The sequence below is a fragment of the Epinephelus lanceolatus genome, chromosome 13 (assembly GCF_041903045.1).
Source record: "Epinephelus lanceolatus isolate andai-2023 chromosome 13, ASM4190304v1, whole genome shotgun sequence".
NCBI lineage: Eukaryota > Metazoa > Chordata > Actinopteri > Perciformes > Serranidae > Epinephelus > Epinephelus lanceolatus.
Genome location: NC_135746.1, coordinates 37,155,705 through 37,299,883, shown reverse-complemented (window position 1 = coordinate 37,299,883; position 144,179 = coordinate 37,155,705).

Here is a 144,179-nt window from a genome sequence, read left to right as displayed (position 1 = left end):
GTATGCCGGGCCTCTTGTCTTTTTCTTTTCAGCCTATGTTCATTCCCAGGTTGCCAAATTCAGAGGCTTTGTGACCCCCCCTTGGCATGTGATATTGACACCAAAGGCATCCTTTAGCATCTTCATGAAACACACCAGGCTTTCGAGTAACTTCAAAGGAAATTCATCAGTGACAATACTTGAGACTGAGAGCAACTGACGTAGTATAAAGAGTGAGAAAGAGTGCATCAGGTGGAAGGTGATCATAGTTCATGTCCTGTGTGAAATCAAAAGTCAAGACTGCTTAATTTACTGACATAATGACCAGAGTTGGGTATAACGCGTTACAAAGTAATTTAACAATATTAACAATATAAATAGTAACAATATTGTTACAAAGTAACGCTTTAGAGTACTTTGATTACTTTTTGCAGTAACGAGTAACCTAACGCGTTAGTTTGCTGTTTGAGTAATCAAATACTTAAGTACATTTTCAAACAAGACATCAGTTACTTCTGTTACTTTTAGAACGCTGGTCCTTCAGCTCTGAAACAGCAACGGCTGTCGTTTGGTTCTAATAACGGAGATAACGTTAAACCTATCAGTCTGACCGTTGTCTACGGTGGAGTCTAAATAGGTGGAGTAGGACTCACTGACAGACATATTTCAGACTCAGGACTTGCATTATACCTGGTACACGCTACACGCTGGTACTCACCAATTATCCCCGGTCGTCTTTCACGGTGTGTGTGATGTCATTGGGTTATTCTTGTCCTATTTTTATTACTTTAACTATTATTTGAGTCACTGCCAGAACTGTGTCTGTTCATGTGCCAGCCGACATGTTGTTGTAGTCACCTAAAAGCGTCAGCAGATGGCAGGAGCTACATTTGAAGTGACATATGTAAACTGTCAAGTTACTGTATCTTCCACAGGAAGTTCTGACAAATGTTTCAGAATAAAAGCCTATTTAGAAAATGGAGGGATTCTCTAGCCGAGGTTATAAGGGGCTTTTAATTTGAAACAAGTATTGAGTTTGAAATGACGGTGCAATATGTTAACTTTACAAATTAATAAATAACGGACCGTCTATAATGTAGTCTGTTTCAAATGAAGCTGGGAGCCTCTGCAGTTGTGGTGAGTAAAAGCCCTGCCGCTATTTGTTAATGTTATTACTTTATGTCCGACCGTGAGGATGTACCATTGTTTGCTTGCTTGATGCTAATGACAGTAACGTTAACTCAGCGGGTTGACAAAGTGCCTCTGCTGTTTCACACCATCATTTCCCCCTTTTACTCTGTGTGGTAACATCCCTTGAGGAAATTTTAAAAATGCTGGGGTGTTGTTGTCATACAGTTGTCTACGGCAGCAGATCTGTGTTTCTACTGGTCAAAGTGACGGCTGTGATGGGAGAATTGGATCTCAGTGAAGGGCAAGTGGTCCATAACTTTAATTTTGGAGACAAAAAAATGTAGGCTTAGCACCCTGTGGTCCATTGCCCAATATGAAATGTAGAATACTCCAAAGTACTTTAAAAGTGCTTGAGTTACTTTTCTCAGGGAGTAATATTGAAAGTACTTTTAAAGTAATTGAGTTACTTTACTCAGGGAGTAACGCAGTAAAGTAACTGGTTACTTTTTTAGAAAGTAACGCAGTAACGCACTTTGATTACTTTTAAAGTAACCCTTACCCAACACTGATAATGACTGACATCATGTCATTGCTAGGTTACAACTTTTAACCCAAAACATGCTCTATTTTTAAACCAAACCAAGTAGTTCTGTTGCTTGAAGTTAACTGCAACCATATTACAGAATGAACCATATGTTTCAATGTCTTTTAGCTGTATGTCACATAGAGACACTAAAGGTGCCTGGTGTGTCACTATGAGACGCACAGGGCATGGGTTGGTTTTATCAATGGTCGGAGTTCTCCAGCTGTTGCAATACATGGTGAAGACCAGGGCTGATTGCATCCTCAGCAGATAGTTCCTTAGTTAGAACACTAGGCATACTAGCATCAATGCCTGGTGATGGAAGAAATATTTAAAAAAAAAAAAAAAAAAAAAACAGCTTTGATTATTGGTAGCCAGTCAGTGGAAGTCAGTGAACAGCAACTTCCATTGTCAGAGCCACACAAGTTGTTGACCCATCAACCACCCTGACATCTTCATATTGCTGTTATGAGGTCTTAACAATGTCACACAACTTCTAATTCTGCTTCTAAAAGATAAAAGTTATATTACGCACAACCACTCAAGTTTGCTTATCAAACAAACACAGGTTGTATTTAGGCATTTGAAAACAGAATGTTACATTTTTTTGGAAGGACAGTCTCACCATTTTGTTTATACTTAATTATTCAGTTGATATTATGTATGTGTTAGCCATTTTCTGCTTGGGATGGGGGTTTCCATGCTGTTATCTTTTTCAGTGAAGTGGTTAGCAACTAGCAGTTGCTAGGGGCAGTTTCCCTAAAGTCATACTATGCAGGATTTTAGACGTATACTAAAGTAATCCCTCTCAACCATCACTTGACCCACTAGAAGTGTGTGGCAGTGTATGCAGAGACCCTGACTTCTGCCTGTATTTTCTTATTTTCTCCTTATTTTGCAAAGTTTGGCATGATTATGGGTTGCAACCTACGGGCAGTGCCTGGTGTGTAGCCCCCAGCCAATAACATGTAGGTGAGGGCAGAATTTTATGAAAAGGTAGCAATCAGTTAGTAGCAGCCTGCATCCAAGAGGAGCTATGAGGATTGCAGACACCGTGCTAAAAACTGCAAATTCAGTGAGGCAAGCAAACAGTGCTTGTTTATAAAGGAGAGTGTTACTGGGGTTTGCTCTCACACTCACTTTTACTGGCAAGTGCTGAAGGAGAGGAAGGGGATGAAGAGCAATGTGGAGTTGGTCTGTTGGTGGTTAGCTTGCTAAAATATTAGCGTCTTTATTACAACAAGTGAAACATACTTGATGCAGTGTAGGGAGGAGGGGCAAAAATCGAATGTTGTGTTTACAAACAGTAAGCAGCAATTCCTGCTTAGTATAGCTACCTTTCAAGCGAAGACGTGCATATTCAACTGTTCCTATGTCGGTAAATCAACGTATAGCCACTGTAGCCAGGTAGCTTTGTTTAAGATGGCGCCCCTTTATTAATCCCACCTACAGAGCTATGGCCGGCTCAGTTATTTTCACAGCAGCCATCAATGGGCAAAACACAACACAGCCTATGTAGTTGCCAAAGAAATCTGAGATGTGAAGAGCATTTAAAAGTCTAGAATCTCAGGCTAAAATGTCAACAATGCACACAACAACAACAACAACAACAACAACAACAACAACAACAAGGGCTAGCCGGCAATTTTCTTCATCTCAGTACTGACAACAGAATTTGTTATATCCAGCTGGCATTGTCCCCAAGGTGATGTGAAGCCTTGGCTCTCTATCCTCCTCTGTTAAGCCTACCCTGTCTAATCTAGGCATTTCTTTAGACAAGGCTTTAAGTCTTGACCAGCATGGTTATTGCCTGGTTTACTCCTGTTTCAACCCTGCTAAACTCAGGTTTGTTGTGTCCCCAGTTGAGTTTGTGATGATTATTCATGCATTAATTGATTAATCGTTTCATATCACATGAAATGATCAAAGATACATCTCCAAAAAATGCAATCCCATCATCTCCTTCAACTTGTGCATTGCAATTTAGTCATTTTTTGCCTCTTCTTACATTGTAAGTATCTGCTTTATAATTGTCCATGTTTCCAGATTGGCTGCAGTGCGTATATTTATGGCATCCTGGATGGTTCTGGTTATCCGGACATCAACTGTGGTGACCTAGAACATGCTCTATCTCTCGCTCTCCTAACCCCTAACCCTTCCCTTCAAATTTAGAATCTAGTTCGATATTCTTGTGATCACATTTAGAGCCTTGCATGGTCAGGCACCAGCCGCCATTTAAGAGCCACTAAAGCCCTTTATCACCGCTAGGAATCTGAGGTCCTCTGATCAGATTTTGTTGGTTGTTCGTTGCTCCAGGCTCAAGACAAAAGGAGACTGCCCTTTTGAAGTTGTAGCTCCATAACTCTGAAACTCTCCCACTAGACTAAAGATCTGTAGACACTGTGGACACTTTTAAAAAGAAGCTCAAGACCCATCTGTTTAGACTTGCTTTTATGTTTTTCAGCTTGATGTCTACAGTCGATGTCTGCTGCTATGTCTTTTGTTTGAAAGGTTTGTGAAACAATTTATGACATCTGCTCTTAAAAGGTGCTTTATAAATTCACGTATTATCATTAATATGTTATATGCAGGTTGTGACAAAAATTGCAGATCACCTTCATGCTCTCAAGGAACTTATTTCAATGGAGTGACCAAACACAGTCTTTTTCCTCACCTTTGAGTGTAACCATTCTGACCAGCTGTAAACACTTTGTCTTTAGACATGTTCAGATGGCCTTCCATACAACCTAGTATGTGTTTTTTGACATAAATTACATGTCAACCATGCTTTAATGTGGCAAACAATATTTTTTTTCACAATACTGTATGTAGTTTAGCAGTACAATTTTTCTAGATATGACCAATTTTCCTTTCCAGTGGGCCTGTGAAGGTTTGGAAAACGTAACCTTGTGGCTTGAACAGCTCCGGCCCTCTGAGGAGCAGAGGGGCTGATCAGGTGTGTCACACTGACAGCACAGTGTGAGTTGCTACCACTGCTGCCCTTTATTAGTGATAACTTGAAATAGAGCAGCACTGAAATCATGTCGGTGCTGACCTTCACCTTGACCAGAAATGCACTCAGGATGTTATTAACTCCTTGAGGAAGAGGGATGGTGCTTTGCGGATATGTTGTGGCACAGAGCTCATCACAGGTGAAATATTTCCCTCAGCAAAATTGGCATACTTAACTGAGAATATGAGGATGTTCTGCTTTCTATATGGAAGTCGTAGCTGCCGCCTTTTCGCGATGATGATGGCGATAACAATGTGGGTGAGGTGGGAGGGGAAGTGGGGCCATGAGCTGTAAATAAAGGAAGGACATGAGGCTGCAGAATATAGAAGAGGTGGTAAACAGTTGTTGGGTCTGCCTGTAATGACAGTTTGTCATCATTTCAATAGGTACAGCTGAAACCACATGCAGCTAAAATGACAAATTCTACTTTGAGTCTTGAAATTGGTCTGACTGAATGGCGGGGAAAGCGGTCGTCCTGAGCCGAGGGCTGAGGATGTGGATCTTAAACTGTATCAAAGAGCGAGGGGGCTCCTGGAAAATCTCTCACCGAGCCAGAGAAAATTAACCTGCAAGAGTCCAGTCCCCATTACTGCATCACTGGCAGAGGGTCACCATCTGGCAGAGATCTATTGCACAATTACCTGAGGCGCTACAGTGACTGTCTGCAAAATAAAAGCCCTCAGATGGAATCATAGAGGAGCAGCTGAATCCTATAACCAGGAGCTGGCCTGAAGATACAGATGTACTCTCGCTTTTTTGAAAGCACCAATTTTAGTGCAAACTTGCAGCATCAAAGCAATTGCTTGCCTCACTGTTGCTTCATTGTTGTTTGGAATTGAATTACTTGTGATACATTTTGTGTTTACACATTTAACTTTTACTTATTGGCAATTTCAGGTCTGCAACACAGGGTTTCATTTTTACCTGGAAACACTTAAAATAAATAAAATAAAACAAAATAATAAAAAAGAACTTCCTGAAGAAAATAGGTGTGATTACTGTGTGAATTGATGCTAACTGGCTTGATTTTTTAATGACTTCATAATCACATTTAAACAGAGGTTGTGTTAGAAATTCTCATTGTCTTTTGTCACAGACTGGTTGTAAAAATTCATTTTAATTTTAGCTGTCACTGCCTGATAACCGTTATCAGTATAACCTGCCAGTCCTTCATCCTCTGCCACATCAATCTGTCCTTTTTCTATTTTCTGGGCTCCTAATCTTCTGTAACCTTGGTAATCAACAGCAAATGTTCGACCCTTTGGCCTTGCAGGTATTGCTACACACAACTTCTGTAATTCTTACTATTCAAAAAAGGTAAAATCTTACTTTATTGTAAAGCTGCGTGCAGCGTATTGATTCACTGGGCCCATCTTAGCCCTGTTCATGCTCTGTTTATCATGGGACTGCTGCAGGAGTGTGAGTTCTGTGCCAGGAATTTTGTGAGTGTCCGTCCGCACACAAGGTGACAGGGCTAACTGTTAGCAACCACACAAAGTTATTACTACTTTTACTGAAAGATCTGCACCTGTTCCACCACTGCATTAGCTTAAATCATGTGTGGACACCCTTAATAAAAGTTGATTTCTCATCTGAGGTGCCAATTTCCAGAGCTATGACTCACCAGATAATATCTTATCTGCCATGGTCTTTTTAATGTCGGGGCTGTGGATCATTTAGTTTGGGATATTTGTCAACCTCAACAAGTCCCTCCTCATCCATTCTTTGCCACACACACAGCAACAGAGTTCTCTTCGCATCAGTGGTGAGGAGGGGAGTCGAGCTGCTACGGGAGCTGGTATGTACAAGCAGAGAGCGAGTGGGGGTAAAGTGCATTTAATTTGGGGGGATGCGAGGCTGGAAATAGAACAGTGGTGTGAAATGCCACACAGCAGCACATCCAAGAGCGCCGACACGCATCTAGCCGCCGCTGGTGGGGGATTGTACATTGAAAATAATTGCCATGTATTTTTTTTCATGCGCGCAATTCACTGCTTGTATGTTTTAGCCTTTAGCTTGTGCTAACCGGGTAGACTTTGAACTCACCAGCCCTGCTGTCTTCACCTCTTTTATCGGTGCTATCACAATTATTGGGCTTTTTAAAGACACTGGACACTCAGCTGCTGTGACATTTTGCAGTGTATGTAGCTTAGCTTACCAACACAATGAAAATTGCTAATTAATACGCACAAGCTACCAACTGGAGAGGGGTGTGCATTATTTAATGTTATGGAAATCCCTCAAGTGTTCTAATCTGTCAAAATGACGGACAGCCTTCAGATTTTTCTGTCATTGTTAAAAACTAAGTCAGTGAAACAAAATATTTGTTTGACCTGACCTCTGCATGTAAACTTATTGACCTTGATGTACTGACTAAGTTACAGATGTAATGTGAGTGAATGGGCCTCCACATTGGCTTTGACGAATCAAATAACTTATAGGCTAATAATAACTTTTACACAATGGTACAAAGTGTTATTATGTTTTTCTGTACAGGTTATCAGTGTGCAATGCCTAACATATGGAAATTAAAATGTAGTTTGTACCATAAAGATGCTGAGTTATAAATACAAGGCTTGGATTTTAATGTGTGATGTAGGTCTAATTAATAATAACTCAAAAACTGTATCATCATAATGAACTCATGTTAAGGTTACAGGTGTGCAATTCTGAACATTAAGACATATAAGTGGAGTTTGTACTGTATACAGTGGATGAGATGTAAATACAATTGATGTCTTTGGGATGTTTTGAATCATCAGCTTGTCACTATTAGCAGTGTGGTCCCACATAAACACACAATATTCAGTTGGAACAGTTAAGGTTATTTCTGTCTGTGCTGTTTTATCTGTGCTCTTTATTATCTCATTATCATGACATGCAGTTTAAGAGTTATGGACAGTGTTTTAAAACACTCTCTCCCACTCTATAACTCAGCCATTTTATTAAGGTCAATGAGTTTTTGTATTATTATAAAGTCATCCAAAAATAATGCTAATCAGCAGCAATGTGCACAGTAGTCACTCGTATTGTCTTCAGGAGATGCTTCTCTGGTTAAATATGTAAATTTATGGAAATATTAGAAATGCAGGAAACAGCATAAAATTAGGCACACAATAATACATGAAGAGTATGTGTAGCACTAAAATAGTTACAGGTGAGAAAAGCCATGGAAGAATGATAATTGCTGTAAGCACATAATTGCCTCTGCAGTAGTGCTAGATGAAAATGAAAGTAAATGAAAATATAAATGAAAGTAAAAATTGACAACTATTTAAGAAGTTTAAAAGACTACATAGTAAAAGACAAGGTTTCAACAATAGCACACATTCAGGGTCATAAATTAGGGGAAAGTGGAGCTAGAGATGCTGTCAAAAGGTCTGAAAGACAAAGTTTTCTCCAAAGTAAACCTCTCTGAGGGAACACGACAGTTCTTTATGCCTCACTGGTAAGCCAGATTTGCCAAGTACGTCAGGCTGGAAATTTGTGGTCTGAAACCTTATCCTCTGCAATCTGTGTCAGTCAAATCCATTTGACAAGTGGCATTTGAGACAGAGGGCTTATTTCTTCGTTTTGCAATCACAATCACAAAACAGTTTTGTCTGGAAGGAAATGGTTTCTGGGGAGCAAGGTGGGAAAACAATATGGCTGTGCCAACTGACAAGTCTTTATCTGATGTCTGTCAAAATGTTTTGCAGCTGAAACACAACCAAATGCAACGTGTCATCGCATAATGTTCTCACTGACAAGTTGTTGATTGGAAATATCAAGCAGATGAATGCTGGAAGAGGGCAAAGTAGATTAGATCTGAACAAATTATAACTTACTTTCCAACTGTTTTGAATTTAAACACGGAGTTTCAACATATAAGAAGGCAAATATGCAATAAACTGTACAAATTATAAATAGATGAGATAAAAGATAAGACTTTACTGATCCCTGACAGGATATCACAAGTTCCAGCAGCACAGAGACGTGCTGAGAGGTTAGAAAACAGATGTAGCACTATTTGAATGAAGTAAATAAATTAAAAAAAAAAGATCAAATAAGAGATTAAAGAACAAAATTAGATATTATATATACTGCATTTATATATTTGTTACATGTATGTGTAATGTGTGTCATTAATGTCTTAGCCCTTACTGCAGCAGCTCTGAGGACTCCCACTTTCAGGCAAGGCTGATGTTGAGCCAACGAATCTTAACCTTAATGTACCTCTGTTTGATTCATTGGGTCAATTGAAAAATGTCTTCTGAAACACCTCAGTGTTTTTGTGTGGAATAGGCTCTGCATCACAAGGAGTCTAGTAATGAACTTAAACATATCAGATGAAAAAACAGTAACCCAGTGGCCCTTAGCTTTAAACAATAACGCTCCAGATAACCCTCCAGCATCAGTTTTGGATTTGTCAATTACTCGCTTCTTACATGCTACACTGTCTTTCAAAATAAACTACCATGATGACAGGAAGTGTAGATTTCACCACCAAAACTGCTTTAGGTTTAGGCAATAAAATGGCTTTGCCACAAAAACTACTAAAGGTTTAGGCAACAAGAAGGTTTCCCTACCAAAACTACTCAAGGTTTAGGCAACATAATGGTTTTGCCACAAAAACTACTCAACAAGATGGTTCTGCACAAAACTACTTTAGGGTCAGGCAACAAGACATTTTTGCCATCAAAACAGTTTTAGGTTGAGGTCACACCAGTCTCCTAGTTGAAAGTACTGTGTGTCTTTGACCCATCCACCTCCCCTCCCCTCTGCACTACTTGGGGTTTCTTGTTCTTTATATTAGATTATTGCTGTGGATGGGATTACATTGGAGTTAGTTGAAAGTCAGTGGCATCTCATACAAGTGCCTTGTGCATCAGTTACAGATGCCAGGGCCAGGCTGCCATATTTGACGCCCTGGAAATAAGAACAGGTTGGTACTACGAATATAGTCTGTATCCCAGTAAGAAAGAGTAAACACTCTTGCTATAACGCTGTACTAACTTTGAACCTTTTGTAATCAATTGATGGTTTTATATACTAACTGGTGTAATGTTTCATAATGTTGTCATTGCGCAGAGTCAACAGATGGCACACAGAGAACAGAGCCAATTACAGAGAGACAGGGACAGGCAAACAGACAGAGTTTCAGGTAAGTTTGTCGAGCTTTTGTTCATCAGTATTATAAAAGAGTCCTCTCTTATTTAGACTTTTTAAAAGTAAAGGCAGTTGTCTGTTTAGTTCCAACCCTTGAGTTAATTACCTGCCAATTATCCAGTATACAGTGTATAGCAGTAATTAGGTTTTCCTCTATGTAGATTTAATATGTTTTACAAGTTCCTCTCCTGGCATTGATTAAAGCCCTAAATCTCATCTCTGTTCATTAAGAGTACACATTTAGAAGTGTTTTTTTTTTTTCATTAAAACAATCCTGTCATGCCTTAAAATTACTTAAATATAATGCAAATTAGTCCCTGCCTCTGTTGCTTTAGCTTAACTGTACTTTGTGTTTAGTGCTAATATTAGCATGCCAACACACTGAACTAAGATGGTGAAAATGGAACACTGGTAGTGGGAGGAGAGGGTCCACAGAGGCCAAAAAACACAACTTTCTTTATGTTTCAGCAATGCTGTTGTTAACGTGGTTAGAGTTAGGCACACAAACTACTTGGTTATGGTGAGGAAAATATCATGTTTTGGCTTAAAATACCCAGTTTTGGGGCATAACTTCCCATTGGAAAAGCAGCGATGTCTCAGTAAAAAACAACACTGCTTTTTGTGGCACTATACTTGCTGGAAAAATAGCATTGGGTATCCAAAAGAACCCCATGTTAAGGGGCTGAGAAGTTGCTGGGAAAAGAGTCATGGATCTTCAAAAAACACCCATACCTGGGGGCTAAAGAGGTGCAGGAAAAACAGCAACAGGTAAACTAAAAACACCCAGGTCTGGTGCCTGAAAAACCACAGGAAATATAAACCACAAGTCCCTTGAGTGATGGGTCCCTAAAAAGTACCAATGTTTTGGGGCTTAAAAAGCCGCTGGAAAAGGAGCCATGGGTCCCAAAAAAACACCCAGGTTTGGGGGATGAAAAGCTACAAGGAAAAGATCCATGGGTCCTTAAAGGGGAACTAATGTTTTTTTCAACCTGGGCCTTATTTTCTGATCTACTTTTGTCTAAATGAGTGATAGGATGTTCAATATTTGACATTTCTCCATTATGAAGCTAGGGCTGTCCTGCCTGCAGCCCGTGAGCGCGCGCTATATTAAATAATAGGGAACTGGGACAGCGTCAAACAACGTCAAAATACGTCCACTAAAAGTGCATTTTTTCACACAGATAGGCTTGAACTGTTAGTATAATTATCCGACAACATAATGGAAAGGAGAAATGAACGTCTGTGTTTACCTTTAGCTGGATTCGGACATGTTGTGTTTCTCTGCCTGTTGCAATTTTAATATATGTGCTACCGAAGTAACACTGCTTCCTCTCTCTCCTCATCCGCTCTTCAGTTTCAATGAACTCTGTGTTCGTGTACATCCATGTACTCCGTCCATCCAGATCCAGTTGGTCAAAATCGGGTAAAAATTCGGACATGTTTGTTGTGGCAAGTCAAAACACTGAGAGTGAAAGTCTGGCTCTGAAATCTCACGTCTCGCAAGATTTGAGTTGTTGGAGGAAGTTACCACTGGAGTGACCTTACAAACGCGAGGAGTTACTCTGTTTGGAGTAGTCATGGCTGAATTTTTACCCAGTTTTGACCAACTGGATCTTGATGAGCCATATGAATTTGATGACTATTTACTTGAACAAGGAGTACACGGACGTACACGGATGCAGAGCTCATTGAAACTGAAGAGTGGACGAGGAGAGAGAGGGAACAGCAACAGGCAGAGGAACATGTCTGAATCCAGCTAAAGGCAAACACAGATGTTCATTTCTCCTTTCCGTTATGTTGTCAGATAATTATACTAACAATCCGACCTAGGGCTGCACGGTATATGCGGTAGACGGTAGAAATGATATAAATTTGGCCCACGGTAGAGATTTGCGCTCTACCGTTCTACCGTCGATGACGTCATCGCACCTGCCTCAGTGTAAAAATGGCTGCGAGCACAGAGACAGCGGAGCAAGAGGAGCTGGTTCACGTCCACGATTTAGCGTAGCACATGCAATATGTGTTGCTGGAGAACTTGTGAGTGAGTGAGTTATGAACAGCCCCGGACTTCTCAGACTCTTTTAGCGACTTACCGCTCAGAGGGAACTCATTCAGTGTCTCCTCTGGCAGCAGCACAGCGTCTCTCCCTCTCCTCTCTCGCCGTGCGCACACAGGAGTTGGTTTTCGGCAAGAGACTTTGTCATAAACCTTTGGTAATGTAGACCTATGTGACGCTAGGGGCTCCACAAAAAACTCCATATGTGAATGTGCGATAGTTGTGGTATCATAGCAGCCTGTCACAGGTTACAGCGTGATGATTAGAGGAGAAATGGCAGAGCATAAAGGTCCAGGTGGAAAAAACACAACTCAGTCATTTAGGATTTTGCTAAAAGAAGGAAATTACCTTTTGATATAGATCCCAGGGGACATTTTGCACCATAGAGTACTGGGTTTTAATTTTGAGTTTTGAGATCTGCATTCTGCACAATAAATGCTCTAAAAAATACATTATATCTTTGCTTTTGTTGTTGTTGGTTTTTTTTTAATCAATTTAGCTTTGCTAAGGGACTACAAAACCCATTCAGAAACACTTCTATTATAACTTTTACACTTAAATTTATACCGTGATATATACCGTTACCGTGAAGGGATTCGATTTATACCATGATATAAATTTTAGGTCATACCGCCCAGCCCTAATCCGACTCTATCTGTGTGAAAAAAATGCACTTTTAGTGGACGTATTTTGATGTTGTTTGATGCTGTCTGAGTGTCCTATTATTTAATATTGCGTGCGCTCATGGGCTGCAGGCAGGTCAGCCCTAGCTTTGTACTGGAGAAATGTCAAATATTGAACATACTGTCACTCATTTAGACACAAGTAGATCGGAAAATAGGGCCCAGGTTGAAAAAAACATTAGTACCCCTTTAAAAAAATCAATTTTGGGGATGAAAAGCCACCAGAAAAACAGTCATTGGTCCCTCAAAAACACCCATGTTTGGGGGTGAAAAAGTCACTGGAAAAAGAGCCATGGGTTCCTAAAGAACATTCAAGTTTGGGGGATAAAAAGCAATTGGAAAAAGAGCCACAAGTCCCTAAAAAACACTCAGGTTTGGGGGATAAAAAATGCTTGAAACATGGCAATGACTCACTAAATCACAACTGTGTTTGTTGTTTGTTGCCGAACAGTGCTTTGCTGAAACGCCTATATTTTCTTGCAATTGGGTTGTTCTTGGGCCTGGGCTGCCAAAAACATTAAGATTTTTGCCAGGGCCCCCCAACAGCTTAATTCCCCTGTGCCTTCACACTTCCTCAAATAATTAATAAAACTACGAAAGATGAAAAAAATGACCAAACTGAAAAAAATTAATCAGTGTTTGGTGACACAGGTCACCAGTGTTGAATCACTGGAGGAACAGTGAAAATGCATTGAGAGGTAGCAGTAAGCCATGAGTTAACATATCCCTTCCCTCTTAAAGGCTTGAAGCTCAAACTGTAGAACCCCCACTGTAGCATATAGAAAATAAACCTTATTGAAACTAAGCTTTTAATGTCCTCTTCAACCACTTCAAAGCTGATTAATGCAAATTGATGGGTTTAATACCATACTTAAAACCACAGCTAAATCCCTATGCATGGCATTTATGAATCACAATGCTCATAGTCTCTGAATTTAAAGCCTTTCATTCTATATCCATGCTAGGTACAATCAAAGGTTATTATTTCATCTAAAGTGGAACTGCTTTACACGTCGTGAAATAACCATTCATGAAATGATATTCCATTAAGAGTATAAATTTAATGCCCACAATCATTTCATCAGAGCAGATGACGCATTTATCAAGCAGTGGATATCTCATTTTGAAATGAAGCTCTTCATTTCATGCCTATTCTTCTAAATCTTTCTTCTTCTGTATGACAGAGCCCAAGCTGCTACAAAAATGTAACTGATATTCAAGGTTAATTTTCATTTCTTAGCCTGTCATTTATTTTAACTTGTTTCTGTGATTGTTTGAGGAATTAGCTCCTAAAGTCATCGTGCCCACTGATGACCCACAGCTCAGAGCTTTGATCAGAGAACAAAAAGTCCTTCTAGACTCATATTTACTAGTGTATGAAGCCACAGTGTCTGCTGACTTTAAACATTAAAGCTGTAGTTGGTAATTTTTATAAAAATAACCTTTTGTCATATTTAATGAAACTGTCACTATAGCTACACTGAAGTATGTGACACAGCACATAATCTGTGAAAAAAATAATCACCTTCTGCCTCCTCGTTGTGCTCTTCAAGGCATTTACAAGAATCTACCACAGGTGAACGAAAACAGCCAATCAGAGTCTAGGAGTCTCTAACGCAGCTGTCAATCATTCAGTCACTGCTCGTGAACTGCAGTCAAACTGTCAATCTAGGCAACGCTGATCAAATATGAATCAAGATTCTGTTACTGCGTTGCCTATTTCTTCCCTTAGCTGTTTTTAGAAACATATTCTAGTGTACTGTATAGCTGCCATGTGACTGCCATAACAGTCGAGCTTCGATGAAGCAAACGTTCTCATTTTACAGTTAAACAGTATGCATTGCCATGATATTTTGTACAGATATTCATGGTCCCTAGAAGAAGAATCCTACTGATTTTGGTGATCCTCTGACTTTTCCTCAAGCACCACCAAAAGGTTAACCTTTAATTAATTGGTTACAAATAACAGTGTCTCTTGCTTTTCCTATAATTTGTGTGACAATTTCAGTGTCAGTTCTTACCAAAAAAAGTTCTTGACTCTCGCCGGCTCTCCAGTTAGACATTTTTGATGCTATCATCATATAAATGACCCTTCTTCTTCTTCTTCACCTGCAGATGTTTGTTTTCTTCCAATCTGGAAATCCATCAGTTCCTTTTTATTCTGGAAGTGCAGGGGCCTCTGCGATAGCTCACGCCCTTCACTTCCGGCGGTGCCCCCAGGGAATCGCCGTGTTGTTTACAAATACTTCAGGTAGAAAACCAGCACAGTTTAGCTATATATCACATTCTTCACGTCACTATATCACCGTGTAGACTAATCTGATGTTTAATCTATAAACACAATGACTGAACAAACGTTACTATTTCTGTGTGCACAGTTTGTAAATAATAACAATAATAACATCGTAGATTAGCTGGGCTAACCGTTAACGTTAGCTGTTAACGTTAGCCGTTAGCGATGTCTGTAATAACCATAGACTGTATAAAAATAACGTAATAACTCAATAAACGGTCCGTGAATAAAATATTTTTTTTCCAGCGGATATCTTAGTTAAAACATGATTGAGCTAGCAAAGCAGTTTTGTGTTGCTATGTGTGGTATTTATTCAGTTTTGGGAAATCACGATGTCTAGAAAGCAGCAGTGGCTGCAGCTGACAGGGACAGTTAGCAAAGCTAACATCAGGACATCATCTGTTAAAAGCCTCCCGTTGTTGGATACGACATGAAACTACTTCAGTTAGCTCAATCATGTTGTAACTCAGACATCCACTGGAAAAAAATTTTTTTTTCCACGTTGATGAGACGGCGTTTTGGGTGGAGCGGTCGCTATGGACGCGGAGCTCGCTGTTTCTGTAGGTACACATTTCCTGGGGACACCTGCACGTCTCGGCCACGCCCCCTCCATTGTGATTGGCTAAAGCACAGTATCGTTCAAACTCAAAGCCCCGCCCCCCACCCCCTCTCTCTAGTCGTCTTTCACACAGGGCTGCCGACAGATTCTACAATGTAAATTGCAGAATCTGTCTTGAGAGATTAGTTTTCTTCTGATTTTCCAGGAGCCTAATGGAGCCTAATGATCAGTTCCAGATTACAGTTCCAGACTCCTCAACAGTTTTTATCATCGAAGTGCTATTAAGATAATTAATTCATATTAATGCAATATACAGTAGTCCTACTGTGTATGCTCCTTGGCTGGACCAGATGTACAGTTCAGTCCATACTGCTGCTGCTCTTATTACACTGCACTGATTTATATTATTTTTTTATTACTGCATTTTATATTCTCCTTTTTTTTTACCCATAGTGTATTTTATGTGTCTCACTGTTGCTGGTTATTGTTATTGTTTATTATACAACAGTTAGTTCCAGCCCTGCAATCTGATTGGTCGAGAGACAGTAAAACCGTGACGATATTGGAGTACAACATCACGGTTATTTCACTGTGTATGTATCACTCCGCCTCACAGCTGATTACAATCAACAATCAAATCAAAACTGATGGTTAGTGTCAGTTAGGTCAGCAGTTGCGTTGTAGGCTAATTAATTCATCCACTGTCAAACAGCCAAAAATATGGATTTATTTCCTAAAATAAGTTTTGAATTGAACTATGAATGGTCATCAGAGGAAGATGAGGGAGAGGAGAAGCTGAATCCATCTGAGCACACATCCAGGTTTGTCAGTGTTTCATCAGCGGAGCTCAATGACTTGGAGAAAAGCAACATACTGTCAGATCAGAAGGCAGAGTTGGCTGTGCCTGTGAAGCGACAGTCCACCATGCAGTCACCAGAGACTCATTTGACTGGCTGCACAATTAATGGAAACGTGCAGATAAATGTGTATAAAGAGTAAGTGCCTGGCGCACCATGTCCATACCCTTATAAAAACTGACCTCCTGCGGACAGCTGCAGGAGATCATGGCATGATTCTTCTTAAATCGATCTAAAATGAGAACCATAATAGTTGGAGCATTCATTCTTTTTGCAGCAGAAAGCTTAGGCTTCTGTCTTCCCCCTCATTATGTCGTTAAGCTGTTACCTTACCTTAGGTGCCGTCCAAATGTGGTATTTTGCCGTAATTACGCTGGTATTTCCCCATAATGGCCACAGGAGATCACTGTTTTCATAATCCTGTATATACTGATCTAAAATAAAACCATAATAGCTGGAACATTCATTCTTTTTGCAGCAGAAAGGTATGGATGGCGCTCGTAATGATGTCACTACACTATGTAACGTGTGGTGCGAAATGGTACCAAAGGGATCACTTTGTTTTGTGTTTTTATTTTGTAAAATCTGATGAAAAAACGTCCAATTTTTGTATGTTTTTTTGTTAATGATACAATTTCAATACTTTAATCAGTTATTATCATGTATTGACTTACATAACCTTTTAGCATAAGTTGTACGGATTTTAGGGATATGAAGCATTTGAAGATACTCCAAGAGTGACATCACAGTACCAGTACCAAATACCAATGCACTGGTAGACCTTTGATCTTTCTATTGCAAAGATTAAAGGGTTAAAAGTCAGAAACATTCCAATAATGTATGTGCATGTAAAGCAGTGAATGACTAAAAATCAGCAAAAAGATATGCATAGTTTATTTTCACTTTGAAAGCCATTCTGAGTGTTGTTATTTTTTATGTTAGAACAACAGTGCTGTGCATTTCGGTTTGCCATCAGGGGCCACCAGTAATAAAATGTTTTAATCTTACATGCGGGCTTTAATATTTGTTTTTAAAAGAGATTAAACTTGTCAATCATGTGCAGTTAAACTAGAGAGTAAAAGTATATCACTACCACTACTACTTGTGGCTGACGCTTAGAAAATAATAGATTGTTGTAAAAATAATGACATTTCCTTCCAATATAACTTATCCACTGCCAGATCATAATTTGTTCCCCATATGTTCTTTTCTATTCTTGGAGTCTGAGATAATTTTCACATGGCCAGTTCTCTAATGGACTAATGGCTCTATGATGGAGCTGGCTGTGGTTGCTAGGAGATTTGTGATGCACCTCAAATCCTCAGTGAAAGGAGTGCTGATTGAGAAGCTTTTTTATTGGAAGTCAGAGGGAAATGGTTATTTGCTAAAGTAATATTTTCCATTAATAACACCTCTCTTGAATATGGATCCTGCTTGTTTTGCTTCATTTTTCCTGATGAAATTCATACAGGTTAAAATGGAGTGTGCTCTGCGACTCACAGTACAGTAACACAAAACAGGTCCCAGTTTCCCAGCAGTTGGGAGTTGAAGTGGCACTGCTTTCTGAGGAAACAGTGGAGCATGAAAAGCTCTCTCCCCAGGCTACAGGCACACAAGAAAGTCAGAGAGGACAAGTGTGTTCTGTCTGGCCACATGGTGCCACAGGAGAGGTGTCTTCTTTGAGGGAGTTGGGTCAGCATGTGGAACAAACTCACAGCGAAGAGCTCCTGAGCATTACTGCAACAGGCCAGCCACAACAAGACTGGCATGGTGTTCGCTCTGCACACTGATCAACAGGAGATTTGATTGCACAGAGTCATTTCTCGCCACGTTTTGCTAAAGCCAAGTTTACTGTGAGGAGGATGTTTCCCTCTAAACAGAAGGGACAGTGGAGGAGCAGGTTGCACCTGCAGATTTCTGAGACCGCTGTTACACAAAGTGGACTTGTATAAACTCTTACTAGCTTGTCTTTTTCTGTTGGGACTGATAATGCAATTAAAAAGATCATGTTTCGAATAAGATTGAGTATTTTATTCATTGTAGTACAGGTCTGCATGTCATCACAGCCATGTTCTGATCAGGTTACCTACCATAAACAAAAAGTCAATGCTTCTGCTGTTTTCTCAAATGCCCACACTCACTTGGAGCTGCAGTAAATCCTTCCCCTTGTGTGCAGTTTGTCAAGATGGTTTGTTAGTCGTCAAAGGTGCCAATCAGCATGTCAAAATTCACTTAACTTGAACTTGACGAGGAAGATTTGTGTGAAATAACGTCATCCCCCTAAGTAAATCTGCTGACTGTGTCAATATCAGTAAAATGAATAAATTTATTTGCACTCTTTTAAATGCTGCTGTGACCAGTCCTTTGGCAGACACATAGACAAAATGAAATAAAAGCACAAACACCAGTCAACAGTGGACAACAATGTGACACCAAAGTTATTTATTTTCGTGTAATATATAGATTATTTGTATGTTAAGACTTAAGTGTCATAATCTCATTCGATAAACAGAATGTTGATACTGGAGAATTCTGCCATACCCTAAATGATGTTGATTGTCAGTAGTGTTTAAGCCAGTACATGTAACACCAACTGGCAGTGGCATAAGGTAGTTACATATAGTAGTATATTTGGCACAAAAGTTGATGTAAATTATGTCATGTTATGTTAAAACAATGCAACTGTTGGTTTTACATGGATCATGATTGCAATCTTGTAGGACAACATGGATTTTGTTTGAGCCATCCACCTCCCCTCCTTTTCACCCTACATAGACTTTCTTGCTCTTTAGACTATGTCACTTGCTCTTAGCGTCAGGATTTGCTGCAAATGGGTTGCTAAAGGATGCCTTTGGCGTCAATATTGCACACTGGGGGATCTGAAAAAGCATGACTGCTCAACGACCTGGGAATAGGAACGGGATGAGCACAACACTTGCTGCTGTATAAGGTATCGTCTCATCACAATAAATAGAGACTTGACTTCAGACATCAACATGCACATTACCCAACAATCATAATCACATACCTGTTAGTCTCTATATACAGACTCTACATTCAGTGAATGTAGAGTCTGTAGGCAAACCCTGGAGATCTTGCCTCCGGAAGAAGAGCAGAAGAGCCCTGGTTTCCGGTTGTAGGCTGTTTGTAGTCCGCGTGATGTTGACCAATCACGTTTGAACTGGCTGCAGTTGTTGCCAGGTTAAACTGTCTGTGCAGTGAACTAACGAGGCGGAACATAATTGGCGTCACTGCAAACTCTGAATCCATCACAATGGTTCAGCATATTTACTTATATATAAACGGAAGTCCTCCGCCCAAATCAAACCGGAATGCCAAAAAATAGGAGGTCTGCCCCCAGAGGCTGTATCGCCATCTGCCGGAAGTCAGACGCCAAATACAGCCGATGGGTTCCGAGAATGCATACCTGTATATGACAAAAATACCAATTTCCTCCAAAGCAATTTTTTTTAAAGTGTATTTAAAGGTTTTGTAGTTTATGTGGTTTAAGCATGTAATGTTATAGATTGCTGCTGAGTATATTAAAATGAAACCATGATGGAGATGGGTTTGCCTTTTTGAGGGCATATAGCAAATATAGCACTGTTTTTAAGTCAGAAGGTTTTTCTTTGGACACAGGCATTTTTCCAGTGTGGCAAACTGAATTAATTTCAAGGACTCAATTCTCTGCCCATCATACTGTCAGACTCTTTCAATGTCCCCCCCACCCACCCCATGGGCTGTACTGCCTGCACTGTCTATATTTACGCCCCTGCTGACAGTGTCTAATGTGCATGAAAACACTTGTGCACAGTACTTTTGGACACCAGCTCCTTTCCTTTTCCTTTCTCCAAAGGCATTATGTACATACTGTGTAATACTATACATGATGCAGTGCCAGCATTATATGACAGACTTCTCGTCTGTCACCAACCAATGAAAATACCTTTTTCATAGCAGACATTTTGACTTGTCAAACACAGGTGTAAGCAATAACATCATTAAGTGCTCCTGTGCATTGCTGCATTGTATCATTTATGTTGCTACTAACAGGCTATAAAGACACAGGTTAGGTTAGTAAGCTTGAATCAGAAAGCAAGAATGCATATTGTTGCACAAGATGGACAAGAAAACTGGTGATTCCAAATAAACAGGCTTTTTAGGAGTCCTCTGTTTACCAGCTGTGATTTGGTTGAAAATACAAAAATGCACCAAAGTAAACTTTTCCATTATGGCTTGGATTGTGTGATCACACCCTGCTGCCAGAGCTCTCAAAGTAAGAAACACGAGGGAATCAGCTGAAGAGACAAAGTTTTCTCCTGATTGGCAGGGTACAAGCTTCTGAGTCATACCCATGATACATTTCAATTGGATTAGCCCACAGTACCTCCACCACTCTCCTCATGAGTTGTATTGTTGGGCAGGATTCAACACTATTGCACCTGAGTGTTTGCAGGTGATACAATATTCCATAAATGATGCAAATATAGACGCATTAGAGAAATTCCATTAATCCGTGTTTCCTTTTTGTTCGGTTCTTCCACTTTCCTGTGTGTGTGTAGAGGGGACAGAGCTCAGTGGAGTTTGTCTGGGAAATAGATATCATGTCTGTTCGTTCCTCGAAGGCAAGGTTTTTCACTAAACCTGACGACTCGCTATCTGGGTCATGTTGGTGATTAATGAGGAAAGCCACAGTACGTTCTCACATATCCACACAAAATTACTGTTGTTCATATCTGCACACATCAAAATGTCTACAGGCATTACAACACTTCTCCAGTCAGTATAAACAGGCGTGTAGGATTGCCTTTAGATTGATTTTATTGTAGATCTTTATTCCTGCCTAGATGTTCGACACCACTTATTACAGGCATCAAGTGTGAACAATCGCTACATTTTTTACTTTCTTCTTTTTTTGTGAGGAGTCTTAGGGCACATTTTACTCTTGGTTCACATACACAATCTCCTCAGTTATGGGACAGTGGACACCGCAGGCTTTTGGGCTCAAACATCCCTTCATCCATGACCTGAGAACAATCCTCCCCTCACCACCTCGACCCAGCAGAGAGTGAGCAGGGCAGTCCAGCCATGCAGTGCTTACTGTGCTCCAAGGCTTCTAATGTGCTCAATGATTTCCCCTGAACTGGCTTACCAACATGAGACCAGGTTACTCTCCAGATCAACCTCTCCTCATTGAAATGGAAACATCACATTTTTAAATTCAGTTTGGAATAGTTGTGGAGTCACTTGCTATTAAAACCCACATCACAGTCTTTTTGTAATGCTGTAGAATACACTTTGTTTTTGCCCATAATTTGCTTTGTCTCTTTGTTCCCAGCATGGATATAAAACAAAGGACTGTATAATAATTCAAATAGTTTTTGAAGTCCATCCATCCAGCCAAACAATGATTGAGTCCTGCTAACATACTGTGTGTGTATCAAAGCCTGGAATATCTTCTTCCTCTGTGCCATGGAGCTCCATTGTTGTCCAAAAACACATCAATGAACCACACTATTGCACTGAGTGACATGTTCTCTTATTACCATGAACACACACTGTGGTTTATTTTGACTTAATCCCACATACACAGTCCTGCTGCCATATATACTCTCCAGAGCTAAATGTGGAATAATCCACTGCTCAAAATAGCCCCCAACAAATGCACTATTTCTAGTTTTGAGCAACATTTCACATAAACTACAGTGACCTGATGTTTAAGGAAATTACTAAGCCTTTAGAAAAATAAAACTTTCAGTCATCTTCTATGTGCTCCGGACATGCCTTATAACAGTGTAAAGTGCTACGTCTGCTACACGTCTCAAAAAGCTAACCTTGCAAGAACATTCCTGAACCTATGTCTTGTATGTGACAGGTGTAAATAGACCCTAGTGATAATCCAACATGGGTTGTAATATTGCTATAAACTCGCCCCACTGTGGTCATCTTTGGACACCATTTCCTAGACATATGGCTCAAATATGCCGTCTCCTACAATTGTTATCATGGTATATTCTCAGTTACAAATGATTCCACTATCCCTGAGCTCTTACAGAAGGTCATGGCTTTTCTTCCCTATTAGGTAGACACTTGATTTTTTTTTAAATGGGAGGATGTAACCCCCCTATCACACAGCCAAATGATTACAGATGTGATCGGGAACATAAAGCTGGAAAAAATCAGACGCACTTTCAACAGCTCCTTTAAGATAATTTATAAAGCCTGGGACCTATTAATAAACTATGTGAAAATCTCTATAGGTGGTCTGTCCTGTATATGTTAAAACACACTATGATGTATTTTTATCATGTTTTTGTTTGTTTGTTTGTTTATTGTCTGTTTTGTTTTGTGATCTCTACATTCCCGTTTCTTTTCCTTCTATTTTTCTTAATGTCTGAACATATTTGTACCTTGCAAAGGTACCTCATGTTAATATCTTGCCTGATAAATGTAAAAATCTGTGGTAAAACTAGATTCAGACGAGATCTAAATAAAGTTTCACATACGACAAAAACTGTCTGCTTGGCTAAGTATCATTAAGTGAGAAAACTTTTTTTTTTTTTTTTTGATTTTTTTGTTTTCATGATTTAGTTTAACAGACCCTTCAAAGTCCCCCCTCCAGACTTGTTTAAAAGTATGTAAAATACGCTGCTATGATAAAAAAAAATCAAAAAACAAAAACATATTTTTTTGGGGCATTTTGCCTTTAATCGATAGGACACTGAAAGAGAGAGAGAGAGAGAGAGAGTGACATGCAGCAAAGGGCCGCAGGCTGGAGTCAAACCCAGGCCGTTGCAGCAACAGCCTTGTATATGGGGCACCTGCTCTACCACTAAGTCACCGACGCCTTTATGATAAATATTTTGTTTAACGTGGTTTTCCCCACATAAGAAGTAAGCAATTTAAGATTTGGCTTCCGCCCTGCCCACCTCCACTGCTTGCACAAAACTGACCGGTAAAAGAGCATTGTACATAAAGATGGCTACTGTTAGCATTAGAGGAAACATCCCAAGAATTCAGCCATACATGGTAAATGGACTGCACTTGTATAGCGCCTTTCTAGTCTTCCAACCACTCAAAGCACTTTTTACACTGCAAGTCACATTCACACACATTCATATACTGGTTGCCGAGGCTACCATACAAGGTGCCACCTGCTACTCTGTTTTAACACACTCACACACCGATGGAAGAGCAATTTGGGGTTCAGTGTCTTGCCCAAGGACACTTGCTGGGGATAGAACCTCAGATTTTCCGATTAATGAACGACACTCTACCTCCTGAGCCACAGCCACATGTTTGAGCTTCAGTCAGATCCAGACTGAGATGACAGGTCTATTGTGCACCAAAACCAGCAACTAGCAGACGTATTAGAGTAGTATGTTTAGTTAGCATGTTTGATTTCTTTATGCTGATTGTCAGCTTGTAGGCTAACAATACATCTGCTAATATCTACTATGATGGGGTTTTTGGTAGATAGTTGAAGGAAACTGAAGGGTCAGATTTATATATAAAAACTGCACACTCAACTGTGTTTGCTATCAAGAATTTAACTACGCTAATGCCAACTCTGCTCCGTACTGAAAAGTCCACTCTGGGCTGGATGTTTCAGGTTTCTTTGCAAGTGTTGTGTTGAAGTCTGTATTTGTTTCCCTTATTAGACAGCATTTGGCTTTTGTATTAGTGACGTACCTAATCTGGCTTGACTGGCATGTGTTTAAATCTCAGATTTTAGGAAAGTGCACAGACATTGCTCCCTTCCCTCCCTTTCTGGTCATTTACAGTATACCCACCTATTAACCAAAAAAGCCATTGTAATATATAGCAGAGTATACCCATGTCCTCCCCAGTAACCTACCCATCTACCTAGTAGTACACCCACCTCATTAACTACCACTACACCACTGTATAAAACATGTAGCCCTCTATATATTATAGCATAAGCCAAGTAAAGTCACTACACATGGCGTTGGCTTCGGGTGGATTTTATACATACTTGTGCAATGCACCTCACAGTCAGTGATGAGTTTTAATGACCTCTCTCTCAATGATGACATCATACACCACATTGTCACAGAGCGATGTGACAAAGAATGCCAATGACTTCTGAATGAGTCATGTCAGCAGTGCTCTTTCACCACCATGTCACCCTTAATAAGCCTCTCTGCCCAGCCTCGCCAGTGATGTGAGCAACTGTCACAGTGTTGACAACATGCAAAACTGCAGAAAAGTGTCAGGAAACAAATTCAATTTATGCGTTCTTGGAGTTATCATTATGCATGAAGAGAGATGGCGCCTTGGCTCTATAAGAGCTTATGCAGCAGTGAGAGCGATCCAAGCAGAGAGAAGAGGAGCAAAGTTCCTGTGCTGCTGCTGCATGACAACTATATCCCTCCAGGCCATATTCCTATATGTTAACATGTCATTGCGAGGCACTGCTGGATGACACAGTCAGGGAGGTATACATATTTGATGACCTCTGAGTAGGAGTTTAGTGGATGATCAAAGTAAAGTGAAAGGATTTGCAGCCCATTAGGAGAAGAAATATTAGAAATACAGATGGGATAATAGCTCCATGCTTAGTTTTCATGATTCAGGCTTTCTGAAGTGCAACAAAGAGCAGTCAGTTAAAAGAAAAGTCATTCTTTTTGATAGTGCACTTTCCTGAGCCTCGGGGCCATCACGGTGTTATGACTGTTGCAAATACATTTGACATTTCCACCAGTGTAATAAAAGTGTGCAAAGGATGAAGGGGACTACTGACATTTATGGTAATAAAAAGAGTAGTGGGCAGTGCTCTGTATGTGTTTGACCTCATCTCGGGAAGGGAGTTGACTATGCATTGCTTTTTGAAGTGGCCAGGTAAATGAAAGGCAACTGGTAAAACAATAAGGTAGAAAGGTGCTATGAGACTGGGACGCGCTGTGTTTGAGGTTGAGGGAAGGGAACAAAAGAATGACATTCTGCTAGTCGCAAACACACAAAAAAAAGACATTTGTAATCCCTGCTATCACCAACAGGATGAAAAAGTATATCAGGGAGCACGCATGACCTGCCTCACAAGGTAGAGGGCTTTCAGCATGTCCTTCAAGACTTCAAGGCACAACACAGCAAAGAGCTCATGTCAGATCCACTCTTACACAGAAGAAACTCTGCATCCTGACATAGCTACCAAATTACAAGGAAATTTTGGTTTCTTAGAATTTTATTCAATCATTACTATAGTTTCTAAAAACACCGTGTGCACTTAATACCTTTAAATGCTGACATTGCGGAACGCAGCGTCCTTTTGCCAGAAGGAACGTCTAGACTGGACAATTGCGTTCAACTACAATGTTTTTTTAATATACAATGCCTACATTTTTATCAGTTCAGTTGCCAGAAGAAAATGTTGGCATTGTACATTTCTACAAACCACAGAGGCAGCAGGCTGAGCAAAGTATTGCAGATATCCCTCTCCTCAGCAATGCTTTCCAGCTCCTCCTGCTGAAACCAAGGGGTTCCTGGGCCAGACAAGATATATTATCCCTCAAGCATGTTCTGGGTCTGCTCTGGGGATGTCAAAATGGTGGGAAGTTTGATGAGAGGCGCTCAGGAGGCATCCTGATCAGATGCCCGAGCCACCTCAACTGCCCCCTTCTGACGCAAAAGAGCAGCGGCTGTACTCCGAGTTCTCTGAGGATGTCTGATTCCTTACCTAAAGCTGAGCCCAGCCACCCTCATTTCAGCCACTTGTAGCTGCAATTTTTTACCCAGAGCTCATGACCATAGGTGAGGGTTGGGACGTAGATGTGCTAGTAAATCGAAAGCTTTGCCTTCTGACGCAGCGCCTGCATCACTGCAGATGCTGCGCCAAACTGCCGATCCATCTCATGCTCCACTCTACCCTCACTTGAACTCCTTTGCTTGGGGCTGTAACTCACTCCCAATTTGACCAAATAATTACCGGTAATGCGGATATAATGGCTAAATGGGTAAAGGCAAATAATAGAACATGAAGAACAGTCTGGTAAGTTATAAAATGACATCACTTCACTGTAATGCAGCCTTTAAAACCAAGAAAGGACAACACTTAACATATTTTGATATCTAAAATTGATAGACAATATTCAGTCTCATATGACAACGTAAATTTCATCATCTGCCCATGTCTGCAAGGATCCATGCAGACTCCAGTGTGGATGTCTGTGTATAGCCCAAAATTTGGGACCGTGTGGACTAGCAAGCACACCAACTGCACATGCGCCACTTCACTGATGCTTCTCATCTCTTGCACCAATGTACTGTATTCCCTCTCTCTGATCCTAGTCTCACTAAGCTGTTGCACATTCTATTTCCTCTTTATGTGTTTTTCTTGTCCAAACTACAAAAATAAGACTCAAATTCTTGTGAGCCTGAATTTTACATTAAGTTTCTAAAAAACGTACAACAAAAAAATCTTGGAAAATGTTTCAAAGTCTGCTTGTAAATATTTGAAGGTATGCCTCTGTATATTGTTTTGTTTTGCTAACATTTGCTGAGACTGAATTGATGCTTCTTTCTCTATTGTCCCAGTAATGTCTGAGACGACTGGAGGAAAATGATTGATCTGCAGAGCTGCACACTTCTGAAGATGAAACGGCATAAAAAAGGAGTGTAGGACCTGCTTGTTGTTAACAAACGAGCTGGTATTGGCAGGCCTTCGAAAAATGGCTCATTTTTTGTCATTGTAAATGTTCACTTTCTTCTCCATCAGTGGATGATTCAAAAGCCTATTCAAGAGAGGCATGTTGCAGGAGATGCTGGTGAACTATGGACAATAATAGACAGAATCGAGGCTAATTCAGATCCAGCAGACAGCCTGTGTGAGTGGTGGAGCTCTGATGCAATTTTCTCTTTCTTACAGGCTCTTAACTGCATCTTATACTAAAAAGATGTACTCAGAGATGTGTTAGTGCAGCACACACTACTCAAGGTCCTCAAGGAGAAATTGTTATTGCTATACGCACTATGGAATCATCTGATAGACTAGATAAAGAGTGATTTATCCCGCGGGCCCTCCCCTTTCCTTTGACTCCAGCAGAACAATCACAGTAATTCTTCTGGATGTCCAGACTGTCACTTCTGTAATCAGGGCCTGCCACACTCCAGAGTGAGGAGCCCACTCTTTTGGAACATTCCACATTCAAGGTCCATTAGCTCCGAGCGGCTGCAGTGCTTCACTCTACTATAACATGTCCTTGAAAGAAAACGGCTGGAGAACCATGAAATGTTGGTCACTTATTGGTGGGTATCTAGATTGGGCCCTCCTTGAGACAGAGGTAGGTATTACCACATTATGACTGATGCCATTAATCTCACCCAAGCCCTGGAATGTGATGCGAGGCCCTCATGAACACTGAAGTGAAACATTCATTTGCTGTTTGAGCGGTAACTAGGTTAAATGGGCCTGGTGGCGTTAATGGAGCCATCACTGCGGCAGTGAGGCATAACTCGGAGCTCTTGCAGAAATTATCTGCAAACCCTTGAAAATGAAATGTGGTCTCTGTAGAATGTGGTTTATCTCCACTTGTTAAAAAAAAAAAAAAGTTAGATCCAGGTTAATGCCATGCATTACTGACTCTGAGGTGAAAGGAAAAATCCACCTGCGGATACTCTCACACTGTTAGATATCATCAATTTGTGATGTTCAGTATGTCCCAGGAGTGATGAAGTGTTGTAATTTACTTTTTTTGGTGGTACCGTGTTCCCTCAAGCTGCCTCATCTACTTCTACTTCAAGTAGCGATTTCCTGCATTTCCCAGAATGGCTTTTGACGATCCCCAGAGAAGAGGCTTGTCTGTGCTGCGTCTGTGTAGGTGGAGAGAAACAGTGCAGCTGAGGAAAAGTTAGACTGGTGACAGAAGAAGTTACTGTGTCTGCTATCAGAAGTCAAACACCAAAACCTCACGTTCCATTGATGGTTGAGTGGTAACAAAGTCCACTGTGGCTGCACTCAAGGTCACGTTTGATCATCTGATTGTCTTGCAGGAGGAAGAAAAAGGCACCAATAAACAAAACAATGGGTAGTGGAATACAAATTTTATGGAAGCAAATAGGTGACATTTTTTTTTAAATTTTAACAGCCACTGAATACTTGATATTGAAATTAAAACACCACTGAATTCAAAGTACTGAGATATCTAACTAATTTACCAACTCATTTACTTATTCTGAATTCACCTCTGAAATTCTAATATGAAATTCTTGATGTGCAGTTTCAAAGAATACATTCTTTTCAATATTCACAAATTCAGATCCAAATATTCAAGTTTAATCATTTCAAAAATTGACTCAGGTTGTTCAAATTTAAATGGTCACATTCAGATCTAAAAATTTGATTTGAAAAAATAAAATAGAACATCATCAAATCCAGTTAGTCAAAACATTAAAGCTTGATTGCTTATCCTTTCCTGATGTTGCTATTTGAACTTTTTCAACTTGCATTTTTAGATCTGAATTTGCCCAATGGAATTTGAGCAAACTAAATTTATTTATTTTTAAATCATGAAACCTGAACTTTTGGATCTGAAGAAGAAGAAGATTGAAAAACAATATTAAATGTAGCTTTTGAAATTGCAAACCAAGAATTTCACAACATAATTTCAAAGATGTAAATTTAGAATAAATAAATACAAGTACATGGTTTTGAAAGTTAAATATTTCTATGCTATGAATTCAATGGTCAATGGTCTTAAAATTTCAATATTATTAGTATTCAGTGGCTGTTAAAACTCATATATTTATGTCTCTTATTTGCTTCCATAATATCTGAATTTCACAGCCCATTGTCTTGTTTGTTGATGTATTTTTCTTTCTCCTGATTAGAATTTTGGATCTGAATTTGTGTATGTTAAAAAAAACATATATGAAATTTCAGCTTTTGAAATTACAAAAACAGACATTTTATATTTTATTTCAAAGAGGTGAATTCATAACAAATATATTTCCGTGTTTTTTAAAACAAAATCTTTCAAGCATATGAATTCAGTGGTGTTTTAATTTCAATAGTGTGTCTGTTAAAATTCAAATACTATTGTCTCTTATTTGCTTTCATAAAACACATGTTCAGCTGTTCAGTTACAAAGATAAAGTGCCTTAAAGTGAATGCTAACTTCAGATTAATGATGACACTGGATTTTGGAAGAGACAGAAAAGCTCTTTTTGTTGGTTGGCCAAAGGAACTTTACCATAATATAATAGGGATTAATATTACGTGTAACAAAATAAGGCCAAATAAGGGCAATGTATCAAATAAAAAGTTAAATTTATCTTTTGAAGGATAAGGCTGGCATTATTTCATATTTTGCTTGTTGTCAAGAAATTCAACAAGCTAACAATGTGTGATTTCTTGAAAGGCCTTCATGTGCTGCACATGGTAACTGCTGCCCAAAATGCTGCTCCTTTTCTAATAAATGCAGATTCTTACTTGCTATATTACAAAAAAGCTGAAGGTATTAGAAGTACCTGTTCATTCTTAGTTTTGATATGTAAATGATGAATTTAAGGTAAAAAATAGCCCAACCACAAAATGTCACAGACATTTCTTTCCTAATCTCATTTTACATAATCATTTTCTTTCTTTTAAAGATGGAGATAAGGAGATTGAAATTAGTATCCTGCCTGTGTGCTAAGTACAGAGAAATGTCATCCGCCAATGATTTGTTCAAAAGAAGTAATCTTTTGGCCGAATGAACTGAAGTGGATCACTTCCTGAAACGATCCGTTCATTTCTCAGATCAGTTGAGCTCTCGGTCAGCTGTGAGTGAATCTCACCACCTTTCTTATTTATTACATGTGCTGAAACCTGCCATATTAAAATATGGGTGGCTGAGCCTGAGACAGTCTCACATCCTTTCACTGCAAAGGAACAGTGCATGCTCAGTGATTTGTTCACTGAATATACTACGGTTAGTAAGCCACTGAGTTGCTGAAGCCTGCTCCTCTTCCTACCCCTCCCTCTCATGTCTTAAAGTCTTAAAGAAGGAAACAGACCAAGTACCAAATTGAATAATTGGGTGTCCTATATAATAAGGTATGACCTTAGTATTCAGTTTGCATGCGGCATCTTTATCCAACTATATTCTCTATACTAAGACTAGAAGCAGAGGGAAACACCTAGCCTGGCTCAAATTCTAAAATACACCAACCAACACCTCTGATGGTCATATGTTGTATCTTGTGGGTGCTACCTGTACATAAATAGAAATGTAAAAACAACCAGTAACATGCTGGGAGTCCTTTTTCTGGTTCCAGTCTTAAAGCTAAGCTAGGCTAACAATGTCCTGACTACAGCTCCATACTGGACTGAAAGACAGACACAAGATTGCTGAACTGATGTACTTTTCTTTTTGAGCACTGGTTAAACTAACTAAGATATAGCATTGGTACATGTTGGTTTAGAGTATTAACATTTTTAAAAAGTCAAACTTGCTGATTTTCCCTTTGTTTAGTCTTATGCTAAGCTAGGCTAATTGTCACCTGGCTCCAACTGTCCAGTGATCCTGGAGGGAACAGCACTTGGGCAGTGTCATTGACAAACAGGGTGGCACAGATGCAGATATCAGAGCCAGAATCAACAAGACAAGGGTTTCATTCATCCAGCTGAAGAATAGTGGCAGCTCCAAAAAAAAAATCCAGCAGACAAAGCTCAGACTCTTCAGCTCTAACGTTAAGCCTATACTACAGATCAGTGATGGAGGACAACCAAGATTGCAACAAAAGTACAAACATCCACTGGCCAGAGCCTCATCAGCCTCAATAATCTCTGTTACCCGTGGAAAAAGAGATCAAGAAATAAAGATGGGGATAGATCGGCCACAACCTACTCAAACCCAATGGTAGCATCACCAGGCTGCCCCTTAGATGAAACCCAAAAGGCACAAGAAAAAGAGGCTGGCCCAAGAACACCTGGTGCAGGGACCTCAAGACTGATCAAGCAAAATGGGCTGACATGGAGACAACCGGAAAGAAAAGCCCAGGACAGAAGACTCTGGCAAACTGGTCAGCGGCCTATACTCCATATAAGAAAAGCAACAGGCGTAAGTCCAGCTCTTCACAAATTGGTATCACCCTTTTTATCCAGTGTTTGGAAAATAATTGAACAGTATACTTTTCAAAATGTTGAATTAATTCTTTAAGATTTAGTTTCAGAACTAAGCTAAGCTGTGTCTGAATCTATAAGCCACATATACCAGTCTGCCACAAAATTTAAACCACCTGCCTTCTATTGTGTAGGTCGCCCTTGTGCCACCAAAACAGCTCTGATCCATTGAGGCATGTACTCAACAAGATCTCTGAAGGTGTTCTGTGGTACCAGATCCTTTAAGTCCTTTAAGTCCTTTAAAATGTAACTCAGGGCCTCCATTGATCTGACTCATTTTTCCAGCACATACCACAGATGCACGATCGCATTGAGATCTGGGGAATTTGGAGGCCAAGGTAACACCTTAAACTCTTTGTCATGTTTCTCAAACCACTCGTGAACAATTCTGCACACACTGCCTCCACTGATTTGCCTTCTTCCCATAGTGCACTCTGGTGCCATCTCTCCCCCAACTGTCCACATGATGTAAAAGAAAGATCAATCAGACCAGCCCACGTTCTTCCATTGCTCCATTGTCCAGTTCTGATGCTCACATGCCCATTATAGGTGCTTTCAGTGGTGGACAGGGGTCTGCAATAACAATCTGATCGGTGTTCTGATACCTTTCTATCCTAGCCAGCATGAACGTTTTCAGCAATTTTTGCAACAGTAGCTCTTCTGTGGGATCAGACCGGACGAGCTGGCCTGAGCTCCCCATGCGCATCAGTGAGCCTTGGATGCCCATGACCCTGTCTCCAGTTCACCGGTTGTCCTTCCTTGGACCACTCTTGATAGTAATCACTGCGTACCTGCAAAACCCCAAAAGAAATGTTGTTTTGGAGATACTGTGACCCAGTCATCTAGCCATCATAATTTGACCCTTGTCAAGGTCACTCAGATCCTTATGCTTGCCCATTTTTCTTGTTTCCAACAAATCAACTCCACAGCTGTCTGCTCACAGCCACCTTATATATCCCACCCCTTGACAGGTGCCATTGTAACAACATAATCAATGTTATTCACTTCACCTGTCAGTGGTTTTAATGTTTTTTTCATAGCTGCACTCACAGCCGAAGTGATATTTACTGAATATTTGTCCATCTTAGTTATCGATGACAGAAAAATTAGCATTCATCATAGGTGGCAGAGCAATGTCAGCATGATTAACTGATTTTTCACATTTTGCCAAGCTTCTTACACTTTGTAATCTGCTTTAGGAGTTATTTTTTAATAAATACATAAAGCTCAACTTTCAATAGTGATGTGTGTAGAAATAAATAAGCTATTCCATTGCAAACCCAGCGAAACTTACTCGGAGGGATAGGAGTTTGTCTGGGCGTGATGACTCAGTACAGAGTTGATAAATAATGCCAGCAGCAGTGGGGGAAAAAGCTGCATCTTGCATGGGCTCATACATTATACATTAGGAGTCAGATTCTGCAGTTTTAACTTCACTCTTGAAAACACAAAGTGATTGACATGAAAACTGAACATAGACATAGGTGCTTGGGCCATAAAAGAAATATTTTCAAGTTAAACAAAAAAAAAAAAACAACAACAACAAAAGAAAAACACCCTGACCAGCCTTTACCTCACTCGACATGCAGCCTGCCAGGCAGCATTAGCAGATTATATTAAGGCATAACTGTGAGGTCAGAGCCTGAAAAGCACACCTACTATTATCTGATTATTCAATTATATTATCATCTTTTCAGCTGAACTCGCGTTAAAAAAAAGTAGACAGAAAAAATCAGACTGGTCCTTTAATAATCACCAGCAGCTGGCCAAGCTGACAGAGACAACTGCAATGAGTGGCACTTAAGAACTGACAGAAGCAATTTGCTGTGTAAATGATAGACTTGCTCATGTTTTAATCAGCATAAAATATTTATTGGTCACATGAATACTTAGATCTCCTTTCCCCTGGATACACTTTGCATGCTCTTTCACAGTTAAGACCTGAAGCCTTAAATGGCTTTCATGACATATTTATTTCACTTTTCTCTATCACAAAATGGCTCTTGCAATGCTCCTGTCATGGCATACTAATTGATAAACATGTTTTATGTCAGTAAAAGTGGTTAAGGTTATAAGCACAATACCATGGGCAAAATATCACTTTTATCTATTTTAATAGTTGTAGTAATTTTGTATTTTTTTCTGCATAACAAAATGAATTTTTAAAAAAATACAGCAATTTAAAGGGACAGTTCACCCCAACATCAAAAATACAGTTTCATGTTTCATGTAGGAACTATTTGCCCCACGCCACCATTATACAACAAGATGGCGCCTCTAGTGCGGACGCCTGTTACAGCAGCTCCTGCTCACCGCCGAGCTTTTCTCAATCTTTTTCTTTTTAACTTTCTCCCTTTGAGTTTTTTTTAAGTTTGGCTAGCTAGCACTTATGTTTTGCTTTGGTATGGAGACGAAGACCACTCTCTTTATAGCGGTCTTTCTCCCTTTTTGCTATGGATACAATCATATGCAGGGATCCGGCGCCCAGCCGTGGCTCCATTGTTTACACCCGGGACCAGCTGTCAGTGCTGCGTCACACCGTGGTGCGGCCTGAGGAGAGGCACGACATTCCCGGTGAGCTGCAGAGAAGGAAACGGGGATGTCGTGCCAGAGTGCAGCGCCGATACCGGAGGAGACAGTACAAACCCGTCCTCCCGTCCGTCATCATGGGGAACGTAAGATCGCTCCCCAACAAGATGGACGAGCTGTCGGCGCTGACTCGCCATCAGAAGGAGTACCGGCAGAGCAGCGTGCTGGTGTTTACCGAGACATGGCTGAACACAGAAGTACCGGATATGATCGCCGCACTGGATGGATTCCAGCTCATCAGATATGACAGGACAGCGGACAGCGGTAAGAGGAAAGGAGGAGGGCTGGCTGTGTTTGTGAATGATAGATGGTGTAACTCTGGGCACATCACTATCAAGGAACAGCATTGCTGCAGGGACATAAAGCTGCTGGCTGTTGGCATGAGACCATATTATCTACCCATGGAGTTTTCTCATGTCATTATGGTAGCAGTGTATGCCCCCACCCCCCCCCCATTATGGTAGCAGTGTATGCCCCCACCCCCCCCCCCCCCCCCCCCCCCGTCTGCAAAGGCTGTCTGCTTGTGACATTCTCCACTGTGTTACACAAACCCTGCAAACACAGCACCCTCAGGCCCTCCTTCTGATCTCTGGGGACTTCAGCCACGCCTGTCCATCCACCACCCTGCCCACCTTCACCCAGTATGTTTCCTGCCACACCAGAGACAAAAAACACTGGATTTATTTTATGCCAACACCAAGGAGGCATACCACTCATCCCCCCTGCCCCCCCTGGGAAGAGCTGATCACAACCTGGTTCATCTTCTGCCTGTCTACAGACCTCTGGTGCAGAGGGAACCAGCAACCACCCGCACTGTGAAGAGGTGGTCTGATGAAGCTGAGGAGGCCCTGAAAGAGTGTGGAAAGCACCGTACACACCAGGACTGTACGCTGCTTCTCCAACACCAAACCCTGGGTTACTCTAGATATAAAAGCTCTCCTGAAGGAGAAGCGAAGAGCTTTTAACTCTGGAAATAAGGAATAGCTGAAGGCCGTGCAGCAGGAGCTATGGAGAAACATCAGGCAGGGAAAGGAAGGATATAGAAAGAAGATGGAGGAACAGCTGCAGCAGAGCGACGTCAGCGGAGTCTGGAAAGGTCTGAAAACCACCTCAGGACACAAACAACCAGACTCCCAGGCCAGAGGCAACCAGAAGTGAGTGAATGATCTGAATCTGTTCTTCAATAGATTTGATCAGTCTGCCCCTCCCCTGGCCCAGACATCATGGCTGCAACCCCCCCCACCTCACGGACCGGCCGCAGTATGTCAGGACCCAGGATTGTGTATTGGACTTGGTTGTCTGCAGTACGGGGGCCCCGCAGGGGACATTGCTGGCACTGTTCCTCTTCACCCTCTACACTGCAGACTTTTCATACAACACCCCACCTGTCATCTGTAGAAGTTCTCTGACGACTCTGCCATCGTCGGCCTCATCGCAGATGGGGACGACAGGGAGTACAGAGAACTGAACCAGGACTTTGTTGACTGGTGCCTGAGGAACCACCTTCAGATCAACGCGGGGAAAACCAAAGAGCTGGTGGTGGATTTCCGCAGGCGCAGACTCCTCCCCCCAACACCGGTTAACACCCAGGGAAGGACATTGAGATGGTGACATCTTATAAGTACCTGGGTGTTCATCTTAACAATAAACTGGACTGGACTGATCACATAACAGCACTGTACAGGAAAGGCCAAAGCAGACTCTACCTGCTGAGGCGGCTCAGGTCTTTTGGAGTGCAGGGGGCACTCCTGAAGACCTTCTTTGACATTGTGGTGGCATCAGCCATCTTTTACGGAGTGGTCTGCTGGGGCAGCAGCGTCTCGGCTGCAGATAGGAAGAGACTGGACAAGCTGATCAAGAAGGCCAGCTCTGTCGTGGGATGCTCTCTGGACTCTGTGCAGGTGGTGGGAGAAAGGAGGATGACAGCCAAGCTGTCATCTCTGTGGACTAATGGAGAGCTCCTTCAGCGATAGACTGATTCACCCAAAGTGTGTGAAGGAACGCTATCGCAGGTCCTTCCTGCCTACTGCTGTCAGGCTACATAACCAGCACTGCTCACAGTAAACTGCACCATGGACACTTTGGGGACACTATGGACACTTTATGGACACCACTATAAGCATTGTTGTCCCCCATGTTGTTGTTTATTTGCACATTCAATAAAGGTGTATCTTATCTTATCTTATCTTATCTTAGCTGAGGCAAGAGGCATTATGGGTTGACTTGAACAGACTAGATTTGGTGGTCAAGGGTTGAAGGTCAAGGTCGCTGTGACCTAGCATTCATCTCATTCCCGTGAGAGCGATATCTCAAGAACAGCTTGAGGTTATTTCTTGAAATTTGGCACGAACGTTCACTTGGACTCAACAATGAACTGATTTGTTTTTTGTGGTCATAGGTCAAAGGCATGTGTGGCCTTGTATCTGTCTTATTTGCTTGAACACGATATCTCAAGAACACCTCAAGGGAATTTCTTTAAATTCCCGTAAGGTGTTCTCTCCTCAACATCCACTTGGATTGAACAATAAACTGATTTGATTTTTGTGGTCGAAAGTCAAAGGTCAAGGTCAATGTGACCTCACAAAATATGTTTTTGGCCATAACTCAAGAATTCATAGGCTTATTATGACATAATTTCCCACAAATGTCTAATAGGATAAAAAGGTCAAAGGTCAACTTCACTGTGACATCATAATGTTCTGCATAAAACACTTTTCTGGCTATTATTCAAAATTATATCTCAGGAACAGAAGGCGAGACATTTGGTCAGATACTTAACTGGTGACACTAATCGTGGGTGTCTGCGTTAAAACTAGGGATGTCGGCCGCCGATATTAGTAAAAAAACGTGCATGAGCATCGGATCAGACTGCATGGAAAAATGCCGATCCAAGAACTCCGATCCAGTTTTTCACGGATTCTGATCCAGGTTTTCTGGTCAGCCCAGCGCTCCACGATTCAAGCAGTCCATTCCAGTGATCCGTTCCAGGCCAGCATGCAGACGGCAAACACACATGGAGGGTAGGAAGAGTAGCGGTCAACTTAGTTAACTGACTATTTGTTTTCTGCTCTGGTTTTTTGAGAGTGATATTTTTATTTGGTTTACACTCTTACTGTTTAAGTAAAGAGCACTGATGGCATTGTTTTGGGCACAATTAGTGAAATTGGAGCCATGGATAGACTATTGCTTGTTTAAACAGTTGTACAATATTGTGTGCCTGTGCACCAGGCTGGCACTGACACTTGTTAAATGTCAACAGTGTCTTGTGGTGTTAATCTATTTTTTTATTTATTAGGGGGCCAAAGCACAAGTGTGTGGAGTCTTGCTGCTATTTTAATTTCATTGTTAGACATTTTAAAGATTTCTTGTGTTGATTTATTTTCTATGTATTAAGGGGCCAAAGCAGCCAAAGCAAACCAGCTATATTTTTTATTTAATGTTAATGTTCAAGTTTAAAGTTTGTTTATTTAACCCTGTTAACAATAAACGGGTCAGTTTCTCATACCAACCGTTGTGGATCATTCTAACTAACCTGATTAAGTAGTTGTTCTTGTTAGAGTAATATCGCTTGATCAAACCTTTTCTAACATGACTGACAACAAAATAAGTGAATATGTATAATACGCGCTTGGATCGGATCGGTATCAGTATCGGCCAAAACTCAAGGCTGTAATATCGGTATCGGATCGGAAGTGAAAAAGCTGGATCGGGACATCCCTAGAACTTAAAACTGTGCTGACTGTATAGCTCTTATGTGCTGTCAGGGAGTTAATGTGTATGAATCATCCATGTTTTCACAGACGGATGTAGGGGTCTGCCCATTGGTCCGACATCCCATTGTTCTGACCATATTACACCCATTGTTCCGAAGTCCCGTTGTTCCGAAATCATCATGATGTCCTGTGGTTAAGGTCTGGTTAGGTTTAGTCACAAAAACCACTTGGTTAGGGTTAGGACAAGATCATGGTGTGGGTTAAAATGAAAAAGAAAGTGACAAACACATAAACCGTGAGCCTGCTTCGCCTCAAGCCTTTCCCAGCTGACCCAGAGCCGGTCGCGGCGCACCATCAAGGCAGAAATACGCCCGCCGGGAGCCGTTCAGCACCGCGGAGAGCTCCCCACACAACCCCGACCCCAGAGTTAATAACAGGAGGTTATGGTGTTTCACTCTCTCCTCTCTATGACACTTGTATCTCGACTAGTAGCCTACTTTTGTTGCGTTTGCTGATCCTCTATGGTACACAAATACAGTATAGCCTAGTATAATCACATATCAGAACAACGGGACGTCGGACTAATGAGAGGTCGGAACAATGCTATGGCACCTAGATGTAAACCATAAGAGAAACTTGACTGGTGCATGGAGGCATACAATCGTGGGCGGTAATTCTAGTTATTTTTTTCTTTTCACTTTGAGCACCACATGCTGAGTGCCTTCTAGTTTCATTATATTAAAGAGAAGGCAGACATCTCTATGGCCTGTCTCTCCACCACACAACAACTATGCATTTTTGATTTTGGAATTTAAATACACATTATATAAACAGATACATTTATATACTATACACAAACACGCTTACATCATACATGTACACAAATATACATAAAAACAATGGCCTCCTCTTAAAATTCAAAGATTAACAACAAGACCAAGAGTTTACAGCCACGCGAGCAGCTCTGTGAGGCTGTACTTAGGCATACCATGCTTTGAAGTAAACGCTAACATCAGCATGCTAACATACTCACAGTGGCAACACTAAAATGCTGATGCTTAGCAATGTTTACCATTTTTTATCATCTTAGTTTTGACCTGAGGAAAGGTCAAAGGGTCAAATTTCATCCTATATACACTGTTAATACAACATTTCATGACAATCCAAATGTTAGCAACTACTTCTACAATATATCTTCAGCTGTCAAGGAAGCCATCCATATATGCAATCTATATAATTACACATCTGGTAACCATGGCAACACATATTTTCATCAGGTTGTGAGTAGTGGACTTTTCCTTGATCCATGAGAAGGTGAAATGTAGAGACCGCACAGTAACAGCCGCCCCTTATGAATTCTTCATAAGCTTTTTGTTACACCAGAGAATACAAATAACCACAAACACATCCGTGTCAGTAAAGTGCAGCATGAAAATATCAACACAGGTCCTTTTTAAGTGTTTGAAGAACAAAACAGCTGTTTCTTTTCTGGTAAAGTCAGTCTTCAGCACATACTACAATTGACCCCAGCAGTCTGTCAGTAAATACACACACAGCATCATGATGTAAGGTAGGGAAAGTATTGCCACTGTTGCTCTGACACTTAGCGTCTGACTTGCTTATCTACAGTTTAGAATGGGTCCAGCTAAAGTAGAACTTGAAGCTACTCACTGAACTGGACCTGACTGCTCTGTCAAATAGCAGAGGTTAGCTGAATCACAGCTGAACTGCAGCTAAACTGGGCATGCAAACCACCTACCACTCGTGTGTCAGAGTACCTCAACATCATGTGGTGCACTGGTGTCTGTGGCCTACCAACATAGTGCAATAGAATTGTCACTTTTATTGCTTTATCTGTGTTGCTGCACTGTTACTGGTGTTACTGTGTATGCATTGGAACATAACAATGTTTCACTGTAATTCACTTTGCCCCATGGATGTATAATTAATCAATACAAGTGACGTGTGCAGGATTATCATCATTCTCAGAGAATTTAGTTCCTTTTGCAAGTGGGTTCAGACTCAACCTCTGGTGCAGTTTAAACCACAGTGTCTAAGGCAACACGCTTTTACGTCCAACTCGTCAAATATAACACCGTTGTCAGTGACCCAAGGCCTCAAACTATGATACTCTGGGCATCGGTTCGCTTTAGCATCAGTGTCTTGTCAAAATAAACATGTTCACTAGAAATGTAGGTTTCTGCGACAAAACTACTTTAGGTTAGTGTAACAAAAGTACTTCGTTAGGTTGATGGAAACCGTTTTAATTAAAATTACATCGACTTTTGGTTTCACACCAAACATTGGATGAACAGCGGTCTCCTGGGTGAAAGCCCTATGTTTGTTTGACCTATCCTTTTACCCTAACTGCCTCCCTCCACAGACTTTCTTATTTTTTATATTACGTAACTTGTTCTGATTATCTAATGTTGTTATGGGTGGGTTTGTATCGGAGTTAGTTGAAAGCCTGGTGCAACTCATAGCGATGTGAAAGGGATCCTTGTGCATTGGTAGGCTATCAGACCCTGAGGGCCACTGACCAAGCTGCCATATTTGATGACCTTGGAATAAGAATGGGTTGTCTGAGGACTTAGCAATGGGGTTCAAGTGATAAGGTGACCTTGACCCAGACCCTGTAGTTTTATTTTTTTCTTGAAACGAAGTCAGTGAATTATATAATGTTTTTCTCAGTTGGTGTGCTTGTTTAAAAAAGCAATGGATTTTTTTTTTTTTTCAACAGACCCTGTAGTTTTCTTTTTAAACTATAGGCCTCTACAAACAGTTGAGCTGTCACTTCATAATGCTAGTAATATGTTAGTATACCAACAGTATACCAACATATATTGATTTGTTAGTAGTGGTACTAGAACTAGTATGATTGCCATGTATTTATTCAAGATATTTACCATTACTGTACTTTGAAAACATCTCAGAAAATGGTGAAAAGTCATACTGATATGATTTTTTTCATCAAATATATAATGGGGTGAAATTGATAACATGGTATCTTATCATCACAACCTTTATCATAAAAGGGCAATCATCCATTTGGTTGAGCATGGCTTTAGAGAGTAAAAAAGTCGGTAACACTTCATAAGTCAGCCCGCGTTTTAGAGTGTACCTCTTGCCCACTTTCCCGGGAGTTAGCGCATAACTCCCAGGAACTTACATGTACTTTCCCGGGAGTTAGAGCATAATTCCTCCCAGTCACTTACCACATACTTTCCCAGGAGTTAGAGTATCCCTTGCAGTCACTTACCACATACTTTCCAGGGAGTTAGTGTATAACGACGCGGTCACTTGGCACATACTTTCCCGGGAGTTAGAGTATAACTTGTCACTTATGTAATTTCCCAAAACTTATGGTTTAATTTTCTCATATGAATCTGTATATGTATGAAATGCAGTAAAAACAAATGCTTTTGCCCTTTGCTCATGGCAGTTGATTCAGTCACTTTTATGTAGCCTATGTGTCATCAGGCAATTTCACTCCAGGGTTTTAATATTTATGTTTTGTTTACATTTCATTGAATGAGTTTGCATATGAATATGTCAAGAAATGGGTCTATATTCTGCAAATTGCCTAATTAACGGGCAGGCTGGAGTACAAAGCAAACTTACCCCTCTCCAGTGCACATCTCTCGAAGTCTTGTAGTGCCATCCGAGGACGAAACACAAACAGTAATGTAATAATATAGCCTACATATATCTTAAAATACACAATAATGAGTCATGAAAAGTTATAAAATGTTTTTATTATTTAATTACACAGAAACCACATGGTAGGTGCTGTTCTCACATCTACAGCGTACTTTCACCAAAACTTACAGGGAAACTAGGCAATACTTTCCACCTAAGTATATACTAGCAAAAGAGACTGGGCTGGATTATGAAGTTTACACTGTTTGCCCATCCTTAGTCTGAAAGTACTGGGTAATTTCCCCAAAACTTACAGGGAAACTAGGCAGTACTTTCCATCTAAGTATATACTAACAAAAGAGACCGGGCTGGATTATGAAGTTTGCACTATTTGCCTGTCCTTAGTCTGAAAGTACTGGGTAATTTCCCCAAAACTTACAGGGAAACTAAGCAGTACTTTCCACCTAAGTATATACCAACAAAAGAGACTGGGCTGGATTATGAAGTTTGCACTGTTTGCCTGTCCTTAGTCTGTAACATGGCACTCAGATGTTAACCCTTTAAAAACAGTTAGTTCAATGCTTCACAAGGTAACAATATTACCAAAAAATAATACAAAGACGAATCAAAGTGTCCCTGACAAAAAGTAACAGCGTTCCACTGGTTGTCTTATTCAAGTTCAGTTTTGTTCCTTCTGTTATAAACTGTTCAGTTTAGTTTTAATCCTTTATTGTGACAAATGCACTTTTTAAGTCACAAGTCAATTGGAAAAGGTTGTTGTGATACTACAACCACACTGGAGTGTGATGCTCAAGTGATGGAAATAGAAGAATGGATGGGCTCCTGCGGATAATAGGTGATCTTGATCCAACTCCTTGGGTCAAGGCAGAGATCAGGTTCATGGGTGGCTCGCCATCTCTCTCGTCAGGTAGAATCTCAAATCCACATGTAATTTTCCATAGGATCTCAAAAACCTCACCTGTGTAGAAACAGAGCTATTACTATTTTGCATCATCAGCTTCAATTGTTTTATGGCCATAATCAATATCACATAAATACATCACAGTAACACAAAGTGAGCAGATGAATAACTTTTAACTGTACAGTTTTTCTCAGCATGGAATACTTTATCCTGTCTTTACATTTCACATCATGAATTATTAGCCTATTAATCCATAACTTGTGATTATTAAGCATATTAATCAATTACAAATAATATGTATTTCCTTTGAACTACAAAGTTAATGTTTTTAACCATTTGTTTAACATTTTTCAACTTAACTATGAATAACAAAATCATGTATGCTATTAACACGCATATTTCGAAACTGTAGGCTACACCAGTACACACACTGTGTTACGCTTGACTATTCATCGTTAATAACACCCATAACCAACTGTAATAGTGCAAATGTATACAGTACACTACTAACACAAATACAAACGGCAACGACCTCGAGGCAAAACAACTGTAGCACTTTACTGTTAGGAGGAGGTCGCAAACGCCAAGTTAGTGTGGTATAACAGTTGGAGGGAAGCACATACTTTACACGGCAGCGGGCGCCAATATCATCTGCAGCACAAGCTAACATCGCTACCTGCATTAACATTAACTCACCAAGACATTGATGAACGCAGTAAAACTCCCATCGCACAGGTCCTCAGTTCCTCCCTCACGTCTCCTGCGAGTATCTCGGAGTGTTAGCTTTGTGTTTACATCAACATTTCACACCGTAGACATTGTGTAATTTCACTCGTTTCTCTTTGTCGTCTGCTCGTGTCATTCCTGCGCCTATGAGTACAAGGTCCTCGCTGAGAGGTGGGACTTTCTACCTTTAACCAATGGGAAGTGTGCACCTCCCTGTTTGACCAATGACAGCTGGTCTAAGCACAGTGACTGTGATTGACACCTTTGTTTCTACTTACAGAGAAGTAGAGTTTATTTCTTACAATATTCCCGTATCTTCCCTCAGTTGTCTTCAAGTTGCTTGAATGTTTGTTTGTTTGTTTGTTTTTAGCTGTCAATCTAACTTCATCGCTCTGGCATAGTCTTATTGATCAAACAAGGTGTAAGTATAAGGATAAGATATATACTTATAGACTTATATATAGATAAGCATAAATGTAAAATAACAGCATTCTAGGCTGTAGGTGAATATCTTTAAGGTTGTTATTTTTATGTATAATGTTATTTTAGTAAGCAGCAACCAGTGTTGGGTAAGGGTTACTTTAAAAGTAATGAAGGTACGTTACTGCGTTACTTTTTTAAAAAGTAACCAGTTACTTTACTGCGTTACTCCCTTAGTAAAGTAACTCAATTACTTTAAAAGTACTTCCAATGTTACTCCCTGACAAAAGTAATTCAAACACTTTTCAAGTACTTTTGAGTATTCTACATTTCCTATTGGGCAATGGACCACAGGGCGCTAAGCCTACATTTTTTTGTCTCCAAAATTAAAGTTATGGACCACTTGCCCTTCACTGAGATCCAATTCTCCCATCACAGCCGTCACTTTGACCAGTAGAAACACAGAACGATCTGCTGCCGTAGACAACTGTATGACAACAACACCCCAGCATTTTTAATATTTCCTCTAGGGATGTTACCACACAGAGTAAAAGGGGGAAATGATGGTGTGAAACAGCAGAGGCACTTTGTCAACCTGCTGAGTTAACGTTACTGTCATTAGCATCAAGCTAGCAAACAATGGTACATCCTCACGGTCGGACATAAAGTAATAACATTAACAAATAGTGGCGGGGTTTTTACTCACCACAACTGCAGAGGCTTCCAGCTTCATTTGAAACAAACTACATTATAGACGGTCCGTTATTTATTAACCCCTCTGTGTGTTTATATATTTACTTTTTATCCACTCCGTTGTCTTTGTAAAGTTAACATATAGCACTGTCATTTCAAACTCAACACTTGTTTCAAATTAAAAGCCCCTTATAACCTCAGCTGAGAGAATCCCTCCATTTTCTAAAAAGGCTTTTATTCTGAAACATTTGTCAGAACTTCCTGTGGAAGATACAGTAGCTTGATAGTTTACATATGGCGCTTCAAATGTAGCTCCTGCCATCTGCTGACGCTTTTAGGTGACTACAATAACATGGCCAGCATACTCACTGGACATGTCACCCATTGAGCATGTTTGGGATGCTCTGGATCGGCGTATACGACAGCGTATTCCAGTTCCTGCCAATATCCAGCAACTTCACACAGCCATTGAAGAAGAGTGGACCAACATTCCACAGGCCACAATCAACAACCTGATCAACTCTATGCGAAGGAGATGTGTTGCACTGCGTGAGGCAAATGGTGGTCACACCAGATACTGACTGGTTTTCTGACCCCCCCCAGACCCCCCAGTAAAGCAAAACTGCACATTTCAGAGTGGCCTTTTATTGTGGCCAGCCTAAGGCACACCTGTGCAATATTCATGCTGTCTAATCAGCATCTTGATATGCCACACCTGTGAGGTGGGATGGATTATCTTGGCAAAGGAGAAGTGCTCACTAACACAGATTTAGACAGATTTCTGAACAATATTTGTGAGGAAATGTTCTTTTGTGTACATAGAAAATGTTTTAGACCTTTGAGTTCAGCTCATGAAAAATGGGAGCAAAAACAAAAGTGTTGCGTTTATATTTTTGTTCAGTGTATTTAACTAATAATAACTAATTGAGTTGGAATCATTTGCTGACAGCTTGGTCCCCCCCAGTTCAAAAATCCCATCTGTGCCCCTGAATCAGAGCACTTGGGGCTGTGACCCTCAAACTGGGAGAGTGACTCCAGCAGACCCTGAAAATTCCAGGCCTCTGGTAGAGTACCTGAGCTTGAGGAAGACGCACCATTTCTTTTTTTATTTATTTTTTTAAAAAAGGCTCAACATTAGCTTAGCTTCACTACCTTTACCATAAAAGGACAAATGAACTGTTTGGTAAAACATGTTTGCAAAAAAACATACATATATATATACACACACACACACACACACACACACACACATATATATATATATATTGTATCTATTAAACCTTTATTATTAACCTTTATGTTTAAAAAATATCCCTACCTTTGAAATTCATATAATTCATTCCCTCATATCTTGAATGACATGTTTTGGGATTAACTACCTGTAGGAGGCAAACTGCAAAGACATCCTATTTAAGGACACAGCAGCATCAAATGGAATTTTACAGCATAACACACCTAAACTGAATGGTGAAGATAGCTCACTCCGGTTGAATTAAGTTCAACACATTTTTCATTAAGATATATTGACTCAAAATGTGCTCTACCAAATGGTTGAGTAGAACATTATGCTGTAAGTATTTTTTTATCTACCATAGAGGATAATCTCACTATACAGTTTTCATATTAGCTCATGCCCACATGGCAATAGTGTTAATTAGGTTGGCATGATCTCTGGTTTCATTAGAAAGTCACAGTGGACGTCTCCATCAGAGCTGTCAGTTGATGCTGGTCCATCCCTCCCCCCTCCCCCCTCCCCCCCTTTATCCCCTGTGTAACCTGTCCTCCTGCCAGGTCTCTGTCAGTCCCCAGATATAGCAAGTGTTTCATCAGAGTGGTCAGCTCAGTGTCTCTAATCCCCGCAGTGAGTGGGAGAAGCTAACGGAGCTAACTCTGTGATCCAGGATTACTGTAGGCTATAGGCATTGCAGCCTCCCTCTAAGCCCTGATCCCCTCCTCTCCTCAGCACAGTGCCTGGCCCTGTCACTCCGAGTCTGCTGCTGGTCAGCCTGCACAGGTAATCACCCGTGGACAGCAAAGTGATGTTGCTAAGCTCGCTGATCGTGCAACCAGGTGAAAGTGTAGAGAGAGGATTCACACTGTGGCTGCATTCACATCTTTATATACTGGATTTATCAAACAGATCTGATTTTAACTAAGTAACTCACCTCGATGACAATCAACTGTTGCTGTCAAACTGATTTTAGAGCCTTTTCCCAGTAGGGACGTAACAGCCCCACTTCTCCTTACAGTCATAATTCAGTCACATCTAACAGACATACTCACTGTATCGGAGCATACAAATGATAGCAATATTTCCAGTGTCACCATAAACATCCATAAATCCACCAAAAAAATCCAGTAAAAAGTATTTCTTATCTGTTCACATCTTGTCTCATAATCATCAGATTCAGCTGTCTTCTTCAGCATCAGCAGTGATCCAGGGATAGCTGTCAGTACCCTCATGGTAACATGCAATTTATAATTTACTGGTAACAAAAATGACACATTCAAATGTCTCGTTTCATCCAACCAACAATTTAAAAAGATTTTCAGTTGACTATCATGTAAGACACTGAAAAACATCTTTACAATGTAGCTGGAGCCAGCAAATAAAAATAACTTTATGATTAGCAATGATGACTAATTGATTATCAAAAATAGTTGGCGATTAATTTTCTGTGTCTTCTGCCATGTCCTATTTTGATTCTACCCAGGGACCTCTGTTGCATATCATACTCATACAATATCTCACACAACTTGTACTTTTTGATGGGGAACTGAACAGAAAGTGGAACTTAATCTACGCTCCATTCAAAGCCAGATACTTTAACAAAAACAGTAATTTACCTCTCTAAACACTGGAGCTGCTGGTACCACTGCCTTGTTTGTGTTATTGTGTGACTTTGGTGAATCTGAAGTAACATTTAAAAACACTGAGTCACACGATAACAAAAACTTACTAACTAATTGAGGCAGCGGTAGACCAGCTGCTTTCGGTTTGCAGTTTTGGTTGCATTGCAGGTAATAAAGTAACCCGGGGTGCATTCCCAATTGCAAACTTTTTCTTTTTACTTTTAGTAGGTACTGCAGCTACCCTTAAAAAGTTTGTACTGTTGCATGCAGTATACACAGAATCAGGACATACTGCTGTCTCATCACATCACGCCCCAAACTTTGACCCTCTTGCTTTCACATCTGTTACTTTGAAGATGAAACAAACGCCACTTACCGAGTTTGCCAGAGATGGAGATCGACCCAGAGAACTCTGCTGCTGTTACTTTGCAATGTATGTAGTTTAACTTAAAAGTATTTGGCTGCATAGATTGTAGATTCTAATATATTTTATTTGTGGTTTATATGCAGTTTTCCTTTATTGTGATTTTTATAGTTATGTCCTTTTGTTGTTTGTAATATTTCTTATTATTTTGTTCGCTCAATTAATATTCCTATTATTACTGGTCGACTGGTCATTAGTTACTTGAATGTGCTGTCATCTGTCACTGCAGTTTCTGATAGCTGTCAATCAACTGGCATCTGTTTGCGGCTCAGTCAATGTGATGTATCGTCAACTGCGCAGAGGATGGTGGTTCAGGATACCCACAAAGTCATGCTGGCTCACATACTGCAAAATTAGATTGATGTACAACAGTAGGACATCCTGGTATTTTGGCATACTGCATTTGACATACTATGTATTGGGACATACTAAATCTTTTTCTTGCATACTATGTAATATGATAGAATGGGTATTGGAATGCACAACAAGTTTTGACAAGGAAGAAGAATGCGTGGAAAAACCAACACTATCTCTGGTTCTAGTGCATTGATCCTAATACCATTTCTTTAAATCGTCTTTTTCGTGTCAATGTTACAGGAGTGCAATGCTCAGTGGAGTTCTCTTTTAAGTTAAGGATCTGAATACTTATGGGCCGTACACACGTCTTTAGCTGCCTGGAAAATGCAAGGTCAGGTGCGGAGTGCTACTCTTGTGCCTTTTCTGTGCTAGCTTTAAAAAGCGCGGCCACAGGTTGCATGTGAGGTTGCTAAGCAACCATGGCAAGCACCGTATCATAGCCTATTTACCTAAAATCCTGACAGATGTAAAGCACTAAAATGATCACTTTCTTCTCCATTTTTACCACAGACTGATATTTACAGAAGAAAGGAAAGGTATCTGTCTGCTGTGATTGGTTGGTCCTTGTCACATGGCATATGGTGCATATTGCTGCTTTCTAAAAGTTGAACTCAGTTTATGTCAGGGGGCATACATATGCTGCGTGCCTATTTTTCAGGGTGAGCAGCAGCGCGCACCGCATGTCATGTGATGGGGAGCAACCAACCACAGCTCACAGATAGCTTTCCCTTCTTCTGTTAATATCAGTCTATGGTAAATATTGACATCATTTTAATGTAGGGTGACCCAGAGCTTCACATCTGTCCCATGGACAACATTTTAGGCCCAATACACACTTTAAAAATAGCGCCTGGAGGAATCTCTGCCCTGCACTCAAGATTTCTGGTAAGTAAGCTATGATACTGTGCTTGTTATGGCTGCTTAGCAACTTCAGACACAACCTGTCTCCGTGCTCTGGAAAGCTGGCATAGAGTAGGCATAAGTGTCACACATAGGGCCTGGCCCCGACCACGCATCTTCCAGGCGGTTAAAGACGCGACACATGTATGGCCCCTTATGGGAGAGGAATGCTACATCAGTGGAGTTCTCTTTTAAGTTAAGGATCTGAATACTTATTCCAACACACTGGATGGTGACCTTCAGCTCTCCACACAGAAAAATTAAACCCACACCTTCAACAATTTTCCAGGGTCATGTGAGACTTTCAGGATGCCAATTCCATTGTTCAGCTGTGATCATTCAGAGCTTGTGGCAAGCTGTTGTGATAAGGCCAGACCTTCATCAACTGTCACCTCTATCTTTTCCTCTGCATTTTGACTGGCTGCTCTGGCCGTCTATCATGGTGTAAAACAGCTAAATCTTGTAGTGGGTAGATAACATCAACCTACTTGAATTATTGGGGAAGAGTGCCACACCACACATCTTCCCATTTACTCTGTTTGTCCTATAGTTTGCTTAAACTTGCCTTCTAGTTTCAGTCAATGGCAGACAGCAGATACAGTATATGTTTTGTGATTTGACATTTTTCATCTAAGAAATATATATCTCAAAACCTGGACAATTAAAACTAAAATCATAACGACAATGAATACCTTTAATACCTGCAATTAAATATTATGGCACCCCTGTTATATGAAAACAATAAAATCCCAGTGTTGATTATCATGTTTTAAGTTTATTAAAATTTCTAACATGCATGTTAATGAGCTGAGGAAATTGTACAATTCCTGCATGGATAAAACTGCTCCAGAACACATTAGAACAAAGAAATAAATGTGTTTCTTCCCTAAAAGATTCAAAGCACTTCTTCCACTACTGTAAGATACATCATCTGTAATGTGAGCACAATAATGTACTGCAATCTGGTGCACAAACCTGGAGTGAATTTTGGCTCAGGTGTGGAGGACTACTATTAGTGTACATTAGGGGAACAAAATGTTCACAGTGGAACGATTATATTTTTGCTTACAAGCACTGCGCAAACATCAAACATCACCAAACGGAGTGCAAAGTGAAGCTCGTGGCTAATTAGCTCACCAGTCTTACTTTTCTGTAGTATTTAACTTATTTTCATTACACTTCTATATCACCTGTGTGCATTATTTTATCTAGATGACATAATAATATATTGCAGGAGTAACATTTATATTGAATGCATTACACATGCAATAAGAACACTCGACCCTGTGGCCATGAATACATTGATTTTAATAATGAGATTGAGCCTTTAATAGTCCATTTGTAAATGAGGAACATGTTAGTTTGTTTGATTTGCTGTCTCTTGGGTTTCCAGGCAGTATAGGATGAAATGGCCTTGCTGTGATGTGCCCTGCCTAGGAGTGCGTTATATATGTTTTTAAAAGCTCAAAATTAAGAATGAGACGGGTGAGAAATGAGGAACTTGCAGGATGAAGAGACCTGTGCTGTGAAATGACTGCTATTCTCAGAATAGCCATCCCGGTCTCAAGGAGAATTTGTTTGCATTTACATTTCTACAAATTATAAAAACATTGCATTTTTACGTTTCCTATGTATTATATCAACTAAAGCATTCTCGGAACCCATCGGCTGTATCGCCGTCTGACTTCCGGCAGACGGCGATACAGCCTCTTGGGGCAGACCCCTGATTTTTTGGCATTCCGGTTTGATTTGGGCGGAGGAGGCAAATTTCCGTTTCCGACTTCCATTTATATATAAGTAAATATGCTGAACCATTGCGATGGATTCAGAGTTTGCAGTGACGCCAATTATGTTCCGCCTCATTAGTTCACCGCACGGACCGTTTAACCTGGCAACAACTGCAGCTGGTTCAAACGTGACTGGTCAATATCACGCAGACTACAAACAGCCTAGCACCGGAAACCAGGGCTCTTCTGCTCTTCTTCCGGAGGCAAGATCTCCGGGGTTTGCCTACAGACTCTACATTTACTGAATGTAGAGTCTGTATATAGAGACTATAACTAAAGTAATATAGTATATGAGATGACTTTGTCATTGGTAGATGGAGGGGATAGTAGATGGTGTGACACCTTGATGAGACTGCTAAGCTGCAGACCACTGTTCAAAACCAACAAACAACATTACCATTTTTTCTTTGGTGAGTCATCCCTGTTTTTTTCTGTGGCTTTTTATTACCATACATTGGTGATTTTTGGTAAACCATTGCTGTTTATCCAACTGGGACAGTGCCACAAAAAGCGGTTGTTTTTTACAGAGACATCACTGCATTTCCAGCAGGGATAGTGCCACAAAAAGTGGTGGTTTTAATTTTAGTCAAAGCTGCTTTTTCTGCAGGGATAGCGACACAAAAAATGGTTGATTTTTTACAAAGACATTGCTGAGTCTCCAGGCAGGATGGTGCCACAAAGACACAGAGACATCACTGCATTTCAAGCCATGATAGTGGTTCTTTTTAATTAAGACATTGCTGTGTTTTGAGCTCAGATAATGCTATGAAAAACAATCTTTTCTGACCAAGACATCATTGCATTTCCTGCCGGGATTGTGCCACAAAAATGATTGGGTTTTTTTATGGAGACATTGCTGCATTTCAAGCTGAGAAAATGCCATTGAAACCAGTGGGTTTTAACCAAGACACCACTACATTTCCTGTTATGTTTGTGCCACAAAAAGTGATTTTTACTGGGACATTGCTACATTTCTTGCTGGAACAGTGCCAAAAAAGGTGGTTGTTTTTAACTAAGACATCGCTGGGTCTCCAGCCAGGATAGTGCCACAAAAAGCAGTTATTGTTGAGCAAGACATTGCTGTACTTCTTCCCAGAATGGTGCCATGAAAGATGGTTGTTTTTTACCAAGACATCAGACTTCTCCAGCTGTGACTGTGCCACAAAAACTGTTTACTTTATGCCAAAACATGATCTTTTCCTACCATAACCAAGCCGTTTTTTTTGCCTAAACCTAACCACACATTAACCACAACACTGTTAAAACATGCAGTTTCAATGTATCCTCTACATAATAATTATAACAAATGCAACCTATTCACAGTTTGCAGAAATGTACAATGCCAACATTTTTGGTGGCAACTGGGTTGGAATCTCAGGTTCTGTTAAAGTGCACAGGACACTGAAACAAATCAAAATTTATGTTGCAAAGATAAATGAAGGAGAAAGAGAACAAAGTGGGTGTAATGCTGCACACTGTATTTTCTCTTCCCTGTATTGGCTGGGGGCACAGCGCACTTTACAGCTTCATCATGTAATAGTAAAATAATTGTCTGCAGCTGGTGAGACCTCTCATTCATGTGTTTTTTAAACATGCACTCACTTTGTATAATGTTAACGCATTTGCCCTGTTTCATGCAAAATGCGAACAGAGAGCTGTTGGAATAACAGCACCAGTTTGAGGTGAGGTAATCGAATGGAAACTGCAGCACGGGCACCTCAGATACTTTATTCCCATGGGGCCGCACAGAGCATTTTCCCCCAGTCTAGAAATGGAAACATCCCCTCAGACTCCTGGGAAGCACATCTGAAATTCATCCATCAGTTCTCTCTGGTGTATATAAATACCCATGTGGAGCAGTCACACACAGGTTCGTCCTATAATATGGGGCTCACACAGATGGGAATGGATGGGTATGATTCAAGTAGGTGGTAAAGTGCTGCAAGCAAAAAGCGCATTGCTCTGTTTTCAGGCCTATTTCCCCAAATAAAAGCAATCAGCGAAAATATTAAGCTTGCTGATCCACATTTAGGGAGCGGGAAGCTGTCTCCCAACATGGCCTTCTTGTAAAGAGGTCTACAGTAGAGGGATGAATCACACAGGCAGACATGCTGGCCTGCTTTAGATGCTTCAGGAAGCAGGTTTTCTCTAAAGGTTCTCTCTGCGAAAGTGATACTTTGACATTTTAGATTTATTTTCCTTCACCAGGCTTTTGTAACAGGATGGGAAAAACATTAGTCTGCCTCCCTGAATGTGGAAGACAAACAATGTTAACAATTCGCTTTTAGCATAGCTCAGAGGCATATACACCAAACTTTTTCAAAAAAATGACAAGTGCTAAGAAAAGAAACATATCAGAGTAAATATCAAAATGTCAGGGTCTCCAGTTATTTGTTGCATTTTAAGTTGTTTAACCTTTTACTGCTGTGAATGTATAAAAAAAGCCCCAGACAGACATTTGAAACAAATCAACGAGTCTGATTGGTAATTTTGCGACAAATGTATAAAAGGATGAATAGCTTTAGGAAATGCCAGATGTATTTTTTTTTTGCTGTTAAAACATTTACATTCCAAGCATCCGCAGAGTTTGGAAACACACGGATGTAATGTCTGAGATCACCAGAGGTTTCTGAAGGAATGCTTTGTAGCCTGCCATGTGTATTTACTACTCTCTGCCATATTTGTCACTTATTAAAATCAGAAAGCTGTGATGGGAGCAAGCTGCAACCATTTTACTGGCTGTGATAGGCTGAGGCACATGTCAATGAAGCAAATACACCCAATACATACTTCTCTTTAACTCTCAATATCTTGTTATGTCTGTGTAGCTGTGTCCAAAACTCTCAAATTTCTTACTAGGATGCTGTTTCCCCCTGCTTCCAGTCTTCATGCTAAGCTAGGCTAACCAACTAACCTATGGCTAAGCCCCACCCTCAAACACAATGAGCCAATCACAGTGCGTATAGCCATTCCCATACAGTCGGACATTCTCTGCCTGGACGTCCATTGAAATGCATTACAGAAAGTCAGTTTTGTTCGGTTTTATGAGTTTTTTCAGAGATTTGAAGTTTAAAAATGGTCAAACAGTGTGCATGGGGTACATGCAACTCCGACACAAGGTATCCTGAGAGGCTGGGCGACGGGGTGTATTTTTTACCCTTTCCTAAACCACATCTCAACCGAGAAAAGTGTCTCCTTTGGATAAAGTTGTGTGGTAGACCACAACATCAACTCAACAAGAATGCCTACATCTGTTCTAAGGTAAGTCAACATCGTGTTTGAGGCAACATATTGTCACATTGGTGGAAAGAAATATAAAGTTATCTTTAACATCTCTAGCTAACATTAGCTAAAGTTAGCCTAACGTTAGCTCCTAGCTGTGTTGTTCATCATGTCACCTTGTTTGCTGGGAGTTCATTAGCATATTTTGTTCTAGTTTTTGTACTTTGGTGATCGTACATCATTGTTAGCTGTTGTCCAAAGGGCTCTAGTTAAACTAACGTTAACTTCTGGAGCTTAGCTTCATTAACTTATCTGTAATCGCAGAGATAACAAAGGTTGGCAAACGTTATGCTGAATGATTCAGTGTAAATACTGTAGCACCAAACTAACGGAGAGACACTCTTGGTAAAGATGGTAAAAAGGCCGTTATCCTTTTCTCATATTCTGAGCCAAAAACCTTAACTTCAGTGGCACTTTAACTTGTTGTCTTTGATGGCGACGGCAACGAGATGCAGTTCACAAGCGTACACTGTGACCTGTAAATTTTGGCTTGTAATTTAAGCTTTTCATCGACCTTCTCAACAATAAAATGATGAATATATCCCTCCAATGCGTAGGCCATTTTGGTTACTTCTCAATGACATCTGATCGTTATGTCCCCAAAAATCATCAATTGCCTCCTGCGAAATGCCGTGTACTGTGACACCTGCCATAGCGCCGGGTCACTAATAGTTTGTCCGAGTGAGTGGAGGGGGCGTGGCTTAGCCAAAGGTCAATTCTGCCCCCAGGTCGGTCCTAAGAGTGGCACTGATTACACATCTCACTGTTGGAGATAAAGTGAAAACACAATCCATTTAGAAGATTAAATTACTATTTCAACAGCGCTGTGCAACGTTTGTTTATTTTCAGGCACAAGAAACACTTTTGTTTAATATACCCTGTTTTCTCACCACAACGATTGCTGGAAATGCCCCAGTGTCTCGATAAAAACACCTGGACGTGGTGCAACAATCGCGGGTGGAAATGTTGCAATATCTCACTAAACAACACCCAGTTTTGGTACAAAAAATCATGGCTGGAAAAGCTGGGATGTCTCGCTAAACATGTGGGTTTGTTCAGGCACAAAAACTACTTTGGTTAAAAAATACAATGCTTTGTCACCACAATCACTGCTGGAAATGCATCAATGTCTCACTAACAAATACCTGGTTTTGGAGCCACAATCATGGGTGGAAATGCTCTGTTGCATGCTAACAGTGGTCTACTGTTGTCTGCTGCTTGGTAGCTGTCTAGCCAGCTAATATACACATAATCTGAACTGTCAGTTACTGTAGAAATTTTGATATGCTATGTGTGAAACCTGTTGTTTTCTAAAACATTTTCCTTTGGTGACATGGCTGGAATCCATGCATTTACCAAACTATTTCTTTAAAGAAGAAATTATTCAACATGTGCAGTGATTATGTACCGGAAGGAGTTTTAAGCCCTGACTTAATGTTTTGGAGAGGAGGTCAGCTGGTCATCCTGAGGTCTGTCTTTCAGCAGGAGTGAGAAGGCAGAGAGTTGAAGCTTAGGTTATACTTTCAAAACACCAATGATGATGTCCAGAGATCTTGTACTGTCCTAAACAAACAGCCGCGGTGAGGTGCTTTATTTAAAACCATAATGATAGCATGTAATGCTGTGTATATGGTTCATGTCAAAATCTCTCATATCAGCAGACAGTTTCATTGTCTTCTTATCTACTGTTATTAAGAAGCAGAATTAGTGTGGAGGCATGAATGTTGAGAGATGGTTAATGGTTCCATGCAAGATTTAGTGTTCTTAAGGTTCTTCAAGTAGTTTACGCTGTTGGCAATTATGTCAGCATAAATCAACCCTTTCATTGCCTAGGAAAAAAAAGGCACTTAGCAGATTTATGGCATCATAATCTGGGGTCTTCGTTCTCCCACTCCCCCTCCCCCAGGGGCCATGTAAATCTGCAAAAGTTGAACGCTGCAGGCAGCATCAGATGGTTTAGTGGAAGGGAAACCTCAAAATTGCACGCACACACATTCACACACTACTCATAGGCATGCAAATCCAGCTGTTGTGAAGTTTTGCATGTGGAAACGGGGCAAACACATAACAGTGACAGTGTAGTGTGCCCAGAAATAAAACCTGACTTTGATCCATGCCACACCATCATGCACGCTAGCTGGGACAATGATTCACTGTGCATTGCATGAACATGGATAACATGAAATAATTATATAACTCAGTCATGCTACATCATCGTCATCATTCTCAGCTGCAGAGAACTTTGCTGACATACGGTCATCTTTATCAACTGCAAACAAATTTTGCCAAAAGAATGGATTATAGTCAGATTATTTTACTTTACTTGCTTCACTCTTTTGCAATGATTATCTGTTTATGTATTGAGTTTTACTATTACTCCTACACCAGTGAATGCGGTGCCAACATACAACCCAATCACCAGAATAAATGCTGGCATTGTATGTCTCTACAAACCATTGAATTTGTATGTTTTATATGTTTAATTTCATAGAGTTAGGAAAAGATCATGTTTCAGCCTAAACTATCTAATTTGTTTGCTACAAACACAGCTGGAAATGTCCCAACATCTCATTTATAGCTACCTGGATTGGCCATCACAAACACCGCTGGAAATGCCCTGATGTCTCTTTAAAAAAATACCCTGTTTGGTTGCCATAAACATGTCCGGCAATTTCTTGATGTCTTGTTAAAAAATACCTTGTTTTGTTGCCACAAACATGACTGGAAAAGTCCCAGTATCTTGTTGAAAAACTGCCAAGTTTGGTCGCCACAAACACAGCTGGAAATGTCCTGACTCTCATTAAAAAATACCCGGTTTTGTTGCCACAAACATAGTTGAAAATGTCCTGACACATCTGGCAATTTCCTAGTGTCTTGGTAAAAACATCCAGTTTTGTTGTCACAAACATGGCTCAAAATGTCTCGATTATCTTGTTGAAAATGACCTAGTTTGGTCATCACAAACGTGGCTGGAAATGTTGCAACATTTGGTAAAAAAAAAATACCCAGTTTGGTCACCACAAACATGTCCGGCAATGTATCTTCTCAAAAATACCCAAGTTTGTTGCCACAAACATGGCTGAAAATTTCCTAATGTCTTGTTAAAAAAATATTGGTTTGTTTGTCACAAACCCGGCTGGAAGTATCCCGATGCCTTCTTTAAAAATACCCAGTTTTGTCACCACAAACACATCTGGCAATGTCCCAGTCCAATCCTTTAAGGTCAGGGTTACATTTTACTCCTAATTTCATTTGAAATAGTATCTTCTTGCTACATCTCAGGATGTCATTGTGAACCATCTACTGTACCAGTCTGACCTCGCAGACCTCAGTCTCCAATGGATATGTTCACTATTAAACTAGACAATGTCCTCTCATAGTGGGAAAACGTATTTCCATCAGCAAATAATTCAATCTGCATCCATCATTGTACCGATGTATTACATTATACAGCCAACCATGAGCCATGGTAATTGTTGTCTGGACTCAGCTGTACTGTAGCTCTCAGCATCCCTCACACACTCACACACACATACACAGCCCTCTCTTTTACTGCAAGGTCACAGCACAGGACAAACCAAGGTCCATTAACAAAGTTCAATTTTCACTTGCCAGACAGCAAAGTGTTGAACATCATGCAGGCAGTGTCTTTCCTCCCAAAATGTATTAGCAAAATCAAGAGCTGTAAAATAGCTTACAGCAGGCATCCAGGCATGTTTATTGTTGATCGGCACTGCCAAGCACTACAGAGAGATATATTATGAGCCTGTCAAAACACTCTCACTTCATAGTCCCAGACTATGTCTACAAGCATGAGTGACTTTAACATCAAATGTCTGGCAATCGTCAAATAAAGAGGTGAGGGACACTGTGGGTGTGTTTACACAAGACATGACCTCTGGGGATGAACTACTGAAGTAGATGATTTTCTCAGGGTTTTATTTTCTAACTTAAGCACATTTCTTACACGCTACCCACATTCACATCAAACTGTATGGTGGAATGTCTGCGTTTAACCTTTTCTTTAGAAACGCTTTACACCTCAAACTGTTGCTTTGAGTTCACTCATAAAAACTGAGGCAACATGTTTTATTCGCTGGGTATTCAGAGTGAGGCTAAATCAGTAAAACAGACTGTAAGACAAGAAATTGAGCAAAGCCTATGGGGAAAAGCTAAGAAAATAAACAAACAAGGTAGCAGCTATATGAATTACTTCACACTTGATTAAACTGACTAACCTTAAAGGGTAAGTTTGGGTTGTTTTTTTTTGGTCTGGTATTGAGATAGACAGTGGCAAAACAGGTTGCAGTGTAACCACTCTGGGCATGTCCCATCATCAATATATGTCTACTAAAAAGTCCTTGTTTTTGCTACTGACAGGCTCAGAGTATTGATAATTTATGGAAATGACCCCGACAGGGATAGACCTTTAAGTTTTTGTTTAACCAGAAACGGCCTCAAAATCGCCATTGCCAAACCAACCAGACCCTATTTAAATAAACAATAATTTTAGTATGTATAGAGCCAGCATATTTTCACTTCTAACTGGGTTAACTAAAGGTTCATTTCAACCAAACCAGAGTTGGTGAATGTTGAAACAGCGGAAAGATGAACCAAGATGGTTTTTGTGAGTTTTATTTGGTTTCTGTCGACTCTGAATGAGGTGTGTTTTACAAATTTTACAATTTTGATAAAATTACTGTTTATCTTAATGGAGTCTTGTGGTTTGGAGATAGAAATTTTGGGGCTGTTTCTGGTAAAAAAAAAAATCTGAAAAGAAAAGAATCCTTTCCTTTAGTTGTCAGATACTTAAAATAACATTCTGAGCAGTACAGTAGCAAAAACAAGCTCTTTAAGTGGATGTAACCTGACAATGCAAACATGCCCCAAGAGGTTACATTGCAGCCTGTTTCACAGTGGCTATCTTGTTGTTGTTCCCATAAGTCCTTTAGAGGCACAAATAAATCATGATATTCTAAATTTCACCAGCTCTTCTTTTCTGGGTTTTGAGTCAAATCTACTTTGAATAATTAGTTAGCATTAATCCAATTCCTATTTTAACAAATAAAATAAAATTCAAACAATAATGTAATATTCAATCACTTACTTAATCTTTAATAACCCAATACATTGCCCCAGCTTGTTAGTTTAACTCACTGTCACTATATCAGTAACAAGCAATTTCTTTTGAGACTGGAGAAACACTCATAGAGAACAAAATAGTCAGAGCACTTAGAGAGATGACATCATCCATGATAAAATGGCCAGTGCCTTAAGAACAAAGATCTGGGGTAAATACCAAATGTATGCAGCCTCATAGGGCCTCCTTCCCTTTATTAATGTCCTATTGTGATGCTTGTACAAGTGACGGAAAGAACACACTATTAGGGTAAGCAGTCATTAATGTAATAAAGTGTTTACAACGTTTATAAAGTCTGAATATCCTCAGCATATTTGAGGCCCTGTTCTCATCATATTGTAAATACTGTGTGATCTTTCATTGGGACATTTTACAATATTACAGAACATTATTTCAGACGTTTTATGACTTCATTATAAAGTGGGTATAAGACAATAGTGGAAAGCTATCTTACTCTGAGAATGGATGACTATATTACTGTATTTCATAATAAAATATGGCTGAACAGGACCTTTTTAGAAGAATTTTGTCAACAGCTGCTTTCCCTCTAACTGTCCTCTTTCCCACTCCTGTCTGTCCTATCTCTTTTGGTATCCTAATTCTACTTTTTTTCTAATGACACAGTTGCTTGGAAGATATCCTGCAGTTGCCAGCATCAGCATAATTACCACATTTAGAGACAAACTAGTTTTGTCCACCCTAATTCCATAGAGTTCTTTTCAGAGGGGGTGGAGAGGCTCAAAGACTAGAATTTAGGTAAAAGAAATAGTCTGTCAAGCTATTTATTCAGTCAACGGTAATATGTTTTAAAAATGCAATTGACATAAAATTGCACATAAAAACAGACTTAATTCCAGGCTTTTCAAGGGTCCCTCCCAAGTTGGAGAGAAACAAAAAGAAAAGGGCCGTGTTGCAGTCAGATTGCAGCCACTCTAGACAATACACACAGCACAACTGTGCCTGGCGGAATTGTTCCTCCCGCCTCTCTTACAGTCAAGATCAACAGTGTAGGCAGGGCGGTTGCACTGGGGCCCATGAGGTGAGGGGGCCCATAGAGAGAGTAGGCCCTCTTACAATAAGTAGGGGAGAAAATGAGGCCTTGTGGGTAACTCAGATTGCCATCTTAGATGCCTGTGTTCAAAAAAAAAAAAAAGTCACATTAAATAAAAAAAATGGGCTAGGCTATATGCCTTCAAAAAGGCAACCCATCCTCATCATGATTTTCTTTTGTTTTGTTGTAAAACAGTCAGTAGCAATATATAATAAAATGTTATAAAATATATGTTTATTCTACATAAACTATAAGTAAACTATAAAAAAAAACTATTCAATTAAATGAATAATTCCTTATGCTCTTTGATATTTTTGTCATATGCAATGATTATTTCTGAGTAATATGTATGTCGGTGTTGCATAATATCAAGTATTCATTTGATCATGTGATGAAATGACAACATTACATGGTAACTAATTTAGACACATGAACAGAAACTGGTGTACACTAGGGCCTGTCATAAAAGTGTGCACTGGGGCCTGCTGTAACTACCTTTTGCCACTGTTCAAGATTGAGGGGAGGATTACAAAATTGAAATTTATCCATTTCAAATCGTGTCTAAGTTCCATGGATCATAACATTTCTGGTATGGAATTAATCAGCCAATGCTCCGGTTCAAAACAAGACCAAACTTTTTTATAGATGTCAGTTTTTGAGCCAAGGTGGACATGCCGGAAATGCATTGCTAAGTGATTTTGTTGAAGACTTGCCATCTGGTTAAGAAGAGTGAGGAGTTAGCAGTCAGTGACATTATCAATCAGTCAAAATAGGTTTTTCAGCATTTGTGAATCACCAAAACCAAGACAGGTCCTTGAGGTCCTACATCGTATATCAGGTCCTACAGTCATAAATGTGCACACTAAATATAAGGCTGATAGGTCCAGTAGTAAGTGAGATTAGCTGTGGACACACAGATGTGAGCACACGCACGACAGAGATAAAAATTTGATTAAATAAAGATATATTATATTATATTATATTATATTATATTATATTATATTATATTATATTATATTATATTATATTATCAGCCTGTCAGACAGGCTCTGATTTTCTTTTGTAAAAAAACCCTGATTAAACACTCTTTATTTTAAACTCTTCAACCAGCAGCACATGTCGGATGTTGGTTGGTAAAGGTTTATTAGTAAAACACACATACAGTCCACAGATTGGTAGGGACCATGTGCCGGAGACAATGCTGCCCCCAGGTGCACACACACACACGAGCTCATCTGCATTTCACCAACAACACAATGATAACCTGGTCGACTCACAGCGATACAGTTCCCTGGCACATCAGCCACAGAGCCGGTTTTCCATAGGCATGTGTCTGAGTGAAAGATTAATCAAAGCAGTTACACACTGATTTATATTTAATACGCGTATCCGTAATGCTGCACTTTAAACAGACTGTTTTACTCGTGTGGATACACTTGCATGTCTACTTGTGTATCCTAGATCTGTGCATGGCGTGCAGAGAAATATACCAAACACTTTGATACACGCTCCTGAGCTGCTCGCAGCTGTTGTGTTCACAGCAGGAGGAGTTCAGTGAGCAGTAAACAGTGCATTTTAGAGTTGATTTATCACTAAATATTGAGCTTTCTTTAGCTTTTTCAGGATCTGGTGATGTGTCTGTCAGTTATAAATATTAGGAGGGCAATTTTTTATATTTCACTGAGGAGGTTACAAGCCTGGGCCCTGGGTACTTACTTGGTATTCAGTCCAGAACTCATATTGGTGGCATCATTGTTTGACCAAACTCTCTTTTCTTTATCCTGTTTTCATATCTTACCACATTGAATCAAACAGTGTGTGGGTGATTTTCCATCTTTACGTCACATGTTAGGAAAACTTTACCAGCAAGGTCTTTGAAGACACGGTGTAGAGATCCAGTTTGCTGTCTATGCATATGCAAGCAAAGGAGCCAACACTGCAAGCCCCTCATTTGAACACATGCATAATTGAAGTGAGGCTTTTCTTTTCATATGCTGCTGTTTGTTCCGCGGTGCAGAAGGAAGCCCGCCAGCACCGGCACAGCTGTCTGTCTCAGGTGGGGTTTTTTTTTTCGTGGGGTGACCTCACTGACTCATCAGAAGCTCAGAATAGCTGCTCCTATACACAGTAGCGATGTGATGGTAATGTGCCTTTGACAAATTCAGTGTTAAGATGTTTGAAAAGTCTGCTGTAAAATTACGGCTGTGTTGCCTGCACCTCAATACCTCAACAGCAATAAAGTGTATTATGATGCATTGCCATACCATATTTAATTAAAAGGTTTATATCACCAGTGGGGAGCGAATATGCTTTTTTATGACATGTGGCTATACAATAATCATAAAGCTGTCTAGATTTAATTCCCAGTAATAACACTGCATGACATGCCTGAGGAAACTGATGTTGAGAAACTGACATTTGCAAGGAAAGCACACTGAAATACGTTACTGATGCTTTTATTTTGCTGATGTTGGCTTTGGGAAAAATGCTCGGTCATAAAATCTACTTCAACAGCAATACATCAAATGGTGCGTCACAATGCAAGCACTCAGTGATGATCCAAACTGACAAATGGTAATGATCCTGTCATTTTTATAACGACACATGTCACCACGACTCCTACACCCTGACCTACAGAGGAGATGTAGTCTAGATACAGTTAAGTCTCACAAGCTACTTTGGTGAAGTGCTGCTATATGACGATAATGGCTGTCATTATCATCTCACTTATATCATTATTATCCCATAACCCTCACATCATTGACTCCACAAGTCTCTGTCTAGCCGCCAGCTTCGGAAATCACATGGACTCTCTGTCTCTTTTTAATCTTTATCTATCTTGTGTTTTATCTACCTATACTGCACAGCAGGGATGTTCAACTGTTCTGTTCAGGGGGCCACATTTCAGAAATCTAAGGACCCAGGGGCCGGATATTACCCTGAGCTTCTACAAGCTTCTCATCATGTCACAACACGCCACCACCTTGCCAAAACTTTAATTTTGCTACGTTGCAACTGACATTTATTATTTACTTTTTTTACAACCTCTATTTACAACCTCTCTCATCCTGTCCTCTCTGCTCCGTGTAAACAGCCTGCATTTCAGTCAAAGTTTTACAAAGTCTTTGCAACATGACTGAAAATGTATGGTTACCAAAATGTGTGGTTACATTTGCTTGGCTTACCATAGTGGGAAAAGAAAACACAACTGGACATTGAATCTCACCTGCAAGTGTTCATCTCCTTACCTTCTCCACTGAGACTCAGATTTTCTACGCATACTTGCATCAAAGTTCCAATTATAGTAAAGCATTTGCTCAACACCCCCTAAAAAAGCTTCTGTTGTTTTGCTTTTAAGGGTTACTGTAACAGATTATAAAGATCACAACAATTGTTGTGTACTACCTTATACCATGAAACTGTGATATTTTCCGAGACGGTTATCCTACCATCAAAAATCTAATACTGTTGCAACCCTTCACGACTGTAATTCATAACTTTCCAGTTGGGTCCAGCAGTACAAAGTTCCATGTTTTTCACAGGATCTGGTCAGTGCAAATGGTTTATTTTTGGCAACAATGTAAAGATTTGGAGAATCAGGTTATTTTGATTAAATATCACTATTTTATTCTTAGATTTGGTTTTGTTTCCTGACAGACATGTTCGTCCTCATACAATGATTTGTACGATTTTCTATAAAAATGTACACACAATGGTGTGCTTGATATCCTTAGAATTAGTGTCCCACAAATGACTTCATTGTGTATTTTACAAACTTAACATGAAGTTACATACTTAACATTAGGTAACACGCAGCAGTCAGACAGGAGTCACGTTAATTTACAGGGCTGGTACGTGAATTATTCCACAGGCGAGTTAATAACATGTTAGGCAGGAAATCCAAAGTTTGGGATCATTCTGAGAAGGCGAAAGACATACCAAAGATGCAAACATATGCCTATCATGTGTTGACTACAAACATGATGTACCATCTGAAACATGTAAGCAGCTACATGCCCATTAGCCACTTAATACAATCATTACAGTGTAATTAACAGGCGGTGTGACATGCACTTGTAGATAAAATATTGGCCTATATTAATGAAGGTTCATTAGTACGGTTTTGTATTTCTCTGTAATGTAGCACAGTGTTAAAAATGTTACTGATACTATTCTCTCTCAGACCTTGAACTCAAACCATTGTGTTCCCCTGCCCCAAATATATAATTTAATAATTAAATTATTATCATAAATATGCAGGCGTCTAAGTTGACTCATGGCCCTAAATGACAACTGTTGGTCAACTCGGAAAATACCTAGGTGAGGGCAGCCCTGGTGACAACGTACCATAAAACTACTCAAAGTTCGCGCGGTTATTAACATCGGTCTACTGGGGAAGTCCTAGGGGAACTTTACTCCCATCAGCTCATTGGTCATGTGATAGCACAACGCATTCTCACTCCCACCTCGTCACATATCGACGTTTGGTCATGGACTGTCCACGTCCAGATATAACATGCAAGGTAGCCTGGGTGCATGGCTTGTTGACATTCTGGGATGCTATGTCAACTTCAGCCTGTTACATGCATTGTTTGTTTTCGAAATACATTTCTATTTTCACAGGAAATGTACAGTCAGGAAGTTTACAGTTCTCTTTTGGTAGAACACTGCAAATTGATGTTTTTTTTTTCCTTCAGCAACAAATGCATGTGGTTACGTTTAGCCATCACACAAATGTGGTTGGGTTTAGGAAAGAAAAACAGGGTTTGGCTTCACAACCTTACCAGAAGCAAACACTGACCTCCCGGTTGAAAGTCGATGGTTGTTGGACCCATCCTCCAACCCTCCAGCCCACCCTACTGGGACTTCTACCCTTCGTTGTTGTCTCACCGCGTTTCCCTCTGATGTTGCCAGGCGCCAATAAACAATAACAGCGACCAGCTGTGTATCATGCCGATGTTAAAAGGACAGCTTTTTTCATCTCTGTCTGACGGCAAAAGTCACTGACCAAGTGCCGGATTTAGATGACCTCGGAGTGAGATTGGGTTGGATCACAGCCTTGTCAAATATGTTGGTTATACACATATTACTGGCTCAGGAATTTTGTTGCATTGCATGAGAACAGTCTGCACACATAATGAGTTCAGGAGCTGTAAAAAAACATGTGAACATTTGACAATAATTTCTGTTTTTACAGTTTCTGGCTATGATAAATGGTGTCATTTTGGTAATTTTTTAAAATGAAAACATGACCTTCAAACAACTGGCAGGTTGTGGGGCTCAGAGGCAGTTAAATCTAGTAGGCCTACACAGGAACACTTTTCTGGTGAGAAGGATTTTTTGTGGCAAAATGTCCGTTAGTTAAACCATTTTCATCTACAGGTTTTAAATTCTATTCATTTGTGAACTGAACTGATTGGCATGCCAGTCTGGCTTGTCTGATGGGCCAGAGTCGGCCCTTGGGCCACCAGTTGAATATTATTCACTCACATTCTCTCTAGATATCTATAGATAGACAGATAGATCACAAGAGAGACAAAAAGTAGAAAGAAAGGTGGGGTCCATATATAAGCCTGAGGCTGTGGCAGTCTGCTGGAAAACTGTGGATTGCTCACTTCATGTTTGGCAGTGAGTTGGTGCCCCCAGTGAAGGAGTTCAAATACCTTGGGGTCTTGTTCATGAGTCAGGGTGAGATGACGACTGAGATCAACAGGCAGATGGGTGCAACATCAGCAGGAATGTGGATGCTGTAGCAGACCTAAAGGCAAGTGATTTTAGTGGTCGATTTACTTCCCAACTCTGATCTATGGTCCTGAGCTTTGCATTGTAACTGAAAGCAAGAGGTTGTGGCTGATATTAGTTTCCTTGGCAGGGTGTCTTGGCTCACCCTAAGAGGTAGGGTGAAGAGCCATCCGAAAAGAGCTTGTAGTAGAACGGCTTCTCCTTTGTATCTAAAAAGGTTTTTTGATGTTTTTATTCAGGTTGAGTCTTACTGGGCTACATGAGTCCATCCCCAGCCTGGCTCCAGAAGGGTGCCCCAGTTTCCAACAAGTCCTTGTTCTTAAATGACAAAATAGGCTGCTTGTCAGTTTTTTTTTTCCAAAAGCAGCTCATTTGTGCTTTTTCTTCTCTGTTACCTTTATAATTATGACATCATAATAGATCACATGTAACACTAACCCCGATCCCTAACTTTAAAGGGACACCCTAAAATCAAAATTACATATTTGTCCTCTTACTTGTAGTGCTATTTATCAGTCTAGATTGTTTTAGTGCAAGTTGCAGAGTGTTCAAGATATTAGCCGTAGAGATGTCTGCCTTCTCTCCAATATAATGGAACTAGATGGCACTCAGCTTGTGGTGCTTAAAGCGCCAAAAAAATACATTTGAGAAATAAAACAGCAATGTTTCTTTCCAGAAATTATGATCCAGTTACTCAAGATAATTATTGTGAGCAGTTTCATGTAGGAACTACTTTCTTTCCAATGAATTACACCCACCAACTGTATCACAGTGCAGAAGGAAGGGTGCATCTACTCATGAACAAGAGGCTTGTGAACACACAAGTTGTAAACATTATTGGCGTCCTCCGAGGCTAAGCTGATACATCATAGCTAGCGGTAGATGCACACTTCCCTGTGCTAGTTAAGTAGAAAGAAAATAATTCCAACATGAAACTGCTTACAACAAGGTCTGTGGATTATCTTGAGACATTGCTGAGTTTTTAAAATATATTTTTCTAGTTCCATTATACTGGAGAGAAGGCAGACATCTCTCTTATGCTAAACTGCCTCATGATTTCTGGTGGTGCTGCTCTGTTTTTTCCAAATCAGTAATCTTTCAGAAAATGAGCACAAATATAGACTAAATGAATGCAGAGTACAGACTGAAGGCTTCATCCATGTTTGTGTACTTATCTAATGTTATGCAAAAATGAGTCCTTAGAAGAAAAATATGTATTTTGGATTTTGCGGAGAACTGTCCCTTTAAGGTTAAGGAAAGACAGTGATCAGGGTTAGGGTTACAGTAGAGGTTAAAAATGCCTCACTATCACAGATAAAAAAACAAAACAAAATAGACCAATCTTCACTGATGTTACAATACAAGGTGTAGACATTGTTTGTTTTAAGCATTTCAACAATAATCAAGCCTGTTGTGTTTAAGGTAATTATAGTCTTAAAGATGTCCTATTCTCAAAAGAGTTTACTCTTTTTGACCCCTAAGTGTTGTTAGATTGCTCTTCACCTAGCCTCTTGCCTTGGACCTTTTTGTCCTGAGGAACTATGGCCCCCAACAGCGCTGCCAGTGTCACATGCACATTATACATAAAGTATCTGGTATTTTTCAGAGATTATAAAGCATTTCACACATTGAAGCTCATCCCGCTGAAGTACTCTGAAAGACCAATAAGTGAGAATCCTGGATATTTACCCTAAAGCAGTAGCATAACTAAAACTGGATGGTGCTAAAAGTATAATTATGTGCTTTAAGTGGCTGATTCTTTGACCACTTGTAGCTGAGAGGTACTCTATTGCATGTTGTCTTTGAGCCTGAGGGCACATCCATAATTAAAATCCTTGAAACCACCAGGGAAATAACTCCAATGAGAGTGATGGAGCTCTAACAGGTATGCACAAGTTTACATTTTAAAAGGGAGTATGTGTTTATATGTCATTTTATTTGAACTAACCATTTTTGTAAACAAACGCATGAGGGGTAAGACTCTCCACAACTCAAGCACCATGTCTTCCCTCTTTATATCTATCTCGAGATGTGAAAAACAATGTTGTTTAGTATTTATAGCATGTCTCAAAATGCCTTTTAATATATTCATCCTGCAGCATATTCTTGCTACTCAAAGAGCCTATCTAATTAATGCAAATTTCCCCTATCTGAAGCCGAGTTGCCAGAAAGTTGAAAAAGTCAGCTTAGTTGTGATACAATCAGCTTTGCTTTAGGATATATGCGTAGGATGTACAACAAGCTGAAACTCTCTAAACACAGACATGAGTTGCTCTGCGCGAGTGGATCTCTTTGAAAACATTTCATGTGTAATGAGTGCCATGCTGTATGCTAATATCAAAGATAATTTGCTCTGGAAATAGGCATCTGTTTCACAAACAAGTGAGGAGAGACACCAGTTTGCACATATGTTGGTGTTTTTCCAGAGCTACAGAGTATGTAGATTGTACAGAATATGTATTTATGTCAGAAAACATCAGAACTGCACCATCAATATTATTCATGTCAACAATGAGTCAGATGACTATGTGTAATGTGAAAGGCAGTGGTAGTGATGCGCCCACAGAGAAGATATCTCTTAGCCTTTCCTGTGAGTTGCAGCCTCCTTTAGCTTTTAGTTCATCCAGCAGCAGGAAGCTGATTTATTTTATTTCTTTAAAAGAAGGCTCTGATAAAGCCACCATACACCTGCTTAGCACCAACAGCAGACAAAGTTAGAGATTAGCTGGCAAACATAATGAAGCATTTAGCTGGACATCGACCAGGTGGCCACAAACATATCGCCAAATGAATGCTAATGCTTTGTGCTAAGAGTATATATTGTACTGTAATTATGTATAATTTTGGGGTTCTTGAGTACTTTCATTTTATTCTACTTTACACTTGTACACCACTTTATTTTACATGCAAATATACAGTACGTTTTTAATTCTCTTACATTTATGTTACCTGAGTATAGATTTTCAGAACACTTACCACTGTAAGTGGTGACCTCTAGTGGTAAAGTGGTAAAGGCAACCAGAGAGCTCTTCATTTTCCTCAGAGCCTAGAACCTCTACAGTTTCCACAGTTACTTTGGTTGTTCCACCATCCGCCATTTCCACCACTGGGGATAATTGCAAAGAATGTACATTGTTTTTGTCTTTGGTCATACTCTTTGGTAACTGCCTATAGCTACCAATTACCTCGCATGAGAGGTGGATTCTCATGATATCACGAGATCACGCGAGAACCACCGGATCACAAGCTCTAACAAAACTCTATTTTGCCAGGCTTTAAGTACTGTGTTTGTGTCCACACCACTAGTGACTCTGACCAGTTAGTGTCCTGTGAGAAGCTACTGGCAGGTAAGGGCATGGCTTAGGTGTGTATGAGTCATGACGTAGAGAGATGACTGTTCAAAACAACAATGGTCTCGGCTTCTTCTCCGGAGCCTTTGTGCTCCACTGTCTCTCAGGTTAACTCATATTGCGGCGGTGCCTGGATAGTGTGACGTGTGTGGTTGTGCTGCTGCCGTGGTCCTGCCAGATGCCTCCTGCTGCTGCTGTTATCATTAGTCATTAGTCATACTTCTACTGTTATTATACACATATGACTATTGTCACACATGTATACTATCAGATATTAATATATTATTATTAATTATAATATTATTACTTTCATTAATGTTGTTGTAAGCTACTGTCATTACCTGCATCTCTCTCTGTCTCTGTCTCTCTGTCTCTCTTTCTGTCTCATTGTGTCATACGGATTACTGTTAATTTATTATGCTGATTTGTTCTATCTATTTCATCTATTGCTCGTCTGTCCGTCCTGTCCCCGTTAAAGGGTTTTTTTGGGGGAGTTTTTCCTTATCCGCTGTGAGGGTCCAAAGGACAGAAGGATGTCGTATGCTGTAAAGCCCTGTGAGGCAAATTGTGATTTGTGATATTGGGCTTTATAAATAAAATTGATTGAATTGAACGGTGGCTCCTAAAAATAGGTTAGCTTAGATGCTGCAACAGCATTAGCTTCATTAGAACTGGTGAGTATTTCTTCACTGAAAGAAGAGCAAAGAAAAGCACTGAAGGCTTTCCTCAATGGAAAAGATGTCTTCCATTTTCTCCCAACTGGCTTCAGCAAGAGTTTGATTAACACAATGGCTCCGCTGGTAGGTTTGTTGATCTGACTGATTGAAGTGAGCCCATGATAGACGTTGTTAGTTACCAATAGCTATCATGGAAAACAAAAGTGCTATCCTCTTTCTGTTTTGGTTGCGCAGTGGTTGACGCACTTCCTGTGCACTGTAAATGAAGCCTACATTGTCCAGAGAGATCGTACCCAGTGGCAGAAAGAATTGCATAGTAAAAGTGAGGCTTATAGGGAACTAGTGTAAATGCAGATGGTGTCATTCTACAGACATTACATTCTGCAATCAACATTTACTCCATATTGATAAGCTAAAGCAAACAGCTTGTCTTCTTCCACTTTAAGTACTGGATCTGAATGCATCTCGTACCACTGACTATAACAAAACCTGTGCTCGACCTACTGTATCTTCACATTTCATTCTTGGAAAGAGAGAAAACAAGTGTATTACTTCAAAATGTTGAACCCTTGCTTTCATGAGTTTTTTTATCACTCATATCTTGCTCAATTCATGATATTTCAGGAGATCAGGGCTGTGGAAAAAAATGACTTACTGCTGCAGTGCAAGCTTGGAGCATGTTGTTTGAAATTTATCCAGGTAACAAAAGGTTTCCATTATTCTAACCTGAAAGCTTCCAGTGAGTGGGTACCCAATCACTTAGCATGTTAAAAAGATGGAGGTTCCTGTAATTCTCCTGTGTTCGTGGGTGTTTGGTCTCCTGAGCAGGTCCCCAGTCAGGCCAGACTGAAAACACCTCAGGGTGATGGCGGTAAACAGTGTTGTCGTGGTGAGTTCCACTTGACCGATTCCTCACAAATACCTCTCTGACTCTGGAGTTTTCCTCTCTTATTTGTAGCTCAGCCAATTCTGCGGTGGATAGGTATTATGTGTTATCCAGGGACCACTGATAGCAGTTGTGGCTTCAATTCCTTTCTCAGACTGAAGGTATTTGACTGAGAGATTACTTTGATAAGCAACAGGCCTAAGTGTTGATGGTCAGACTGTCACTCTGTAAGTGGCTTGTATCTGCCAAAAAGCTTTTATGATTGTTCCTGTAGGCTATCTGGCTTTGTCATCATTGTCACTAAAGTTGCCTACTGCTGTCTACATACTTTTATCAATACTGTTGCTCTTCTCAATCAGTTTTAAACCAAAATAGTGTCCTCTGATTGTTGCATTTGAGCAAATCAGATACCACTGGTGGTCCTGAATGGTTGTTCTTCACTGATTCTTCAAGGGAGGCCTGAGGGAATCTTGGCGTTATGAAAACTATCCTCCACGAGCCCATTTTCATTTTTATTAGAAATGAGCTAACATTAGCACATGATTGAAACTGAAGTTAAAGTATTCTCTTTTCAAGTTAAGATTGCACATTGTCGGCCAATTTGAAAATGACAATATATTTTTCCTTTAGTTTTCATTGAGCAGCTATTATTTATTTTCACATGACTACGATGACTGTTTTATTTACTTCATTTTTAATCCAGTATAACAGATGTGTCACCTATTCTTACTTTACAAAGCTTGTAGTTAGTGCTCTTGTTGTACTGGACTGCATTATAATGAAATGTGTTTCAAACAGTGCTGATGTCGTTACTCAAAAAAGTAATGTGCTACATTTTACTCTTTTTTTAAACTCATGCATTACTTTATTGAATTAGTCCCTGCTGAAGGTAATTTGTTACACTAGCTGTTACATTACTTTTGCGTTACTCTGCAGAATCGTCTTAGATACATTGTCTTGTAGGTAACTGAAAGTTAACAAAACAGCGTTAAGCCTTACATACTGTATGCCCTCGTGTCAGCAGAAACCAGAAAAATCAAGATTGCAATGGCAGTAAGTTACAACTGCCTCAAAACAGAAGTATATAAATATAATATGAAAGAGATTGGCCCTCCTAACTCTCCCTAGTACAAGTAATAATAGCCTCATAATAATATATCAATGGCCAAAATAAAACAAAAAAAGTCTAGCTTCTCTAACACCATTACCTAATGACAGACTTAAAGGGAAAAACCATGTTTAAATAACTTATGGGCGGCATTTAATGGGTCGGTCACACTCATCAAACTCATTGGAGGTGCTCGCTCACCAACCATGGTTTTATAGTACTCTGTACTTCTCCAGCATATTTTATGTGTTTTATGTCTCAGCACTGGTAACAGCTGTGGCAGGAGGCATTATGTTTTCAGGTTGTCAATTTGTCCATCTCATTCTTATGAACACCATATCTCAAGAACACCTTAATAGAATTTCTTTAAATTTGGCATCCACTTGGACAAAACAATGAACTGATTAAATTTGGTGGTGAAAGGTCATGGTCACCGTGACCTCATCACTCATTCTCTGAAGGTAATATCTCAAGAAGGCCTCGAGGGAATTTCTTTATATTTGGCACAAATGTCCACTTGGACTCAACAATGGACGGATTAGATTTGGTGGTCAAAGGTCAAAAGTCACTGTGACCTTGTCCGTCTCATTCTTGTGAATGCAATATCTTAAGTATATGTTAGGGAAATTTCTTTAAAATTGGCACAAACACCCACTTGGACTCAACAATAAACTAGATGGAGTTGGTGGCCAAATTTCAAAAGTCAAGGTCAAGGAATATCTTAGAAATTTGCCCCTTGACTGGTTGGCGGACGCCTACAATCGTGAGGCTATAATCCTGGTTTCACTAAAGCAGCGGTTATACCTTATGAGGAGTCGTAAGTGCTATATCGTAGGCAACTGGACTTGCTTGCATTTCTTGAAGACGTTTCACCTCTCATCCAAGAAGCTTCTCAGTTCTAAATGACTGTTACGAAGTTGCAGGGATAAGTAGTGTTGTAAGCCACCCCCTCTGTTTAACGATGGCTGTTCCAGCTTGACGTAGATGGCTTCTTTCACTCCTCTTTCAAACCATCTTTCCTCCCTGGCCAAGATTTGCACATTGCTGTCCTCAAAGGAGTGTCCCTGCTCCTGTAGATTTACGTGGACAGCCTAGTCTTGACCCGAGGAGCTGGCTCTCCTGTGCTGTGCTATGCGCTTGTGGAGTGGTTGTTTTGTCTCCCCAATGTATAAATCTGTGCAATCCTGGCTGCAGAGGCGCCGCCAGGGATTTTGGGCCCCATGAAAATAATTTTTACTGGGCCACATACACAGCTGGCCGGGAGGCCGCCGAAAATTTTTGATGCTATTTTACATAAAACTATGCATTTTGATGGTATTTTTGACTCTCATTCCCAGATTTGTGAAAAAAGAACAATCTCTTCCTCCACTTCCACATTCCTCCCTGACAAACTTGAAGAGGATCCTGGATCTGGCTCTGTAGAGTGTACGTTATAGGGCTGACCCAAAAAATTCGAAGCTTCGCTTGATGGCACGGGTATCGAATATTCGGCCTTTTTTTTTCCCCGTTTTTTGGGGGTGACCTTGAATGCAACACCACCTCGGAGAAGGAAATAGAAAGCCCGACATGCAATGAATGGAGACCTATTATCCTGCTTGAACACAGATGACTGAATTCTTTCAACAATGTGACTCAAAATAATGATAAAATAGATTTTATTGATGTAAAATAATATGCTGATGGTGACATTTTCCACCGGTCCGCTGCGCTCTGAGTCTGGTGTCAGTGACACATGCTGCTGAGTCGCGCATCTGTCTGCTTGCGCTGCAGTGCGCGCCGAGGGTTTTAATTTTTAGTGTTAAATCAAAAGTTTAACATTACTTATCAGCAACCAGAAGTGTTTTTTTGTTTGTGAATATTTTTATCTTAATTCTAGGGTTGCAAGAAACTATCTTTTCGCCATAATTTGTAAGTTATTAGTTAGTTTTCTCTCAAAAAAAAAAAAAAAAAAAAAAATTGTTGTTTGCTTGCTCATCCCTAATTAAAATGATCACATTCTTTTGAATATTAACTTTGTCCCTGGTCTATAAGCTGCTTATAGACCAGGGACAAAGTTAATATTCCATAACTTTCCACCACATGAACCACTAACAAACCCACCTTGTTTTTTGAAATACTGGGTGACATACTGTCGACCCTTTGCTTCTTTCTCCTCTCTTAGCTTCCTTTCTTTCCGTTTTTGGCTACCTGATTTTTGAGGCATATTGCTGTCTCCGCTTCCTTATCCGCTGTCTGTGACAAATTACCAGCGCACTGCAGCTGATCCAGTCGGACTGAACCATTTTATGTAAATGGGGGGGGGGGGGGGGGGGTTGTAAATAAAATTTATTTGTGATTATAAGTTAGTTAATAACTTAGTGTCATATTATTTTTTGTCAGTATTATAATTTCTCTGGGCCCCTCTTAATCATGGGCCCCTAGAATCCTCCTCCTTTTCCCCCCCTTTTCGGCACCCCAGCCTGGCTGCACTGAACTACATACACTACAAAAGCAAGTCCAGTTGCCTACATATAGCATTTACGATTACCATGACCTGGATGACTGAGAATCTTCATGTACACCTTATGAGGAGGATCCCTCAAATCACTTTGTCTGACAACCTATGAGATAGCACAAGACTGCCCAGGTTAAAAAGCCTCTCTGTGAGAGTACTGGATGGCATCGCTGTTGTCGGTTCTGTGATGCAAGTAACAACATAAGTGTTTGATTAGTAACTGTAATGTGATTACTAATTTTAGAACAGAGTGCATTACATTACTACATGACAGACAAATATAAAGTGATTACTGTTACTCACAACACTTCCAGATATTTTACCCCCCTCATAGAAAGCATCAGGTCTGCTATATTTGTTCTCTTTAAATATAAACTTTTTTTTAATCTTTTCCTTTGCCTTTTTCTTTTTTTTTACCCAACCGAGGGCTGCCCCCAGACTCAGGAAGGCTCACAACAACTTACCTGTCAGAACAATTTCTCAGCAAACAACAGCCAGGAGCAGTAACTTCCAAGAGTCTTGTCATCGCAGTAAGGTTGCCAGGTTTGGTATTGCCATACCTGTACAGAGACCAAAACCTGTGCCCATAGACTGTATTTGGCAACCCATGCTGCTGCTAAAGATACTGCACAGAAGTGCTGGGCTGATGGATAAATTGTGGTATGTCAAAAAAATAGTTCCACATGTTAGCCTGTTCTTTGTCCTCCTTTCAAAACAAGTCTGGTCCCTCTCCAATTTTTACTGCAATGCATGATCATCTCTAAATCATTGTCACTTCTGATGGTAAATGCTGCTCATTCTGTAGTGTAACAGTGGTCCTATTTTAATAATGGGCCCCCAGACACTCTTCTTTTAGACAAACATGTCAGTGAGCAACATTACAAATGAGCTGATTGAAACACAGTCTGTACATGAATGTGTAAAGACTGAGGACTGCAGGCCAGAGGGTGGAGTTACAAATCAATACAGAGCCTGGAGAAACTGGGAAATCTTTGAAAGACACAACTGATACAAGGCAGCCTGCACACACACACACACACACACACACACACACACACACACACAGGTATATTAAATTACCATTGTATTCTATTTCTAAGTGATCCAATTATTCCTCAGCCTCAGAACAATTACATCCAGTGAATGCATTCAAAGACTCAAATGAAGTGTAACAGGAGATCAGAAACACTTTCTGCTTGTCTCTCAGGGCTGGAGAATGGCTCCCTGTAAAACACCTTCGAACACTCAGCTGCTCCCTCCACTCATAACCGCTGGACTGAGAGTGAGGAATGCATCTTAAAGCTCAGGCATTTTGTCTCACCTACGCCAAGGGAAGCTCTGATCAGTCATAACGCCACGGTTTGATTTTCCAGCTGCGACTCCACGCTTGTTTTCCTCTTGTCTTCAGGCGCCCGTGTTTATGATGAAATACCGTGAAAGGCATAATGTGTTTGTTTCTCATTAGCATGTGCTCCTTTCAATATTTTGCCACTCTCCTGGTGTATAGTAATGACTGATCATTTACAAACACACTTTTTCCTTCACATTTATTGCATCTAGACAAACTGTGAATGAAAATTGACTTCATAAGACGTGGTGGGAGGAAACATCTCTCAGCGGGATCAGTGTGCATTTCCTGGAGGTGCAAATTTAATTATTTGAAATGTAGACTGCTTCTAAGTGACATGTGTATATGGAAATGCAAAACATTATGTGGTTACATAACTCTCAAAACAGGAAATGACAGTGAAAACTGTATTTTTTTTCCTTATTAGGAAATTCACTTATTCTTAACTGGGCCATGGTGAGCATGGGCCCACCTAATTCGAGCTTAGACCCAATCAATCACAGAGCTTCAAACAAACTGAGTGAATGAGTACCAGTCAATGTCTAATTTCTAATGTTCTTAACATTATTTGACTACATAGGAGTCATTAGAATATATACTGGAGGAAAACACTCTTCCCCTCAATATTCAGAAAATGCTCAAAATGTTCTCCCCATTAGGTTGATAAAAAGTATGAAGAATTGCTATTCATACAAAAGGCAACCATGCAACGTATCATCTTTAGCAAATGTTATCATAATCATAATAAACAAATTAGCATTATTATTATTATTGGTTTTAGTGTTTTGGTGTACTTCAGTTCTGCATGTGGTGTGTGCAAGTAGCGTTGCTGTACCTCAGCAAAAGCTGAGCTCGACTGCTGTGAATAGGTACAATCAATGTCAAACACTGTACTGTCACTATCCCAAACACATGTATTTTTACCAAAACCTCAAACAGTGTAGGGGCACTACTCCTGTGTGCCTGGGACTAAAAAAAGTATTTCATTAAAAGTAATAAAATCATGATAAAAAAGATATATTATTTAGGCATCTGATGTTTTAAAGGCCAAAATTTACAAGTGTGATGGCCAAGGCTACACAAAGTAAAAGCAGGAAGTGGTAATGTTGTTCCCACACTCAACTCACTACTTTGTTAAGTATAGGCCTACTGGTTAATTTCATTTGCAGGCAACCACACCCCAAACAATCTATATCCACATTTTAATCTACACTCACAGTTTGTTTGATTCGTAATCTTTTTATTTACTTTTAGTCATACACTGTTTAAATTGAGTGCACACATTTTCACGTTGTAGGGATAGAATGAATACTTTTCTGTTATATTAATCATTTTTGACCTTCTTTGTTTGAGGTACTGTGCTGGTGCGGGGTCTCCTCCTAGAGAAGCCAAAGGTACAGCCAAGGGCAGAGAGCTGCTAAATCCTGTGGCCAGCTCATTAGGCAAAACTGCTACGTCAGAGGGGGGATTTGGGTTTAGTTAGTTTTTTCCTGTGTGTTAGTTCTAGTTGAACATCCATTTTGTTTTCCTCTTTTTGTTTTAGATGGTTTGGCTAAGCCACTATATACATATGTTGCCTCATGTTTCATTTTGGTAGGTCAGTTTCTTCAGTTACCATCTTGTTTTGCTTTTATTTTGAGTATTTTGTTCTATTTTTGACATCTTTTAAGCCAAGTTACTAAGTTCTTGGTTTGTATTGTTTTTGCATCTTTTGGGTAAATAAAAGCCCTACGTTTTCAAACAAACTCCTGTCTTCCTCATAGCCTCACTGCTTGGTCCTTGACAACAAGATTATAATTAAAGGCAGGAGGTTTTCTGACCAATCCTAGAACAAGTTAACATTGTCCACAGAGCCCAAAATGTAAGTCCTGCTGGCAGACTTAAGCCAGGTGTGCAGGCTGAGAAGTGTACTGAAATGGCCAACTCCGCAATAGAGAGGGGATAGGGCCTAATATAAAAACAGATTTTCGACAGTTCCTAATCACATCAAAAAGGAGGTTAAAATAGATTTGGTGTGCTCAGATCCCTGATGGATTGTGCCCATGGGTGGATTATGAGACACTGGGCCCCTAGGCACTGACATTCAGGAGGCCACACTACCTCCCTCATGTATGTGTGTATTTTTCAATTTGGATCAAAATTATTGAGAGGTATTAGTAGGGATGTGTCCCTATCAAATTCTATGCCCTTGTTGACAGTATGTTGTTATGTGGTCAGTGTGCCAGGCTGACCTACTCTTCAGTACCAACACGTTGCAACAGCTGCATGCTTTGTCTGGCTAAAATGCTCTTGGTGGATCTTCCAACGGTGACTTCTACAATCAGTCAGCTGCCTCTGCATTCAGTAAGGTAAACACATTTTTTGAATAATCCCTGTCACAGATGTGACTGCTGAATGCTTATCCTCCAAGATCAAAATTATGGGTTGCAAGTAACTCTCCAAAAGAGAATATCAACAACCAGAACATAGAGTTGAGTGTGTGCAGTATGTGGTGTGTAAAAAATATGCAGACTATCTTTTTGCAGTAATGAGTTTGGGTTGCACCTGCTGTGGTGTTGCTTATAGAGCTATGCGTTGTCTGCCTTTGTGATGCTTTATCCAGCTGTTAATTGTATAGGAAGCAGCAGGCGATTTATGTAGCTTAATAATGCTTGTTGCACCCATGGCGTCCATAGCCCTTTAACACTGTCAGTCATTTTTGTTTTGTTTCAGTGTGTGAGTTGTATAGAGTAATTATTATAGGGATATATATATATAGATAGACAGCAAGTAGTTTCCAGAGTGTGTATACAAAGTGCTCAGTTCATCATGGTGATTTTACTGTTTGAAATATATTGAGCAACCTGTTAAGGATGCACAATGTGACTGAATGATTTAGACAAAGTTGTGAATTTTTGTCTCCTGAGATATTGCATTTTGATATAATACTTAAGGAATTATCTTAAACATATTGTTGTTATAATTGTACATTTTAAAGGTTTTGTTTTATATGCATTTCCTGATAAATTGGTCCTGTTTTCATGTGCATCACATTTACTCTAGTCCACTAGGAGTATGTGTGAGTATGTGTGTTAGGGGTGTAATGGTTGGTGTACTGTCCTGAAGCGTGTGGTAGAGAATGTTCTGTTCAGTCAAAATCACCTATTTATGTGTACTACTCAGACATGGAACAGACATTTTAAAAAGTTATAACTAATACTGTATAGTGTTTATCACTGTGTACATGTGCCCACACATGCATATGCTGTAAATTTCATTGTAGAGTATACCAAATTAAAGCATATGGTCAAAGTGCTTTTTTTTGCATTTTTGTCAGTCCATTGTGCCTGCCCTGTATAAAGAGCAACTGCAAGCTGCACTTCAGACATTATCAACAAGTCAGAGTCTTAAGATAGAGCATTACAGTTGTGACATTTGTGTTGTTGTTTTTTTTTCTTATTGACAGTATGCCAGTATTTGAGTGCCTTAAAGGTCCACTATATAAGATTTAGGAGGATTTAGTGGCATCTAGTGGGGAGGACTGCAGACTACAACCAGCTAAAACTGTAAAGGTCTCCTCCTCCCCAAAACAAATAGACCAGGTGATTAAAATAGGTAAAACACGGATAAAAACAGCAGTTCTATGTTACAAATCAGTTTCTCCTAAGCTGTTTAGCTTATTGCAGACAATTGCTAGCTCAGCACCTGCAAATGTCTGCTCACCTTTTTTCTCTGATAACTTAATGTGTGCCCAACTTACTTCTGATCCAGCCATTCAGGAGGTTATTACCTGGAGCTAAATTTTTCACAGTGGTCTCCTCCTCTCCAAACAAATGGACCCTATGAAACTAAACTGGTAAAAAACACTGAATGAAGCAGTTCCTCATGAAAAAAACAAATTACGAATGGCCTAATCTAGAGTCAGTGTTTGTTTGTTTGTTCTAGGATAGAAACATGGCCGTGCAACATGGTGATCTCCGTAGATGTGGACCCACTTCCCATCTTAATATAAATTACTTAATTTAAGGTAAAAATCACTACAATTTTTATTTTCAGATGATGATACACTAAAGAGAACGTAGTTATAACAATCCATTTCTACCAATATAGCCCTCTTAATCCTACAAACGGTACCTTTTAACTCTTAGGATAAGAATTATGGCCAATGACCCCCCCCCCCCCCCCCCCCCCCCCCACTGAATGCCTACATTTTTTAAGTAAATGAAAAAAAATCTTTGCTGTTTCCCTGCTGCACTGAAAATACACCAAACCATGACCCCAAAAGCAAGGTACATACCGAACTATAACTTTTGTGTATCGTTAGACCCTTAACGTGTTAGTGGCTGTGTGTTCTTTGTGTGGCTTTTGTTATTTGTCATTGTGCATGAGCAACCAAACTATGTAGCCTCCAGAATATATATGGGATATGGAGGATATACTGTGTATAAAAATGAGCAGACCCTATACAGTCTGTACAGCATGTTATGTACCATTACAGTAATGACCTAGAGATTATAGTCACTGAAGCAATTGAAGTAAACATATATTCCTTATACTACTGCTCTGTTTGGCTTCTCAGTAATAGCTAATGCTTCATGGTCCATGTGTAATAGCAGTGCAACCACCATCATGGAAATATTTACAGAATTTCCCCATTGGGTATCAATAAAGGTTTATCTTTCTCTCTAACAGCAAGCTGTTTGATACCAGAGTCCAGAGGTGCTTTTCCAGAGCAATTTTTGAAAAATAAATCACTCATAGCACATTCATCACAGTATCAGAGCGTGTGATTAGAAGAGAGTTTACAGTGGTAATCCTCCAGAAGGCTGCCCTTTCTACTGCCTGAGCGCTACAAGAGGCAGCTGCTGTGGGTGCTTCTTTTAAACAGGGCAGCTGCCAGGAGCCCCACTGCTCTGACCATCTGTAGAGCTGCTCCTCTCCAGCCCACTACCCACCCTCACCATGCTCGCCCCACTCCACATAAAGGAGCATGCGAGTACGCATCCTATAGGGGCTTTGCAAATGTGCCACAAATCTCCTAGCAACTACAGCTGGCGACATGGAAAGGGTTCACTAGTGAAGTGGCTGTGTGCAAGAGATGGCTCAACAATGTGACTTCAAAAGAAAGAGGCCTATAAAAGTTGGTGATGCTGTGGGTCTAGATCAATCTAACAGTGTTTTGCTGTAAGTTAGAAGGGAAAACAACCCCCATCAGAATTTCCACATCTGCCATGGCATTGTATTGTGTGTCATACTAGACCTATTTCACTAGTTACAGTTAATACTTGCATCTAATTTGGTTATGTGAATAATTAATATTTGATTCAATTGGGGAATCCAGCAAAGAAATTATGATCAAGACTATGTTTTGTTATCAGACACTTTTAACCTTTAGTAATGTGTGTACTGCCCACCCAGCCAGACATCATCCTCAACCTCATCACGGAGGCAAACAAACCCAGTTTAAGGGGAACAGCGGAGCTACAGCCTAGCATCATTAAGCTGCTCCAATTAAAAAAAACATTAAATAAATATAAACATAATTAAATAAAATACTGCTCCTCTTTTTGCTAATGTGTCCCTTAGCATTTTTGTGTCTTGTTTTAGCATCTCCAGCTTTCATTGCTTTTGCATGCACGATGGCAAAGAAACCCTGTTTAAGAGGAACAGTGGAGCTACAACCCAGCATCATTATGCTGCTTTGATTAATAAAAGAATTCAAATACATGTGATATTGTTCTTTTCTTGACAAATGTGTCCCTTTACATCATGGGCTCTAGTTTCCCGGCACAGCGCAGGGTGGCGCAGGGTGGTGAACCCCACGCAGAGCTAGTTTCGAGCAGTGCAACCCGAGGCGTGCTCAGTTTGGTAGTTTGGCAGACCGAGGTGCACTGAGATGGGTGTCGCGGTGCAGCAGGGGGAGGTGTTGACAGATCCAGCTTGGCGCAGTGACAGTTTTGTGCCAAAAGGCTTCGCCGAAGGTGCGCTAAAAGCTTGCCAGCTGAAACCAGGTCTACTGTCAGCGCAGGGGGAGCGCAGACGGTGTAAGTGGAAGTTTGGCTGACCGGTGGACAGTGCGCACACGTCACCAAAACCTCACAGGCAGGTTTCCAGAATATCAGGCACATTAACGATGCAATAAATACCCAAAAAAAACACTATTCAATGCAACTATCTGCAATCAGCACATAAATGTATCTATATATATCGACTGTCCTGTCACATCTGATGTCAGATCAAAGCTAACCACAAACAGCCACAGCATCAGATAGGGAGTATATATTCAGCATCTGTCATCTTAGAAAAGTCAAAAGAAAAGAAACAGAGTGAAACTGCGAGAGAGAAAGAGAGAGTGCGCGAGCACGAGAGAAACGCAACATTGCTTTACGATTGTGGTGACCTCCTCCCAGGCTACCTTTGCATCATCAGCCTGTGGAGGTCTGCTCGCAGTTTCGTATATTCAGACACTGCGAGCTTGGACCTCCCGGACCAAAACATCAGTTTCCTCCTGGGAGAAGTTTGGCCGTCTGATGCTGCTGCTCTCTTCTGCCATGGCGAATTGAGTAAACTCTCATTACGCCTTCGCGCGGCGCATTTAAGGGCGAGGAGAGGGGCTCATTTGATTGGTGTGATGTGTGTAAAACCCACTCCATGCCTTCTCTCCTCCCTCTTTCCGACTTGCGCAGGTAGGAGGGACAGAGGTGGGAAAGAGGAGTAGCTGCACCAGTGCGCACGGTGTGCCAAACTTGCAAAATCTGCCTGGCCACACCCAGTTGGCGAGGCGCAGGTGCGCTGCGCCTCCACCTCGCCCGGTCTGCGAAACTAGAGGCCCATGTCTTGTTTTTGTGTTTTGTGTTACCTACTTAAGACTGGGGGGGGACCATTTTCTATCTACACCTTCTGCAACCCAAAGGGGATTCTCCCCAGGAGATATTTTTAGGTGAAGTATTTGCTGAGGTATTCCTGTATTCCTGTATTACTTTTTTTTGGTAGTCACCTGGGCTGTAATCACCTGTTTAACATTTGAGGGGTACCATTTTTGATTGACACGTTCTGCGACCCAACCCTCCAGTGCGGTCTGGGGGGGATTCATTTTTAGAAACTAAACAGCTAAACTGACCGTTTTTGAGCATCAAAACGGGGGGTCTCAAAGTTTTAATGACCCATTTTAGGGAGCCAGTATATGAGTGAGGGTCGCGAAGGAAAAGTGCTCAAACTAACTTTGGTATGACCCACAATACTCGTACACCGAACGAAAACTATGACAGTCAACAGTGATAGATAGAGTCTATGTAACAGTCATAAAACATTATAGTTTTCCACTTTTTAATACATTTGAAAGTAATAAGAGACACCACAGTGATTTCTGTTGGGGACGGTGGATCTCTCCGTATTTTTGAAAAACCTTTTTTTGTACTTTTACTTCTTTCAGTTTGATTCAGTCTCGAAAAAAAAACAACACTAAACCAGTTCAGCCTTCAAAATCCAGATGGGATAAGCTCTGACTTTATTAAAATGTTAAAATGACTAACTGAGTCACCTTCAAGTATTACCAGGCGCTTACACCATTTAAGCCGTACAAGCAGTAGTGAGTGATTTTCCACCTTTTTTGTCCCCGGATTTTGACTTTCAGGTAACATACAAACTGCCCTACCTTACGTTCTATCCTGAAGGTCATTAGGACTGTATGCAGCTTGTGAGGAAGACTGCAGGCACTGCTAAGGGCTGAAAACTGACATTATTTAAAGACAATTCTCCTAAAAAGACACAAGAACTGATCAATAATCAAAGATAATGAAGTAAGAAGCAGAGATGTTTGTACTAATAAAATAAGCAAAACATGATTGAGTTTTAAGATTCATCATTGACATAATGAGATTCATTGAGTAAGGGAAGTGAGGAATAGGTGGAAGGAATAGGTGACTTTGTTATTATTATATGGTATGATACCATTATAATGAAAAGCATAATTAGCAATGCAATCACACTTCATTATTTGCTTGATGCCACAAATTTGAAGAACCTCTGATTTCATTGTTATTCTTAATCAAGATTCTAATTATTATGCAATGTATTGGCTTCCATGCATGTCTCTCCCTCCAGTCCTTGTATTGCTTCAATGATAGTGTTGTTTTGTTTATTAAATAACATTCAATAAAAAAAGCATGATAACTACACTGAAAATAGGGTCAGATAGGTAAAAGAGTAAAAGATTTAGAGGTGTGTGTAGATGTATGTAACAAAATACAAAATGATATCCACAATTTATAAGAAGAATTACTGTACAGAAAGATACTTACAGTGTCAAAAATATACCTTAAGTTAATGTTAGAATTTTGTTCAACTTGTAATTAAGTTACAGCCTCTTAAAGGTCCCCTGTGTAAGATTTGGGGGGATTTTGTGGCATCTAGTGGTGAGGATTGCAAATTGCAAGCAGCTGAAACTTCTCCCTGTTAGAATTCCTTCAGCATCCATCGTTCAGAAGGTTTTTATTAATAACCCTTGTGTTACCCCTGGACATTTTTGTCCATTTCCAAAATTCAAAACTCCCTCACAGACAAATGAAAGGTCACAGGGGGGTGATTTTTTGCATGGGGGTGTCATTCTGGGTGAAATTTCAAAATCTCAACTTTCAGCACGAAAATCCATTATTTGACCCTGTAATGCATTTTTATCCTATCCATGACCCTTCAAGTGGACAAAATTGTCCATTTTCTAGAAAGTGTCCAACAAAAGGTCACAGGGGGGTGATTTTTGTCAAGGGGGGGGGGGGTAATTTTGGGTTAAATTTGAAAATCCCAACTTTCAGCAAGAAAATCCATTATTTGACCCTGTAATGCATTTTAATTTAGCAACAATAACAAATGGCTAAATGACAGGTGGACATTTTTGTCCACTTGAAGGGTCATGGATGGGATAAAAATGCATTACAGGGTCAAATAATGATTTTCATGCTGAAAGTTGGGATTTTCAAATTTAACCCAAAATAAACCCCCCTTGACAAAAAATCACCCCCCTGTGACCTTTTGTTGGACACTACAAAAGATTCTAGAAAATGGACATTTTTGTCCACCTGAAGGGTCATGGATGTAACTTTTTTGAAGGGTAACACAATTATCTGCAGAGGTCTCTTCCTCTCCAAAACAAACAGACCAGGGGCCTCATGTACAAAGGGTGCGTACGCACAAAAACATGGCGTACGTCCTTTTCCATGGCAAAGTTCAGATGTATCATGAGTGAAATGACCGTGGAAATGTGGGGTGCCTCACGCCAACTTCATGGCTGGCGTACGCACGTTTCTACAGCTGTTGATCCTTTGGTGACACTTAGAGGTGATGCTGGGAAACTGTTATAATAAATAAACGTGAAAACAATTAGTCCTCAGAGTGATGTGCACATCAGAGACACATGAACAATTAACACTGATGAACAATTAACACACCCTTGTGTCTGCAATTAGATGAGTGGATATAAAAGCATGCGCAAAGTGGTGCCAAAAATACTGTTAACAATTGCTGCTTTAGCAGTATTAAGACATTGTAAATAGTGCAATACGAAGAGAGCGTGTGTTCAGAGACAGATGGCACTGGCACATGATGACAACTGGCTCATCAGCTGCTTTAGGTTCCCGAGGGCAATCCTCCTGGAACTGTGCGCCTTGTTGCGCAACACTGTGAGGAGCCATCCGCTGCCTGTATCCATACAGGTGCTGACGGACAGAATTATCCGCATGTCAGCCAGGTATATCGGTTTTCCTAATGTTATCGGACCTATTGACTGCACATACATTTCTATAAAAGCGCCATCACGGGATTAATTTGTTTATGTCAACAGGAAGCATTTTCATTCTTTCTAATATGTGATGCGCAAATGCAATTAACCAACATTGTGGCGAGGTGGCCCGGTTCAATGTACGATTCATACATTCTGAGTAACTGAAACGGGTGTGTTTGTGGACCCAAATGCAGTACCAGGCTCGCAGGAACAGTTGGTAATGACTTTTATTAGCACCACAGCAAACAGGGAATGCAGCAGGCAGAATAAACACAGAATAAAGTTCGTTCTTCGGGCAAGTTGCCCTCACACAGTCTCTGAGGCTCAGATGAGGGAAAGAGATCAAGCTTACGGCAGCCAAAGGTGGCGAGGCAGACGCACCGTAGGCTGAAGTGCCGGCTGATCGTGCTGAGAAGCCGACGAGGAGTGAGCTGAGGCGAGGTCGGGAGCCGGTGGGGGGGTCGTAGCTAGAAGAGCCGTCAGCGAAGGCAGAAGCACCGTTGAGGAGCAGGCAGGAGGGTAGACGAGGCCGGGCGGAGGAGTCAAGACCAGACGAGCAGGCAGAAACCAGAGACGCTGAAGCAAAGCACGAGGTCGGGGACAGAAGGCAGGTGAGTTTACCGGGAGGCAGACGAGGGGAGCAGGTCGGGGACAGGCAGAGTTGGCACCGGGAGATCAGGCAGGAGAAGAACGCTGGAGAGTCTCGCATAATGCTAAAGAACAATCTGGCAGTGAGTGAAGGTGCTGGAGAGGCTTATATGCAGGGCTGGTTGATGAGCTGCAGCTGTGTAGGCAGGTGAGCAGAGTTGGGCTGATGAGGTGGGCGCGGCTGGCAGGTAGAGTGAAGCAGAGGGAGGGGGAGTGGAAAAACACTGCAGCAGAGTGGCAGGAGAGGACTGAGAGACAGGGATTGTGACAGAACCCCCCCCTCAAGGGACGGCTCCTGACGTCCCAAACAGTTCCAGAGGAGCCGGGTGGGTGGCGGGGGCCTGGAGGAGGGCTAAAATTCCTCAGAGGCCTCTGTCCCAGTCTCTTCATCCTCCGAGGCCGGTCCCGCATCCTCCTCCTCAGACCCAGATGCCTCAGATGCAGGAGGAGACCGAAGGTCAGTGTTGGGGCCCCCTTGTGCCGAGGTGATGTTGGAGGGCTGGTCAGGGTGTTGGCGATGGAACTCCCTGATGAGCCGTGCGTCCAGGATCTGACGGGCCGGAACCCATGACCGCTCCTCCGGACCGTACCCCTCCCAGTCGACGAGGTACTGCAGGCCCCTTCCCCGGCGACGAGAGCGGAGCAAGCGGTGCACCGTGTAAGCAGGGTCCCCATCGATGATGCGAGGCGGTGGGGGTGGCCGGGAGGCGGGCTGCAGGTGGCTCTCCCGACACGGCTTTAGCTTGGAGACATGGAAGGTGGGATGAATCCGCATGGAACGGGGCAACTTGAGTCGAACAGCCACTGGGTTTATCACCCTCTCGATGGGGAAAGGACCGATGAATTTGGGGCCCAACTTCCTCGACTCCACCCTCAAAGGCAGGTCCCGGGTAGAAAGCCACACCTTCTGTCCCACCTGATAAGGGGGGGCCTGGGAGCGGTGACGGTTGGCGGCTGTCGAGTATCTGTCGGCGGCCCGTAGAAGTGCAGCCCTGGCCTGTGTCCAGGTCCGGCGGCAGCGGCGGATGAAGGCCTCCACTGAGGGACAGACGGTCTCTTTCTCTTGAGCAGAAAACAGGGGAGGCTGAAAGCCGTAAGCGCACTGGAAAGGGGAGGGTCCAGTAGCGGAGCTGATGAGGGTGTTGTGGGCGTACTCCACCCACAGCAGTTGCGAGGACCAGGAGGCAGGGTGCCTGGAGACCATGCAGCGGAGCGCCGTTTCCATTTCTTGATTCATCCTTTCTGACTGACCATTAGACTGGGGATGAAATCCAGACGTCAGGCTGGTGGAGGCCCCCAGGAGACGGCAGAATTCCCTCCAGAAGGTAGAGGTGAACTGGGGGCCTCGATCGGAGACCACATCAGACGGGAGGCCGTGAATCCGGAACACGTGTTGCAGAATCAGTTCAGCAGTCTCTTTGGCCGATGGAAGCTTGGGCAGGGGCACGAAATGAGCCATTTTACTGAAGCGGTCCACAATAGTCAAAATGGCGGTGTGGCCCCCTGACAGCGGCAGTCCAGTGACAAAGTCCAAAGAGATGTGGGACCAGGGGCGGTGAGGCACAGGCAGGGGTTGCAGGTGGCCGGCAGGGGCCTGCCGAGGGGCCTTGTTCTGGTTGCAGATTGGGCAAGCGTTAACAAAGTCTCTGGTGTCCTCATCCAGAGTAGCCCACCAGAACCGCCGTTGTAGGACCTCCTTGGTACGGAGGATCCCCGGATGGCAGGTGAGCCGGGAGTCGTGGGCCCACTGCAGAACCTCCGTCCTTAACTCCTGCGGGACGAATAGGCGGTCTTGGGGGCAGGAGCTGGGCCCGGGCTGGTCCTCCAAAGCAGCTCTAACTCGCTCCTCCACCCCCCAGGTGAGAGCGGCCATCAGACGAGAAGTGGGGAGGATGTTGTCAGGGCTGGGGGAGTCCTCTTCCCCGACCATGAACTGACGGGACAGGGCGTCAGGTTTGACGTTGCGGGAGCCTGGACGGTAGGAGAGAGTGAAGTTGAATCTGGCGAAGAAGAGGGCCCACCGGGCTTGACGAGAGTTCAGCCTCTTGGCCGAGCGGATGTACTCCAGATTCTTGTGGTCAGTCCAGACGAGAAAGGGGGTCTTGGTTCCCTCCAACCAATGGCGCCACTCCTCCAGTGCCAGCTTCACCGCCAACAGTTCTCGATTCCTGATGTCGTAATTTCTTTCAGCTGGGGACAGACGCCGGGAGAAAAAGGCGCAGGGGTGAAGCTTCTGGTCCCTGGCAGCACGTTGGGAGAGGACGGCCCCCAACCCCACATCCGAAGCGTCGACTTCTACGACGAACTGTCTCTCGGGGTCAGGGATCAGGAGAATGGGGGCTGAGGTGAACCGCCCCTTCAGGTGCAGGAACGCCTCCTCGGCGGCCGAGGTCCACCTGAAAGGGACCTTGGAGGAGGTGAGGGCGGTGAGAGGTGCTGCCACCGTGCTGTAGCCCCGGATGAACCTCCTATAGAAGTTGGCGAACCCCAGGAATCGTTGCAGCTGTTTGCGGGAATCAGGGACGGGCCAGGAGGTGACAGCTGATACCTTGACGGGGTCCATCTCCATGCGGTCCCGGCCTATGATGTACCCCAGGAAGGAGACAGAGGGGGCGTGGAACTCGCACTTCTCCGCCTTGACGAACAGTGAGTTCTCCAGTAGTCGCTGCAACACTGTCTGGACGTGATGAATGTGTTCTTGCTTGGAGCGGGAGAAGATGAGAATATCGTCTAGGTAGACGAACACGAACTTATTGAGCATGTCTCGGAGCACATCATTGATGAGGGCTTGGAACACAGCAGGGGCATTGGTGAGGCCGAAAGGCATCACCAGGTACTCGTAATGTCCAGTAGGGGTGTTGAAGGCCGTCTTCCACTCGTCTCCCTCACGGATCCGGACCAGATGGTATGCGTTGCGGAGGTCCAACTTAGTGAAGATGGTGGCCCCTTGGAGCAGCTCGAAGGCTGAGGCGATGAGGGGGAGAGGGTAGCGGTTCTTCACCGTGATGTCGTTGAGCCCTCTGTAGTCGATGCAGGGCCTTAATGTCCCGTCCTTCTTGTCGACGAAGAAGAACCCCGCTCCGGCAGGTGAAGAGGAGGGTCGGATGATCCCGGCGGCCAGGGCGTCGTTTATGTAGGTCTCCATGGCTTCCCTTTCAGGTGCGGACAGGGAGTAGAGGCGGCCCTTGGGAGGGACGGAGCCGGGAAGGAGGTCGATGGCACAGTCGTAGGGCCGATGAGGGGGCAGAGAGGTGGCCCTAGCCTTGCTAAACACCTCCCAAAAGTCGTGGTAGTCAGGGGGCACCATGGAGAGGTCTGAGGTGGAACGGGAGCTGGCCGGTGGCGTGGATGCCACTGCTGGTCTGAGGCAGATCTGTTGACAGGAGGGGCTCCATCCCAGGATGGACCCCGTGGACCAGTCTATGTGGGGGTTATGACGGCGAAGCCAGGGGTAGCCAAGAATCAGGGGAAGGTTGGGAGATCTCAGAATGTGAAACTGAATAGTCTCTTGATGTGTGCCGGACAGAAGCATCGAGATGGGAGTGGTTTGATGAGTGACAGTCCCCAGGAGATGACCGTCCAGGGCGCTGGCTGGCACGGGATGAGGGAGAGGGACCCTAATGAGGTCCAACTGGCGGGCGAGCTCCTCGTCGATCAGGCTGACGTCCGCCCCCGAGTCGATGAATGTGGCGAGGGTGTGGGACCCCCCTGGCAGCAAAAGGTGGACGTGGAACAGAGGTCTTGGGTCGGGGGCAGAGTTCTGGGAACGGCTCAGCAGAATGCCCCTCTTTACTGCTGAGCCCTCCCTTTTGCTGGACACCGGGAAACAAAATGGCCCGGCCTGGCCACAGTAGAGGCAGAGATTTCCCCGGCGTCGTCGCTCTCGCTCCTCTGGCGTTAGGCTGGTCCGCCCCACCTGCATGGGCTCCGCCCCTCCATGTATGGGTTCAGGAGGTGGGACAGGAGGGGCTGGGAGTCGACGTTGACGGAAAGATGGCCGGTGATCTCCTCCCTCGTGGCGTTGTTCCCTCCTCCTTGTCTGAATCCGCCTGTCCAGCCTCGTGGTCAACTCGATGAGTCCGTCCAGGGAACTGGGGAGGTCGAACGAAACCAGCTCATCCTTCACGTACGGAGCCAGCCCGTTGAGGAAAGCGTCACATTGGGCGGCAGCGTTCCAATCACTGAGACGAGCCCGGGTCCTGAAGTCAATGGCATAGTCAGCAACTGTCCGATCCCCCTGCCTCTGGCTCATGAGACCCCCTGTAGCATCAGGACCCAGGGAAACGGGACCAAAAACCTTGCGAAGCTCCTCTGAGAAGGCCTGGAAAGAGGCGCAGGCTGGTGTGCCTCTCTCCCACTCTGCCGTTCCCCACAGACGTGCCCTTCCAGTGAGGTGGTTGATGGTGAAGGCGACTCTAGCCCCCTCTGTGGCGAAGGTATGAGGTTGCAGGGCGAACAGAATGGAACAGTTTGTCAGGAAAGGGTTGCAGCCCTCAGGGTCCCCTGCGTAGCGTTCTGGCGCCCCCACCCGGGGCTCGGGTGCAGTGCTAGAGGACGGCCCCGGGGTCGGAGCAGGAGGAGCTGGAGCCGCAGCAGGAACGGCGTGTTGTGTCATGGCGGCCGCCATCTGTTGCACCTGGGCGGCTAGCGAGGTTAGCGCTCGTTCCAGAGCAGACGCCGACTGACGAGCCTCCGCCGCGTTGGAGGCTAACTGAGCCTCATGCTGCTGGAGCATGCCCTCCACCCGGGCTAGGCGAGACTGAGGTGAAGCAGGGTCTGCTGGGTCCATTTCTGGCCAGATTGTACTGAAACGGGTGTGTTTGTGGACCCAAATGCAGTACCAGGCTCGCAGGAACAGTTGGTAATGACTTTTATTAGCACCACAGCAAACAGGGAATGCAGCAGGCAGAATAAACACAGAATAAAGTTCGTTCTTCGGGCAAGTTGCCCTCACACAGTCTCTGAGGCTCAGATGAGGGAAAGAGATCAAGCTTACGGCAGCCAAAGGTGGCGAGGCAGACGCACCGTAGGCTGAAGTGCCGGCTGATCGTGCTGAGAAGCCGACGAGGAGTGAGCTGAGGCGAGGTCGGGAGCCGGTGGGGGGGTCGTAGCTAGAAGAGCCGTCAGCGAAGGCAGAAGCACCGTTGAGGAGCAGGCAGGAGGGTAGACGAGGCCGGGCGGAGGAGTCGAGACCAGACGAGCAGGCAGAAACCAGAGACGCTGAAGCAAAGCACGAGGTCGGGGACAGAAGGCAGGTGAGTTTACCGGGAGGCAGACGAGGGGAGCAGGTCGGGGACAGGCAGAGTTGGCACCGGGAGATCAGGCAGGAGAAGAACGCTGGAGAGTCTCGCATAATGCTAAAGAACAATCTGGCAGTGAGTGAAGGTGCTGGAGAGGCTTATATGCAGGGCTGGTTGATGAGCTGCAGCTGTGTAGGCAGGTGAGCAGAGTTGGGCTGATGAGGTGGGCGCGGCTGGCAGGTAGAGTGAAGCAGAGGGAGGGGGAGTGGAAAAACACTGCAGCAGAGTGGCAGGAGAGGACTGAGAGACAGGGATTGTGACAGTAACAGCATAGTTGGGTACAGAATACAAGCTGGAACTGTGCGTGATGGGTGGCTTCTTGGTGAGTAAATAATTTATTTGTTTAATTGTCCTAATATTAATCCCCCCGATGCACATTGAGCATGTGCGCCCCCAAATATTATCTTGCCTTCACAGCATCAGTAATAGTCAGTGGTTAAAGTTAGTGACTTGCTGTTTTTTGCTGGTTAAACTACAGCTTCAGAGCTTTCTAACAAGCCCCCGATTGTCTCTGTGTGTAAAGTACTCGTGTCAATAAACCCGCGTAAAGTGTGAAATTTCTTAATCAGCCACACCTTTTCCCTGGCGCACTTCTGCATTCATTTACAACAATAGTGTGTGATCCATGTAAGTGGTGTATAAAATTAACAAATGGAAACTGTAAATCCAGTTCACATAATTAATTGTCTGCTTTCAATTTTCCAATTTGCAAACGCGGTGAGCTCTTCCTCTCCTGTCCCCCCGCCTGTTTTGGCCACACTTTGGCGGTGGGCAGCCATCCTCCGCTTCACGTCCACCTTAATGTCGGACCACTTCTCTTTTAATTCTGCGTGTGTACGCTTTTCTAGACTGTCCCCACAGCATTGACAGCCTCACACACACTCTCCCACTCACTCCTCTTGCATTTAGTATTGATGCCAGAGGACAGCGTACCAAAAGGTACATTTTTGCGCGCCTCCACTTCAGTGAGTAGCGTCTCCAATTCGCATTCTGTGAGGTTTTTCTTTTTTCCCATCTTACTCATTCTTTTGTTTTAGTTTTCTGCTCGTGCAGACAGGGGAATCTCAGATGCAGGGTTCATTTAAATGGGGGCGTGGACAGGGAGGGGTCGGGTACTCCAACATGTGCACATGTTCCACGTTGATTGGGATGTACAAAGGAAATGTACTTGGATTCATGCCTATGCACAGATTCATACATCTGGATGTTGTTGTGCGTACAACGTTTTCTGGATTTAAGCGTACGCCATGTTTCAGTAGGAAATCCACGCAAGTCTTTGTACATGAGGCCTCAGGTGATTAAAACAGGTAAAAATACTGATTAAATCAGTTTCAAGATGTTGTTTGGCATGTCAGAGACAGGCCAAAAGCCTGGCGTATGCTAACCTGTGCTCCCCTTTTTCGTCCGATAAATTAAAATCCAGACATATGGGAGGTTTTACTGGGAGCCGAATTATCAACAGAGGTTTCTTCCTCTTCAAAACATACAGACCTGGGGCCTCATGTACAAAGACTTGCTTGGATTTCCTACTGAAACATGGCGTACGCTTAAATTCAGAAAACGTTGTACGCACAAAAACATCCAGATGTCAATAAATCCCCCTAAATCCTACACAGTGAACCTTTGAATGATTCAAAGTAAACTGTATGGTACTGTCAGACTCTAAAGGTGTTAGAAATAATGAGGTTACACAGAATTCTGACATTACCAAACATCAAACAATGAAAACAACATAACCAAACAAGCCAAATACCAAACCGAAAGGGATTCTGCCAGCACTTAAGAATAACTGGAACAGAAACAGTTCCAGCTCAAATGCTGGGGAATAAAAGCCACCCTAAGAGGTCACTGAGGCCAGTCTAGCAGCTCAGTTCTCTATTCTTAACTGATGAGACAGAGAACATGATGGTGCTGCTCTTCGTTGATGAACAATTACTTATATATAATTAAGGGGCCTTAATGTTAAATGTTTAATGAGAGCGCAGTGTGCAGGGGAGTAGTGTCGATGGACTGTCACGGAACACCTCTCCTGGTGGCTCTGTTGTGCTGCTCAGCTCTGCACTCGTAATACATACGTAATGGCCTCAAGCGTTCCACCAAGGACTGGTGAGAGCAACACTCCCCTGAGACTGTGCTCACTGGGTAGCATGCATCATTATGTTGTAAGATTCTCACGTTCATTGGAGTTCATTACCTTGTTTGTGTGTATGTCATATTAATTTTAAATGCATATATCCTGTGAGTTAAAAGCCTTAATAATCATGTTAAGCACCTGATATGTAGAGGTGGGTAAAGAACTATAGTTGATTGTGGTATTGTTATTTTAAAAAAGACATACTTATTAATCCCTGAGGGGAAATTCAACTTGTTCACTCTGCTGTCATACACACAGGCTGGAAATACACACACATGCACAAACAGGACCTACACATGCATTAAATGGAGAGATGTCAGAGCGAGGGGGCTGCCTTTGACAGGTGCCCCAAGCAGTTGGGGGTTTGGTGCCTTGCTCAAGAGCATCTCAGGGGGCGAACTGGCACCTCTGCAACTACCAGTCCATGCTCAATGCTTGGCTTGTAAGGGGTCTCGAGTGGTGACCCTCTGGTTCCCAAGCCAGGTCCCTATAGGCTGAGCTACTGTCGCCCCCTACTTTATGAGGAGAAGAAGTATATAGTACATATAGTGTAGTCCAAGGAACTATATAGTACAAATCAAATATACACATATACAGTATACAGTACATATATATAACAAAATGGCTGAAAGAGGCAGGGCTAAGATGAAGAGCTGGTGATAATCTTCTGTGGGTTTGCCACCATTAGATTGGCTGCTTGGCTTGACTTGTTTGATTCTGCATGTCAGTCAAACGCATCAGGGATTTTTTTACTTAAATTACTCAGATTTGAGGGCACACTCTAAACTGGAATAGCCACTGTGTTTCCGTAAAAACAACCACTTTTTGTGGCACTCTTCCTGGTGGAAACACAGTGACAAGTCATAAAAAACAGCCATGGTTGGTGCCTAAAAAGCTGCCTGGAAAACACAACCAGTTTTGTTGTTTATTGGTTTCAAACATTGGTTCTGCAGCTTGGCAGGTATCTCTCCTAGGTGTCACACCATCCAGATGACAAAGTCAGCTGATATATTAAGCTACTTAAGAAACATTGATATGATAAATATGAAACGAGCAGATTTCATGTTGACATTTAAGGTGTTTTGACTGACTAGAGTAGTCAGTAGTACTGGAGTAGCTGCCAGTGGCTGCCAGTGGCCATTCAGCAGCACAGTGAATTACATTATTTACATGCATATAATATATGCATCACTCTTCTGACTGTTTGATTTGAGTTATGATGATGAGGAACTCTATTTGACACCAGGGCAACCTGCTAGGAGGCTGTGGCACATGCCTGGTCACGCATTGCCCGTCTTCAGAGATAGATAGATATTTATTAGTCCTTCTGGAAATTCATCATGTACCTTACAGGAATCATCAAATGAATAATTGTCCGTCTTGGGTGTGACTTGGTACAACTTAGCGTGTTTACACTGGTGATGGAAATACAAATAAACCCGGCATGGTTTGACTCGACATGACCAAAAGAACCAGTGGAAAAGCCCTATATATGCCACTAAACAATTTTATTATGAAAATATCAATTAGTGCAGCTTTATCTACATGTGGTGTGTACATGTTGAATGTCATACTTGAGTTGGATCATCAGTGAAGCACTCAAGCCTCTGCATGACAAAATAGCATTATTTTGAAGGAGTATGGTCTTTTGTTTGAGAGTCAGTGCAGTGCAGAAATTGTAAAGATTCTGTTAAAAAATGCACTTTTGAACCAAAACTCTCCCCTGGATAACAGATTCATTTTGTGCCCCTGCAGCAATGACCACCATTTCCCAACCTAATCACACACATGCATACACACAGCCACACACACATAACACACTGGGGAACCCCAGTCGAGACACAGCCTGGTTTTAAAATTCCATTGATTCAGGTCAAAGTGTGTATGCAGCATACAGGGCAGAAACAGGAAAGGGGATTGCATCAGCTGCTCAGTCTTTCTCTGCCTCACTACCATCATCCCAGATGCCCACACTGCTGTTTTAAGAAAAGAAAGTCTTACTTGAGTTTGAACAGGCGAGCTGGAAACCTAAACAATACACTACTGAGTGTATAATTCACTGTATCCAGCAGGCATCTATCCTATTTAAGCCACAGCTCTGGGCCTCCTACTATTGGACGTTAATCGCTTAATCTTCGCGTCACTTCCAGTGCCACTTCTCTCAATTATTCCCAGGATGCTCCACTTGCCATACAGGGTGCCAGCTATTTTTATGCCGCAGCCTGCCAGCCTTTTGTGCGCATTCTGGAGCTATCAACAATGGGAGTTGACAGGGAAGTGAAAAAACAGGCTATTGATTCAACCTATCTCTTACGCCTTTTCAATTGCCTTTAAGTACTGGTGGCGCCTGTGAGGGTCTGGACTTGTTCAGGGAATCACTTAATTCCAGACAGCAGCCATTGTGTAATGTTAGAAAAAAAGGATGCCTCTTCTAAAGGAATAAAAAACCAACAAAGGTGGAAACTTAGCTTCTCTGAGTAATCATCTCAGAATTCTTTTCTAAATAAACTGTCGCCAAGATACATAAGAACCTTTCTTTGTTATGAAACAGCAATTACATCCCATTAGTGTCAAGAGTAGACACCGTCACTTTAACGTATGCTCACATTACTGTCTCCACTTTGAAGTGTATGCATTAGAATGTATAACACCAGGGTACCCTCAAACAATGACAACATCATGACAGCCTTTCAGTGATGTCCAAGAGAGAATCTCCATATCATAGCATGTTTACTGTAAAATGTTTTCTGCAAATAAGCAATGGCAATTAGTCATGGCTATGTGATAGATAGCTCAAGAAGTGAATTTCTTCAAATTTGGCACAAACGTCCACTTGGACTCATTATTGGTGGTCAAATGTCAAGGTCACTGTGACCTTGCGTTTGTCTCCATCATGTGAATTTGATTTCCCAAAAAGGCCTTGAAGGAATTTCTTAAAATTTGGCACAAACATCCATTTGGACTCAACAATTTAAAAAATTGATTTTGGTGGTTAAAGGTCAAGGTGCCTGTGACCTTGTGCTTGTTTTATTCTTGTAAATGTAATATCTCAAGAATGCCTTGAGGGAATTTTCTCAGCTTTGGCATAGACCATGAACAATATTTCACATAAATGTCTATCAGGATAAAATAATAATGTAATGACATTTTCTATCCAAAAGGTGAAAGGTCAGCTTCACTGTGACATCTTAGTGCCAACACCATCATCGTGTCAACACCATAACTCAGGAACAGAAGGGGAGACATTTGGTCAGATACTGTCCTGGTGACACTAATATTAGATGCCCACTTTGAAACTGTGCTGATTGTATAGATCTTTTGTGCTGCCAGGAGGAAGATGTGTGTGAAGTATCCATGTTTCAGAATATGTTGCTTCTTTGCAGCAACATCCATATTTGAAGCATTGTCTGTCATGGATGCATGAGTCTTGACTGACATGGATGTAAACTATAACTGCAACTTGACTGGTTTGAGGCATAAAATCATGAGGCAGTAACTCTAGTTTATTTTAAATTTTATCTTCACACATGGCCCAAAATAAACAACCGCCAATAATAAAATAATAAAGTATTTTTTTCTCAACTCCACTTCACCCAAAATAACTCAAGTCTCAGCACTGGAAAAGTTTTTATTTTGTTCTCTCTCTTTCTTTGTTTGCTCCAAGTTCACAGGTCAACAGGATGCAGCTATCCATAGTAATTATAACCTCCATATATGATGGTGACTTGCTATTCAGGAGCGGGGATGTATGGTAATTGCTGACTAGCGGCAGCGTGCTGTCAATGGTGTAATGTCAGTGGTGGGGCAATTCAAGGATCTCCTGAAAGGCTTTCAGAGACAAGCACAGGTCAACCATCCAGAAGACTGTGCTGGACGACACCTCAAATATGGACATACTGGCAAATGACCAGCTCTTCATTTTTGAGTTGGTGGACAAAGCTCTGCAAAAGTCCTCAGCAAACCCACACTTTTTCATGACCCTCAGTAGGTTTGGGCAGAAGTACCCGATGGACATAGTGTTGGGTGAGTGCGTGGATGTGAAGGTGGTGCACACCATGTCTGTCCATGCAGCCTGCAACATAACACCCGAGGACACCGAATACATCCTGATGTGGTCCCGCACTAGGCTACAGGACTTGTGTGGGCTTCACGGAAACTTGTTCAGCTGCCTGGGCATGCATGAGGCAATCAATTTCCAGAGCAATCTCGATGGGAAATCATTGGACTTTGCAAGACAGTTGCAAACACTCTGTGTGCCCGGGACCATTACAGTCCTGCAGCTCTATGCAGACTCGCCCCACATGCACCTGAAGTGCACTTCCATGCACCCAGTGTCTGGGACCATCATCACTGCAGGCCTGTCCCATCCAAATTTCCATGGTGCCATGATGCAGCGTGCCAGGACATATCTGGAGCACATGGAGGACCTGATATCAAAGGTGTCCTTTCCGATATCACTGAGGGAAGGGCAGATAGCACTTTTGGTGGAAGCGGAGGTGTCCCTGAGGTCCTGCGTCCCTCAGGGTTCTTCAGACCCCCAAAAATATGGCAGTGGTGCTTCCCTTTGCCTTTTGTGGTGAAGTGACACCACAGTGGTCCAGGTGCTGCAAGTGGTGCTGCAGTACATGTTAGAAGCACTGGTGTGGCTCTTCCAGGGGCATGCTGGGAAGGAGGGGTAGGATGCCAGCTGGCAGATGTACTGGCTGAGCTGGCTTTGGAAGAGATCTTCTTTGGCCACCCACTCTCTAACTGCGACTCGCAGCTGAGCACAGCCCTGTGCACCAGTACCACCAGGAAAATATCCTTGACGCACTGGAGAGGCTTCATTGGCCTGTCACCGAACACTCCAGTGCCACAGCTTGGATGATGCTGCCTCCTTTCTCCAACTGGACTAGGAACCACCTCTAAGTGCAAAGGATAGGGAGGAACTTGCCTCTCTGTAAGACCTACTCTGCAGACTGAAAAACCTACATCGGATTAATGAACTCTGCAGAAAAGCTGGATTTGATCCGCTCCAGGTTCCTGTTGTATCTCAGGGAACGCCTCTCAATTTCTGTAGCCACATCTGCAGCCACAGCCACAGCCCCGTTTCCTGGATGGAGGGTGATGTGCTTTGAGAGTACAACTCCACAAATGCAGGAAATCCCACGTCAGACCTTTAGGGTAAGGGAAAGATGGTGGTTTGTTTAAAGGATATTTGGGGCATTTTACCAATGGTTTCTATCAGTTGTGATAACACTGTACTCACCAACTGAATATTTCTTTATTACACAGGAAAAGTGCATGTCTACAGTAAGTACCGGAGGTCAACATTGAACAGAGATGTCTGAATATAGTGCGCCTTGATTCTTCTCCAAATATGATTGACTAATGTGGTTTGATCTGATTGTCTGACTGCTCAGGTATTTTTTATATACTTTTATTTTTTCTCAGTGGGAGCAATGACTACTCAAACAATCCCTTGGGTTGACAAAATAATCTTTAAGGTGAAGTGTGTAAGATCTTAGTTGCAGACTTCAACCAGCTTCAGCTCAAAACTTCTCTTGATTAGAATTCCTTACTGGGAGCAGAATTATCCTCAGAGGTCTCCTCGTCTCCAAAACAAATGGACCCTGGGATGAAAACCAATAAAGACACTGAATAAAGCAGTTTGATGTCGCGAATCAGTGTAACACTGATGCTGCTCTTTGTAGATGGGCTTCTAACTACAGTGGCACATGTGAAAATGCGCAAATCTGAATGGCCATATCTGGGGCCAGTGTTTGGTTTGTCTGTCCATTTCTGCCAAAATATCCTCCTAAATTGGACATTGGACCTTTAACCCAAGGCCCACTTAGTAGAATTTTCTGGAACTCTAATCCACATTTCACAGTCCTTATGGGCAGATGGAGTCTGGGCTGTGATCAACAGCTGAAAGCCCAGTAAAGTACAGTAATAAAGTATTAATATTTTCCTTTGGCAGTGAACAGTTTGGGGATTCAGCCTTTCCACATTATGTAGAGGATTTTTTTTCCTGTTTCTTACAAAATGTTTTTGCTGATGTGAATTAAATTAGTTGCATGTGAGCGACATTTTTAGCAGACAGAGCTGGTGAAGTATTGATTTGCAGAGACACAAAGTGCAGCTCCTGTAGATGGCAGCATGAGAGATTGTTGTGCTAAAGGCTCCTGTGTAGGCTTCTGAATTGCACTGATCCCTCAAACAAAGCCTTCCATCAAGTGGGAACCAGATAGCCGTGTGGGATTTTCATTAATGCTGCTTACCATCTTAAACCCTCTGCTGTCCCTTTGAACACACCCTCCATCCTGTGCTGCGTCAGGCCTCCGCTCTCCCCTCGGCCCTCTTAATGACTCGGACTTTTATTACCTGGGCTGATGGGACATCCATAAAGAGACGCTCTGCCAGCAAGATGGCAAACACGTTTCCCGCTCAGTCCTCATGTGTCTTCTTGAGAGCAGCTTAAAGAGTAATAGAGCTTCTGGGATCCCTCTCTGTTCACCGAGGGGACACCGTCTGGCATCATCTGGCTGGTTGTGGGGAATGCTCGGTGTGTCAGGTTCATTGATGGCAGCCTATTATATTGGTTTCCTGCAACAGAGCCACATGAACATCTGTGCATGTCATTTTCAATGACCCACCTCAGGGCCATGGTACCATTACAGGAAGCTCTCAGGGATCAGAGGCTGTCTTTGGCGGTACCAGCAGTTGGGTTCCACACAATGACTCCCGCAGGGTGGAGAGTCACGGCTCTGATACATGTGACTATGCAGAAGGAAAGTTTCTGGTACTGTACTTTGTGTTGCCTTTTTTTTTTTTTTTTTTTTAAGTGTTTACGACTGTGGTGGTGGAGTGAAAACGATGGTATCAGAGGGAATGAACAGGTGTGGCAAGCTGTAACAAGGTGACCAATGCAATGTTTCAGGATGTAAAAAGCTTCTTGAACTTTTCCCAGGATCTATATTTCATTGGCAAATTAAGAAAGTGCGAACATGCCGCGCAGGCGAGCATGCACTTCAAATCGCAGGGAGAGAAGCAAAGAGAGAGCAGATTGCCTGTATTCAGATCCGTGCCGTGCTTGTCACAGTCATGATGACAAACAGGCTGTAAGAGAGCTCCTCGCACTCATTTGTCAAACTTGCTCTGACATCAAGAATGCTTTGGCTTTCAGGGCTGATAAGAGCTGCAGTGTAATCCGTCTTCAAGTCAGTTCAAGAATACAATGGGCGACTGTATGCTTTTCATCACCTTGAATGGATGGATGATAAAGGATAAAAAATACTGTATGTTCAAAAGCTTAGTGCTTTTCTCTCTAGCCATTCATTCACTATGTCATATAAAGTATAATAGTTTTGAGTAAAATCATTAATAAACCTCTTTATAGTACTCATTTGAGGGACTTAACCAGCTTTGTATTATAGTGATGTGGGTAGTATGTGTAAATGAACCAGGACAGACAGGGGCAGATTATCAGACAATTCACCCCTGGGCACATCCCCCCACACACACACAAACACACAGGAGCAAGACACACACTTTACAGTTATTTAGCCTTGTTTTGTGTCATTGTTTTGCATCTATTTGTAGTTGTAGTGTACCTTTTTGTGGTTTTTATCTCTTTGTAGTTGTTTTCTGTAATTTACAGTATGTGTTGATCATTTTGAATCTCTTCCTGGTCAGTTCGTGTTAACTTGAGTGACATTTTGTGAGAGCACCGACCCTCTCTCTATCTCAAACTCAAATCAAACTCCAATCAAACTGTGAAAGTAAGAAGTGCTAAAAAATATGCACCAAGATTCTGTTAAATGTGGCTTTTCTTGCTAAAAATGTTTTCAGAAACATATTTCAGTTGACTGTTTAACTGTTATTCTCGATCATTTGTTACCAGCTGGCTGCCATATGAGTTCCTCTGTCCTAAATGTTTATTGATCCATTGTGGCGCAGTGCATTCTGGCAGTTGTAGGTATTCTACCTTTTGAGCAAAAGCAAACGCCACAGCCCTTTTCTCTGTTTCTTCTCTGGTCATTTAGCTCCAATTTCAAAAGTATCGATTCACTGACTAAACATTGGTATTAGCCCATATTTGCCTTGTAGACTGCCATCAACTTATCAGCAAATCAGATGAAGTTTGCCGATGGCAGTGGCTGTGTTTGTCTGTTGTATCACATCCATTTTGCAAAGCAGGGATCCAGACTAACCGCCACAAACTCAAATTATAAAGCTGGTACAAGAGGAATAGAGTTACTGTTTTGCAAATGGGCTCGATCTAACTGTTGTGTGAAGTGATGGCGAATAGTAGCTAGCATCCTGGAGACAATAGAAAACATGTTTGAGACAAACAAAGATCTTGCCTGGGATGCCGTCGGGACCAAAGGACCCAGTAAACTTACTACTGATGCATTAGGCTATGAATCCTACTGTTTGCCTGATAATGCTTCACTGTGAATTACAAATCCATGTTGACATCAACAGGAGGAGAGATACTTAATGTTAGCTGTTAGCAGCCGGTGGCCACAACTACCTAATATCTCACAGAAGTTGCACTGAGTTACATTATAATGCGTTCAAGCTCTATTCAGTAAAAGCGTGTATTGGGTGAAGGTAAGTTATAACACTCGCATAATGTATTCAGTGTGATCTTGAAATGTAGCTTTTGGCTACATACAGCTGTTTGAAGGAGACATTATTGATGTTTTCACAGCACTGTATATAGAAATTAGAGCGGGAATTATGATGACTCATATATAATAAAAACGGTTTTGAAGCAGATTTGAAAGAAGTTTTTCATGTGAAATGTTATATTAAATGTTTTATAAATTTGCATGGTTGAATTTGTGCTCATTCAAAGGAAGTGTACTTAAGGGCGTAATTACTTTAAAACCGGCCATTGGCCAAATTGTTATTTTAAACATCGGAATCAGCCCAGAATTTCAATGTAAATGCAACCCTTCCCTCTACTGTATAAACAGCCCCATGGATGGATCTTTAATGCACATAAATCCTCCATACAGATAAACTATTGACAAATACATCTTTTAGAATTCAGGTTGCCAAGAAAAAAGAAAAAAACAAACATATATCAGATATATCTGTTGTTCGATGTAATGTCTCACCATTCTAAATAAATAAATAGAACTGAGAACCAGGTGTGAGCCACTTCAATTGAATTATAATAGAATAATTCACTGCACTGTGAATTATGCTGTTGATACACATCTGTTTTGTGCTGAGTCTTTGCTGTTTTATTGTTGTAATGAAAGTAAAACTTTGTCACGTTTTATACAAAGTGCTGAAGAAAAAAAGAGTTGCTGTCTGCATACGAAACACCATCTTTCATATTTCCAGACAGATGTCAAATAGCTTTACTTAACTCGTTATCTGTTAGCTGTCTGGGCCTGCAGTCATCAACTGTCATCAGTCAAATGGCCTCTGTTGTGCCCTTGTTGAACCTGCTCACCTTTCCCCCTGTCAAACACACTGTTGGACAGAACAATCACAACACTACATTCTCAGAAGCTCGCTGATGGGGAACTGAAAATGTACAGCTTGTCTAAAGGGAGAAATGCAATATTTTGTATGCAAAGGGTATTTTTGGTGATGCAACTGGCCTGTTAAGGTGGGTTCAGATAGAATATGGAGCACATTCTTGCTTCATTGTATACATAGGAATTTGGCTACTAAATTGCTGCAGTATATTTTCTCCATCACAAACAGCAAATGATGTTCCAGCTGTAGGCTACAACTAGTACCCCTTTATCTGTCTTCTGTTTCACTTTTCCCTTGATTGTTCATACACTGGAGTCATAAGCCTCAGGAGAAGGGCAAAAGTTTTACTAAAGCTGAAACATTTTCAACTCAGGTAGTAGTATCTTCTTCTCAAACTGCTCAACCCATTTTCATTAGGGGTGGAGCCAGACATTATTCACATAGTGTGTGTGTGTGTGTGTGTGTGTGTGTGTGTCGGGGGGGGGGGGGGGGGCATGGTCCGTTGGTTGTTGTTTTTTCCCCCATTTACCGCAGCTATATGCACTATTTTCCAAGCCATGTGAGTCGGTAGAATGCCTTAAAGTCTGTGCATCGTTTGTAGAATGCCTTAAAGTCTGTTTGCCAAGGAAAAAAATTCAGCCTGTAAAGCCCACATCCTGCTTGTTCATCTGTCTTCAGACTCATTTTTACTCCCAACACCTAAAGAGAGGCAAAAAATATCCAGTGTTAATTTGTTTTTAATAGAAAGGGTTGGAATTGGTTATTGGTATTGGTAATTTGGTAAACACCATTACTAAACTCGAAACCTATTTTCTTTATACTATGCTGGGGTAGAATTCACAATGGATGTTAAGCTGATAAATCTGACACCTGATCTGAATCCATGTGATAATAATCGGGGCGATTGTTATTGCAAATCAAGGATTTCCAATGACGCCATGTATCCTCATATAACAGTTTGTATGATGTCTAACCAACTAGTGCCTCACAAATGATATTACATACTTAACATAAAGTTATGTACTTAACATAAAGTTACGGAGGTTAGGTTTAGGCAAGTAATGTTACCTTGATTAGGTTTAGAAAAAGAAACATGGTTGGGTGTCTTTAAGTTTAGATGAGTACACTTACTTTGGTTAGGTTACTGGTTACTGGTTACTTGGTTTCACACGCTTCTCAACACCAGTGTCCTGGAGTAAAGTCCAGTGTTTTGTGACCCATCCACCACCCTAACTTACCTCCTTATGGGGACTACTTATTTCTTCACTTCAGTCAGCACATTGGTCACGTGCTCGCAGGCTTCCCAAATATGTGGGTTATACTGAAATTACTGTCTCATGATTATGTGGGCCAACAGAAGAATATTCACATCGTTATCTTTTTAAGGGAAGAGCATGGTAGGATTAAAAAAAAACAAAAAAAACAAGGGCAAATATCTGAATAACACATTTAGGAATCTAAAAGGTTCAATGCTTTTGAGAAAACAAAATATAATGCCATGACATTTACATTTCAATATTTTTTTGGAACATATTCTCATTGAATGGTTTCTATGATATCCTACAAAAAAATGCATGCACAATAGCTCATATGATATCCTACAAATGCGCGCTCCACAAATGATGTTATGTCCTTGATGTACAGTTATGTTACTGTGGTTAGGCTGAAGAAAATAAACACAGTGAGGACATATCTCAAAATGACTCAAAGTTCACACAGATCAGAACACTTGACTTCACGGGAAATTACCGCATGAAAGTCCTTTTTTGTTGTTGTTTTCTTACAAGTGCTTGAGACTGAGTCACATGATCACAGTCTTTTAATATATGTACAAAATATGTATGAATTTGGGTGCATTGCTTTTCGTAAATCTACTCATCCTGTCAATACTGCCTAGAATTCTAATTTGTTATACTGCAGTCTGCTCTGCTCCTAAAAGCACAACAAAACCAGTATGTTGGTGTGATTGTGCATCAACGTGGACTTAAAATGATGCCAGATTCAAACACATTGGTCTCTAGTGATTTTTTAGGGAAAATTGAAGCCCCCTTCTCTACAGAAACTGGTTAAAGTGCACACAATAACAGGATGTAAATAGAAAGGGACTGTAATGAGATGATAATTCTGTCTGATATCAGGCAAGATAGGACCTGAGCCATGCAACCTCCTCTCCACCATGGAGACCTGGGAAAGGACAGACTACACAAGCAGAGAAGAGACTAAACTCAAGGTAAGTTTTGATCTGATGATGAAGGGTCAAGAAGGTCCCTGAAATCAGTAAGAATCATCCTCTGAAGACTGTCCATTATCAATGAAAAACTGTAATGGCCAATTGACCAGTTGCCTAATTGACGACATATGATGCTAAGGGCCAAAGTTTGTGTATTAGAAAGTTGAACTGACCTCAGAAATTAATGTTTCAGTAAGTTTTTTTGAATGTGCTACCAATCTGCTTGGCATATGCTGAGCAACAAAGCTGCTCCGAGCAAATATCTTTGTTCTAAAAAAACATAATGTACCATATGAAATTCAGTCCTTGTGTTTTTATCTTCAAACTTTATAGTATGCTGCCACATAGCAAAGAGGCAGTTGGGGATAGGGGAGTAGTCCACATATGAGAGAAGGCAGCAAAACCTAAATCCTCTATGGCCTTTGGAGCTTCCTGTTTGATGCCAAAGGAAAAAAAAAATGATGACTGTATTATGCATCTCCTGCTCAGCCCAGGGCAGAGTTGCAGGTGCTGTTAGGAAGCATCCCTCCCACTCGGGCCCTGGGAGAGACGCGGTGGGAGAGCTTCCCAGTTTGCTACAATCAATCAGACATTCTGCTGGCTGATGCATTATTAAGTTTCCAGGGTACTATAAAGTTAGATGACCTTCTGCGCATCCTGCAATCCCTCGCTTTTAGAGTCCACAGGGCTGTTTTAGCTACAGTCTAACACAATAGCACAAAAAAGACCTTAAAAGAAAACTTGAATTCTTTAAAGTCAAAGAAAAGTTTCTTTTTTTTTAAAGGATCTATCGTTTTTCATTATTTACCAGCCCAAAGGGTAACACGATTAAATTAAAGTAATGATAAAATGGCAGAGAATGTTACAGCTTGATAAAAAAAAGGTCCTTTGCAGCAATGAATTAGCTTTGAAGTGCAATATACAGCAGGCATTTGATTTGTGTCAATCGCATCAGCTAACCAAAGAGTAATACTTAATATTTTACTCATCATGTTCTATTAGTAGCTCTAAAGTGTCCATGCCTTTCAGAAAGTTGTAAAACTTGTTATAATAAAGTTGTTAGAATCTCTTTTGCAGTGCAACACATCTGCTTTTAGGATTGAATGTGCACAATAATAACCAACACATTCTCATCCCAAATTATCACATATCACCGCTTTGCCAGTGGACTTTTATGTGTACATATTAGGCGCTACGTCTGCTGTTGAGGTTCTGGGACGCCACAACCAATGTTGTAGCATCAACAAAAGATGATGTCAACAAAAGCAACAAAAGCACATGATTAGGTTTAGGCAAGGACCATACGGACTTTCCCGCTCCTTATATTAGATTATTTCTGGTGGCATTTCAAAATGATGCCATCCTGTGGCGTATCATACTGCCACAACAGGTGCCATCCTGCTGACTGGCGGTGTTTCATAACACAGCAAAGAGTTCTGTGGTCAGGCTCCCTTGGCACATCTATGGCACACTTGGGCACGGGGTGGAATCCAAAAGAAGGCATTATTATAAGTAGGTACTGTAAAAGCTGTGATAATCATGGCTTACTACATTCAGTACTTTCATCCCATTTTATCGCAGTTTACTGACAGTTTGGAAACACTGCAGAGAGTTTTCCTCAGAGGAAACTTGCTGTTGTCTGGCACATGGGATGGATATTCATTAAACTTAAGTCTGGAACCAAAAAAATCTCTTTCACATCATGTGACTGTAAAAGGTCATGTGAAACCTATTCTCAGAGTTGGGTAAGGGTTACTTTAAAAGTAATGAAATTACTTTACAAAGTTACTTTTTTGAAAAGTAACCAGTTACTTTACTGCGTTACTCCCTGAGAAAAGTAACTCAAGTACTTTAAAGTACTTCCAACGTTACTCCCTGAGAAAAGTAACTCAAGCACTTTAAAGTACTTCCAACGTTACTCCCTGAGAAAAGTAACTCAAGCACTTTTAAAGTACTTTTGAGTATTCTACATTTCATATTGGGCAATGGACCACAGGGCGCTAAGCCTACATTTTTTTGTCTCCAAAATTAAAGTTATGGACCACTTGCCCTTCACTGAGATCCAATTCTCCCATCACAGCCGTCACTTTGACCAATAGAAACACAGAATGATCTGCTGCCGTAGACAACTGTATGACAACAACACCCCAGCATTTTTAATATTTCCTCTAGGGATGTTACCACACAGAGTAAAAGGGGGAAATGATGGTGTGAAACAGCAGAGGCACTTTGTCAACCCGCTGAGTTAACGTTACTGTCATTAGCATCAAGCTAGCAAACAATGTTATTTCTTCATAATGGAGACAGACATAAAGTAATAACATTAACAAATAGTGGCGGGGCTTTTACTCACCACAACTGCAGAGGCTCCCAGCTTCATTTGAAACAAACTACATTATAGACGGTCCGTTATTTATTAATTCCTCTGTATCTTTATATATTTACTTTTTATCCACTCCCGTTGTCTTCATAAAGTTAACACATCGCGCTGTCATTTCAAACTCAACATTTCCTGAATTTGTTTCAAATTAAAAGCCCCTTATAACCTTGGCTGAGAGAATCCCTCCATTTTCTAAATAGGCTTTTATTCTGAAACATTTGTAGGAACTTGTTGTGGAGGATACAGTAGCTTGAATGGTTACGTACGGTACTTCAAATGAAGCTCCTGCCATCTGCTGACGCTTTTAGGTGACTACAACAACATGTCGGCTGGCACATGAACAGACACAGTGACTCAAATAATAGTAAAAGTAATAAAAATAGGATAAGAATAACCCGCTGACATTACACATGTCGTGAAAGCCGACCGGGGGTAATTGGTGAGTACCATCGTGTAGTGTGTCATGTCTGTCGGCAACAGAGTCTGCTTGGGGTGGAGGCTTGAGTAGTGATGGATGGGCAAACCAAAACCAGGACTTTGACCCAGGAGATCACGGCTCATGTCTGATGAAAAATTAAAAGTCAGAGTTGAGTTATTTTAAGTTACATTAGGTCGTAACATAATGACGCCCATCCATGATTGCTTCCTAAACCCAACTGGTTGGGGCGCTGTTTAATGAAGTATCAGACAATCCATGTGCATTACTTTTCGTCACATATGATACAAACTTTTGTTTGAGGATGCACTGATCTGTGATCAGCCAACAATAGGTACTGATCATACTTGACAAGGTTGGGCTATAGCAGCAAAAAGACAAAGGGTGCATTTTATTTTGTATAGATTCAATTTTTCATTTGAAAATAAGAGTCTCTTATTTGTTTCAGGGGTTACATAATAATAAATTCTCCAAGCCCAGCATTTTAACCATTCTTCACTGACACGAAAGCAGTGAAACTTTCCTCCAACAGGAAGAAAACTGGCTACAAAACACAGAGGAAACTCTGAACTGTAATTGCAGGGAAGAGTGAACAAGGCTTCTTAATACTGCTTTCAGGACCACCTTTGCACTGCAAATGTACTGTAAGTGGCAGACTGTTTGTTTCTACAGCGGGGGAGAAAAGATGTGGGTTTAAGAGATATTTCCTAAAATCTTTTGTTGACTCAGGGAACCCTGCAATTATTTGTGTAAACAAGCGGATCCCGTCCCCTTACATCTCCCACTGCACTGCCTCCTGGGTAAAAGAAAAGTTGCTGTCCCAATAGCTAGTGTTTGGCTCAGTTAGTAAATGTGACACAATAGTTTTACCAAGACACCCTAACAGCAAATAAATTGTATCTCCACTTGACTTATGCTCAAATATTCCAGCTCATTTTCCAACACTTTTTTCCAGACATCATTACATCTTCATGCATTTATACTGACATAAAAACACTGTCTGGATGGATGTCACGGAGCCATTTTCTTCCCCAATGCAGAGTGAGGAAAATTCTCTGAGTGAGACATCATGCTAACCCTGAGAGGAATAATTTATTGATGTACGTCAAGCCAAGAGAGGGAAGAGGGTATGTGGGCTCAGTTGTAAGACCGGCTGAAAAGACAAAAGGAATCCTTGATGAAGTTCCTTTGAAGTGCCTTTTCCAGAAGTCCTTGGAAATACATATTGATGAAGTCCAAATTGTCTGGCCTGGAGGGAGAAGGCAGTCGACTGCTTTGCATTGCGCCATAAATATTCACTAGAGAAGAGGACATGGCTCATTTCTATGCGTGACTAGAATTATTACATTAAAATGATTGGCTCAGAAAAGGGATAACTGGAGATGAAGGGAGAGACCAGTGCCATCAGGAGGGATCATTTCCTTTAACACAAAAAGTTGCTCTTGTCACTCCAGAAAACATTTGTTCCAGTGCTCAAATTCACAGTTCCAGCCATCTATGCATTATTAATGTGAATGCCTGAAGGCAGAAACTTTCCATGTGTACTAAACAAAGTTATCTGTAAAACCTACACTGAATGGAGAAAGCAATATGTCATTATACAGTAGAATATCAACAGGACACATGGACAAATTAGTGTTTAGTAAATGCCTATCTTTGTTCTGACCAGAGACTGTATCAAATAATGGATATAGCCAACTTGACGTCATTCACTGATTTGTGAACTCCAACTCTGAAGCCTCGAATTTGACATTTTGGCCATCGCCATCTTGAATTTTTGGAGCCAGAAGTGAGCATATTTCGATGAGAGGGTGGAGCTAACCCTAGTGCTAGTTGCTGGTTTGGTTAGCATGATGCATTTACAGCTATGGCTAACTGTTCTAATGCTGACTTTTGCCAGCAAAAAACAGGCTTAAAACCATTAAAAAAAAAGTAACTTCCCAGAAAAACTGTAACATCCTACTCTTTAGAGGATCTTTTAGTACAAAAAGACTGAACAAGACATTTTTTAGGTGATCAAATTTTTTTTTTAAAACAATTAACATTCCTTTCAAACTTAGAAATACGCTGAAATTGTGACGGCTACAGTTACAACTACTGTGACTCTTGGGTTTTGCCACTGTTACATTACCTAACTAGCATTGTCGCTGTGGTAGCCACCCATCAGCAGATGGCATCTATTCTCACCCAAAGCCTTTACATTTTAACAGGTGAGTTATATAAAAGTTCAACCCCCTAAAAGGTTGTCATGATTTGGGAAATTTGTTATGGAGATCTAAGCTGTTTTTTGTACCAGGTCATAAACATGTTTTTTCTGCTTTAAAGTTTAGCATTTTAACATTGGGGTCCATGAGGATTAACTCACATTTGGAATTGGATCCAGCCTCAAGTGGCCATTAGAAGAACTGCAGTTTTTGGCTTCATTTCCGTTCTGGAGGCTACACACCTTGGCTTTGATGTGAGTTGCTCCATCAGTGGAAGATGTAGAACAAAGTGAAGGTGCAACAACCTTGGTTTTTGATTCATTGATCAAATGAGAATGCATGATTTAAATAGTGTCACTTGCAGTGAGAAACCCACAGAGAATAATCACATTACTTTGCATTTCCATTTCCAATGAAGCTTTTTAAGTTCTTTTAGAACACTGTTTTGGTTTTTGACCCATACATTCTGCTCTCATTGGCCTGGTCCTCAGCAAGGATTGGGTTTCAATATAACTGAATTGAATCAGTGACAGGTATCAGATCCCCGGATCAGATCTGAATTGTTTCAAATGCCAAAATGGCGATGGTCAAAATGCCAAACTACCAAATCTAATTAGGTTTAGTTTTCAAAATTTGCAACTGACTTAAGTTATAAAAAACACCCACAAAAATCAAGTCAGAGATCTGTTATTGCCTTATGCTTGCTGAGAGGGAAGAGACACTACAGTCTTAAGTGCCAGCCTCATTACTGTTCACAAATAGCAACTGTATACCCAGAAGATTACATGAACAGTATGAGATATTTAGCATCAGAGTTTCTTGCAATGTTTTATGAGAGAGGTGGGCCACCTGGCCAGAAACAAAGACCATCATTGTAAAAGTTAGCAAATTTTTAACAATACTAGCGTTGTGGCTTTAACAATGCCAATGTTGATTTGGCAGCTGGTTCATCATTTTGGTTCAGACTGAAATAACTACTGGATGGATTGAGATTTTTTTTTTTTTTACATACAGTACAGGCCAAAAGTTTGGACACACCTTCTCATTCAATGCGTTTTCTTTATTTTCATGACTATTTACATTATAGATTCTCACTGAAGGCATCAAAACTATGAATGAACACATGTGGAGTTATGTACTTAACAAAAAAAGGTGAAATAACTGAAAACATGTTTTATATTCTAGTTTCTTCAAAATAGCCACCCTTTGCTCTGATTACTGCTTTGCACACTCTTGGCATTCTCTCCATGAGCTTCAAGAGGTAGTCACCTGAAATGGTTTTCCAACAGTCTTGAAGGAGTTCCCAGAGGTGTTTAGCACTTGTTGGCCCCTTTGTCTTCACTCTGCGGTCCAGCTCACCCCAAACCATCTCGATTGGGTTCAGGTCCGGTGACTGTGGAGGCCAGGTCATCTGCCGCAGCACTCCATCACTCTCCTTCTTGGTCAAATAGCCCTTACACAGCCTGGAGGTGTGTTTGGGGTCATTGTCCTGTTGAAAAATAAATGATCGTCCAACTAAACACAAACCGGATGGGATGGCATGTCGCTGCAGGATGCTGTGGTAGCCATGCTGGTTCAGTGTGCCTTCAATTTTGAATAAATCCCCAACAGTATCACCAGCAAAACACCCCCACACCATCACACCTCCTCCTCCATGCTTCACAGTGGGAACCAGGCATGTGGAATCCATCCGTTCACCTTTTCTGCGTCTCACAAAGACACGGCGGTTGGAACCAAAGATCTCAAATTTGGACTCATCAGACCAAAGCACAGATTTCCACTGGTCTAATGTCCATTCCTTGTGTTTCTTGGCCCAAACAAATCTCTTCTGCTTGTTGCCTCTCCTTAGCAGTGGTTTCCTAGCAGCTATTTGACCATGAAGGCCTGATTCGCGCAGTCTCCTCTTAACAGTTGTTCTAGAGATGGGTCTGCTGCTAGAACTCTGTGTGGCATTCATCTGGTCTCTGATCTGAGCTGCTGTTAACTTGCCATTTCTGAGGCTGGTGACTCGGATGAACTTATCCTCAGAAGCAGAGGTGACTCTTGGTCTTCCTTTCCTGGGTCGGTCCTCATGTGTGCCAGTTTCGTTGTAGCGCTTGATGGTTTTTGCAACTCCACTTGGGGACACATTTAAAGTTTTTGCAATTTTCCGGACTGACTGACCTTCATTTCTTAAAGTAATGATGGCCACTGGTTTTTCTTTAGTTAGCTGATTGGTTCTTGCCATAATATGAATTTTAACAGTTGTCCAATAGGGCTGTCGGCTGTGTATTAACCTGACTTCTGCACAACACAACTGATGGTCCCAACCCCATTGATAAAGCAAGAAATTCCACTAATTAACCCTGATAAGGCACACCTGTGAAGTGGAAACCATTTCAGGTGACTACCTCTTGAAGCTCATGGAGAGAATGCCAAGAGTGTGCAAAGCAGTAATCAGAGCAAAGGGTGGCTATTTTGAAGAAACTAGAATATAAAACATGTTTTCAGTTATTTCACCTTTTTTTGTTAAGTACATAACTCCACATGTGTTCATTCATTGTTTTGATGCCTTCAGTGAGAATCTACAATGTAAATAGTCATGAAAATAAAGAAAACGCATTGAATGAGAAGGTGTGTCCAAACTTTTGGCCTGTACTGTACATCCATGCTACCCAGAGAATAAATCCTCTTGACTTTGAACCCAACCCATTTGCAGCAGTTTGCACTTGTTTTTCGATGATAAAGCTCTGCAGAAAGGCAAAGTAAGCAAATAGCTGGTGAACACAGTGGAGCACTTAGCAGCATAAGAGTCAGATATTTTTTTCAGGAGTTGGTGGAGACCAAAACCGAGCTAAAAGAGAGTGAATATTGGCCACTTCTCCAAGTGAATGTTAATGTTGCTCCATCTGCTGGATCTATCTATCTGCTGGATGTGAATAATTAGCTGTTTTCTAAGACATTCACCCACTACACTCATTCAACAACATTCAAAGATGATATTACCTCTAATGTTGTGTTTTCAGCTTGTTCTCCTGCCCCCAAGTGGCTAAAAGATGCAGTGAAGCTGTGATTGTTGTAAATCGTGTAGTAAATTCCCATAGCACAATTATTTGTAACTCAAGTGTTTCAGAATCCGTTAGTCTCAATGGTCACTTACCTTCATCACATAGTTTCAAGTGCTGTACATCTCAGCTGAGAGCTCCAATGCTTCTAAGAAATCAAAGATGTACTACACTCTTTATTGGGCCAATTTGACCTTCAGACATGCAATCCATTTTGAATCTGTCCATTTATTATCTTCTTTGCCATCCCCTTCTAAATAATCATACATACTGAACAGAGGTGGGAATAGCAGCACAGCTTTCAGAGCAAAGTAATTACTTCAGTCCCTGTGGCGCCTCTTGATCTAAATCACAAGCAAATGTCACATTTTGAAACATCTAAGAGGCATCCAGCAAAACATCCTGCCTACACAACATGGAATCTTTTGGGACACAGTCGTATGAGTGACAACTATGATCATGCTAGCGACTCCTGTTGCGATTCCGCATGCTTACTGGTGTTTCAACACCTGTGATGGGATGCAGCATCTTTGAGTTGCTCACCATGATTTTTCCTTTCTCTAACTTTCATCATAAAATGGCAGGAATGACACAAGAAAATCTGTTATTTTTAATCTATGTCACAGTAACTGAAGTAGTTCTTACTTCATTTGTTTTACAAAAGATACAATATATCCACAAAGACACTAGTGGATTGATGGAAAATAATCAAATTGGTGTAATGTGGAACATATCGTTTACAGAATATATGCAATTCCAAAGAGCTTTCATTAAAAAAAAAAAAAAAAAAAAAAAATAGTATTTACCCATACAGCTAACTCAGATACCACTGAGATCATTTATACTAATTCCTGTAAGTGTAACTGTCAACAAGGCAGCTTTTGTTTTTCGTTTAGTGGTTATGGTAGTCATTTCATACATGAGGAATGCAATGGGGTTTTATGTACCATGATAATTCAGCATTCAGTTCAAGTTAATTTATTTATATGGAGCCTTTTATCAAAGGAGAGTCCCAAAGGACTTAGCAGGGACATCCTTCTCATGTCATATTCTGTGGGAGCTTGAAATGTGAACATTTTATAAGCGTTTCATAATATACTGTGCTATTTGCCTCTGTTTGGAGTGGGGTTAATGGATAATGATAGACTTGCAAATACTTATCCATATGCAAATTGTGTAAGCTAGAGGAATAAGGTGAGCCCCTGCGATGGACTAGTTTGACATGACAGACAGTCGCTGTACTGTTCTGTTACAAGAAGGTTGACTCAGCTTTTATAGTTCAAACTGAATATTAAATTCTACCATTATTTACCCTTATCTTTTCTCTATGCAGTATCGACAAACCTCACTGGTTTATGAGAACATGACTTCAACCATCAAGTTTGGCTTTATACATGAAGCTGTTGGAGCAACAGAAATCTGCATATAGGTAATGAGGTGGAACACAGGTGGGTGGATCAATTAAACTTGATTTGAGCAGATTGTCAAAGGACCTGCCAATCAAGGTCCACAAATCCCAAATTGTACTTCTAAGCCTTAATATCTTCTTAATGGAAGAACCATTTTCAAAGTGGCCACCAAGACACATATTAGAAGAATTGCTTTAGCTTCATTAGCTTTATTAGCTTTGACAGCATAATGTCTTTTGGACTTTAATTTGTATTTGCAGAGAGAGGTTGACACCCTCTGAATAGGTCTCTACTGGTGTCAGAGATTTGCTGGGTACTGAATCTTAATTTGTATAACAACTCTGGTCTTTTTTTTAGTTTGTGCTTAATTTCTATCAGTATTAATAACAATTATACTTAACAACATTATTCTGACATTATTTGCTGAAATCTGGATATGAAGTGACATGACTAAAAGGAAACATGACAGGTAGTAACCCCAAAGGGGCAAGAAGATGATCACACAGGTTTTGAACAAAACCCCAGATTAGTTGTTTGGGAGAAAAAGTAAATGTCAAGTGTGAAAAAAATACCCTAAGTGTCAAATGTAAATGGGAGATTGTCACTAAAATTCTGATTAAATTGTTAAATTGTCATTTTGTGAAATTGGCACTTGTAGCAATGTCACTGTGTTCACAGATCTCTTACTTTGGTTAAGTGCACAGCTATCATGGCCAAAACTATTAAAATAGGGCTCAAATAACCAGAATTATCCATTAACACATGATTAATGGATGGTATTAAGAGTCAAAGTCTTGATGTTATGGGGTAGCTAGCCACCCTATCTGCCATTGATTCAGGGCACTTGTTCAGGCCTCCTTTATTTTACTAGACCGTAGTAACCACATTCTCACTCCCAACTTGTCAAAAATGGTGCAGGTTCTGTGGCCCTACACTTGAAACTGTAAGGCCCTTGGTACCCCTCTAGCCTCAGTTTGGGACAGTTTGGGACAGTAAGTCAATTCCTGGTTACATGCATAGTGTCTTTTCGAAATAAATTTCTGTGTTCACAGAAAATGTAGGTTTCGTCACCAAAAGTACTTCAGGTATAAGACAAAAAAATAATGAGGTAAAAGATTACAATTTGGGTTAAAATAAGTGTGTTTGTTACATAACTTTACTAAGTAAGTACAAAGTGATACATATGTCATGTGACATGTAAAAACACATTTCATACAGGGCATAAACGTTTGTCTCCTGGATACATTTGTTTGACTAATTCTTCACCCCAGCCTCCCACCAGCCCTACTTGGACTTTGCCGTTTTTTATACTACATCATTGCTGCAGATGGGTTAACAATGGAGTAAGTTGAGAGCCCAGTATCTCTGACACAGACACTAAAGGGTGTCTGTGCATGGGATTCAGATGCCGACAGCCACTGACCAAGCTGCTGTATTTGACGCTAGGCGGATGAGAACCGGTTGAGTGAATCAATCCCTTGAGAAATCGTAGCAACAATAGTGGGGATGATGAGGGGAGGATTCCCCTCCAGAAAAGGAAAATAATAAGCATTGTGAGCGTGCAAAGGAGTATAGCAATCATGGCTGAAATGCCTGGAAGTGCCTGGAATGTATGGAAACTTTGGATATTGACTATATGAATCCCCAACCACCACTTATCGCACTTTTAGATTCTTCCTCTTGAAATAGATCTATAATTGGTATCAACATGTGTCTTGAGTGATCCCATTAGGCCTACATGTCGACAGTGCTAAATTGAAGTGTGAATAACCACCATGACACAATGTGATCCAATCAAGTAAACCACTTGCCGAGGTGGTCTGGGATGCATTTGACTACATAGTTGGACGAAGTGTTGAGTGACCTTGCAACGTTTTGGCCAGTGGAAGGAGGTGTTGGATTATATCTCCAGAGGTACCAACACAATCGCAAATGTGAACAATGAGCATGCTAGCGAGCAGCCACACTTTACTTTTTCCCCTAGATGCTGAGATTAACGAATACAAACCAGACATTTTTGTTACCCCTTAAGAGATGGCAATTGTTAAAACAAATTAGGACCCTGAGTGATATAAGTGAATAGTAGGCTTATATCATTTTATTGCTTTTAAGTCAGTGTCTTTTAAGGGGTGGGACCTTTAAGCGCTAAGACCAATCAGAATGGCAGCTGACTGAAGAAACTACTTCTTCACCAACAGCTCACTGCTCACCTGTGCAATTTACCTTTCTCTGAGAGATTCAATATGCTGGCAACACATTGGGGATATTGCTGACTGAACAAGGACACAACCTGCCTTCCTTAACAGACAAAACTGTAAAACAGGGACCCTTACTACCTTTATTTGATTTGAACTATCTTTTAAACAAATAAAGAGAATGACTGGAGGCCTTTACCCACCACTTGGTAGCCCTACCTCACCACGGGAGGCTAACAGACCAACAACCATTAGGCCAGTCAAGGCTCTGGCCACTCGAACACTGATGTACATAAGAAGGAAAATTGTCTGTGGACAATAACTGAATTGTAATATGGAGTCCTCTCAGCTTGGCACCAAGTCATTAAAGGGAGCTTTCACCACACCATGGAGCGGGGACAGGGGCCAGTGGACATGGAGCAGTGTCAGCCTCACCTGCTGCAACTGAGGATCACCTGTAAGGCAAACCCATAGAGAAGACAGGCTGCCAAAATGGACTCTGGTGGGCCAGCACAGACTAACCCATATTTCCAAAGAAAGGAGGCTGTTTTTTTCCAGTCTGCATCAGAGAGTGGATGCACAGACTAAAATTAGGTACAGCAAAGGGAATCAACATGTCACACCTCAAAATATAGAAGTACAGGAAGGGGAAGTTTAGACTAAACTCTAGGAAAAAAAAAACATACCACAAGGAGGAAACATCACAAACAAATCATCGGAAGAGACACAGATAAAAAAAAAAAAAAGATAGAATCAAAGAACTGGGCAGGTATATGTAGGCTGTGATTCATTGGGAAGTGCGAACAAGTGAGCAAGGGGTGAGGAGCCTGCAGAACTAGTGAAGGACAGGTGAAACTTGTTAGAGTGAGGCAGACAAGACTGGAGGGAAGACACGGCAAAGTGGGAAGTGAAACCAAACAACACAAATGGAGAATATAACAAAATAAAAAAGGAAACATAACTAACTGAATAAATGCAACAAAAAAAAACCCAAACTGAGAAAACAAAATCCCCATAACAATGCAATACGAGTAAGACAGATTACACAATTTCCATTGGCAATAAGTTACATTTATGTACAAATTAATTTAAATGATTTTAATGACATCCCCAAACAACACTTCCATGTCTATAGGATGCACTCAGGCTCGTTTCTAATATTATTTTTTCAAATTTTCTAGCTGTGATCTGCGCTTTCTTAAAATATCTTCTGTCATGGGCTAGAGGAGGTGCAGAAATCCAGTGTTCTCCAATTAAGTGGGAAGAATCTATTAATATACTAATTCAACGGAAAGATGTATGTAATGTTATTAAAAACACTACCTTAGATGTATCCAAAAGCATAATAGAACTACAGATACTATACATCTTTACCCACTAAAAAGTTGCTATTTATTTTGGGCCTTGAACAAACTTGTTTGTGTAGCTTTTGCAATGACGAAGAGGAATTTATCCTGTATTTAATGTAGTATTGTCCCGTCATTTTGGTATTGAGTCCAAAGGTGGATAACATACTTGCCAACATTGGGTTGTGAAAAATAGGGAGATTTTTTTCATCGGTGTATCGCCCCAAGGAACAAGGTTCCTTCGCAGGGTGTGCATATAATTATCATCATTTCTTGCCTTGTATTTTAAACCTGATGAAGGAAACTTGTTCTGAAAATGTTGTTTCTTTGATATTCAATAAATGATTCTGTTTACCATTGATGACAATGAAAAAATTAGCAGTTTTAATTGTTGAAATGAGTACCAGAAGGCTAAATAATAAGGCGGTTACACTGCAATGCATTTAGTATGCAGTATTTATTGCACATCAAATTAAAAAGTGTGTGCCACTGACTGTGCCACCCTCGGAGGAGTGTCACACCAAGGCCACACCGCCCGCAGAAGCGCTTCGAATAGCCTTGAAGCGCCTCGAAGCGAAGCCAGTTTCCTTTTGGCGCACGTGTTAACCGATTGTGTCATCCACAACGGCTGCGCCGCGCCGCACAGCTCCGTCGTTTCGGCGTCTGGTCTATTTTCTGCGCGAGTGACGGAGACAACAGTTGGGTGCAGAACCGCTTGTCAACCAGCGCGGAGAAATGCGCGTCTGATGTGAACGGAAGTTTCGGTGCACTGCGCTTCGCAGCACTTCCGCAGGCAGTGTGGCCCTGTCTCTCTTTCTCTATCCATCTCTGTCTGGGTGCTGAACTGAGCGGAAAACAGAAACCAGCGAGTGACTTCTTCTTCTTCTTCTTTTCCAACAGTATCAACGCTACTTGGCATATCACTGCCTCCAGCGAGTGACTGAGTCACGTCACCGGCTTGCCTCATACGCGCAGGCAGGCCAGGGTTGCCAGATACTGCTACAAATATCCCCCACAATATTACTTGTTTCCTTCACTGTAAAATCGGGAGATTAGCGGGAGAAATTACTGACCTGGAGCATCGCGGGGGATAGGGTAAAAAATCGGGAGAGTTGGCAAGTATGGGATAATGATCTACAATGATAAATATACAATCAACTCACAAACAGTAACAGACTTGCAAATCAGAGATCAGTAATATTGTAATAATGTAATATTGTTTGGCAAAGCCTTTATAATAAAAACAGAAATTAACCACACAGCTTAATATTTCAGAATTTAAAACTTATCCTAAAACACACTGGATGATAAAAAGATTAACATCTAAAACAAAACTACAAACCTTTTCATTTATAAAGGGATGGGAACAACTAAGCCTTGGGAAAGGATGGAAATAGACCACATTACGCTGATGAAGAATTATTTAACATATATTTATATGAATATTTCATTACTGTTGCAATCATTATAACTATTGATATTTATTTATTTATAATTTATTTACCTGAACTTTTGTGCTGTTATTTGTTCTGCCCACTCATCTACCTCTGTACTTACTCCTATTTAATGCAAATTTGTGTGTACATGTATGTCTGTGGGTTGATGTGAACATGTATTTGCCTGTTTCATGTATTACATCATTTGTGGAGATGTGTGTGGGTGTGTGTATGCAAAGTATAAGTGATGGTACTTGTTTAGGGGAGTTAGTTAACATGCTAATAGTGAGTGTGATTTTGTTGCCAGAGGGAGTCCTAACCATGGCTATGTGACCCCAGATATGTATATGTATACTGTGCTGTGTGTTGCAACATGTTGTGTATCATATTTGTCTTAATAAAGAAGACAAAAAAAGAGGAAAGACCTTCCAAGCTGTCCAATTAGGAGGCAGGTTGGGGTGGACTGGTCACAAAACACAGAACTTTCCCCCAGAACTCTCCCCCAGGAGACAGGTGTTCAGAACCGTGTAAACTTAGACTAAAATTTGAGTCATTTTAAGGTATGTCCTCACCACATTTCTAACCCTAGTGAGTTTGTTTGTCTAAACCTAACCTTTATACTTTTATGTTAATTACATAACTTAATGTTAAGGCCGTGATGCCATTCGTGGGTTGCTAATTTGTAGGAAATCTTACAAATCGTTGTATAAGGTTATGTTACTGTGGAACAGAACAAGAAAGATTCAGTTTCACGTTCATGTGAAAAAAAAGAAAATGTCTCCAAGGTCAAAACACCAATGCTTTACTGCAACATCTTGCATCAAACACTGGATGACACCGACCCACAATACAAAACAACCTCATCTTGGTGGCCTGCTGCGTCATGTGCTGTGTTAATATATACAATGTAATTTAGGTGTTCTCAGGGGAAATGTACAGATTTAATAAAGCTAGATGCTGTTGCTCAGTCAGCCAAAGAACCACAAAACAGACACTAAGCCAATCAGAGCGCTGTTGGCCATTTCTTCAGGCGTGTAGCCCCTTTGTGTGTCCATGTGTGGGGGTGTGGATACATATATCCCACTGCGCCTATGTGAATAAGTGGCTCCGCTGTGCTCTGTTCTTGATTAATATGCAAAGCACATGTAGCAGAAACAAACTCCTGCTTTTTTCTGCCTCTATTGCCCCCCCCCCAAAGCACTTATCACATTTAACATTGAATAACCATTCAAATAACGTCTGTTGAGGAATCATCCTGCATAAAGCACCATCTGTGCCACGTTGCCCATCTTTTCACTGCCGATGTAAACAGAGGAACACTAGATCACAGGCAAAATAACACACACAAAAAAGCTTACATGTGCAAAACGAGTCAGCTGTAATCAGTAATCAATTCTCCCTCTGTAGAACCAAAGCTATGCCATGGGGGGAATATTTGCTGAATAATTTGCAAACATCAGTAAAGGCAGTGGGAGAGTCTGGGCGGGGGCTGATTGGAGAGGTGACATTGCTGATTAAAACAGCACTGGCTGATGGAGCTTGGGCTATATGTGATAGGTCACACCTCATCCCTTTTTACTGAACCAGGAAATAAGTGAGAGCCCAATGTCGTTAAAAAAAAAAAAAAAAGCAAAAAAAGTGCCAGGATTCACAGGAACATCTTTAACCTGTCTCCTCGGCTATCAAATTAGCACTCTGCCTTCCTCCATCCTCTGCTCGCCGTATTTAAATGTATTCAAATGAGTGGGAAAAGGCCGATGCAGGGTGGGACTCTGGCAAAGTAATCAGCAGATCCATGATAATGAGATATTAGCGGTGCAGCTCTCATGTCTCTGGCAGTGTGTGAACCCAGCTCCAGCTCAGACCCCCACGCCTCCACCGAGCTATGATTAGCACCAGCGAGTCGCACCACCAGCACATATATTGATTACAAGTGTAATGTGGATGGAACACAGGCCTTTTCATGTTTTAGTAAGCAGAGAAACCACACGAATTCTGTAAAGACATCAACAATGCATACAGTTGCCTTTGTCGCACTGGTTTCAATGGCAGGGACTTGATAAATAGTGTCTTGGTTCCACATATAAAGTTTTCATGAAGCCAATATGTGATGTGCGTAGATATTTAATGATGGGGATGAATAATTTAGGAGCTCCATCATGTTAGAACCCTCTGGGCGCCAGGTAAGGGAAGTTCACTGTAGGTTTGAGGTGAGGGTCAGTCACAATTGATTTATCAAATTAAATCCAAATAAATTCACAACAAGACTTTGGGTATATGATAGATTTTATAACCCTTTGGCACCTTTTTGTAGAGGATAAATCTTCAATTTTCAATGACAATGTAGCTATTACAACCAACTGAAGCCCTTATTATTGAGACTAATCTTCATACAAGGACTCGTATGATATCTAACAAAAACGAATTGCATCCCTATGTTACATTCTGAATGTAAAGTTACACACTTGGCATAAAATTATGTAGGTTAGGTTCGGGTAAGTAAGTGCAACGCAGCTGACCCTGTTATACTGATTAAGGCAGTGCCCTGAGTTCTTTCTTCCTTCTTTCTTCCTCTTTACCTATTGCTCACAGGATTTAGTGTGTTTTGTTTTGTTTTTCCTTGTGCCCTAAACCAACCAGTGAGTAATTGTAACTTATTTACAGAAACTTTATATTACATGTACTTCCCCTTTAAATTCACTTGTAACTTAATACTAACCTTTCCCTGTTTCCCTCGCAGGTACTTGAACCCTCTTAGGTAAATGCAGATTTTTCCCAAAAGTAATATTGCCTTATCCTCAAGTAACTAAGCTCTAAGTTTCATAAAAGCCTCAACTTAGCAGGTAAGTGATTATACCATTAACACACACTCAAACTCAGGTGGGTATGTATAATGCAGTGAAATGTACTTGAAAGTTTGGAATAAAATACAAATAGTTTTGTGTTTCCTTTCTTCTTTTAACAAAAACGGTTTCTTTAAGTTCCTGACTATACCGGTCCTGTAAACACTCTCACACTGTCATGAGCTGCAAACTGTCTGAAAAAAGCTGAAAAAAAGGTAAATAACCTGTGCATTACCATGAAAATGGGTACAAATGACACAGATTAACACACCTGAATAACCGTAACAAAGTAACTGATATGTGGGCCCACACATTATAGTCACCCATTAATCTAAGCCTGCAATATTAACTAATACCAAAAACAGTCCTTTAAAACAGGATTTATTCTACGTTTAGGCGTAGGCTGTATGTCAATTTAGAACCTACAGCGTAACCTAAGCTTTAGCCTGACGTGCCCCACCTTAGAGACATAACTACATGATGTAATGACGCAGAGCTCCTGTCTATTTTTGTAAGCTGAAAACCATATTTGCTTTTATTACACAGGTAAGAAACAATAACTTGTGAAGACAGTAAAGCCTCCATAAAATGGTATTTTATGTCTTGTGTGTGATTTATTCTAGCTATCACTATTCTCGAGGCCAATGTAAACAATTTAAAATAAGTTTTGTGCTAACAATGTTAGCATGTTATATTTGTTTGGAAAATGTTTGTACTATAAGACAGTTGTTTTGTTGGTGAACCTTATGAATTGTAATAGAACTAATGGTACTTTTGTTAAATGTTGCTGTTGTCCCTAGCTTCATATGACTAGAGGGAAAGTCTGCTGGCCACGAGGCTAATTTATACAATGTGAAATGCCATAGGCTTGTGCTAATAACATTAGCGTGTTGTATTTGTGGGGAAAATGTTATCAGCTAAAGATGTGTTTTCCAAACAAATATAACATGCTAACGTAATTAGGACAAGCCTATGGCGTTCACTTTCTTCAAATTACTCTAGCAACAACCGGGGATTTCCTCTACACATATGAAGCCATGATAAATCACACACAAGACTTAAAATGCTGTTTTGTGGGGGCTTTATTGTCTTCCCAATTTACTGTTTCTTATCTGTGAAATAAAAGTAAATAAAAGCTTTGTTTCCTCTGAGGGAAATGGTGTTAGTACACAGAAACAGACAGGAGGTCTGCATCGCTGCAACATGTAGTTATATTTCTGGGGAGGTGCATGTCAGGCTACAATGTAGGCTCTGCGTCCGATGTTTCCTTTGTAGTTCACGTGCTGACAACTTTGGAAATGACAATAAAATTAGAATACAAGCTAATGCAGTTTACCTCTCTCTCTCTCTCTCTCTCTCTCTCTCTCTCTCTCTCTCTCTCTCTCTCTCCTCTCTGCATAGCCCGTGTCCTCTGCTGCCTTCATCACACTCCCTGTGTAACCCTTTGTGGACTGCCTGATTGATGCATGAGCACCATGGTGATCACCTTTTTTAACCATTCAAATGCCTGGATTGTCCCCCAGTCACATGATAACTGTGTGATCAACCCAATACATCACATCAAGGTAAATTAAGTTTCACTCGTGCAATTTACATTGACATGTACATTGGCTTTATTTTCTTGTTTATATTAGCTTATCTCAACTTTTAAACATTATTAATCAGAGTAAAACAAACATTAAATATAAAACACATTTACAAAAAATAAACCAAACTACCTTTATAAAAACAAAAGTATTATTTATTCAAACATACATTTTCCCAGTGGGTTATGTAAGGTTACATAGATTAGGTTTAGAAAAAGAAACATGGTGACAACATACTGTAAAATAAATCCACTTGGTTTCACATGGATTCAAATGCTGGTTTCCTGTGGGAATGTCCTGTGTTTTGCGACCCATCCACTGCCCCAACCCGCTTTCTTAAACAGAATTTTGCTCTTTTCGCTCTACTTCCTTCTTTAATCCCATCAGCAAGTTGGTCACATGATTTTACCCTCCTCGATTACGTGGGTTATACACAAATTACTGTCTCGCGATAACGTGTGTTGTATATGAATTGTGGTGCATTACTTTTCGTAGGTATACATACAAACAGTGCATGAGAACAGCCTGATTATAATGCTGATGGATAAATGAAAGAATTATCTGCAGTTAGGGAATTTCATTTGAGATTTTTATCAGAGAGCATCTGCAAAAATAAATTAAATTGAATCACTGAATAATTGAAAGGTGAACTTGAGGTATTTTTTAATGAAGTATTGTAAGAAAAAAAATGGAAGCCAACAGCATGAGGCAGACCAGGAATCAGCCAGACATTATCGACCCATATTAAATATAGTTTTGACAGTCACTGTCATTATACAATACAATTTGTCAGCAGCTTGCCATTATCTTATGTGATGCAGACAGGTGAATGATCACGTCAGTATCCCAAGGAATTACATTGGTACTAGATCATACTGCATTGCACGATTTACGTCCAGTGCCATTACTGTAACTGGTGAAGAGAAGCAGCATTGCCAGATGGGAAATGTTTATCAAGACTGGGTCAGATGTCTTTGAAATATAGTCAGTTACTGAATACAAATGATGTGTCTTTTTCTAAATTAGTAACATAATCCATTGAATAACAGGAGGAAAAAATAGTAATCTAATCTAAATACTAAATACTTTAAAGTCAAACATTGAATATATTGCAGTTTACACTTAAAAAATGGACAAAACCACAAAAAAATGAGACCTACAGTCATTAATTTTCTCTTTAACCACCTCAAAACATTTTCAATACAAATAAAATGTGTTTTCCATACTCAGCAGTTACAGCTGGTCAAATAAACATATAATGAAATTGCCGTATTTTAAGACGTATCAAAAGTTATCAAGTAATTCTTGACAACATAACTATAACATCATGGGCTCTAGTTTTGCAGACCGGGCGAGGCGGGGGTGCAGCGCACCTGCGCTTCGCCAACTGGGTGTGGCCAGGTGGATTTTGCAAGTTTGGCACACTGTGCGCCTGGCGCAGCTACTCCTCTTTCCCACCTCCGTCCCTCCTACCTGCGCAAGTCGGAAAGAGGGAGGAGAGAAGGCGTGGAGTGGGTTTTACACACATCACACCCCTCTCCTCGCCCTTAAATGCACCGCGCAAAGGCGTAATAAGAGTTTACTCAATTCGCCATGGCAGAAGAGAGCAGCAGCGTCAGACGGCCAAACTTCTCCCAGGAGGAAACTGATGTTTTGGTCCGAAAGGTCCAAGCTCACAGCGTCCGAATATACGGAACTGCGAGCAGACCTCCAGGGGCTGATGATGCAAAGATAGCCTGGGAGGAGGTCACCACAATTGTAAATCAATGTTGCGTTTCTCTCGTGCGCGTGCGCTCTCTCTTTCTCTCTCGCAGTCTCACTCTGTTTCTTTTCTTTTGGCTTTTCTAAGATGACAGATGCTGAATACATACTCCCTATCTGATGCTGTGGCTGTTTGTGGTTGGCTGAGAGGGATGTGAACTCATTAGTTTGCATCTGTGTTAATCAAATCAGGTTGGGTTTCCATTACGCGTGCCAAACGTGCCAAACGGTGCCAATCCCCTTTGATCTGACATCAGATGTGACGGGACAGTCGATATAGAGATATATTTATGTGCTGATTGCAGATAGTTGCATTGAATAGTGTTTTTTTCCGCCGGTCAGCCAAACTTCGGCTTACACCGGCTACGCTCCCCCTGCGCTGACAGTAGACCTGGTTTCAGCTGGCGAGCTTTTAGCGCACCTTCGGCGAAGCCTTTTGGCACGAAACTGTCACTGCGCCAAGCTGGATCTGTCGACACCTCCCCCTGCTGCGCCGCCACACCCATCTCAGCGCACCTCGGTCTGCCAAACTACCAAACTGAGCGCGCCTTGGGTTGCGCTGCTTGAAACTAGCTCTGTGCGGGGTTCGCCACCCTGCGCTGCGCCGGGAAACTAGAGCCCCTAATCACTTTCTTCCAAATATAATCTGGGCTCATAATAGTTCCCTACTCTTGTAATCCAATTGCACAATCCCATTTACATGCAGTTAGTTACTCAGAGGTAGCGGACTTGAGTCACATGACTTGACTTGAGTCAGACTCGAGGACTTGAGACCAGTGTGACTTATACTGATAAAAAACTTGAATTTGCTTTAGTATTCATGGCTTGAGATTTGAGTTAGACCTTAGACAGATAGCTCAAAAGAACTTGACTTTTTTGATAAGTATTTGCATTTTTCCAGACATTGAGAAGTTACGTTTTGGTTGGTAGGATTATGTTGTCAATGAGAACAGCTGTATGCAAGCTACACAGCTCACAAGTCAGTGAGAGGACCACCACAACATCCAACTTCATCTGTAACTACAAAAACCACAAAGAAAGTAATTTGATAGTTTCTTTTTAGCCAACCTAGTAACTTGTTGGCTAGTCAAACACTAGCTAGAAATGCTAACATTTGACCACATCATTGGAATATTATATGATTTGACTTGTGACTGGCTTGACCTGAGCAATGACTTGACTTGCCTTGCTCGACTTAAAGCAGCTGTGTGGAACTTTTTACCATTTATAAAACTGTCCCTAGTTCGTATCACACCCCCTTGAAGATCTGCATATTTATTTGAACCCAACAGCGACAATAAAGCCTTTCTCTATATGGCTATTTAGCGTAGCCTCGGCCAGGTCGGACACAGCGGAAGTCAGCAAACCAGAATACGGCACCCGGAGGCGGAAATAAGTTTGCACGCCCGTAGGGGCCTGCAGCCATTAAACCACAGAAGAAGGAGCCATGTTTACAGAGAGTGTTCTTCGAGTAAACAGTACACAACGGGCATTGCTGAACACATAACAGTTTTACCAGATGTACAGTACAGGCCAAAAGTTTGGACACACCTTCTCATTCAATGCATTTTCTTTATTTTCATGACTATTTACATTGTAGATTCTCACTGAAGGCATCAAAACTATGAATGAACACATGTGGAGTTATGTACTTAACAAAAAAAGGTGAAATAACTGAAAACATGTTTTATATTCTAGTTTCTTCAAAATAGCCACCCTTTGCTCTGATTACTGCTTTGCACACTCTTGGCATTCTCTCCATGAGCTTCAAGAGGTAGTCACCTGAAATGGTTTCCACTTCACAGGTGTGCCTTATCAGGGTTAATTAGTGGAATTTCTTGCTTTATCAATGGGGTTGGGACCATCAGTTGTGTTGTGCAGAAGTCAGGTTAATACACAGCCGACAGCCCTACTGGACAACTGTTAAAATTCATATTATGGCAAGAACCAATCAGCTAACTAAAGAAAAACCAGTGGCCATCATTACTTTAAGAAATGAAGGTCAGTCAGTCCGGAAAATTGCAAAAACTTTAAATGTGTCCCCAAGTGGAGTCGCAAAAACCATCAAGCGCTACAACGAAACTGGCACACATGAGGACTGACCCAGGAAAGGAAGACCAAGAGTCACCTCTGCTTTTGAGGATAAGTTCATCCGAGTCACCAGCCTCAGAAATCGCAAGTTAACAGCAGCTCAGATCAGAGACCAGATGAATGCCACACAGAGTTCTAGCAGCAGACCCATCTCTAGAACAACTGTTAAGAGGAGACTGCGCCAATCAGGCCTTCATGGTCAAATAGCTGCTAGGAAACCGCTGCTAAGGAGAGGCAACAAGCAGAAGAGATTTGTTTGGGCCAAGAAACACAAGGAATGGACATTAGACCAGTGGAAATCTGTGCTTTGGTCTGATGAGTCCAAATTTGAGATCTTTGGTTCCAACTGCCGTGTCTTTGTGAGACGCAGAAAAGGTGAACGGATGGATTCCACATGCCTGGTTCCCACTGTGAAGCATGGAGGAGGAGGTGTGATGGTGTGGGGGTGTTTTGCTGGTGACACTGTTGGGGATTTATTCAAAATTGAAGGCACACTGAACCAGCATGGCTACCACAGCATCCTGCAGCGACATGCCATCCCATCCGGTTTGCGTTTAGTTGGACAATCATTTATTTTTCAACAGGACAATGACCCCAAACACACCTCCAGGCTGTGTAAGGGCTATTTGACCAAGAAGGAGAGTGATGGAGTGCTGCGGCAGATGACCTGGCCTCCACAGTCACCGGACCTGAACCCAATCGAGATGGTTTGGGGTGAGCTGGACCGCAGAGTGAAGGCAAAGGGGCCAACAAGTGCTAAACACCTCTGGGAACTCCTTCAAGACTGCTGGAAAACCATTTCAGGTGACTACCTCTTGAAGCTCATCGAGAGAATGCCAAGAGTGTGCAAAGCAGTAATCAGAGCAAAGGGTGGCTATTTTGAAGAAACTAGAATATAAAACATGTTTTCAGTTATTTCACCTTTTTTTGTTAAGTACATAACTCCACATGTGTTCATTCATAGTTTTGATGCCTTCAGTGAGAATCTACAATGTAAATAGTCATGAAAATAAAGAAAACGCATTGAATGAGAAGGTGTGTCCAAACTTTTGGCCTGTACTGTATATATAAAGACTTGGTTGTACTTTCGATGTCATGACAGATAAAGAAGGAGCACCATCTAAAAGAAAAAGAACAGAAGAACAGAAGAAGGCTAAATGGGACAGTGATAGGGCTTGAGCCCAAACGAGTGTAAACCTCAGTCGGGCATTCACCAAGTGGAGAGAGCTGAGAGATTTGAAAGTTTTTAAAACTGATCCGGAATTGACCCTTTTCCTAATCGACAGGATATGTAATTTTTGTTTTTATTTAGAGAATATACCGCAACTTGTTAGACGTTGTTTCACTTCAATATATGACGACATGGAAGTTATAAGCAAGCTAAATGTAACGTTAGCTGATGTGAACCACTTTTGTCTAGTAACATTACAACAAACGCCACAAAATTATCTGTGACTGTGACCATGAACACAAATAAAGAGCAGGCAGTTGTCCTCAGTTTATAAGAAATTCAGAGCTACACCAGAACATTTATGATTTTTCTCTCGCTCTCCAAAACAAATGCATGCGGTAATTGCCGGTTGCAGTCGAGATTTTACGAATGAAACTGAATGCCGGCTGCAGTCGGAATTTTACGACACCAGGCTGTGGGTGTCATACCGCTTTGACCAAAGGGGGCGCTATAATCAACGAAAACATAAAGTTCTGCACAGCTGCTTTAAAGCAGGGACTCAAATTGACTTACTTTATTCTCACCACAGAAACTTGAGTCTTGAGACTTGCTTGTAACTTGCACATGTGTGACTTACTCTCACCCTCTGCTTTTACTACCCAACCCTAATGTAAACCTACGGTACCTTATATTCTGAGGAAAAATTAGCATGCACAGGTCATAACTATGAGGACAACTGGCCATGTATGTGAAACAAGTACTGACATGACTTAATGACATGCCTATAAACCTGCCAACATTGTTTTTCTAAAGTAAGCTATGACGTAGCCATAATGGGCAGAAGGGGTAATGAGTACATTAGTCAATCAGTCTGACAATTTTTATAATAAGTTTATAAGTTTAAGTTTATTTACTTCATTAATCCCCTGAGGGGAAATTCAATGTTTTCACTCTTTCTTGTCAATTACACACAGGTCCGAAAGACACACACATGTACAAACAGGACCTATACATGCACAAAGTGGAGAGATGTCAGAGTGAGGGGGCTTTGGTCAGGCGCCCCGAGCGGTTGGGGGGGTTCGGTGCCTTGCTCAAGGGCACCTCGGCAGTGCCCAGGAGGTGAACTGGCACCTCTCCAGACACCAGTCCACGCTCCATATTTGGTCCAGACAGGGACTCGAACAGGCAACCCTCCGGTTCCCAACCCAAGTCCCTATGGACTGAGCTACTGCCGCCCCACAACCATACTTATCATACATACCATACTATCCATACTAAAATTAGATTACAAGACTGTAAGTCTGTTCATATTCTGCATTAAAAACAGTTGATGCCATGAGACAAGCTTATTAAATTAGTAACCAGGCTTATTGGTGCACTCAAAACAACTCAGCTGGAACACAGCATACTTTAGTGACGAAGTTCAAGCTCCACAACGACAGCCGTGCTCCTAAGTCACATTCATCACAGCCCAGACCAAAGACGACTGGCTTGAAAGAGGTCACGGTACAAGAGACGTATAACCACAGATGTTGGGTCTATCCTGATTATGGCGAGAAATAAATTACAATGAGACTGTACAGACAGAAAAGAACTGCTAATTGTATGCTGTCGAGAAGTAAAAAGTAAGTACGTGAAGGCTGGGATAGTAGTTTGACATGTAGTATATTTGACTTTCATGCAGGAGTTCACCTTCTGTCATCATACAACATCTAAGCTTGTCTTTTTTTCCTTTTGCAACTTGGTCAGTGATTTCCGTCTCAGACACCGATGACAAAATCCATCGCATTGCAGTGGAATGTTACATCAGGTGGCGTATAATGTTGCTGGACGTCATCAGTTTGAGATGGCATCAGAAAACAACACAACCTCAAGAGCTGGAAAGTCCCTATAGAGTGGGCAGGAGGGGTGGTGGATGGGTCCTGGACTTTGACCCGGGGGTCTGGTGTTCACTTCCCTTATGAATGTTGAGCCAAACCATGATGATTTTTTCTGAAGCAAACCATGTACTTTTGTTGTCTAAACTGAACTATGTGGTTTTGTTGCATAAGGAAATATACATAAATAGGGGGTGTTTTGCTGACGAAATTATTATTAATTTTTTATTTATTTTTTTTTTAAGAGATTGTATGCTTCTAACAAACAGAAATGGGACATTTCCTGTAAAAACGGAGGTGTTTTGAAAAGACACAATGGATGTAACAAGCACAGATTAACATGTCAACAACAAACACACCCAAGATACCTAGTGCGTCATATGTACTGTTAAGTATGAGTTGGGATTGAGAGTATGTTGTTCTCTCACAGTAACCATGGATTTCTCCTAATCTAACCAAATTATTGCAACTTGGCTGTTATGTTGAGACATTGTACTGTGGAACGAAATCATTAAGAAAAATATATATGTATGCATTGGATGTTCGTCACTGAACACAATCCAGGGTTTTACAGATTTGTCCATTCTCAACATTCTGCCTGGCAGTAGGGCTAAGATAATCCATAATGTGAGCACAGCGCAGAGTCCGTTAAACAGAGAGGGCAAAAATACTAACTACTGTTTGCACTGTACGTAGACCCAGCCCATCAGAAGATGGTTAAAGGGAAATTTCGGTTTATTCCGGTCTCCTATCATCCTAAATTTGGTTCAAGTGACTAGTGACATACAGATAATAGTTAGCATGTTAGCTGTTAGCCGTAGTGTCAGACCTGTTAAAACGTAAGTGAACGGGCATCCCTTCAAGTGCAAAGTTAGTCCACTAAACAAGCTTTTTTTCCACAAAGACCGCCTCATATCGTTAGGATAAATGTCAGAGAACATATAGAAAACGACATGTAAATGTGTTGTCTTACCTTACTGGTGTGCTGCCATGTTTGTTTACCATTTAGCTCTGCTTTCCAAAGGGCGGCCGAAATATCGCGAGAACAAGCAGCGATCTCATAGCGTGTCTGAACAAGCAGCAACAGCTGGAAGGCAGAACCTGACGGTCGCCTGAATGGAGGAGGAGGAGGAGAGAGAGACTCGCAACAGGTAACGTTAGAGGACGAGAGGGGAGGAATGGCTGCCACAAGGCTGTGTAGCTCTGGAGATTGGTGGTGTACCTGTGAATGCTGTGCCCCAGTGCCCACAGAAGAGGAATGCCTCTGTTGCAAGGAATGGGAGCGGTTGCAGCCTTATTTTCAAGGTCTGGATGTGACCGAGGACGAGACACCTCCACCTGGAGTAACGTTAGTATCCAGCTGGGCTTTATCTAGAGCTAGCGAGATATATTTTGGCTGCGCTTTAGAAAGTAGAGCTAGATGGTAAACAAACATGGCAGCACACCGGTAAGGTAAGACAACACATTTACATGTCGTTTTCTATATGTTTTCTGACATTTATCCTAACGATATGAGGCGGTCTTTGTGGAAAAAAGCTTGTTTAGTGGACTAACTTTGCACTTGAAGGGATGCCCGTTCACTTACGTTTTAACAGGTCTGACGCTACGGCTGTATCTAGGCTAATGGCTAACATGCTAACTATTATCTGTATGTCACTAGTCACTTGAACCAAATTTAGGACAATAGGAGACGGGTTGAAATAAACCGAAATTTCCCTTTAATGCGTAGGATGTTAAAATTTCAACTTTTGCCTACTTATCTCATAGATACATGCCTATCTGTGTCCCATCTAGAAGCCACCTGCTGTGAAGGACTGGAGGCAAGTAGGCTGAACATGTGCCTCGTCTGCAAAGAATCACCTTAAATTTATTGTGTGCACCTGCCCACACTTCAAATCTAAAACACGGCCATGCCATGAAGTCTGGGGTAGTGATGTTCTTAGAATTCCTGTGAGAGAAGCCTTGTTTTCCTGGTTGCATTTGAGGGAGCCTTTACAATACAAAAGGTCCTGATTACCCATTAAGATGAATTCCAGAAACAGAACCAGTGTAACTATATGAATATGGCAAATGAAGAATAAATAATCAGAGCAGAAGACACAGCCCATCTTTAGTAAAAAAAGCTCCTAACACTGAAATGTATTGGATCACTGCTTGAATAAAAATGAGATTTGAGAGCTCAGTGACTGACAGGAAGATGTCTGAAGAGACTTTTAGAGACTGAATAAGTTTAATGTAGAACAACTTGTGGTGACTAATGACCCTTCGACCAGTGCTCTTAAATAATTAAGGGTTTGAACATCTCACAAGCAGAATAAGAAACACGGGTCTGGCCTTGGATAGAGGTATGATCGAGCTTCAGAGTTCTCACTGAAGGGATGAAATTAATGCTAATATTTCCTACTGGTCAATAATGTTGTAGCTTGGAACTTAGATTTGTAGATATCCACTATGTGTTCTTGAGGTTGGGGATCTGGGGTTTTTAGAGGTTGACCCCTACTAGGGACAAAAAGTTACAACATCCTGAGCTTGGATGCATTGATTTTGACCATTTTTGATAAGGGTAAAGCCTACTCCACACGGACACAGGTATATTTAGGAGATATGTGTTAAGGCCTTTTGTCACAAGCAAACTGTGTTTTAGGTTACTTAAAGCAACTCTTACCTTTCTTGCATTTCACACAACAACAAAAAAAAATAAATTTGAACATCCACAACTCCCGCGTCCCTCCAAAGTCCCATCCTCCTCATCCTGCAACTCCACCTCCCTCCAAAGGTCTACTCCCCCCTTCTCCATTGGGAGTGTATCTATGTTCCCTGGGTTCTATGTTCCCATTTAACCCTGCAAAAAAGGTTCTATGCTCCCCGCTTCCACAAAAAAGGTTCTATGTTCCCCACTTCCACAAAAAAGGTTCTATGTTTCCCGGGTTCTATGTTTCCCTCTTACTAAAAAACGGTTCTATGTTCCCCACTTATCCAAAAAAAGGAAACATAGCAGTTGCATTAATATGTTGTTTTAACATCTCTAAACACACACAATGGAACATAATGGGGAGAAATTACAATCAGAAACTTACCCTTTGGGCGATCTATGGTGGGCAATCTGGGCAATTATATCCTTTACAGAAGGTTTTTTAATCCAGCCGTTAAATGCAGTGTTTCAGTCAGTGCAGATTTCTTGGAGCAGCCAAAGACCAACTCGTAAGAAAAGAATAATTGTCATGGCCGAAATAAAGATAAATAAGCTGTTAAGTGCAGCGTTTTTTCAGTAAATCCACCATGATTATTAATTCGTTTTGTGATAAAAATAAATGCGTCTATGTTGTTGATCACGGATGTTGATATCACCTGTTCAGTTCGGTCCTTCGACCAATCAGATACTCAGATTTCTTCCTCTCTTGTTTTTATGACAATAGCGTCAGGAGTAGCCAAAGACCACCTGGTGGCAAGATAGTTATTTACCAGCTGCTGCTGCGGTTATTATTGTGAGACTATTTTTGTATCAATGTTATAATGTTATAATTATTTTTGTAAAGTCAATGTTCATAATATTATTTCATAATAATATTTCTATTATGTGCCAGTTGAGCAGAGCACAGTGATTGCATATTTTTTTTGAAAAAATAAAATTTATCATTGAAATGAGTAAGGCATTTTTAAAAAATCTTTATATCTAATTATTTTGTTTACGAACACTGGTAGATATCTTGCAGTCAAGGTTACAGTGCTAACGTTAGATAATAGCGTTAACGTTACTAGTATGTGGAAACACACAAGGAAGATAACATTAATGTTTCAGAGGCTATGCTACAGTAGGCTAACGTTAGCCATTAGCAACTGGATGCTGTGTTGTCATATATAACATTATGAACTGAACTGAACTGAACTGAACTTCTTCATTTGTCATTTTTATGCGCAGCACAAAAAACGAACTGACATTTCGCATACCCCAAGCAAAAACAAACAAAACATTTAAAAACAATTTGTGTCACATACAAGAAAGAATATATAGCGCAATAGTAAGATGAAAAGGATCGACATTTCACAGTCAAAAACTCCACATCCTGAGAGCAGAACTGGGAGATCCTCTTCACATCACAGCACCATGAATTGTTTTTGTATACACCACGGAGCTTACCAAATGATGCAGCCTCCCTGTCTGCTCTGTGTAGTGTTAGCCTCCTTAGCTCAACACCGGCATCTTATATGTTACCATTCATCCATGTCTCAGTGAACACAAGGACGCAGCAGTCCCTCACTCCTCAGTGAGTGGATCTCCATTGTCAGATGTAATCCATTTCGTGTCCAGCAAGCAGACGTTCGCCAGAAGGCCGCTGGGAACAGCTGGTTTGATGGGGTTAGCTGTTAGCATAGAGCTAACCCCTCCGCGTCCTGTCACAGCGCTGCCGGCGTCTCCCCTTCGGGACAGCTCCAGTCGAAACCATGGTCATCTCAGGTTACTAGTTTATATCCACAAGCGTCCCTGTTACTTGCATATTTGTTGTCTCACAGACTCAGGGGTGGAGGGTGTGGGGGGAATGTTATGCGAGCAGTTACGTCTGTCGGAGGCCTCCACGTGGGGAAGACAGACAGGACAGGAGAAAACTCTGACCAGTCACTGCATTCGGTCCGAATGCAGTGATTGGTTGGAGTTTTCTTAGAACCATATAAGAATGGTGTAATTATGAGTTTTCATCTCTGGTGGAATTCACTTACATTTTAGTGTGCTATCAGCTTATTAATCGCATTTTAACCTAAACAAAGAAAAGTGTAACATTTTCAGAAAGGTAAGTGTTCCTTTAAAATAGACTTTTTGTAAAACTTCTTCCTGGGTGATTTTCGGAAACCTTATTGCTGACATGTTGGTGAGGGAAAACAACTTGTTTTCAGCTTGTAACATCAGAGTGTGCACCATTATTTCCTCTGTGAGTCATCACAAATGAGGCTACACTTCATGCAATAGCAGACATGGCCAAACAGTGCTGACTCTAACCTTGCTAACAGGACTTTGTACATTTGTACACATAAAAGTACATTTACTCTTCCACTACATTGAAGAACAGAGGTGTCAGAATGCACTGGAGGTCACTGCTCAAGGTAGCCTTCAAGTAATCACTTTTTCAGGCTTCTGATTGGCCAACATCTTCTTTGTGTTCCTGGCCAAATTTGTTTAATGGTTCGGGTTACGTCGCTGACTGTTGGTTTTGCATACTTTTGTGCTTTATTGAGAACTAAAGAGGGAAAAACCCTTTTTTCAGAAATACCCTTGTATGTTTGGACTAAGCCAGGGGTCCACATCCTTTATTATAAAAAGAGCCATTTTTGGCCAATAAAAAAAAAAATCTGTATGGAGCGACGAAGTATATTCAGCCTTATAATGAAGTTATCTAAATGCTCTAAATAAGCATTCATTAATATTTTACCACAAGGTGGCTTCTCTGCAGTGGGCTATTTGTGAGTATTTGCTACTAAAGAAATCCTTCCACACACTGTTAAATTCTCTGTTTTTGTTTTTTTGGATTTGGATCCATAGTCAGACTAGTTAGTTTAGACCCAAGACGAGTCACCGCTATTGAGGCTTGGCAAAATTTAATGGAAAAGGTGCCAGGTCATAGACATGATGCACATTTTAGTTGATGACATTTTTTTAAATCAGTGTATAGGCTATAAATGTTTATAATTGGAGAATGTAAAATCACTTTAGGCCGAAAACAATGATGTATGGAAATTAAAGTGTTAAATAAATATTTATTTCCTTTTTTTTTCTGGACAAGCCTACAGGAATAATAATTATAGTAATAATAATAATAATAATAAACTTTATTTATATAGCACCATTCAAAACAAAGTTACAAAGTGCTGTACAACTAAACTAAACACAATTAAAACACAAGAAGAATAAAACAAAGAACTTGTCATAAAATGTCATCTAGTAAAAGATAAAATAAGGCCAAAGTTAAAATCAAGATAATAAATGGTCATCAAAATCTGGAAGATAGCAATAAAATGGACAGACAGCTCAGATAAAGTCAGGATATGCTTTACAATAAACGTATGTTTTTAGGAGAGACATAATGAAGCCAGTGACTCAGACAGCCTTATTCCAGAGCCTCAGGGCCCTGATTGCAAAAGCTTTGTCCCCTTTGGTCCTCAGCCTGGACTCTGGGACAAGCAGAAGACCTCTGCTCAAGGATCTCAAACTACGTAAAGGTTCATACGGGACTAACAGGTCTGAAATGTAGTCTAGAGCCAGGCCATGAAGAGTCTTAAAAGTAATTAATATGATTTTAAAATCGACCCTAAAACAAACGGGGAGCCAATGTAAAGCAGCTAAAACTGGTGTGATATGGTCATGCTTCTTGGTTTTGTTTAAAAGCTTTGCAGCTGAGTTCCATACAACCTGAAGACGATGAAAGGTGTAAGGAAGCCACTGTAGAGGGGATAAAAAACCACATGTAGCTCCAGAGCCATAGGTTGCCTACCCCTGCCTAAGAAAGAGCTATTCATGTCTACATACAAAGTGGTCCTCTTCTACAGAGTTAGCTGTGTTGTTTCTACAGTAGCCCAGAACAGACAGACCAAATCCTGGCTCTAGACAGGGCCTTTTGTGTTTTTGCATTTTCACATCAGCCACCGTAGTTCTCCTACATGCTTGGTACATGGGAGAAGTTTCAGTTGGTTGCAATGTGCAACTTTACCACTAGATGCCACTAAATCCTTCACACCAGACTTTTAGTTATTAACATGACTTGCAGTTACCACCAACAATCACTGATGCTGTGTTCACACCAGGTGCGCAAAAAACACTTAGTGCAAATGAATTTCATGTAAAGTCAATATAAAGATGCAGTTAGATGTGAATTCCCACTGGGCGGCACAATGGACGCAATATGAATGACGCAAATTAAGCAAGTAGTGCAATTTTGCATTATACACTTATTCACAAGAGTGGAGAAAATTATGCGTGCCGTGGTCGCCAATCAGCACAGAGATTCTCCAGGGATTTATGACACTGAGGACGTACTGGTGGGAGTTCATTCATCGATTAAGTGATTTCACGTGGTACGATGCGAGTTATTCGCACGTATGAAGCGAGTCAACACAAAAAAGACTAGCGCTTAAACTCGCATGAGTAACATGACAAGAAAATTTGCATTTGGTGTGAAGACAGCATAAAGCAGCTGATTTTTGATTTGTTTGTCTGGAAGCCGATTTACCATATGTTATAAATAACTTTTCAACCAACAATGTAACCCTAATATGCAACATTTTATTAATAATGTAATTGTAGATGTTAACAATAACACCAATGTCATGAAAACTGAACTAACAAAATGAGTCTCCACTGTGACTCAGTGTTTTGGATGAGGACATTTTGTAAAGGCATATGTTGGGATAGGCCACACAGACTTTTGTTATATCGTATCATTATAACCACAATAAAACCCAAATCCTGACACATTCGCTAGGGGCAGTGTGAAAAAACTGACCTGCTACTTAAATAGACATTTGTCAGACTGCTGTAAAGGAAAGGCTTTGATTTTGTTCAGCTCTGTTAGTCCTTCTCACTGTACATGTTATAAACCCTGAGGTCCCAAGCAGCAGATATCAGGCTACACAACATAACACAGTTCCACTTTTGATGCAGACAGGAAGTAAAAGACAAAATAACGGATGCTAATTCTAAATCACTGGCCCACCCCTTTCAAGCTTTGTGCTTGTGCATTAGGGTTCTATAAAGCACCAAAAGATATAAACAGTCTTTAGGTCCCTCCCTGCTTCTGTTGTATTCCGAGGCAGCTGTGTGCCATAAGGGAATTCCTGGACCCTGATTTAAGCTGGGGCTCTGACTGATCTCTTTATCAACTGTGAGGGATGGGCTAAGAGACGGCTGACATGCTATCTTACATCTGGAGGGCAGACCATGGGGGAGAGCAATTGTCCTTTACCTCAAACCTCAGCAACCTCACAAATATCTCTGAGCTGCTCAGACCTGATCTGTAATTAATTTATAATTACACTTAATTACATCTTGCATCTTACTCAATTTATAAATAATTTACAAGAGCTTTTCTAGAGCTTAGTAATTTGGTTATTGATTTTTGGAAACTCTACTCTTACATTTGCTGAAGTATATGTTTGCTCACAGAAAAAAAACAAACAACAACACATTTTGCATTTGTGATTTTACTGTGCTTCCTGATCTCAGCACTTAACTTGTATGGTATTCTATATTTTCTTCTATTGTCATCAAACCCTATGTTCACACCCGTCATCCTGTATAATGTATACATGTATACAGCATCTGTCTATTTATTCTTGGCCACCGACGACGTCAAAGTCATCTCTGTCATCAGCAACACATATTTTCAGTCTTTGATGTACAAAGGCATTGTTCTGTGCATATAGGGAGAGGGTGGACTGCATCCACCCCCTCAAAACCCTAAAAGAATCCCTTCCTCTCTCACATCACCATGTCACAGTAGTCATAAGCAATTGAAGAATTTCAAATTCTGTGTCATGGCTGCCAGGAGGGGTTTCACCACCATCAAAGCTGATGCATGCTATTGTCCTCCTTCTTACACTTCACACTGCGTCTGCTGCAAACAAACTCTATTTTTCATTCTTTAGTGTCAGCTCACCATCCCCTATTGAAGATGATTTTGCTGCACACATAACTGATTTATAGAATAATCATGACATGAAATAACAGAATGCTACACATGCTTAGCAGATAGTCAGAAGTGAATGTTTAGATCATAAATTTAAGAAATCACTGATAAACAGAAAAAAAGATGTATAAAAGGTTTACCTATTTGCATGTTACACACATTCTTACTTCCAACTTGTCAAATATGGCAGCTTGGTCAGTGGCCCCACGCTTCAAACTATGAAGCTCTAGCAAAGATGTAGCCATGGATTCAACATTGGGAGGGGGACCAAATCTGGTTGTCTACCCCCCCAGCTAATACTGTATACACATGCAGGGCGACATAAATGCCAAACACTTTACTCAGACGTCACCGGAGCTATCTGACAAACATAATGCAATAAAGACTTTAAAGGGTAACTATGCCCCTTTTCAAAATTCATACGTTTTTCAGATGGTGTAAGAACACAAATATGTGATGTCATCAAGTATAAATTCTGGAGCATCTACACAGACAACGAATGGTTAAAGATGTTTTAGACAACACATTCTCACTCCAAACATTTCCACGTTTAGCCATGGACTTTCCACGTCGAGATTTGAAGATGCAAGGTACCCTTGGTGCGTTGGTTGTCGATGTTCTGAGACGTCATTTCAACTTCAGCTTGTTACATGCATTGCCTGTTTTCAAAATACACTTCTGTTTTAACAGGAAATGCACAGATTGCATTCTGTCCCTTACTAAATAAATGCACTACCTTGGTACAAAGGTGCAAATTTTTTCCCTTTAAGCAGGGCCGGCTTAAGGCATAGGCAATATAGGCGGTCGCCTAGGGCACCACATTGTCTGGTGGGTGCTGGGAAAAAAATGAAAATAAAATAAAATAAAAAATAATAACAATAAAAATTCGCCAGTGGGCGCCCATCCTATTTTTTCCGGCGGTAACAAATGAACAAATACAGAAAAAAAGATGGAAAGAGAGTAAGCAAGAAAGAAAGAAATACACTTTGCACCCCTGTTCCTCAAAATTTTTCATCTGCGCTGCCCCTGCACCTGTACTGTGCGCACTGAGAGTGGGGTCTGTGTCAAAATCTGGTCAAGATAGGCAGATATTTACGTTTTACCTGCATTTAATAATAATTAAAAGGTCCAAGCCTTCAGGTGCGGGAGGAGGAGGAAAAGAAAGTCCAATATAGAGGTATGTCGTCTGTCTTATGTTATCTTTAAAATGCCGTTCTGTGTGTAACGTCGTTAGATGTTTCGTTTGTTGCAGCTAGCTAAGTAGCAATAAAACTAATGCTACATAATAATGCTACGATAGCTGTTGGACTCAGATAATGTTACAGATTGAAGGATATGAGACTGAATGGCAAGCCAGTAGCTAGCTATCTGGATAACTGCTCCTTCTTGTGCTGAAATTTCGCTGACAAATATCAGTGATAATGGCTAACACGAACTTATCCACAAAAACAGATTTCTGCACTGGCTTGCACCAGAGATGTGAGTGTGACTTGGCATCGTAGCACATTGTAGTAAGCTCGATTGATATTGAAATATATCAATGAATTAGGTCCACACTGGATTACTGGGTTGCAAATTGGTTAATAGCCTATTAGCAATTAGGCTAAATAAAAAATGCTGTTTTACTACTATTGGTGAGTTCTGTGACATTTTATGATTTACATCGACCCCAGCAACACTGTTTGTCTTGAAACCATTGTGGTCCCTGATGTTTGTGTCCTTAGTACCGGTGGGGTAATGTGGTTCAGGGGGGCACCAAATCTCAATCTTGCCTAGGGCACCAAAATGGCTAGGGCCGGCCCTGCCTTTAAGAACAAACGCACATGGTTACCTTTAACCAACACATGCATGGTTGGGTTTGGTTTTACAATCACATAGGAAGCGAACATCGGCCTCCTGGGTGAAAGTGTTTTTGGATCCGTCCACCACCACTTCCACCCACCCTACTCAGACTTTTTGCCCCCTTATGTGGGTGTCTGGACGCATTTCTCCCTGACGCCGCCAGGTGGTGTTACAGAATAACAACAACTGACTGCGTATCATGCCAACATTAAAAAATGACTTTTATTTGTTGCAGTCTAACTGAGGTCACTGTCCAGGCGCCAGTATTTGACGACTTGAGTGAGACCGGGTTGTTCTAGATGACACTGAGAGCACCCAGGGGAATGCTCTGAGTCTATGGGTACATCTCCTGTCTCACACTATAATTGAATGAAAGTCATTTTGGATATAAAAAAACCCAAAATAAATATGGATGCACAAAATCAGGCTCCCATTTATTATGGAGCGGCTCCAGACTTTTTACTTGATGACATCACAAGTTTGAGACTTCCTTCTCTGGTTGCTGGCTTGGAGAGAGAGTTACAGCTCAGTACAGAAGGGGGGGCGGCTGAAAACCGAGGGGGGACGATGACGTGATGCATAGTATTAGAAAACATATGCAGCCCAACTGTCTTATCTAAGCCACATAGATACACCAATTCATAAGTTTTACCGTGATAAGAAACAAGTTACAATAACACACTGTCACTAAGTAAATATCACGAAGTAAATATATCTGCTTTACTAACACAACGTTCATTGTAACCCGACCATTAAGAAACAGATGAAATCCTGAATAACCGCACTAGCCAATCAGAAGCAAGAAACAAGGCAGGTAACCCAGAGCAACATAAAATCAGACTCCACAGATCAGATGGTGATCTAACGTGTCCAACAACATATGATCAATAACCACATTGCTAACAAACACAAACATTAACAACAATACAAATGATAAAATAACCACCTCTTCATAGAGTTGCAGTCTCCTCTTTCCTGACAAGTGGAACCCCCTTAACAGCATGCTCTTTACTGTTACTATGCCTGCTAAATCCCTTTGCCTTATCATTAGCTTGCTTCCAATTAGTATATCCAGTTCTTGTGAAAATGGAGTCACTCCCTCCAAATTTCCTGCAGGGAAAACAAAAGGCGGCATCTGCGTGCTGCGAACATTCAAGCCAGTCTCTCTCGTTGTACCAATTAGCCGAAAACGACCGTTTACAGTCATTATTATGCTGTTGTTTCTTTGGAAACTGCTTGAGATGAACTTGAACTGGCTTGTCAACTCCGAGGTCCTCTGGTAAACCACACTGCTGCTGCGAGTGCGATGATGGGCTCTCCGCTCCCGGTGAACCCGGCTCAGAGGCTATGGGCGGCGGCACAGGCGGTTCACTCTCCTCGCTGAGCGGCTGAAGTTCCCGCTGTTCCTTCGACGTACTTGGCCTCGGCAGGTGCTCCTCGGCTTCTCCGGTGCTCCTGCTGCCAGGCTGCAGGGATGCCGACGGTGTAGTTTCTGGCTTTTTAGCCATTTGCGAATGTCCATCCTGTATGAAAATATATCTGCTAGCTTGCGCTTGAAAATGTGTTCTTCCTCATTTGTTTGTTTTTCTCCTTGCAGCGGGATGACGCACTGACGACGTAACGTAAGCTGTGTGATGGGTTCAAGGACAACTGGAAACTCGGAATTTGGATTTGCACCACTGTTCATTTTTTGTTTTTTTCAGTGGATTTTTTTCCGAGTTCTGGGTTGTCATAGACTGAAAACAATAAAAAAATGAAAAAATAAATAAATAATAATTTTTAAAAAATGAAAATACTACGTTTTGACTGAGAGGGCGACGCCCCTTCACGCCCCCTCTTGACACCGGGACTGTAGTGTTCCCCTTTAACATTAGTTGAATACAGAAATGAGCACCATTGTTCAGGACTCAAGACTTGTATTTGCCATTGCTCAGTAAGTGTACAAGGCCATTGGAATTCTTTTGCAGATTGTTGTGAACTCCAGATAACTTAGCTATGATAGCTAACATAAGTGATGGTTGATTCATTAGCACTTGCAAATCTGCCCATTTTCACAAAAAGCGGGCAAACCACAAGCAGAATGTAATACCAAAACCAGTAGTAATAATAATGGCAATTTGTGAATAATTATTTCAAATTGTTTTTGTTTTTTTCCCAAAGTTTTTGGCTATTGAGGGGATATATCTATTATAATTACTATCCTGTGCTTTAGGTACTCCTCTAGTGTTAGTTTTGGACGGTCAGAGAAGGCATGTCCAATTATGCTTGCTACACACAGGAAATCACCAAAGCTACTGTAGGTTTAGACAACAAAACTATTTGTTTAAATTTAGAAAAAAAGATTGTGGTTTAGTTTAAAATAATTATGTCTGTTATGTAACTTAAGCAAGTTAACACCTATGTGATGTTAAATAAGTAGTTTTAAAAAAACTCATTTGGGGTGACCTCTGGCTCACCTGGTATACACACACCTTTCTTGTCCATCCTCAGATGCATTATCAATAGAGGCAAAAGCACCTAATAAATTAACTAAAAAAAACTCCTTGGTGGAAGCCCTGTGTTTGTTTGACCCATCCACCACCCCTTCCTTCCTACCCCTACTTTTGCTCTTTATACTACATCATTGCCATGGATGGGTTTACATTGGAGTTAGTTGAAAGCCTGGTACCAGCGCCAATGGCCATTGACCAAGCTGCTGTATTTGACGTGCTGGGAATAAGAACAAACATATTTTGACATGTTATTTGCACAGCATAGGCACTGTTGAGCTTGACAACAAGAAAACCATGTGGCAACAGCAAGTCTCTGTATTT